General features: G+C 54.8%; 10 protein-coding genes across 16 annotated transcripts; 5 read left to right on the top strand and 5 right to left on the bottom strand.

Annotated features, from left to right (window-relative positions):
* Window positions 1-1179: 1179 nt before the first annotated feature.
* On the top strand, window positions 1180-18448 carry SULT2B1 (sulfotransferase family 2B member 1). Its single transcript, XM_058529747.1, has 7 exons — window positions 1180-1263; window positions 5011-5150; window positions 10469-10677; window positions 12719-12845; window positions 13467-13561; window positions 16480-16660; window positions 18221-18448. Exons 1-7 carry the CDS (start codon window positions 1214-1216, stop codon window positions 18430-18432), a joined length of 1014 nt encoding a protein of 337 aa, XP_058385730.1. The 5' UTR covers window positions 1180-1213; the 3' UTR covers window positions 18433-18448.
* Window positions 18449-18817: 369 nt separating this feature from the next.
* FAM83E (family with sequence similarity 83 member E) lies at window positions 18818-29135 on the bottom strand. Its single transcript, XM_058529749.1, has 5 exons — window positions 26782-29135; window positions 25646-25813; window positions 25248-25372; window positions 21440-21884; window positions 18818-19695 (listed from the first exon to the last, which is right to left on the bottom strand). Exons 1-5 carry the CDS (start codon window positions 27253-27255, stop codon window positions 19420-19422), a joined length of 1488 nt encoding a protein of 495 aa, XP_058385732.1. The 5' UTR covers window positions 27256-29135; the 3' UTR covers window positions 18818-19419.
* SPACA4 (sperm acrosome associated 4) lies at window positions 23101-23481 on the top strand. Its single transcript, XM_058529748.1, has one exon. It carries the CDS (start codon window positions 23101-23103, stop codon window positions 23479-23481), a length of 381 nt encoding a protein of 126 aa, XP_058385731.1.
* Window positions 29136-29354: 219 nt separating the features above from the next.
* RPL18 (ribosomal protein L18) lies at window positions 29355-33268 on the bottom strand. Of its 2 annotated transcripts, none has more exons than XM_058529764.1 (7): window positions 33247-33268; window positions 31980-32066; window positions 31518-31625; window positions 30947-31045; window positions 30263-30386; window positions 29973-30042; window positions 29355-29472 (listed from the first exon to the last, which is right to left on the bottom strand). In XM_058529764.1, exons 1-7 carry the CDS (start codon window positions 33247-33249, stop codon window positions 29397-29399), a joined length of 567 nt encoding a protein of 188 aa, XP_058385747.1. In that variant the 5' UTR covers window positions 33250-33268; the 3' UTR covers window positions 29355-29396. The 2 variants fall into 2 exon arrangements, with proteins under 2 accessions (XP_058385747.1, XP_058385746.1); XM_058529763.1 differs by lacking the exon at window positions 33247-33268 and adding an exon at window positions 32432-32452.
* Window positions 33269-33415: 147 nt separating this feature from the next.
* Window positions 33416-41713, top strand: SPHK2 (sphingosine kinase 2). 4 transcript variants are annotated; one of them, XM_058529751.1, is made up of 7 exons: window positions 33416-33662; window positions 34659-34815; window positions 37693-38161; window positions 39045-39194; window positions 39300-39394; window positions 39486-39601; window positions 40017-41713. In XM_058529751.1, exons 2-7 carry the CDS (start codon window positions 34777-34779, stop codon window positions 41107-41109), a joined length of 1962 nt encoding a protein of 653 aa, XP_058385734.1. In that variant the 5' UTR covers window positions 33416-33662; window positions 34659-34776; the 3' UTR covers window positions 41110-41713. The 4 variants fall into 4 exon arrangements, with proteins under 4 accessions (XP_058385734.1, XP_058385733.1, XP_058385736.1 ...); XM_058529750.1 differs by lacking the exon at window positions 33416-33662 and adding an exon at window positions 33671-33999; XM_058529753.1 differs by lacking the exons at window positions 33416-33662; window positions 37693-38161 and adding an exon at window positions 33671-33999.
* On the bottom strand, window positions 41701-47749 carry DBP (D-box binding PAR bZIP transcription factor). The gene is made up of 4 exons (XM_058529761.1): window positions 47140-47749; window positions 45808-46218; window positions 43991-44202; window positions 41701-42386 (listed from the first exon to the last, which is right to left on the bottom strand). Exons 1-4 carry the CDS (start codon window positions 47276-47278, stop codon window positions 42171-42173), a joined length of 978 nt encoding a protein of 325 aa, XP_058385744.1. The 5' UTR covers window positions 47279-47749; the 3' UTR covers window positions 41701-42170.
* Window positions 47750-48280: 531 nt separating this feature from the next.
* Window positions 48281-54477, bottom strand: CA11 (carbonic anhydrase 11). Of its 2 annotated transcripts, none has more exons than XM_058529760.1 (9): window positions 53556-54477; window positions 53393-53467; window positions 52379-52491; window positions 50453-50638; window positions 50131-50226; window positions 49894-49966; window positions 49646-49800; window positions 49226-49391; window positions 48281-48437 (listed from the first exon to the last, which is right to left on the bottom strand). In XM_058529760.1, the coding sequence occupies exons 1-9, from the start codon at window positions 53620-53622 to the stop codon at window positions 48412-48414; spliced, it is 957 nt and encodes a 318-aa protein (XP_058385743.1). In that variant the 5' UTR covers window positions 53623-54477; the 3' UTR covers window positions 48281-48411. The 2 variants fall into 2 exon arrangements, with proteins under 2 accessions (XP_058385743.1, XP_058385742.1); XM_058529759.1 differs by having other exon boundaries at window positions 52379-52521; window positions 53556-54475.
* Window positions 54478-62176: 7699 nt separating this feature from the next.
* On the bottom strand, window positions 62177-69122 carry NTN5 (netrin 5). Its single transcript, XM_058529755.1, has 6 exons — window positions 68478-69122; window positions 65320-65508; window positions 64885-65034; window positions 64462-64515; window positions 64165-64245; window positions 62177-62824 (listed from the first exon to the last, which is right to left on the bottom strand). Exons 1-6 carry the CDS (start codon window positions 69106-69108, stop codon window positions 62460-62462), a joined length of 1470 nt encoding a protein of 489 aa, XP_058385738.1. The 5' UTR covers window positions 69109-69122; the 3' UTR covers window positions 62177-62459.
* LOC131397111 (galactoside 2-alpha-L-fucosyltransferase SEC1-like) lies at window positions 62934-78718 on the top strand. Of its 2 annotated transcripts, XM_058529756.1 has the most exons (5): window positions 62934-62967; window positions 63870-63961; window positions 66831-66948; window positions 71379-71490; window positions 76831-78718. In XM_058529756.1, exons 3-5 carry the CDS (start codon window positions 66922-66924, stop codon window positions 77853-77855), a joined length of 1164 nt encoding a protein of 387 aa, XP_058385739.1. In that variant the 5' UTR covers window positions 62934-62967; window positions 63870-63961; window positions 66831-66921; the 3' UTR covers window positions 77856-78718. The 2 variants fall into 2 exon arrangements, with proteins under 2 accessions (XP_058385739.1, XP_058385740.1); XM_058529757.1 differs by lacking the exons at window positions 62934-62967; window positions 71379-71490 and having other exon boundaries at window positions 63199-63961.
* An 8450-nt stretch (window positions 78719-87168) lies between these two features.
* On the top strand, window positions 87169-97680 carry LOC131397112 (galactoside alpha-(1,2)-fucosyltransferase 2). Its single transcript, XM_058529758.1, has 2 exons — window positions 87169-87400; window positions 93389-97680. The coding sequence occupies exon 2, from the start codon at window positions 93391-93393 to the stop codon at window positions 94435-94437; it is 1047 nt and encodes a 348-aa protein (XP_058385741.1). The 5' UTR covers window positions 87169-87400; window positions 93389-93390; the 3' UTR covers window positions 94438-97680.
* The last annotated feature ends 5618 nt before the right edge of the window (window positions 97681-103298 follow it).

Here is a 103298-nt window from a genome sequence, read left to right on the forward strand (position 1 = left end):
CGTTTCTGCTAGTTGTTAGCCAAATCCTCAGTAACCCTTTTTCTACCTGTTTTCCTGGCTACCTGGAGACAATCTGCATGGTTGTCAGCATCAGTGGCTTGTAGCATCGCACGGGACGCAGGTACCACTATTTATCCGCTCCCCCCGCAGGAGGACACTTGGATTGTTCCTCGTTTTTGGCAATTATGGATAACGCGGCTGTAAACACAGAGCACAGATGTTGGGGCGAACATAAGTTTTCCTTTCTCTTGAGTGAACCCCCAGGAGGGGAGAGACTCTGCTTTAAAATCTGCGCTTATATTAAGCTATTTTGTGGAGGTACCTTAATAGACAATATATAAAATAATACGATATAATAATAATAAGATTCCCCTGGGAGTTAAATATCCATGTCACCAAGAGGATGGAGGTGGAGACTAAGACTCAGAGAGGATATGTGAGTTGCCTGCGGTCAAGTCTATGTCTTCCTGACTACCCCCTTCCCCCACACCCCTGCACAGAATGAGCACACCCAGGGAGAACCACATGAAGGGGCCGGGAGGTCCCACCCCATGGCCCCAGGTGGTTAGGGGCAAAAACTGTGGGGCCACACAGCCTGGCTTCAAAGCTCAGCTCTGTCCTCTGCAGCTGTGTGACATTAGCCAAGTGCCTTCGCCTCTCTGTGCCTGCATTTCCTCCTTTGTAACACGGAGGTAGCACTACCCCCCGCCTCCTAGGGCCCTTGCGGAAATAAGTGAATTAAGGCATACACACAATGTAGTGGGGAATGCAGTGCCAGGGAGCGCGGTCAGCGCGATTTTTCTTTCTCCAACAAATATTGACTGAGGCCGCCTTTGCGTATGCTGGTGTTCTGGATATATCGGCAGTCAAGACAGACTGAAAATAAAAATAAAAATCCCTTGGCTCACGGAGCTCACACGCAAGCAGAGAAGAAAGGCAATAGTCAACATAACATGCAAAGCATAGAGAGACTCAAAAGGTGACAAGTAGGACAGGAAAACAAAGCAGGCTGTGGGGTGGGTGGGTTCACTTATGGACAGGGTGTCAGGGGAGGCCTCAGACCTGCAGGAGGTGAGGGGGCCAATCACAGGCCTGAAAGGAAGACAGAGAACGACCAGTGCCAAGGTCCTGAGGCAGGACTCGGCCCGCCGTGCTGGAGGGACAGCAAGCACACCAGTGCGGCCAGAGCTGATAAAGAAGGAAGAGAGCTGAAATGAAGGCAGAGATGGATCACAGCAGAACTCTGAGGTCCTTCCCGCTACTGCGAGGACTTTGCTTTTTTTGTGTGATACGGGAGGGTTCTGAGCAGAGGAGGGACAGGAAGTGACTCAGGTTCCAACCAGATCTCTCTGGCTGCCGTGTGGGGAGACGGACGGGAGGGGGCAAGGGTGGGAACAGGGAGATCAGTAAGGAGGCGACTGCAATAGTCCAGGCAGCTCTAATCCTTTCCAAGTTCCCTCAAAGGAGGCCTTCCTAGCCTCCTTCTCCAGCTGAGGAAACTGAGGCACAGAGAGGTTAAGCCATGTATTCAAGGTCACACAGCTAGTTGGTAGCAGAGCCTGGGTCCAAATCAAAGTCTGTCCGACTTCAGCCCATCTTCCTTCCCCTCTGCGTGGGCCAGGCTGCCTCTGTAGGTGGTGACTGAGCCCCCACTACCAGGGGATCTGAACTGGGGACATGTTTGTTTAGTGCACACCTGTCGTGTGCCAGGCGCTAGGGATAAAACACTGAATGACACAGACAAATTGTGTCCTAGTGGTAGAGGGAGGGGTGAAGGCTCATTGACAGTTGTTTACCGAGACCTCCTATGAAGACTGCTGTGTGACCTTGGAGACATATATTAACCTCTCTGGGCCTCCATTTCTTCTGACGTGAAGTGGCGCTCTCCATACCCACTTCATGGGGTTCTGGGAGAAGTCTGTGATAATGCGTGTCTTTGGCATAGAATTTCCATAAGGGTGGCTCCCCTGCCCCTCCTCCCCTGCTGGGACCAGAGGGAAGTCAGCCACGATCCTGGAGGTCTGACGAGGCCAGAGGAGCGGGCAGGCCCAGGCTTTGTAGGACCTTGAGTTTCGGGCTGAGGGGCTGCAGCTGTTTGGAGGATGGACAGGAGGGAGACACTGGAGGCCAGGAGATCAGGAAGGAGGCTATGCTGAGGGTCCACGGGGCTGAGCAGGAGACCTGAGCTGGACCAGGGCGGTGGGGACAGACGGGGAGGGCCAGGGCCCTGTGGACTGTGGGGGTGGGAGGCAGGACGGTCGATGTGCTGGGACATTCTTAGAGTCACATGGCCTGGGGTCTCAGGCCAGGCCAGGCCAGGCACCTTCTAGCAGGCTAACCAGGTCCTCGGCCAATTCTCCGTCATGTTGGCCGTAGCTCCGCCAGCTGTCCGTCCTGCTGCAGGCTTCTGATCCAGCTCAGTGGTCATCTTCATTCCTCCGCTCCAATCGAGCGATCGCTGCGGGCCGGGCACCGGACATGGCGTGGGAACAAAACGGGCTTGTGACCCAGGGAGAGGAAAGGTCACCCCGGGGCCAGATTTGAGGTACAATGTGGGGAGAGGAGGCACACAGCATCTGCTTTGGGACACACAGTGACATTCAGCCAAGAGGGAATCCGGGTGCAGGGGGGCCTCCTCGACCTCCACGCTCAAGCACAGAGGAGGGCAGAGGAATGGCATTCCTGGCAAGAGGAACAGCAGATACAAAGGCCCGGAGGTAGGAATAATACTCGGTGCATTTGGGGGCTTTGGCTGGAGTGTGGGTTGCATGGGGAAGGAGGGACTGGGACAGAGACTGTCTACAGGCTGAGGTGCAAATCCCACTCTGCTTGGTACTTGCTGTGTGGCCTTGGCCAAATTGCTTTCCCTCTCTGAACCTCCATTTTCTCATCTGTCGTATTGTAACGTGCAGGGAGATCCCAGCTCTACCCCATTCATGCCTCGATTACTTATTAAATATTGATGCTCATTATTTATTGAGCAACCAGTTGTTCTAGGCTCTGAGGGTGCGGTGGTAAGGCTTGGACACTGTTGGCCTGGAATGAGGCCAGGCTTTGGGAGACTCTAAAGGCCCCAGGGGGGATTCCGGGTTTGGGGATCCTTTATAAAGTCCCTACAGGCGATTCCCAAGTGCCCGGGGCTGAGAACCACTGAGGCGGGTAAAAGGACATAACAAGTGATCTTGGGCTTTCTTTCATTTTTGTCCCTGATAAACCACTTCATTCATTCGTTCACACATTCATTCATTCATTTGCACATCCATTCATTCGTTCGCACATTCATTCAGTCAGTCAGTCAAATACCAGTTGAGAACCAACGATGTCCCCACACTGTGGATTCCACCTTGGCTTCCTAGGATGGGGCTTGGACCCGCGATTTGGAGATTGTAGGTGCTGAGGGAGACGGGGGGGGGGGCACCCTCGTATTTATTCATTCGTGCATTCAAGGACTATTTCAGGGGCTCGTGAAGGGCGCAGGAGCTTCTCCTCGCTGGCGACTCCGTTTTCCTCTCCTGTAAGCTGCGGAGGAGATTTCTCCTTCAAGGAGCTGCTGGTGAGACCGAAGACAGAAATAATGCTGAATGCTAAAGGGAGCCTCCCTGCCCTGAGCATCCGTCAGGAGCCAGGCGCTTAACATATATTATCCCTTTTAAGCCTCAGGTAGGATTAAAATCCTGAGGGAGAGATTGCTGTTATCCTCATGTGACAGATGAGGAAACTGAGGCTCCGTGCGATCCGCTTCCCAGGCCACAGAGAGAGCACGCGTGACCCACGAAGGCGGAGCCAAAGCCCAGGCACTTAGCCGCTAATCTGCCTGGTAACTGATGACCTCACAGCTCCCGCCTACGGAGCTAAATCTGCCTGGCAACCAGTGACATCACTAATCCCACAGCACGTTCAACCAATGGGGTGGCTGATGACATCACAACATTAAGTCATTGCAACTTGCTGAAGGCCTACTGCGCGCCAAACGCGGTGCTAAGGCGCCCCTCCTCTGGGCTCACACAATGCCCAGTGTGGCCTCTACTACTGGGTGTAATAACAATAATTTTAGCTCAGATTTACCAATGCAGACTATGAACCAGACTCTATTTGAGGCATTTTTACATCTCTTGTCCTAAGGGTACTATAAAGGGCCACAGATGGAAAGTAGCTTTCCCATGAAAGCCGGATGAAACGCATCCCCATCTCGACTTCGCCTTAGCCAGGTCCCCAAGATACCCATCCCTCTCCCGCGCCCCGGACAGGTGACCCCAGGGGAGGCGGCGACAGAAAGACAGCGGACTAAACGGATTGCTCTTAAAACATCTCACTTTGGAAAACTTTACGTCAGTGTTTGGTTACATGAACACATTACAGGGGTTTTGGAAAAGAAGCTCGAGCGAGGAGTTTAGACTGTTTTAGCTTCACGGTGACCTCATGTCTGGGTTTCACAGGCGGGCTCTGCTGCTCTGTGGCCGTGTGGGAGTGGGCAGGGCGCCTGACTCTGGCCTGTTTCCTCATTTGTAAAATGGGGTGGTGACTTAGCATCTTCCTCAAGAGGCGGGCAAAGAGTAAACGTATGGAAAGTGGTTTAGCCCCACTTTGCAGATGTGAAGTGCTCCACCAGCTGTGTGGCTTTGGGCAAGTCACTCAACCTCTCTGTGCCTCGCTTTCTTCATCCATAAAGTGGAGATAATAATCATTGTCACCTCATAGGATCGTTGTGGGGTTCTGTAACCATCCCCACTCTGCAGATGAGGAAATGAGGCTCACAGAAAGTTCCTTGCCAGTGCTCCACTAGCAAGTGGGGTGCCCCTGCCCATCTCCTCGCTGGCCCTCCCTCCTGCCCTGAGGTTCCTCACCACTTTCTTCCACCTCGTGTCAAAGCTCTAAAGCTGGACCCCGTGCAGGCTCCTGGGACCTTGGAGGACGCTCAAATGCAGGCCCCTGGCCCCCCACCCTCCCCTGGGTGACCTCTGTCCTCGCCTCCTCCGCGGTCCTCATGGTGTCTCCCTCGCCCTCCCACAGCCAGAATTTGTCAGGCGAATACTTCAGGTACAAGGGCCTCCCCTTCCCCGTGGGCATCTACTCACCCGAGAGCCTCAGCATCGCGGAGAACGCCAACGTGCAGGACGACGACATCTTCATCGTCACCTACCCCAAGTCAGGTACCCGCCGGGCTGGGGGAGGGGCGCCGGGAGAGGGGGCCGGGGACAGAGGACGAAAAGGGCACACTGGGGAGAGTGGGAGGGAAGAGCGGCGGCTCTCCCGGCCCCGGGGAGGCCTCCCCTGACCTCCCTGGAGGAATAGCGTCCCCATCCTGTCCCTCTCTAGCCCCTTAGCTAACCGCATACTTTTCTTCATGCATCACTACCAGCCACTGTATTACATTCTCATGGATTTAGTCTCTGCGTTCCCCACTAGAACAGGAGCCCCATGAGGGCAGATATTTTAGTTTGTCTCGATCACTGCTGTGTTTTTGAGCCTAAAGAAGTGCCTGGCACATAATAAGTATTTAATAAATATTTGTGGAAGGACGGAAGGAAGGAGAGAGGGAGAGAAGGAAGGAAGGAAGGAGGGAGGGAGGGAAGGAAGAAAGAAACAATGAAAGGAAGGAGAGGTGATCTTAATTTTCTCCATTCTGACATTAAAATGCTGCCTACTAATCATCTGCCATGTGTGGAGACACAGCTGTGAACAAGAGAGACATCTGTCAATTTGTTGGGAGAGACTGGCTTTATTTAAACATGCAATCGCCTATATTACTATATAATTAGGGTTGAGGTGGGTCCCCCCAAAGAAAGGTGCAGAGAGCATTGAGTATACGTCACAAGAGGGTCTGGGGGATGAGGACAGCCTTCCTGAGAAGATGTTCGTGCTGAGACCTGAAAGCTGCAGAGACGTTTGAGTAGGAAAGGGTGTCCTAGACAGAGGGACAGCACGTGCAAAGGCCCTGAGGTGGGAGGAGACTCACTGAGTTTGAGGGAGCAAGAGAAGGTCACTGAGGCTGTGGTGGAGGGAGCTATGGGAGAGGCTGAGGGGACACGGCCCGAGGCAGCCTCCCTTGGGAGCCAAGGTGAGGATCTTTGGTGACTTTACTGAAAGTCCCTCGGGGAGGTTTGAGTGAAAGAAGGGATCAATTTCAGCTTTTTCTTCTCTAAAATGATGGGGTTGACTTTTCTTTTTTTGTAATATTTTTGAAATTTTTCAAAATATTACATTACCCTTTTCAGCATAGGGTTGTATGAGGTTTTTTTGGTAACAGTTTCAAGATATAGCTCACATGGCCATACAATTCACCCATTTTAGAGTGTACAATTCAATGGCTGTAGTATGTTCACAGACTTGTGCAACCATCACCAGAATCAATTTTAGAACATTTTCATCACCCCAACAAGAAACCCCACACCCATTAACCATCATCCTCGAATCCTCAGATCCCGGTCCCCAAGCCTCAGGCAACCATTAATCTCTTTTCTGACTCTGTGGATTTGCCTGTTCTGGACGTTTCTTATAAATGGAATCATACAATTCATGGCCTTTTGTGACTGGCTCCTTTCACTCAGCGTGATGTTTTCGAGGTTCATCCACGTTGTAGCTTGTGTCAGTGCTTCATTCCTTTCTGTGGCCGAATAATATTCCACAATGTGAGTGTAGTATATTTTGCTTATTCATTTATCAGTTGATAAACATCTGGGTTGTTTCCACTCTTCGTCTATTATGAATACTACTTCTAGGAACATTAGCAAACACGTCTGTGTGTGGACGTGTTTTCACTTCTCTGAGTTCTTTGAGTGTTGACAGAAATACACAGTCATATAACCACCACTACGATCAAGATATAGAACAGTTCCATCACCCTCAAAAATATCCTTACACATCCTTTTGTAGTCAGCTCCTCTCTTACCCCTAGCCCCTGGCAACCATGGACTTGCTTCCCCTATAGTTTTGCCTTTTCCAGAATGTCACATGAATGGAATCATTCCACACATAGCTTTTGAGGCTGACTTTTCTCACTCAGGACAATGTACTTTAGATTCATCCAAGTCATTGTATTTTTAAGCCCTGAAGAGTCTTCCCTTGTACGGATGGACCACTGTTGGTTTATCCATTCATCCGATGAAGGACATTTGGGTTGTTTCCAGTTCGGGGTGAGTATGAGTACAGATGCTCTGAAGCTTTGCATACAAGTCTATGCATGGGAATATCTTTTCATTTATCTTGGGTAAATACTTAAAAGTGGGATTGCTGAGTCTATGGGAAGTATGTATGCTTAACTTTATGAGCAATGCAAACTGCATTACCATCTTGCATTCCCACCAGCAACATAGATGGGTTCCAGATCTGCTTCCTTGTCAGCACTTGGTATTGTCAGGTTTTTGTAAAGCCACCCTAACAGATGCCTATGAGTATCCACTGTGGTTTGACTTTGCATCTCCCTAACGGCTAACGATGTTAAGCATCTTCTCATGTGCTGATTAGCCATCACGTATCTTCTTGGTAATGCGTCTGTCCAAATCTTTTTTGCCCTTTTTAATTGGGTTGTTTGTTTTCTTATTATTGAGTTTTGAGCATTCTTTATATAATCTGAGTACACATCCTTTATTGGATCTGCCTTTTGCAAATATGTTCTCCCAGTCTGTGACTTGTCTTTTCATTCTCTTTTCAGCATCCTCTCAGAGCAAAACTTATACATTTTGGTGAAGTCTAATTTGTCAATTTGTACTTTCATGGGTCGGACTTTTGATGTCACATCAAAGAATCTTTGCCTCACCCCAGGTCGTAAAGATGTCCTTTATATTTTCTTCTAGAAGTTTTATAGTTTTAGATTTTGCACTTAAATCTATGATCCATTTTAAGATAATTTTTATATCTGGCATGAGGCATAGATCAAGGTTCTTTGCGTTTGGATGTCCAGTTATTCTAGCTTCTTTTTCAAATTTAAAATGTAGTAACATCTCTCTTAAAAAGTAATGCATTCATAGTTCAAAATTCAAGAGGTACAAAGGGTTTACCCGGAAAGATCTCTCTCTGCTCCCACAGTTACCAATAGTCCCTGTGTATCCTTCCAGAATTTGCATACGCAAGCAGAAATGTACATTTTTTGTTTAACTTTTCCCCACAAAAGTTGACACGCTATACACACCATTCCACTTCATGGTTTTGTTTATGTTTTTGCTTTCTTTTTCCTTATATTTTGACATCATCCCATTTTAGAACTATAAACAAAGAGCTTCCTTGTTTTGTTTTGTGTTTTTTTTACAGTTCTGTAGTATTCCATAACATTGGATATACAAGAATTCGTGTTTAACCAGTTCCTTACTAATTAGTATTCACTAGTCTCCAATCTTTTGCCTTTATACACAATATAAACTTTATACACAATGCCGCATCTCACCCATATATTGTTTGCACATGTATGCATTTATCTGTAGAATAAATTCCTAGATATAGGATTGCTTAGTCAAAGGGTCTGTGCATTTGCGGTTTTGATGGATAGAGCCAAAATCCCCTCCATCCATGTTGTAGAAATCTGTTTCCCGAACAGCAGGCTTTGCTAGAAACGGTTTTGATGGTTGCACAACAATATGAATGTAGTTGATGCCACTGAACGGTGCACTGAAAAATGGCTAAGATGGTAAATTCTATGTGATGTATATTTTACCACACACCCACAAAAAAAGAATTATTAACTAGTACCAGGGGATTAAGCTACCAAGGGGCAAAGAGAAACCCAATGGATACAGAAAGAGTAGCTATTCCCTCTAGGGCTGAAGCAGAGCACCCAAGGAAATTTGCTGGGGGGTCGGGCTGGGGGTGGGGGGAGTAAGTGTCATTGGTGTCCATTGCACTGCTGACCGCTGTCCATCACGAGAGCAGGCAGGGAGGAGCGCGTGAGAGAACCCTAAAGAGACACCCGACCCTCCCACTGGTTCCTCCAGCGCCCTCTACTGACGGAGCTCAACATTGAGCGAGCTGGCAAATGAGAAACGTTTACAGGGTCCACCTCCAACATCCCCAAACGGGGCAACGGAGAGTGGATTTGGAGCAGAGAGGCAATGCGTTGAGAAATGGCACAGGGTGGTTGTTAGAGTCCAAGACAATATATATACTAATAATAGGTGATTGTTAACGTTATTATTTTTTCTCATCTGACTTGCCTGGAGTCTCCCGGAATCCGGACCTATGAACTGGGTCGTTGATGAGGTCCCTTCCTCCTACATGACGTTTGTGGCTCCCCACAGAAATCAAGGGGTTACTCCCAAGAAGGGGCAGTGAAAAGAGCCGAGATTTTTCTTTTTCTTTTTTTTTTTTTTTTTTTTTTTGATGAGGAAGCTTAGCCCTGAGCTAACATCTGTGCCCATCTTCCTCTATTTTGTATGCGGGACGCCGCCACATCACGGCTGATGAGTGGAGCAGGTGCACGCCCGGGATCCGAACTCGCGAACTCGGGCCACAGAAGCGGAGCTCGGGGAACTTTAACCACTCGGCCACAGGACCAGGCCCCGAGAGCTGAGATTTTAACTCCAGACTCCTGGATTCAACTCCAGCTTCCTCTATGTGTCAATGGAGAGCTTCTGCCCTAATACGCAAGCCTCAGAATCTCAGAAGCTGAACCCAGTAGAAGTTCATTTCTCATTCCTGTAAACTGCGGTTGCTGCAGGACGGATGGAGGGAGTGGGGGTAAATCCTGGCAGTCTCGGGCATCTGGCTCCTTCCATCTTATGGCTCTGCCATCCCCCGGAGCCCCAGTTTCCACTGGCATCTCTGATGCAGCCAGCAGAGAGGGGAGAGAGAGTGGGGACACGTGGGAGGTGTTTATGGGCCAGGCCTGGAAACGGCGGCACATCGCTGCCACCTGCACTTGGCCAGAATCCAGTCACATGGCCCCACATGTAGCCGCAGGGGAGGCCAGAAAAATGTAGCCCCGTCACATTCCCGGGAGGAAAAGGAAATGGGGTTGAGTGGACAGCTAGCCAGGCTCTGCCATGCGCCGCTTCCCAGCTCCGCCACCTTGGCCAGCGACTCTGTTTCTTTTGAGTCTCCGTTTCCTGCTCTGAATACAAAGATAGCCAACCCCACCTTCTCCGAGGGTTGTGAGGCATCCGCGCAATAAGACGTGTGGCAGGGCCTGCCCGGTGGCGCAAGCGGTTACGTGCGCACCCTCCGCTGTGGTGGCCCTGGGTTCGCAGGTTCGGATCCCGGCTGCGCACCAACGCACTGCTTCGCAAACCATGCTGTGGCGGCGTCCCATATAAAGTGGAGGAAGATGGGCACAGATGTTAGCCCAGGGCCAGTCTTCCTCAGCAAAAAAAAAAAGAGGAGGGTTGGCAGATGTTAGCTCAGGGCTGATCTCCTCACCAAAAAAAAAAAAAAAAAAGATGTGCGGCAAATTGTGCAATAAATGCAGCCATTATAAATCCGACTATATCCCCCTCTCTGCCCCTCCCCACCTCCAATTAACTTGCCCAATTTCTCCTGACAGGCACGACCTGGATGATCGAGATCCTCAGCTTAATCCTAAAGGACGGGGATACCTCCTGGGTCCACTCGGTGCCCATCTGGGAGCGGGCGCCCTGGTGCGAGATCATCATGGGTGCCTTCAGCCTCCCGGACCAGCCCAGCCCCCGCCTCATGAGCTCCCACCTCCCCATCCAGCTCTTCACCAAGGCCTTCTTCAACTCCAAAGCCAAGGTGCAGGGGGAGGGAGGGGTCTGGGGGGAGGAGCATAACTGACGGATTAATTCAGCACATATTTCTTGAACACCCGCTATTTGCTTGGCCCTGATCTAGAGCAGTGGTGAATAAACACACAGACGTGCCTGCCCTGGGAGCCCACATCCTAAGGGGAACAGGCGGAGAATAGATGGGAATAAGGGAAATATCTAATATGGCCAAGGTGATAAATTCAGAAGGAGGAGAGGGGGCCCACCTGGTGGCGCAAGCGGTGTGCACTCTGCTGCGGCGGCCCGGGGTTCACCGGTTCGGATCCTGGGCACACACGGACGCACCGGCTTGTCAGGCCATGCTGTGGCAGCGTCCCATATAAAGTGGAGGAAGGGCCGGCCCTGGGGCTTAGCGGTTAAGTGCGCACGCTCCACTACTGGCGGCCTGGGTTCGGATCCCGGGCGCGCACTGACAGACCGCTTCTCCAGCCATGCTGAGGCCTCGTTGCACATACAGCAACTAGAAGGATGTGCAACTAGGACATACAACTATCTACTGGGGCTTTGGGGGAAAAAAAAGGAAGAGGATTGGCAATAGATGTTAGCTCAGAGCTGGTCTTCCTCAGCAAAAAGAGGAGGATTAGCATGAATGTTAGCTCAGGGCTGATCGTCCTCACAAAAAAAAAAAAAAAAGGAGGAGAGGGTGGGAGTAGAGTTAGGGGTGGGGGTTACAATGATAAATAGGGAGACCAAGGGAGGCCCCGGTGAGAAGATGAGTAAAGAGCTGGGAGGTGAGGGAAGGGGTGTTTGGGGAAGAACATTCCAGGCAGAGGGAAGAGCAGGTGCAAAGGCCCTGGGGTGGGTGTGGCATGCCTGAGGACCAGCATAGAGGCCTTTGTGGCTGGATCCAAGTAAGCGAGGCGGAGAGGAGTGGAGATGAGATCAGGGAAGTAACAGAGGCCAAAATGTGCAGAGATGCGTGGGCTGTGGTGGGGACTCTATTCTCTGAGAGAGACAGCAGCCAGGGGAGGGTTCTGAGCGGAGGAGGGACGTGAGCCGACTTAGGTGTTCACAGGCGCCCTCTGGTGGCGAGGTGGGGAACAGATCGTGGGGGCGAGGGCAGAGGCAGAGACGCTGGTGAGCACGCGACTGCTAGTCCAGGTGGGAGGTGATGATGGAGGTGAGCAGAGTGGTGGCCATGGAGGTGAAGAAAAAGGGCTGGGTTTGGGGTGTATTTCAAAGGTGGAACCAGGAGGATTTGCTGACAGATTGGATGTGGGTATGAGAGAGACACAGACGGGTCCAGGGTGACTCCCGGGTGTTTGGCTTGAGGAGACAGGAGGGTGGGGCTGCCGTGGACTGAGATGGGGAGGACGGGAGGAGAGGTTTGGGGGGGAGATGGGGAGCTCCCTGTGGCCCATCGACGCCCAGGTGGAGGTGGCCAGTGGGCAGTGAGATAAACGAATCCGGACTTGACAGGAGAGGGCTGGACACATATATTCACAATGTGTGTATATATAGATATATATACAGAGAGAGAGAGAGAGCGAAGAATCTATCCTGGGGCACTGGAGAGCCAAGGAGGGCAGACTCAGCTCTGGGTGTGGAAAGACCCCTTTGGGCCTGTGTGGAGGCTGGAAGGCAGAGGAGGAGGCTGGGGCGAGGGTCCAGGCAGAAAAGGATGAGGCCGCGGCCTCGGCTGTGGGAATAGGAAGACAGAGCAGCTTCTCTCCTCTCTTGGTCAACACCTCTCACTCTGATCTCCCCCATCCTGAACCCCATGCCTTCGTCATCCACTCTTTATTCCCTGAAGCTCAACTGTCCCTCCACCTGGTCCACAAACAGTCCCTCTCTCCTTCTAGAATGTGGTCGGAGGAAGCTCTCCCCATCTCTGGGATGAGGTGAACTGATCTGAGCTACCAGTAGCTGGGAAGTCCCCTGACAAGTCTACCCTGAGTCCTTCCTACTGCAGGGTCAGAAGAGAGGGGGCTAGAAGGCACGCAGCCTCAGGGGCTGGGGTCTCGCCCGCATCTGACCCCTTCTCCCATCTCCCCAACATCCACGCACAGGTGATCTACATGGCCCGGAACCCCCGGGACGTGGTGGTCTCCCTCTATCATTACTCCAAGATCGCCGTGCAACTGAAGGACCCCGGCACGCCTGACCAGTTCCTGCAGAACTTCCTCAAAGGCGAAGGTGAGGACCGGGGCAAGGTGAGGTGGGGGGAGCCCCTAGTGGACCCAGATGAGAAGAGGGACGGAGGAGGGATAAGAAGGAGAGGCAGAGGCAGAGACACAGGGCATTATGAAGAGCGATGGACACAGAGAGGAGACCAGGAGAAACAGAGTGAGAGACAGAGAGACCAAGAGAGAAACTGAAAGACAATGAGAGATACAGAAAAGGGGAGAAAGAAACAGAGAGAGAGACACAGAGTAAGCAAGAGACAGAGAAACGGAAACAGAGAGAGACGGACAGACACAGATGCAGAGAGACTGAGAAAGAGAGAAACAAAGAGAGAGGGAGAGAGATACAGACAGGGACAGAGACAGAGAGAGACAGGGACAGAGACAGAGACAGGGACAGAGACAGAGAGAGACAGGGACAGAGACAGAGACAGGGACAGAGACAGAGAGAGACAGGGAGGCAGAGGGACACAGAGTGCCTGATGTGGGGGGCTTGGTGGGGTCCAGCTCTGAGGGGCCAGCCTGGAGGCTGTGTGGGGCTAGTGGGCCCCTCTGAGCCCCAGTGGGTGTGGCCCTTCTGCCCGGCCCTCACCCCACCTGCCTCCCCACCCCCACCCCACCCACCCACCCACAGTGCAGTTCGGCTCCTGGTTCGACCACATTAAGGGCTGGATTCGGATGCAGGGGAAAGAGAACTTCCTGTTTATCACATACGAGGAGCTGCAGCAGGTGAGTCCCCCACACCCTGGCCCAGAGCCTCCCCGCCACTCCCCTCCTCACACTCGCCCGCCTTCCCTTCCCGTAGGGCCTGCTCTGCTGCCCAACACACTGGATACCGGGGACACAGAGGTGAACAGAACAGCGTCCCTGAGCCCGTGAGCGGGAGACGGACTAGGACAAATAAATAAAATAGATCGCAGCTGGTGAGAAGAGCTAAGGAGGAAAGACAGGCAGGAGAGGAGGCTAAGGAGTGTGTGTGGGCGCGATTTTAAGCAGGATGGTCAGGGGAGGCCTCCAGGAGAAGGTAACACAGAAGCAAAGAGCTAATGGAGAAGAGGGAGCCTTGGAGATATCTAGGGCAATAGGGTCCTGGGCAGAGGGAACAGACTGTGCAAAGGCCCTGAGGTGAGAGCATGCTTGACATGTTCCAAGGAGAGCAAAGATGCCAGCGTAGCTGCAGCCGAGTGAGTGGGAACAAGGATAGGAAAGGAGGGGCCACAGTGAGGACTCGGGCTTTTCTCTGAGTAGGTGGGAGCCACAGGTGGGCTCCAAGCAGGGGAGGTGATAGGATAAATTAAATCATTTGAAACTGTGGCACATGGGAAGTGAACTTCGATGATGGTTGTGACCCCAAAGGCAGAGGGAAGCAGTGGAAGGAGACAGCCTTTGGGGTTAGACTGGGATCCTGTCTGGACCCCATAAAACGTCCCTGGGGCAGGCACCTGGGAGAGAGATGCCTTCTGGCTGGGGCAATCAGGGAAGACTCCCTGGAAGAAGGGGCCATGCAGAATGCCTACAGCTTTGCCCGGCTGCAAAGAGGATGCTGGGCTTCTAGATGGAACCATCCACAGCAGACGTACCCGACCATTCTAGGTTCTTCACAAAGATCTGTTCCAAGAGGCTGGGAACCTGGGAGGCCCCAACACGTGCCCCTTCACCAACGGCCCCAGACATTCCCTTCCTGTGTGGGCATTTCGTGTCTCTTTCGTATTCTCCTTTCTGTAGTACTTTTTGTAGCCGAAAGAGCCCGGACTTTTGTGTCCACAAAGCAGTTAAAATCCTCCTAAAATCTCTCTCAGAGCCTCAGAGGTCTCATCTTTAAAATGGGTGAAAAATGCCAGCTCACGGGGTGGTTGTGAGGACCCCAGGGCCCGGCTCTGGCATATTCTAACCATCTGACAGCGCATTAGTATAGTGTGTAGACTAGGAATTATTAGGTTCTGCGTGAGGGCCATACAACAATAGGAATATAACAATAATAGCAAATGTCTCCTGAGGGCTGACCAATGCCATGGACCAAATGCTGCTCCCGGATGATCTCAGTTAATCTTCACAAAGTACAGACAGGTGAGGTCCATATTCGATGGAATCACAAGAAATTGCCAACATTCTATCAGTTTCCATATGCAAAAAATGGCGATTTTATATGGTTCGCCCCAATATTGTTAAGACCCCCGTTTTACAGAGAAGGAAACTGGGAGATGACAACCTAGAGAGGGTTGATAACTTGCCTGGGGCACAGAGCTCTTTGTTGCGGACACCGTGAGTTCTTTTTCCACCCTGGGAAATCTCTTTTGATGGAAAGATCCAGAAAAGATTTTGGCATTCCCCCCTCCCCCTCCCTTTTCCATCGAGCTTTATTCTCCAAACCAAAAACTGGGCCATGCAGCCTGACAGAGCTTCTGGGCTGCCCCTGGGTGTGAGGAAGTGCCAACATGTTAGAATTTCTGGGACACGTCGGTGGTTCAAGAGGATAAAGGGATGGAGGGTTACGAAACCAGGAATGACCTGGAAAATCGGGAACGTGGAGCTAGTGGAGCCGAACAGAAGGCTGACTGTGCAGGGAAGGCGGTGAGATACAGGGGAGGACTGTGGCTTTGGTGACCCAAATCTGAGCTCCTCCCTGGCTGTGTGACCCTGGACAAGTGTCTTACCCTCTCTGGGCCTCTGTTTACCGATTGGGGTAATGATACCTCTCTGCAAGGCTACTGGCAGGATGTGCACAAATATACACGAGGGGCTTGAACCAGAGCTTGATACACACTAGGCGCTCAATCCACAGTGACTTGAACCGTCATTGTCATGAGGGAGGTGACAATTGAGCTGCCCCTGGATGGGAAAGTTTGCCAGGGCGTTCCTGGCAGCCCCATGCCAAGGCCTGCAGGGAGGAATGTGCAGGAAACCATGAGTCCCAGAAGGAGAGGATGGGGGAGGCAGCCGGGAGATGAGACCAGACCACACCTGTTCTTGAAAGCTGGGCCTGGGGGCTGGGACTCTTGCCCTGGGGCACTGGGGAGCCACAGGAGGCCTGGGAGCAGGGGAGGAGCAGGGTGAGCTCTAGGTGTGGGGACTGGAGGCAGGGAGGCTGGGGAGGATGCTGGGGCTAAGGTCTGTAGGGAGATGATGAGGCCTGACCAGGCTATGGGGACACCGAGGAGGAGACCTGGCAGAAAGAGTTGAGGGTAGGAGGGACAGACCGGGCTGATGACTGACGAGCAGAGGGGGAGGGGGAGAAGGAGGGGTGAGGCTGGGCTGGGAGTCTGGCCCTGTGACTGGGTGAATGACAGGCTGTTCTGGGACAGGGACCTGGGGGAGGAGCAGGTTTGGGGCATAGACCGTCTGACACCTGTTTCTGACCTGAAAGAGGGTGATTCTGCATAAGGTGCTGGACTGACCTCTGCCCCCTGCTGTGACCTCTAACCCAGCCCCACCCCTTCCTTTCCACCCACAGAATCCTCCAAAAATCCCTCAGACACCATAGCCCAATCCCTCCTTTTGGAAGTGGGGAAACTGAGGCAGAGAGGCAGAGTCACCCAGACAGGTCTGGGTTGGGACTCGGATATCCAAACTCTGGGTCTGGTGCTCCTTCCTCGCCCCGGGTCCCCTCCCTCCACCCGGCCCCCCTGACCCCTCTCCCCCGCCCCCAGGATCTCCGCGGCTCTGTGCAGCGCATCTGCCAGTTCCTGGGCCGGCCGCTGGGCGAGGAGGCGCTGGGCTCCGTCGTGGCGCACTCGACCTTCGGGGCCATGAAGGCCAACGCCATGTCTAACTACACGCTGCTGCCCCCCACCGTGCTGGACCAGCGCCAGGGTGCCTTCCTCCGGAAAGGTGCGGGGCCTCTGGGGTTCCAAGCCCCACCAGGCCACTGCCTGGCTGTGTGGCTCCGGCGAGTTACTTAACCTCTCTGGGCCTGTTTCCCCAGCTGTACATGGGGGGGCTCCGAACAGAACTGCCTTCACAGGGTCACTGAGGACCCCGGATTAACCCCACACAGCAGGTGCCCGCCATGCCAGGCTTACTCCACCCAGAGGGCTCCAAACGGGGACAAAACGCCCAGGCACACTGCCATAGCCAGCTCCGAACCTATGAGGCTATTTAGAATCTTCATGAATCCTTTTTAGTGTTATGTTCACCCAGAAATATTCAAGTGTTGGATTATGGGATGAGGGTGGGAGTGTATTAGTTTCCTCTTCCTGCTGTAACAAAATACCACAAATTTTGTGGCTTAAAACAACACACACTGATTCTCTCACAGTTCTGGAGATCAGAAGTCCAAGATCAGTCCCATTGGGCTAAAATCAAAGTGTCAGAAGGACCGTGCTCCTTCTGGAGGCTCCAGGGGATAATCCGTTCCCTGCTTTTTCAGTTTCCAGACCCCCCTGCATCCCTTGGCTTGTGGCCCCTTCCCCCAGCTTCAAAGCCAGCAGGTAGCACCTTCTAATCACTGACTCTGACTCTCCTGCCTCCTCTTCTAAGGACGCTTGTGATTAAATTGGGCCCACTTGGATAATCCAGGAGCCTCTCCCCATCTCCAGAGCTTTAAGTTAATCACATCTGCAAAGTCCCTTTTGCCCTGTAAGCTCACATATTCGTAGGTTCCAAGGATTAGGACGTGGACTTCTTGGGGGGGGTCATTATTCAGCCTACCACAGGCAGCCCCCACAGACCTCACTAGGTGTGTCATGTAATTTGCGGTACGTGCATTTGCTAAAATTCAAAATACTATGATTCAAATGACATGGGCCCCAGGATTCCCGGTGAGGGGTGGTGCCCTGAGGAAGCAAGAAACCTGAGGCTCTGAAGGATGCCAGCCCTGGCCTGGGCCACGTGAAACTAGAAGAGTTCCAGCCCCCTGCCTGCTCTGGTGCTGGGGGGTTAACAGTGCAACTCTTCGTTTATTCCCAAATGAGATAGCGGAGGTCCGTGGGGCAGTGGAGAGCACTGGAGCGAGGAAGCCCTGTTCTAGCCAGGGAGGTTAGGGACAGGTGGCAGAGGAGGTGACACGCAGGCTGTGAAAGGTGTGCAGGAATGCCAGGTGGGGAGACGGAGGTTCTGGGCAGAGAGATTTAAGTGGGTAAAGCGGGGGAAGGCGAGAGGTTTCCTGGAGCGATGAGCAGGGCAGGGGGGAGCGGAGGGAGGGAGGGAGGGAGAGGGCAAGAATGGTGCCCCGGGGTCTGGCCAGGTGACTGGTGGCCGGTGTGAGCCTCAGCCATCATAGGAGGCAAAGGGGCAAAACGGAGATGGGGAGGCGCGGGAGAAGGACGATCCTCTGGCCAAGGGAACACCGTGGGCGAAGGCCCGGAGGTGGGAAAGGGGGTGCTGGGTGTTGGGGGCGGGGGTCGGCGCTCCCGATGCTCCTCACCTCGGCCGTCCCTCCCCCGCCTCCAGGGGTCTGCGGGGACTGGAAGAACCACTTCACGGTGGCGCAGAGCGAAGCCTTCGACCGCGTCTACCGCGAGCAGATGCGGGGGCTCCCGACCTTCCCCTGGGACGCCGCCCCCGAGGACGCCAGCACGGACCCAGACCCCAGCCCGGACCCGGACCCCAGCCCGGACCCCAGCCCCAGCCCAGCCCAGGCCTCCGAGCCCCCCCAGCCGTGACCCTGAAAATAAACGTAGCGCTCCTGCCCCGGCTCCTCGATGCGCGGTGGAGGGGGCGTGCCGCGGGCGGGCGGCAGGGGGCGCGCGAGGGCGGGCGAGGCGCCGCGGGGGACCGCGGAGGCTGGAGTGGGGACCCCGCACCGAGCACCCAGGGCCTCGGGAGGGTGAGGTCCTCTTCCCCACGTGGCACGACAATGGGGCCGTGACTCAGAAGCCCCGCCCGGAGGTGAAGATGCTGCAGGGAGGCCAGCGCTGGGCACCTGACTCCCCCAGGGCGAGGGTGCTGCGGCCCGGATTCCTGGGTCCTTGAGGAGACGGTCTGGCGGCCCAGACTCCTGGGTCTGAGGGAGGAGGGGCTGGGGGAGGAGGGGCCGGGGGCCCGGACTCCTGGCTCTCCTGCTAGGCTGTGGAAATGCAGGTGTCTGTCATGAAGCAGCTTTATTTTGAGCAGAGGCAAACGGGAGCCCCAACAACTCACCCCTTAGTGCCCACAAAAGCAGTCACAGCGCCTGCCGGGTCCCTCTCCATGGCCCTGACGGTCCCCAGCAGGTGTGTCCCCACCGATTTCCAGGTCCTCATTATCCAGCTCTGCTCCCCAGACTGGGTTCTCGCCTCTCCTGGGCCACGCTCAGTTGACCCAGAGCTCCTGAGTCCAGTGGGTGCAGGAAGCCTAGGGCCTCTCTGTTTTCCCCCTACACGACTCCAGCACGGGGGCCACCAGCCAGACCTGTCCTTTGGGAAGTTCTGGCCCGGCCGGAATAGGAACAGTGCGCCGTCCTGGGATCCCAGCTAGTCTAGACTTTGTGTCCGTTTTCTAGACTGTGACACTGGGGTCTAGAGCTTGCCCAAGTTCTAGAACAGTGCAAAGAAATTCCTTCCGCTTCCCAGACCCTGAGGCCAGAAGCCTCGTCCAAGGCACAGCCGTGAGGCAGGGGGCTTCAGGGTGACAGTCGTCCAGCTCTCCTCGGATCGGCCAGCTCAATCCGGTCAGGGTCGCCCCCTGGCCCCCGCCCAGGGGCCCCAGTCTGACTGCCGGACGCCTCTGGGTTCTGGGAATTTGGATGCAGCATCCTCCCCAAACCTCCTGCGGGTCGGGGACAGATAGTGGAGGCGGCGGGCGGAGATGAGGGGCAGGGGGCCGCCCCAGGGCTGGGACCAGGCCAGCGGACGGGAGTCTGTTTCACCCCAGGGGCTCCCTGCAGCACCCCGCTGCCTCATCAGGGCCTTGGCTGGGGTGTCCTTGGGGCCCCAGGACTTCTTGATCTGTGGAGGGAAAGAGAGGGAGGTGAGAGGAGGCTCCTGGGGGCCCAGAGACAGGGGACAGAGAGGAGGGTGAAAGAGGATGGAGGAGGAGGTGAGGGAGAAGGAAGGAGAGGAGGAGGAGGTGAGGGAGGTAGGGAGGAGAGGAGGTGAGAGAAGGCTCCCAGTGGCTGAGTCCAGGGGAAGGAGGAGGGCGGAGGTGGGAAGGAAGAAGGTAAAGGAGGAGGAAGCATGAGATGAGGGAGAAGGCGAGAAAGGAGGCAGGTGAGGGAAGTGGGGTGAGACAATCTGAGGGGAGGTGAGAAGGCCTCTGAGCCTCCAGAACCACAGGAGGGAAGTGAGCGGGGAGGGCTGGGACCCCCAGCCCTACAGAGCAGGGGAGGAGCTGTGTCCCCTGCAGCTTTGCAGCTGGGGAGAAACAGGAAGCAGCTGGCAGCTGCCTGGGGGGAGCAAATATTTGCCAAGGGAGGTGATGCTGGGTGAGGGCGGCCGGGGACCAGGTGAGGCGAGGACCTTGCCCCTGCCCTGCCCATCCCCCTCCTCCCCTTCAGTGACGGGACTGGGGAGGCAATTCCTGGGACATTTCTCTCTCACCCTTGGGATGGGCCTCTAGCTCCCACTCAGCAGATGGAGAAACTGAGGCTGAGAGGGGGCACAGCTCACAGAGGGATGTACCCCAAGTCTGCCTGCATCCCGGGCACATCCACGTGCTTCTCCTACATGGCTCTGCTCTTACCCTCTCGACAGCCCACTTTACAGTTGAGGACACCGAGGCCATGCCGGGGTCTCCCAGAGAACTGGGACGGTTCTATTGGAACCCCAGTGTCTAACAGCTGGGGGGAGGGGCGGAGACCCCTCGGAGCTCCCCTAAACCCCTCGCCAACACCCCGGTGACACACGAATCCAGGAAGCCAGCAAGCAGAGCCTTTAAAAGCCCGGCCTGAGAGGCAACCAGGGTTGCCAATCCCTCCCTGGTACCTCAGTTTCCCCATCTGTCAAATGGGCAGGTGGAGCGCTGTAATAACATCCACCACACAGAGTTGTGGCAAAGGTTAAATTTAACCACTTCCGTCAAAGCACTTGCTGCGGGGCCTGGTGCCTGGCAAGGCGCCCTCAAAAGATCGTTGTTTTGACCTTGGGCAAGTTGCTTAACCTTTCTGAGCCGCGGCTTCCCCATCGGTAGAAACGAGCATGGTGAGTATTGCTTCACTGACTTAGATGAGGATGTCGTGAAATAAATAAAGATAAATTCCACAGGGGAATTTATTGTAATGATGATTATTCTATTTCATTCCACCCTCACTGACTCCTCTTCCTGACCACACTACTGAGAATGGGGACCATTCCTTGCCCATTTGCTAGATGAGAACACTGAGGCTCAGAGAAGGCGAATCTCCACCCTGCCCCCCAGCCCTCACATTGGCCTATCATGTCGGGATCCCCACCCAGGGCTCACGGGGTCTCTGCCCTGTGCCCCCCAGCACTCCCCTGCCTGGCACACAGTAGGGCTACAGGAAATGGACGATGCAATTACGAACTCAGGTGAGCAGCATTGCTTCCCCCTCCTGGCCTGGGCCAGGGACATAGTAGGCCTTCAGAAAACACTTCCTGCTCTGAGTGTTCACTGCAGGGACGCTGCCGCCCCACTGTGTGACCTTGGGCGAGCGCCTTCCCCTTTCTGGGCCTCGGCTGCGTCCATCCTCTTCCGGCTATTCTGTTCCCTCTCAGGCCAGCCACCAGGTCTCACCTCATTATCGCCGTCACTGGAGCCCGACAGCTGGGACAGGCGACTCAGGTCCCACAGGGAGCGGCTGGGCCGGGCCGGGGGGCCGCTGGGGGTCCGGGCACGCTGTACGCTCCTCAGGATGTCGCTAAGCGCCGGCCCCACGACAGCCGGGGCCTCCTGCCTGTCCCCCTCCGAGACGCGGCAGGCGGCCAGACGTTGGGCCAGCGGGCCAGCAGGCAGCGGGGCCAACACGGGGGCCACGGAGCGGCGGCGGGCCACGTGGTGTGAGCTGTGGACCAGTGGCAGCTTCCCCAGGGCGCCGACACAGGGGCTCGGGGTGGGCGCAGGCGGGAGCGGCCAGGAGGCCGCGTACAGTGTCCGGAACTCGCGGCTGAAGGCGTCGGCGATCTCGCCGGTGAGCAGGGTCACCAGACCACGGTGCAGGCGTGAGTCGCTCCACGTGAAGCTGGGAGGCATGGAGTGAGGGCTCAGGAAGCTCCAGAGGCCCAGCCTGGCCCCCATCACCAGTCCCTAACCTGGTCCCAGGGCAGGCTGTGTGACCTCAGGCAAGTCCTGCAACCTCTCTGGCCTCAACATCCCCCTCTGTGGGATAGGAACCATCAAAGTACCTACCCCAAAGGGTAGGTAAAGCCGGGTCTCCCGTGGACAACATGAGTTAAGACACTTCCATTATCACCTGGAATCAGACTTGAGTTTAAACCTGGGCTCTGCCCTGGCCTCACCAAGGGAGGCCTCAGTTTCCCCCTCTAGAAAGAAACAGGATTTGCTTTCTGACATCCACAGGGGCTGCTTGCAGACTCAGCTGCTTCCTATCATGACTGCCACTTATTAAGCACTTGCTATGTGCCTGCTCCGTGCCTCAGTTTCCTCGCTAAAATGTAGGAAGATTCGAATGAGAGAACACGGGTCGAGCTCCCCACATGGTGCCCAGACCGTGCGAGCTGTGGAGAGCAGTGCCCTTAGGATTCCTCTTGTCACATTGGTTATTTAAAGCATCTACCACTGGTCTTGCATACAGCAGGCGCTCAGTAAATGCCCTCTTGGGAATTAAATGAGCCTGGGCTCTAATCCTGGCTCAGGGGACCTTGGACATGTTGCTTTCCCTTCCCCAGCCTCGGTCTGCCCATCTGAAAGGCGGGCTCACCATGGGCTGTGTGTCTTGCGCCCCAGCGGACACCGCGCCCGGCCCAGAGCAGAGTGGACACATTGGTGGCTGGGATGGCGAGTGTTGGTCTAAGCATCCTTACCTTGGTGGGTGACAGTGTCCTTGCTCCCTGGCAGGTCGGTGGGCCAGCCTGCCCCTCAGATTGTGACACCCCTCCCCCCACCTATGACCTCAGCCCTGGAGCAGCCAGTGGGAACCCTGAGGGGTCTGTGAGGTCACCCCATTCCGCTCCACAAAGACTTGTCCGGCAGCAGCCGCTGGCTCGTCTCTGTCCTGGGGAAGCTTCTGAGACCCGAGGACTCAAGAGCTGTGGTCACGACGGAGCTCCTGAGAGGGACGCCGAGCGTCGGGAACCGAGGACACTCCAAGTGTGGACCCTGGGAGGCCAGAACCAGGGACAAAAGCCTTGCCGGCGTGAGGAACATCATTCAGCAGTTCCGGGAGGCCCAAGAAGCCCACGGCCTGGCTCGGGCACCGTCACCACCGCCAGGCCACCATGGTCCTCGGCTGGCTGCTGCTTCTGGTGATGGCTCTGCCCCCGGGCACGACGGGCGCCAAGGACTGTGTCTTCTGTGAGATCACCGACTCCTCGAGCTGCCCCGGCACCCACATGCACTGCGGGGACGACGAGGACTGCTACACGGGCCACGGGGTGGCCCCGGGCGTCGGCCCCATCATCAACAAAGGCTGTGTGCAGACCACTTCTTGCGGCAAGGAGCAGCCCGTCAGCTACATGGGCGTCACCTACAGCCTCGTCACCAACTGCTGCTACGGTCAGCTGTGTAACGAGGCCCCCAGCCCCACAGGCGGCCGGACGGCGGGGGCCCCCACCAGCCTGGCGCTGGGCACACTGCTGCTGCTCCGACATTTGCTGTGACCTACGTGGAGGGCAGGGCCTGGGACTGGTCTCCCGGTTCCCTGCTCCCCGTGCCCCCTGCCTCCACCCCCTTCCCCCATTAAACGGCCAGAGGCCCTGGACAACCTCTTGTGGCCCTGGCTTCATCCATTCTAGGGCCGTGCACCGGGAGCCCGGTGCTCGGCACAGCATCCTCAGTGGTGGGGAACCATGCTCCGTGGCTTTGACTGCGCTACTGAATTTCATTGGTTCTAACACGCATATCTTTTCACATTTTATCAGGATGCTCCTTTTCCTCGGTGGCCCCTTAGAGTCAATGAAATATGGTAAATAATAATAATAAACAACAGCTGATGTTTATGAAGCACTTCTTATGTTATATGCCAGGCACCGTTATTTCACTGAATCCTCAAGCAAAGCTGGGAAGGTTGGTTCTCTTCAAAACATCCCAGGCTCCATGCTGGCGGTTCTCAGAGTGTGGTCCCCGGACCAGCAGCATCCGGGGAACTTGCTAGAATGCCAATTCTCGGGCCCCATCCCAGGCCGGCTGAATGGGGCTAGGGCCCCAGGAATCTGTTTTAACAAATCTTCCAGGTGATTCTGATACACACTTGAGGCTGAAAGCCACTCGTCTAGGGCACCAGTTCTCAGCTGGGCACTTCTGCCCCTCAGGAGACACCTGGTGATGTCTGGACACGTTTTTGGTTGTCATGATCGGGGAAGGCGGATGCTCCCGACATCTACTAGGTAGAGGCTAGAGATTCAGTTCAGCCTCCTACAATGCCCAGGGAAGCCCCCACCACACAGAATCACCTGGACCCCAATGGGAGTGGCACCTCTGTCGAGAAACCTCACTCTAGGGGCACTAACCATATCACCCCCGCTGTGGAGAGGGGAAAACTGAGGCACAGAGAGGTGAAGTCAGTTGCCCAAAGTCATACAGCTAGTAACTGGCAGAGCTAGGAGTTGAACCCGGCCATCTGGCCCAGAGTCCACTCGCTTCCCCCTGCGTGCTACGACCCTATGAGATAGGTGCTGTGCTTTCCAGATAGGGAAACTGAGGTTCAGAGCAAGGGAGGCACCAGCTCAGTGTCACAGAGCTAACAAGTTGGGGAGCCAGGATCCAGGGTCAGTCGGACCCCAAAGAGAGCAGAGAAGGGACATGAGCTGGTCTAAGGGATGTCTGCAAACCAGCTTTTTTTTTTTTTTTTTTTTTGGTGAGGAAGATTAGCCGTGGGCTAACCTCCATGCCCATCTTCCTCTACTTTATATGGGACACCACCACAGCACAGCTTGATAAGGGGTGCGTAGGTCCGCCCTGGGATCCAAACCTGCGAACCCCGGGCAGCCAAAGTGGAGCGTGCGAACTTAACAACTACGCCACCAGGCCAGCCCCTAGCTCTTATTTTTTTTTTACAGATGCTCAGAGAGATGGAGGGACTCATGCAAGCAGAGCCAGGACTGCAATCCAGGTAACTCCTGGATTGAAACTCCCACACACAAACTGTGGGCCCAGTTTTCCAGGTGAGGAAACACAGGTCAGAGAGATGCAGACTCACCCCAGGCCACCCAACAGGCCGGTGGCAGGACCAGTGCCGTCACTGGGCAGGCCTGGCCCCAAGCCCATACCCATTCTGCCTCACAATCCCTCCTCTCCTGGGCAGGGTGTTTATACCCATTTCACAGATGAGGACTGAGGGTCGGAAAGCGGAGTCAAGTCCTCTCTGCGCATGCTGAGGGAGAGGTGGGACAGGACCCCGGGGGGTGTGGGGAGAGGGAAGCCGCACCTGTAGGATCCTGAGATGACCTTGTCGCCGTCCAGCAGCACAAACTTCTCCCGCACGTGGCCGCTCACGTGCCGACGCCAGCGGCTCTGGAAACTGCAGCCCCACACGACGCGGATGTCCAGGTTCTGGGGTGGGAGGGCACACCCTGGCTCAAGCCGACCCGACAGACCTCCGCTCAGTGCTGAGGGCTTGGCGGTCCCCCCAGGCTCGTCCTACCTGGGTGGCCTATAACTCCGTAGAAGGGTCTGCCCCAGCTCCCCCGTGTCCCCCAGTGCCATGGGCATCAGATCTCAGGGGTCCCTCTCCGCTAGCATCAACCTCAATGACCCAGGACCCCTTGGAAAGCTCTGCCCCCATGGACCCCAGCACCTGGGGAATGAGGACTCAGGGGTCCCTACCTCAGTGGCCCAGGGGTTCACCCCCAGCTGCTGAGCCAGCGTCAAGAAGGCAGGCAGCTGCTGGCGGTCCAGGAGCAGGTAGACGGGCACCCAGCGGCGTGTGGCGGTGTCCACCAGGTCCGAAAGCAGGTCTGGGTCAGTGAAGACGTCCATGACCACGGCCACCAGCTGGGGGGCGGGGAGAGGGGCTGCGGATGGAGCCTGGGGCTCAGGGGGACACTCAGAGGGTGGGGCCCTTGGGGATGGGTGCTCTGGGGGCTGGGGGTTTAAGGCCTGGACCGCTTGGGATGTTCAGGGGGGCTGAGGGGGAGACCCCCCAGACACACGCTACATGCAAATGAGGAAAAGGCAGCCGTTTGTGGAGACCCCGCCTCTAACTGCTGGAAAACTGTCATCATAAGTCACATGTCTGCAGTGGTGAACAGTGTCCCCTGAGCTGTGACACTGCATGGCAGCCCTGCTCCAGGGGTCAGTGGGCTGGATACCCTCGCAGCACACTGTAGGCAACCACACACTGGGTCCTCGGGCGCCCCGGGTGCCAGGGGTGGGAGGGCTGACCCCCTGGGCCCCCAGGGCCAGCTCTGGGGACTGGGGGTGCCGAGGGCCTGTGTCTTACAGACAGAAAAAGGTGGTGGTGAGGAACCCCGACTCACCAGCCAGACAGCCCTGGTTCAAATCCCCGCTTGGCCACTTACAGGGAAGAGACTTAACCTCCCGTGACAGTTTCCCCATCTCCTCAGTGGGCATCCGTCCCAATCTCACAGGGGCCCTCATGAGGATTACCCGTGTTAACCCATGTAAAGCAGTTACTGTGGGAGCTGGCAGACACAAAACCTATTAAATAAAGAACGGGCTATCCAGGGGGCTGCAGGGAGACATCCGGGCCCTCCCTGGGGGAAGGACAGAGACACCCACCCTGGGGGGGGGGTGGAGCAGATGACTCAGACCAGGGGAGTCATGGTTAGGTCCAAGGGGCATGGACGCCTAAGGGCACCCAGGTCCTGGGGAGTGGGTGGGGAACCCCATATCTAAGAGGAAGAGGAGAAGTTCTGGGGGTGTGGACTCCCAGGTCCCAGAACTGGCATGTGGGGCTGTCTGGGTCTGGGGAATGGACACCAGGCCCCCAAGGCCCCCACCTTGCGGGCAGCCTGGATTTCCTCGCGCACCAGCTGCTTGAGGGGCGGGTGGCCCTCGCCAGGAGGCTGGGTGTACAGCCGTGCCCGGGTGATACCCTTCCAGGTCAGGTCCTCCGGCCAGCCCAGCCGCAGCGTGGGCACCGGCTCCTCTGACTGTCCAGGCCAGTAGGTCAGGCTGCCTGAGGCCCCATCAGCGGCGGTGGCTCCCTCTGCTGTCCTGCCGGGCTCCTGCTTGGCTGCTGTCCAGTCCTCAGCTGCCGCGGCCAGGCCCCGGAGCTCATCCCCACTCAGGAAGGGCCGCAGCCCCTCGCGCTGCACACAGGCCTCGAAGGCCTCTGCACCCTGGCTCAGCAGAGCCTCAAGTGCCAGCCGCTGGCCCTCAGAATACAGGCAGCCAGGGCTGGCCTCGGTCAGGGTCAGCCCCCCGGCCCCCGAGTCCACTTCCTCCAGAGCTGCCAGCTGGGAGGCCGCCATTGGGACGCTCAGGTGGGAGGACCGTGGGGCTGGGTGTCCGAGGGTTTGGCCGTCTCTGGGGGACTGACCACCTGGGGGTCTCCAGACAGGCAGACTCTATGTGGCCATGCAAGTCTTCCAGAATAGCCCTGAGAAAGTCCAAATGGTGCCCTGCAATGTCCTTGGCTCACCGTCCTATCAGACTGGCCAAATGACTGACCACCAAATGTGTGGCACTGCTCAGACCCACAACCCACCAGCCTCCAGCCACCACCGTGAGTGGCTGGCCATCGGCCCTTCCCGCCAGCTGTCTCTGATGCTCTGACTGACCCCACGACTGGCCCTGTGTGTTGGTCAGGCTGACCACCTGACACCGTCCCCAACTCTGTGACCCATCAGCTGCTCATCTCCCCCCCACACGACAACCTCCAGCCCACTGGCCACACGATGCCCCAACCGACCCTTCAGGTGGCTCAGGCTTGGTCAGGCTGACCACCCACCTGAGAAGGCCAAAGGTCCAGCTGACTCCCCGACCATCTCCAGGCAACAGGTTGTCTGCCTGTCTCCAACCACCCAAATGTCCTAAATAAAGGCAGAGTGGGCTGCCTGTATGCCCTTGGCCAATAGCACGTCTAAGTGACTATCTTTGGCTGTCTCTTCAACTGTCTGGAAGACACTGATTCCAACTGACTATCTCAGTATCCGCCTGCCCAGTGGAACACCCAGCTGACTCACCAGCTCTCACTGGCTGACCATCTTGGGCACCTCCTGTCTCAGCCTAGGAAGAATGCACTCCGGCCCTAAGCCTGGGCATCACTCTCCCCCAGCCGGGGTACTAGGGCAGTGTCCTCTGTGGATTGAAGACCCTGCTCCCCGGGCCTTCACGCCAGCTCAGGCTGCTGCAGTGGAGGATGTGCTGTACAGAAGTTTCCACTACTATGGAACCGGCCCATGATCTTGACAGCACTTCTAGCTTGAGGACCCGACGAACTGGCCGCCGTTCCTCCGACTGGCTGCCCCTGCCTGTGCCCTGGGCCACAGAGTTGTCTCGGGCTGCCCTCTGATCTATGCTGCTCCCTGGCCAAGCTGCCCAAGTCTGGGTTTCTGCCTGAATCCCACTATTTCCTGCTAGCTGGCAGCCCACTTTCTCCTGGACAGGCCTGCTCTATGTTGTGTCCTGTCTCCCTCTTAAGCTGCCCCTTTGAGGTTCCTGACCCAACCTCTGGACTGTGGACCCCTGATCCCTGCAAACCAGCAGCCCCTCCTTCCAGCCCCAGCAGCCAGGCGGCTCCCTTCCTGCAGACCACAGCGACAAGCCCTGCAAAGAGAAGAGGAATAAAACCAGGTCTCCCTCTCCCTCCCATGCCCCAAGGTGGCCAGATTTCCATACCCTTCTCCTCTTTGTCTTGCCTTTTCTGAGGAATCAGAACAGGGAAACGGAGACCTCCTGCTTTTATTTCCGCGGTTCTTCTGGCCGTCTTGCCTCATTCATCAGGCTTCAGCCTGGGATATGGGAAACCCAGCCCCTTGTGTCAACACAGGGGGAGGGCCGACGCAGGTCGCTGGGGAGGCCCGGGTTGCGGGGCCCGGGACACAGGAAGGTCCCAGTCCTGGAAGCACCAAGTCACTGGGCTGCTCGCCCAGGGGCCAGCAGCCCACCAGACTCAGGCTTCGGAGCAGGGAGAGTGCCTCACCAGTTCCCACGCACCACCCTCCCCCACAGCGGCCCCACCCAAGGTCCCTAGCGCCGGGCAGATCCGGGAGGGGAGCGTGGGTCCTTTAATAGCGGCGGGTGTGACTGCTCCGAGGAAGCAGGTGCAGAAAAACCCGACACCTGGTTCTTGGGGGAAAAGGCGGGGCTTCGACCGTAGGGGGCTGCAAGGTCCAACAGGTGCAACGAGGTCCAGGTCCAGAGGTCCAGGTCCAGCCGCCGAGGGCGCGCCCCACGAGGGCGGAGACCTGGAGCCCTCAGGCTCCGACCCGGCAGAGGGAGGGGCTCATCCCCCACTCAAGGAGATGGGATCGGCCCGGAACTGAACCGAAACGAAAGGCGTTCTCACTGCAGGCTCCAATCCCCTCCCTCCCCCGTCCACCATCCCCTAATAACACACAGAGAGCAGTCAGCATCCAAAATCTTTTTAATAACGAGGGAGAATCTGGGGTTAGTTTTTGTAGCCGCGGCTGGCCCGTCGGCCTCTGGCGCGCTCGAACTTCCGGCCCTTGGAGCGCACGTAGGGTCTGCGGGAAGAGAAGGGTGAAGAGTGAACTTCCTTACAGAAGGAGCCAGGGACAGGGGCTGCTCGCACCCCGGGGACCTCGGAGCAGAGCCATGTGTGCTCTAACAGAGCGCCGGGGGTGACATCAGGCCGGCTGCTGGAAAAGCCTGGCAGTGCAGGAGGCGAAGACGCCAGCAGTGGCTGCTGCAGCGCCTGCACCAGGCCGCGGAGGGCGTCAATCAGAAACCCAGGCTCCACCTGGGACCTGGGACACACGGGCTCAGGCCTGGCAACAGCCCTGAAGGGCCTGCATTTGTTAACGCTGGCTGCGCAGGGAGCTCGAGCCCGAGGAATCACAGCTTTAAGCTGACTCTCGAAGCCAAAGTGGGTAAGATGGGGCGGGGAAGTCCAGGGAGGCCTGAGGCTGGACTAGAGGGAGACACAGCAGCAGCTGGAGGCACGGTAGGGCCTAGACCTGCAGGGGGAGGGTCCAGGACAGAGAGCAGGGCTGCGGATACTCACTTGGTGTGGCTGTGCGGGGTTCCCGGGGCCTTGCCGAAATGCCTGTACACCTCTCTGCCCTTGCGAGGACCTGGGGAAGGGAGGGAAGGGGGGGATCAGGCAGGGACCCAGCACCCAGACCTCCGGCAAGGAGCCGCTCTCCAGGGCTGAGGCTGATTGGGGGCGGGGGTCCCTGACCTCCCAGACCTGGGGAAGTAAAGGCTGCAGGAGGCACACAGCTCACGCCAGACACCTCCCACACACTGGGCCCCCAATCCCTGCAGCGGCGGAAGCCACTACACATCACACACCAGAGAGCAGGACGGTGCCACAGCCCTTCGGGGAGTCCAGGGCCAGCTGGTCGAAGGTGAGGATCTTGCCCCCCGCCTTGAGGATGCGGCTCCGGGCACGACTGCTCACACGCAGGGCACACACCTGGAGGAGAGACGACAGGTGCGGTCAGAACCCCCTGCATGGCCACCCAGGGGTTGCTGGGACTTACTATCCACTGTCCTGGCCCAGCAGAGGTGTCCCAGCTGCCTGCTCGGCATGATCACCACCACCACCACCAATCCGAGGGAGCTTCCTGAGTTCATAAGAGCTGTTCTTACCACCTTACTTCTAGAAACCCCTTTAAGACCCCAACAACCTGAAATTATATGTGTAAGGAAACTGAGGCTAGAGATCCAAGACTTTGTCCAGAGGTGACAAAATGGCAGAGAAACTTAGATCTGAACCCAGGCTGCCTGTTCAAGAGCCAGCACCGCCAACAGGGCCCCAGAAGGGGCTTGCGCAGGGACACTAACCATCAATAATACCAATGACAATCCCCTTTCGATCCTAAAAGCCACCTGGACAGGTGTGATGCCGCCTCACCCGGCGGGGGGGAGACTGAGGGTGCATCGCCAGCCTGAGAGCACCACAGCAGAGCAGGGCTGAGCCCGGTCTGCAGGACTCCACCAGAAGCCTGTGCTCCGGAGCCCCTGCCCACTCACCTTCAGTTTGGGCACCTCCTGGACACGCACGTCATCGGTTATAGTCCCCACAACCACAGCTGTTTTGTTTTCCCGGCCAGGCAGCTTCATCTTCCGGATCTTTGTGGGGAGGAGAGATGCACATCAACAAAGTCCCTTCTGGGGTTTAAATCCAATCCCACTGCGTCAGGCATCCCGAGGAACAAGAGCTGTGCCCCTTAGGGCTAAACCCAGCCATGCCACACCTCTCCAACTTGCACAGGCCTCATCTTAGGTCTAGCCTGGGAAAATCTCCCGATTGTTCAACACATCTCTCCTACAGACGGCTTTTGACGTCTAGGGTGGGTGTTATATGACCTGAAGCCACTACGACCACCCCTCCACCTCACAATGGGAAGGAAAACGAGGCCAAGAGACCAAGCCAGTGGAACAGCCCTGCTCTTCAGCTACAAGCTGAGGACTCTACGCCCACCACCAGGTAAGGGGAACTAGCCAACAGCCAGGCTCCAAGCCCGCCCACCCTCCCAGAGCCCAGCTCCAGACACGATCCAGCCGCTCCCCAGGTTGGCTATGCGCCCCATGAGCCCCTCACCATCCGGGAAAGGGACAGGGGGGGCCGATTGGTGCGACTCATGAATAACCTCTTCAGCACTACTTGGTTGAAGGTGGAGTTGGTTCGTCTGGCCAGAAACCTGTACAGCTGGAGGGGACGGGGAAAGGAAGAATGAGAACCTGAGAAACGCACTCTCCCCCTGCCCCCCAACTTTCTAATGAAGGGGCAAAGAGACGACGGTGTGGGCTAGCAGGGTTTCGATGGCTTTCCCCCATCCCACTGAGCTCCAGGGAGAGCCGCCCAGGGCCCTCCTGGCAGGGACCCAGGAAAGCCCCTCCCCACCCCCTAAGCGTATACAGCCCAGAGGCTGAACACAGGGAACTTCCAGAAGCTCAGGGCCAGAACCAGAGATGCGAGCCTGCCCTGCAGGCCCCTGGGAGAAGCCCAGGCTCTGGAATAGAGGCTGTGGAAGCTGCAGTTCTGGGGTGGCCCCAGCCTCACCTTGACCAACAGTCTTAGGTAGATGTCCTGGCTCTTGGGCTCCTTGCGCCGAACCTTTCGGTCCTTGTTGTGGCGGATGTCGACCCCCTGTGGGGTGAAGGGGAGACCACGGACCCAACTGTAATCTGGCAGATTCCCCACCCCATCTACGTTCTCAATTATTAATTATCTCCGGGCCCACCACTGGGAGACCTCTTGGCAAGTCACTTAAATCCTCTGGGTCTCAAATGACCACTGTGTAAGAAAGAGCTAGTTCCAAATGCAGAGCTTTCAACACATGGCATGCAACGCCTTGAAACGCATTAACTCAATAAAACGTCTTAATTCTTTAAGTTGCTATTTTTCAACAATATAAGTATTATTCAAGTTCCCCAAACTTGCTCCCACACATAGACGGTGACAAAAAACGTTTCAACAAGGGCAGGCTCTAAGTAATGATAATGGCAACGAACTTTCATCTAGAAATTACTCTGGACAGAACCAATACTAGAACGACCTTTCCCGCACTATCTCCTTGAATTCAACAACCTCACGAGGCAGTTGTCCGCTTTAGCGCGAAGAAAATTGAGGGAAGCCCATGATTTCAACTACACACCCCCTGCCTGCTTTCCTGAGATATTCCTAAACTATCTTATGAATTGCAAACAACTACTTAATCATTAATAGCTCCTATTTATCCTTAACGTATGCAAGAACCCGTGAAGAATACTTCCCGTGACTTCTTTCTCCCCAAACTCAGATATGAGACAGAATGTATGTGGCCCAGACGGCGAGATGAAGCAACTGGGGCGCAGGCCGGGAAAGCAAGATCACAGGTGGGCAAGGGAGCTGAGACGCGAACGGAGAGCTGCCTGGCCCCCAAATCCGGACAACGGACGCTCGACACCCCCAGAACCCAACTTTCCAGGCTGGGGAGTGACAGGTCCGGGTAGAGGCAGCAAAGAGGTTAAGAGTGGCTGTGGGACCAGCGCCGGGGTCTGAATCCCGGGTCCGCCACTTCCTGGCACTGTGAGCCCGGTCATATCACTTAACCTCCTTGTACCTGAATTTTCAATGGGAGCTATAACAGAAAAGTACAGGACGGGCCGGAGGCTGATATGACCGACACATCCCTGGTCTTCGGGCCCCCGCAAACAGCTCCCCACCGCGGCAGTCGCCTCCTTCGGACACCCCCGGAACCCCTGCCTCCCCCTGGCACATCCCCAGCCCAAGACCGCGGCGGATGGCGGCGGATGGCCGAGCCCCGAAAGCGGCACAGCGCGCTCACCATGATGGCGCCGCCTGCTCAGCCAGGTCCGGAAAGAAAGCAACGATTCGGGGTGGGCGGGGAAAGCCTGCCGCCAGTGGCGCCTACGTGACGTCACCTGGGCGCGACGCGGCGCTCTACCAGGCCTCGAGCCTCTCTATGGTGAATCTGATGACCTGCTAGATGGGAGATGCCGGAAAAGGGTGGAGGAACTTCCAGAGGGGAGCAAACATTACGTCAGGGAGGGAAGGGCCAGCACGTTGGGAGCCTCTCTGGCCCTATCCAGTCCCTGTTCTCGATAGTCTTCCGGAAGAAAGGGCTCTGGAACCGAGAGATGCCGCGAGGAGCTAGGAGGACGCGTCGTGTAGTGACGCTCTGGCCCGACGACGACGGCCTCTCTGTGGCTCCCGGAAGACCCTGCGGGCCGAGTATTGGAGGTGAGGAGGCGGGGCTGGAGGGACTAGTTTGGACCTTGGGAAACCTCTTATCCCACGCTTAGGGCGTTTCCTTATCAGGCTCACCGCTGCCTTATCTCGAGCTGCGCTTTCCAGGCGCGGCCGCACTGGGGAAGTCCTACTTGAGATCTAACCGGACGTGATCTTGCTGCAACCCAGTCTGTCGCATCCAGTATTTCCACCTTTTAGGTTCCGCTTCTCCCTCTGCCCCCAGCTGACCCTTCCCTGACCCCTCTTCAGCCTCTGCCACGTGAGGGCTGCTTTTCCCGGCCAGAGAGATTCAAGTGGACCAGCGGGTTCGGTGTGAGGAATGTGCACGGTACTGGAGCGCGGAAGAGGCACACTGAGGCCCCGGGCTTGGGGCATGGGGTGGAGGGGGAATGGGTTAAAAGCTCCTGAAAGAGAGGGGAGGAGAGACTCAGAGGGAGACAGAGATTCAGAGCGGAGAAGAAATGGAGACCCAGAGAGGGAGTGGACAGAGACCGAGGTTGGGGGCAATGGAGACCCAAGGGGTGAGGAGACCCAGAAAGAGGGGGAAGATGGAGATCCAGGGAGAAGCAGAGACTTGGAAAGATGTGAGAGGGGGCCTTGCCAGCTGTAACCAAATTCAAATCCTGGCTCTGCTACTTACTGACAGTGTGACCTTGGGCAAGCCACATAACATCTCTGTGCCCTACTCTCCATATCTGCAAAAAGGGGGATGATAACAGGTATAGCACATAGGGTATTTTCCATCATTAGATAAATTAGTAAAAATGCTTAGGACAATGCTTTGCGCGTAAGTGCTCAATTAGCCTCCACTCCTATTATTAGCCCTTATTGGGTGGGACAAAATGGACTGGCTGGGGCAGTGATGAAGCTGGCCTGTCCCCTCTTTTCTCGTTCCTCAGGGAGGCCCTGCCTCTTGGGCCTCCAGCACGTCCAGCCTGGCCTCCTGTATTCTCCACGTGCCCCTACTTACTCACCTCTCCTCCATAGAGCCAAACGCCAGAGCCTGGACAGTGAGGCCTGACTCCTTGCCCATACCACCCTCCCATGGCCTCCGTCCCAGGGCCAGGGTCTTGCTGATGGGGGTCACACGGCAGAGGGCCAGCAGATGAATGGACACCTTGAAGCAGAGGAGCAGCAGGACCAGGTAGGGATCCATCTGAAAGTCAAGCTCACCGTGCCCTGGGACACAATTTCCTCCTCCTCCTTGTCCCTGCTCCTTGTCTCTGTGACTTGGTCTCTGCCTTGGAGTCCCAGCCTCTTGAGTGAGTGTGTCTGTCCTCCTTTCTCCTGGGGCCCCAAGCTCAGGTGCTGTGTTTCCCTGTCTCCATCTTACTGGGTTTCTGTCTTTCTCTCGCTGGATCATTCTTTGGCATATATTATCTGTTGCTACCGTGGGTTGAACACAGCATACATTGTTTGGCAAGAAATGAATTCTTCCTCCATTAATCTCTTTCTAGCAAGCTCTGTGCCTGTCTCCTTCTGCTTGTGTCTATTTCTCTACAATCCTGTCTGTTTCAAGGTCTCCTGATACTATTCTTGCCTTGATTTCTTTCAGTTTCATCGTGTCTTTGCCTCTCTCTCTCTGTCAAGCTCTTTGCTTTCTGTCTCTTGGTCTCAGTTCCTCTCAGCCTCTGGGCCTCCAACCATTTTTCCCTCCCTCACCCCTGATCTAGCTGTTTGCCTCAGATACCATCTCACCCCATCTCTTTCCTTGTGTCTCTGCCACGTGGCGTAACTGGCTCCTTCACCGCACAGATGTTTCTGTCGTGCTGCCTCCACTCTTGGAGCCAAGGTAAATTTTGTGAATTTATGAGCCTCTCTCCCTGGTTTTCATTCCAGAAGTGTCTGTTCCCGTCTCTCTCTATCTGTGTCCATTATTTTCTGGGTTTTCTTGTGTCGTTACCTTGTACATTCTCAATTCTCCTGTCTTTGTCTCTTTGTTTATATTTTTCCTTTTTTGTGTCTCTCTGATTCTCTGTAACTGTCTGAAAAAGACAACACTCTCTCTCTAAGCCTCTTATTGCCCCTGACTCGGTTTCTCTAGGTCTCTTTTACAAATTCTCTTTGCATATCTCTGGGTCTTTGTTACCTGTATTAGGGTCAGTCTCTCTATCTGCCGCTAAAGACCTCCTGCCCCATGCCCCTCTCTTTTATAAACGCAATGGATGGGACAGGCCCACTTGCCTTCAACAAAGATGGCGACAGAGGCGCTGCCTTTGGGGTCGTGACGCCGCCTCTGCTGCGCGTGTGCCCTCACCTACGATGGCGGCCGGTCTCGCGTAGCGCGATACCCCGCCCAGTTCTCCGGCTCTCCCTTCGAAGGCCCCTTCGCCAAGCTCGCGAGTCGGCTGGCCCCGCCCCCCGGGCGCCCTCATTGGTGCGGCTCAGGCCGGCTGCACGGCCATTGGCTGAACGGATGCACACCCTCCCCCTGCCCCTAGGTCTGATGGGGGCAGTTGGTGCCGACTCGAGGGGCCGCCTGGACGAGGACCCGGCGAGTGAGGAGGTTGCGGGGGTCGGGGCAGGGACCAGAGTCTGGGGGACTGAGGGACCAAGAGGAACGGAGACGCAGGTCCGGGACAGGGGTACCAGGGGTGTGGGATGGAGATGGAGAACCAGAACCGGGACTGAGGGATCCAGGAATGGAAATCCAGGTCTGGGGCTGGGTTCTGGAAACGGGGCGGGGATGCAGGCCCGGGACCGGGGGAACCGGAGACAGAGGCTCAGGCTTAGGGATTGGGGGGAACTATGGATGGAGACCCAGGCCCAGGTCTGGGGTACTTGGGGGATGGAGAGAATGGGGACCTGGGGACCTAGGGACAGAAACTCAGGCCCAGGACTGTGGGAGATCTGGGGCTCTGAGCCCAGGCCTGATTTGAGTTTAGGAGTCGGACCTGAGGGAGCTGCCCAGGGCAGGGGGCAGAGGTGGCTCCTGAGGGTGAGTCCACAGATGAGGGTGTGTCTGAGACAGATCTGGGCCCGGGGAATGTGAGTGGCAGGACTGGCAGGTTGTTGGGTGGGTGAAGCAATGGGGGACAAAGTTGAGCTGAAAGGACGAGGCAGAAGCTGGGTAGAGACCAGGGGGAGGGCCTCTGGGAGGGGACCTCAGGCCCTGCTCCCACCCCTTCCCTGGAGAGCATGCGGCCAGACGCCCAGGTCAGTGCTCGGGGTTCAGCTCTTGGCCCCTGTCCCTTGCAGGTGCCTGCGTGTGGCTCCTCTAGCTCTGTGACCCCTTAGTCCTTCCATGTCACGTCCCTTTCTCAGTCTCTCTAGCTGCCTACATCCCCTACCTCATGCCTATCTGCTCTTTCTCTGCCTTCTAACTCTGTTGTCTCTCTGCCTCTCAGACGGCTCCTGGAGCCCCTAACTCTCACTCTCCTCTCTAAGAATCTCGCATCATCCTAGGTTTCATCTCATTGCAACTGTTTGGTTCTCTCAGCGTTTCTCTGGCTCTCAGACCTTATCCCTCTTTCTCTTTGTGTCTGAGCGTCCCTCCCTTCTGCATCTGGAAATGACTCCGTGTATGTGTTGTCTTTTTCTCTGTCTTTGCGTGTCCATTTCTTCATATGTCTCCACCATCCTGATCTCTCTCTTCTGCCTTATTTTTCCCCAAAGCCCTTATCATCATCCAACACACTATATATTTTACTTCTTTATCTTGTTTTTCTGTCTTCTGATTAGAATACAAGCTCCAGGAAGGCCGGGATTTTTGTCTCTTTTATTCCCTGCTGTGTTGGCTGGGCCTGACACATACAGGGTGCTGAATAATCATTGGGGGAATAAATAAATGAATGTTTTGCATGCCTGGTTGTGAACCCTACAGGATGCCAGCCTTCCTGTCTAACCAGCCTCCACTCTGCATCCCCCGAGTCTCCCCACACTTGTCTGAGTCTGTTTGTCTCTGGTGCTTCCATGTCACTGTCACTGCCCCTCATTGTCTCCTCCTGTCCACAGGCCCTGCCCCTGCCTCCCTCTCATGAGGGTCCTGGACTCTGACTCCTGCCCTCCTCCCTCCCCACAGAGGCCGCACCAGGAGCTGACCTGGAGCTGGGGCCACAGGTCTAGGAGTGCCCTGGACAGGGCCAAGGCCATGGCCCCACCACCACCACTGGCCGCCAGCACTCCACTCCTGCATGGCGAGTTTGGCTCCTACCCAGCCCGCGGCCCCCGCTTTGCCCTCACTCTCACACCGCAGGCCCTACACATACAGCGGCTGCGCCCAAAGCCTGAAGCCCGGCCCCGGGGTGGCCTGGTCCCGCTGGCTGAGGTCTCAGGCTGCTGCACTCTGCGGAGCAGCAGCCCCTTGGACCCAGCAGCCTACCTCTGCATCTACACCTACCCGAGGGGCCGGCGCGGGGGCCGGCGCAGAGCCGCACGCACCTTTCGGGCCGACGGGGCGGCCACCTACGAGGAGAACCGCACTGAGGCCCAGCGCTGGGCCACTGCCCTCACGTGTCTGCTCCGAGGACTGCCGCTGCCTGGGGACGGGGGTGAGGCACTGGGCAGCTGCTCTGTCCTAGGGCCACCTCGGTGTCTCTGTGGATCTCCCTCTGTGGGCATCTGTCTCTACCTTTCTGTGTGTGTCTGTGTGATGTGTCTCTCTGGGTCTGTATGGAAAGAGTGGTACACAGACAGGGATGAGCTGCGGAAGGAACAAAATCACAGGCAGAAAGAAATGATTTGTGTCTGCTCTCTTGCTAGATTTCTGTCTCGGTCCCCTCCCCCCTTCCAAAGGTCCTGACCACAGATGAGTCAGAGGCTCCCCAGTTGATGAGAGCAGCAGACTGAGACGTAATCAGTCACCACCCAGGGTCCCCTCACAGAGGTCCCCTAATGCATTCCAGGGGCTCAGTGGTGGTATCTAATCCAGCCTGTGGGGGGGTCAGAGAAGGCTTTTGGGCAGAGGCCCCCACCCAGGGTCCTCAGTTGGCACAGGAAGGTAAAGGTTCCAGGGCCCCCACCTGCTGGGCCTCCCTTGGTCCTCCAGGATCCTGCTGGCTGCCTGGGGCCCTGGTGGGGATGGTGACAGGGAAGGAGCCTCACACAGTGGAGTAACCTGATCCTGGGCTCCAGGTGTCTGGAGGGTGAGGAAAGTGGAAACCACAGCTTGCCTTCCTCCTCCCACACGTGGGTCCAAAGGGCACTAGGATTAAACACCTGAGCCATGCGTTTGTCTTAGCACCTGGGAGAGGGGGGCGGGGCTCCGCACCTGGGCCTGGGCAGGTGAGGCCTGGGAGAAAAAAACTTTTAACTCCCCGCAGGCTCCGGTGCCACCCCTCCACCAGTTGCATAAGGGGCTGTTTGCACTTACTATTTCTGAGGTGAGGGGCCTGGGACCCTGGCCTCTGTAGACTCCTTTCCCTCTCTCTGCAGAAATCACCCCCGAGCTTCTGCCAAGGCCGCCCCGATTGCTCCTACTGATCAATCCCTTTGGGGGCCGGGGCCTGGCGTGGCAGTGGTGTAAGAACCACGTGCTGCCCATGATCTCTGAAGCTGGGCTGTCCTTCAACCTCATCCAGACAGGTAAGGGCGGTGTCAGGATGGAAGGTGGGACTGGGGGCTAGGACTCTTGAGTCCTGGGGAGTAGGGGTGGACCAGTCTGCCTCACCTCCCGGTTGCCCACATTAGAACGGCAGAACCACGCCCGAGAGCTGGTCCAGGGGCTGAGGCTGAGCGAGTGGGATGGCATTGTCACAGTGTCGGGAGACGGGCTGCTGTATGAGGTAAGGCAGGAGCCCCCTCCCCCGACCCTGCGCCCTGGGGAACTGCAGAGGCCAGGACCAGCACCCAGGTGCCTGCTCTCCCGCCCTCCAGGTGCTGAACGGACTCCTAGATCGCCCCGACTGGGAAGAGGCTGTGAAGACACCCGTGGGCATCCTTCCCTGTGGCTCCGGCAATGCCTTGGCCGGAGCTGTGAACCAGCATGGCGGGTAGGTGGGGTGCTCCTACCTTGGGTGAGCCTGAGGATGCCATGAGGGGAGGGATGAGCCCTCCTGGGGTGACAGGGACCTGGCACATCTGCCCCTCAGCCAGTCCACTGTCAGTCGAGTCCATCAGTGTGGCTGTTGGATGCTCACCATACCCCCCCAGATGTTTTGGCCATTTGTCCTCAACTGTATCCCTAGTACCTAGAACTGCCTGGCCTCCAGTGAATGCTTATGGAATGAAAGAACTGACAGGGAACCTGGCCCCGTAAGAAGAGGCCATCTGGAGGTGGCCAGGTGGCTGCGGTGGGCCCAGGGATGTGGCCTGCCTGGCCTCCTGCTGTCCGCTCCCCCCTGCACTTGGTGTCTCTGCCCCAGCCCTCTACTCTTGCTCACTGTTCACCCATCTCTGGCTGTGAAGGTTTGAGCCGGCCCTGGGCATCGACCTGCTGCTCAACTGCTCACTGCTGCTCTGCCGGGGTGGCGGCCACCCGCTGGACCTGCTCTCTGTGACACTGGCCTCGGGCTCCCGCTGCTTCTCTTTCCTGGCTGTGGCCTGGGGCTTTGTGTCAGACGTGGACATCCAGAGCGAGCGCTTCAGGGCCCTGGGCAGTGCCCGCTTCACGTTGGGCACGATGCTGGGCCTGGCCACACTGCACACCTACCGCGGACGCCTCTCCTACCTCCCTGCCACTGTGGAATCTGCCTCACCCACCCCTGCCCAGGGCCTGCCCCGAGCCAAGTCAGAGCTGACCCTGGCCCCAGCCCCAGCCCCACCCGTCGCCCACTCACCGCTGCATCGTTCAGTGTCTGACCTGCCCCTGCCCCTGCCGCAGCCTGCCCTGACCTCCCCTAGCTCACCTGAGCCCCTGCCCATCCTGTCTGTCAATGGTGGGGGCCTGGAGTTGGCGGGGGACTGGGGTGGGGCTGGGGATGCTCCATTGTCCCCGGACCCACTAGTGCCCTCACCCCCTGGATCTCCCAAGACAGCTCTACTCTCGCCCATCACTGAGGGAGCCCCAGAAATGCCAACATCCTCTGGGCTCCCGCCTCCCACCCCTGATGCCCCAGCAGCCATCTCTACTGGGGGCCCGCCCGACGACCTGCTTCCTCCCCTGGGCACCCCACTACCCCCAGGCTGGGTGACGCTGGAGGGGGACTTTGTGCTCATGTTGGCCATCTCACCCAGCCACCTGGGGGCTGACATGGTGGCAGCTCCCCACGCGCGCTTTGACGACGGCCTGGTGCACCTGTGCTGGGTGCGCAGTGGCATCTCGCGGGCTGCGCTGCTGCGTGTTTTCCTGGCCATGGAGCGCGGGAGCCAGTTCAGCCTGGGTTGTCCGCAGCTGGGCTATGCCGCAGCTCGTGCCTTCCGCCTCGAGCCGCTCACACCTCGCGGCGTGCTCACGGTGGACGGGGAGCAGGTGGAGTACGGGCCGCTACAGGCGCAGGTGCATCCGGGCCTCGGTACGCTGCTCACTGGGCCTCCTGGCCGCCCGGGGCGGGAACCCTGAACCTAACCAAGCTTGGAGTCCGTCAGGGGCGGGCCCTACATTCCAAGGGGCGGGGCCTGAGCCAGGGGGCGGGGCCTGGCTGCTAGAATTAGGGCGGAGGTCCCCCGGCCTTGTCTCAGGATTGCGCCCGCCCTCAGCGGACCAGAGGTGACGGTGGAGCTTGGCCCGAATTCCAAGGGGTCGTCACGGTCACAGATAAAAGTGCTCGCCCCAATGTTAGTGCCTGACTAATAAGGCCAGGGCCCGCTCCAGACCCCCGCGTCTGGCTCAGAGAAGGCCAGGCCGGCTGAGGGCGGGGCCACTTACGCGCCGTCCAATGACGGGACCTGGAATGCACGGGCTAGGGGAGGCCTTAGTACATTGGCCAGTCAGGACCGGGTCTCGCCCTACACACTCCGGTGCCTCCACTTGACTGGCCAATCCGCCCAGGAGGGGCAGGTTGCCCGGGACCTGCTCCCCGATTTGCACTAATGTTCCTCCCCCCGCGGATGGGGGCGGGGAAATTCACTTCCCTTGTCTTCTGTCTCCTGTGCGTCCACCGACCCCAATCTTCAAAGCAGTTGAAAAGGTCTATGCAATAAAGGCAGTCGCTTCATTCCTCTCAGGCCCTCGCCCCTTCCTCCATCCGGCAGCCCGTGGGAGGGATCGGACTCGGCGCTTCCAGTGGCTCCTGCCTTTTATGGCCCAAAGCCCAGACCTGCCCACGGACTGGGGCCAGTGTGACCCGCTGGCCTTGAACTCGGGCCAGGGAGCTGCCTCCTCCCCCACGACAGCTGGCTCTGGGGTTCTCAAGATTTATTCAGGATCGTGTTAACGGAGGCGGTGGGAAGACGGGGTCCCCGTCGTGCCGGGGGCACACAACTGAAGACCCTCCCCGCCCCCGCGAGGGAGGGGGGAGGCTCGCTTTTTCTTAAAAATATAAATGTATTTATCTGCATCATCACGTCCCTGGGGCACCCAGCTGGCCGGCCGTGGGCCACAGGGCGGGGAGGGAAGAGGGTGTCAGGGCGCCAGTCTGAGCGAGACGGAGGAGAGATCCGCCGTGAGGGTAGGGGGCGGCCTCACAGGGCTCCGTGCTGGGCCTGGTAGCGGGACAGCACGGCGCGGTAGTGGGACAGCTCCTGGCGCACGGCCACCACCTCCTGCCGCAGCAGGGCGTTCTCCTTCTCCAGGAAGGCCGCCCGCACAGATATCTGGTTCTCCTTGAGCCGCCGGGCGTCTCGGGACCGCTTGGCTGCCTCGTTATTCTTGTACCGCCGGCTCCAATACTTCTCGTCCTGGGGGTGGGGGGGTGGGAGGGTGGGAAGGCACTAAGGACCTGGAGAGCAGCTTTGCCTGTGCCTTCAAGGACCAGAGGGCATTTAAGACACCCCCGGGGCTGCTTCTTGACCAGCAGTGGGGCCTAAAGGATGGATCTCCTCTGGGATGGGTACCCAAAGGTCAGCCCTTCTAGGTCCCTGGTTGCTAAGGAGAGCAGACCCCTAGCAACAGCTAAGGTATGAGACAGCCTCCCACTCCAAGCAACTGGACTTCAAGTCTCCACTGCAAAGCAGAACCCAGCCCTCCTCACTTGACAAGGGCCTGCAGTTAGCTCTGGTTGCTAAGGATGCTTGTTTCCTAGCAACAAGGCACTCAGGGTCTGAGGGCTTCTTCCAGTGAAAAGCATTATCATGATATATAATCATAAAAGCATAATCACTATGTATCACCTTTCCAGATCCTGGTTGTTAAGAGAAGCCTAGGCTCCCTAGTGATGGGGTTTAGTGTCCCATAGAATCCTCCCAGAGCTAGGCCTTTTGACCTGGTTGCCAAGGCAACCTCATCCCTCCTCAGCAAACAAAAGTGAGGTCTAAGTGGTGCCAGTGATGCAGCCAGTCTCTGACCCACTAGCCTTGAACGGAGGCCAGGGAGCTGCCTCTTCCCCAACAGGCCCTGGTTGCTAGACAAGCTGTCCCTTAGCAAAAAGGCCTATCTTGAGACCTCCCCACGCCATTATGCTTAGGTTCTCCAGTCCTGGAATTTGGTTGCTGAGGAGGACCACTCCTTAGTAACAAGGACCACCCAGAGCTCTGAAAGATGCCCCTCCACCCTTATTTAATTAAGCCTAGTTCCTGCTTGCTAGGGCTAATCCAGTCCCTAACAACAAGGCCCTGTGGCAGGAGAAAACACTGGTCTAGGTTTGGTTTAAAGGCTGGTTCTGGTTGCGTCAAGTAGTTGTGTCTTACTTACACAACGGCATGGCAAAGTCTTGTGACAAGCCCAGGCACCTTTTGCTGGGGGAGACCCCAGAACTGGCAAAGACAGAATGCTACAAGGATGCAGTGACTGCCCAAAGCACCCCAAACCAGAATGTGGCCCCGGCTGCTAATGGGAACTGAGGCCTCTTGCCAAGGAGCTGTCCAGCCAGGCCCAGGAACAAGGCCTAGAGGGGCTGGCAAAGTCTGCATCCTACACAGATGCAACCACTCCAAAGGATGCCCCAAATCAGGATGCCCTGGCCTGGCTGGCTGCTAAGAAGAAATAGGCTGATACCCCGTTGCTAAGAAATGCCGTCCTTAGCAACTGAGCCCAGCAGAGCCTGAAGCCTGCCCCAGTGAGGGTTCTGGGTCTAACGATACAAGAAGCTCCAAGCCTATACAACCACGTCGAGCAGGGCTGGCTGAGTCTGCATCCCACAATGATACTATCTTCATAAATCTTAAGCCCAAACCTCTGCCCCCTTGCACCCCATGGCCAAGGCGAATTGATCCTTGGCTGTAGGTTAGGAGAACCTGAGAGCTAATCCCCGTGAGAAGCCCAGGCCTGAGGGTGAGGAACGGGCCACCTCTGGCGGTGGGGCCTCTGCCGGCCAAGCCTGTGTTTTACATCCAGCAGTGCTCACCTTCTGCTCTTCTGGCACCTGGATCTTCCGAGCTTTCTTCATGATGGGCTGAGGCTTAAGTTCCTCCTCTGAGAAGCGATGTCTCCGAGGGTCAAAGGTCTCATGGCCAGGAATGCTTGACAGGGCTAAATCAGCGGGGTCGGGTTCAAAGGTCATCAGCACCTCCACGGTGTCTGGGTCCACAGGGCTGGGTGTGTCCCGAGAGGTCAGGCCTTGAGGAAATAGAATGTGTCACCTGAGTGTGTATTTATTTGGGGGAGGGGGTTCCCAGAGGCTACTCTCTGCTCGGGCATCATATCCACCACAAGGAAGGCCATTATGAGGTCCACCAGGGGTCAACCTCCCTACTGTAAAATATGAAGGTTCTCTAAACCACAAGATGCTCAGAAATCGTGGAATGAACTTTTACAAACAGGGAAACTGGGGCCCAATCATACCTGACTTGCCCGAAGTAACATATGAGTCTGGGCTATAGCTTGTAAAACCTAAGGGCTTCAGAGTCAGTGTTAGCTTCTTTCCTCTAGTCTAGGCTGAATCCTTCTTACTGAATCCCTGACCAAAGCCTAGACTCCAGGCTGTTGAGGGAAAAAGAATCAAATGCATTGAAAAGACCTCAACTTAGCCTCTTAAGAGCTACTGGCTCTCAAGAGTTAGGGAAACGAAGCGGAAACGGTTCTGAGATTCCAGGAGGTTGGTTTAAGAGGAGGGGCGGCCTGTGCCTTTAAGAGCGAGCAAGCCGGGGCCAGCTGAGGACACAGGTTCAGGGCCGAGTCACGTGCCGGCGCCTGCATTCCCGCCGCCCCCCCTGCAGCCACGGGCGCCCTCACGTTCCCCAGGCCCCGCCCCCTCCCGCGCGACCGCGCGTGCGCGAAGCACGAAGCACGGAGGAGGGGGGAGAGGATTCACGTGGCTCAGGAATGTGCGGCCGGGGAGGGCCTTGGTTCTGTCGCGAGGTCGCACTAGGGGTAGGTTGTGTTCAGGAATCCCCCACCTGCAGTCTGTCCCGGGAGACCCCAAGGTGCCAGAGGGAGCACACCTTTCCTCTTACTTCTTGGGGCCTCTCAGCTCGAATCTCTCAGCCTCCAAGGATACAGAAGCCCCTGTTCTCTGGGGAACACATGAGAACCGGTCCCCTCCACCTTCTCTCCGGGCTCCCAAACCCCCTCGCCACTGGGGTACACATGATTCTGGGATCCCAGGCCCCCGCTCTCCCAGGAATATAGGAAGCTCACTCCTCGCCCCGATGGAAGACCTAGAGTGAAGATCCCCGACCTTCTCCCCTCTGGAGGGCTCCAGGACCCCGGGCCCCAGCCCCTCTCTAATGGTGGACCCAGGAACCAGGGCTGCAGGCCCCTTATGTGCTGGGGAAACAGAAGTCTGTGCCCAATCCTCGCTTTCTCCCTGTAGAGGGCCAGAGTTCTGGTCTTAACGACAGTTCCACCGACTCTGGGCCCAGATTCTGGGGCGCAGTCCACTCTCCAGTAAATAACTCTGGTGTTCTGGGCTCCCAGTGCCGGCTCCACGAGTATCTGGCCCTTTTGTCCCCACGTCCCACAGAAAAGTCCACCCACTACCTCCCCACTAGAGAGGCTTCCTGGAATTTGAGGTCCCCAGTCCCTCCTTTCTTATGGATCCAGGAGACCCAGCCCTTGATCCATTAGCAGACACAGAATCCAAACTCCTCTTTCGACTTCCCTCAACTAGGAGACCCAGAATGCGGGCGCGCGCAGCCCCAGTCCCACCACCCCGGACGGCCCCCAGCGCCGCACAGCCCCGCCCTCTGCACCCGAAGCCCCGCCCCGCCACCGCCGTCGCACCTGCGCGGTGGCCGCCGGCGGCCCCGAGGGCAGCCCGGGCGGGGGCGTGCCGCGGCGAGGAGCGAGGGGAAGCCGAGCCACAGGAGCCGGGCTCAGGGGACGGTGCGGGCGTGCGCACGGGCGAGGGTGCGGGTGATGGGCCACCGGGGGGCGGCGGGCTGGGCGGGAGCCCGTGCTCCAGCAGGAAGGCGTCCAGGTCCACGTACTCCACGTCGCCGAATGGCAGCGTCCGCTCCCACAGCAGCGGCGCCAACAGACTCGGGCCAGGTGCGGCCCCTGGGCGCCCCCGCGGGGACCCGCCGCCCACCACCGCCCCAGCTGGGGCATCCGCCGGGCCCGCCGTCTCCAGGCCCGGCCCAGGGACCGTGGCTGCCGGCAAAGCCGCCTTGCGCTCCTTTTCCTTCAGGAGACCTGGGGGCCAGGGAAAGACCGGACAGGGTCGGGAGGGAGAAAATAGAGGTGGAGAAGAGACCCCGAGTCAGAGAGACACGAGGAAAGGGGGGATAGAGACCCACACGGCGGAGATCCACAGAAAGAGGGAACAGACAGGAGGGATGGGAGAGGGAGGGCAAGGACCCAGAGAGACAAGGGGACAGCGACTCAAGAGAGGGAGAGAGACCCACAGAGAAAGGACAGAGACGAGGGCGGCAGAGACAGAGAGTAGGGGAGAGAGACTCAAAGAGGGGAGGACAGAAGTGCAGAGAGAGACATGGGGACAGAGACCCGGGAAGGGATAGAGACACAGAAGGGCGACGGAAGTTCAGACAGGCAGGTGGAGGGTTGGGCAGGTGAGAGAAAAAAATGACAGCTCTGTAATTCCTCTGTAACCTACCCCCTCTTCCTGTGCACCGCATCCCCTTCTCCCCGCCCCCACACTCTGTAAGGGTCAGGAAGGGGCTCTATTCCTGGGGCACATTCCTCATCCCTAGACTCCATGTGACCCCAGGAGGCCCCGCCCAAGCCCGTGTCACTACCGTGTGAGCATCCGACACACCCCCTCCCTCCTCCCTGGAGCCCAGGGGTCCAGATTCTCGAAACCAAAAGGAAGAGGGGGCTGGGACCTAGACTCGGGTCCTCGGAAAGGAGGATGCTGGGGGCCTGGACTCCTGGGTCCTCGGGGTGGGCAGGCTTGAGAGCCGGTACTTTGGGGTCCTGGGTGCTGAGGGATCTAGGGCCCTAAACACCTTAGTAATTGGATAGAAAAAGATTGGGAAGATGGACTCTCGGCACGTAGGAGATAGCTGTGGACCATCCCCACCCCCCTCCAGGACTTGAGTCCCTAAGGGGGTAGGTGTCTGATCTGAGCTGGGCGAGGTGGGGGCTAGAACTCACAGCTGGCTGGCTCTTTGGGCTTGCTGGTCCCTTGCAGAAGGCTCCGCAGCCCAAGAAGCGCTCCCCCGCCAGGGGGGGCCCCAACTGGGCCGCCCAGCAGCAGGGGGGCCGGGGTCCTGTCGCTCATGGGCCGCGCCATCGCCGGGCACCTGCCCGGAGGCTCACGGGCTCATGGAGAGGCGAAGAACTGGCCTGCCAGTCACCAGCACACTCCTGTGGTTCCGGCGAGTGTCTCTGCCCAGGGGCGGGCGAGCGTAGCTTGCAAGCCTCCAGTATCCAGAACAGTGCAAATCGTAGGAGCAACGGGGATTTGCAGTCCTCGGTGCAGAAACGTGCAACTCAAAGGGGTCCCAGGAGACCATGCAGTCCGGGTAAGGGGGTGATCAAATCAGGCGGCCGGCTCTTTGCAACGGAGAGTTCATGGGGGACACAAGGCGCTCCTTCTACAAGGTGGGCGAGCCTGGCTCCTGCAAAATCTGCTGCTCTCTCAACGGAAGGCGCTTTGCAATCTGCACCGAGAGGTGTGCGTGGAGGGGCGGGGGAGGGGGCAGGAGGAGGCGGCTGCCTTGAGGCGTGGCCAAAGCAAACTTCTTTCGCGGAAGAAAAAAAAAACACCAAACCAAAACACCCGACGCCACAGCGCTCACCCCTCCTCTCGGCCCCCGCCCGCGCCCGCGCCCGCCCAGCCCCTCCCGCCTCCTGGGCCATGCACCCCAGCCGCGTGCCTCCCTCCGGCTGAAAGCGCGGGCCAATCGCGTCTCGACCCCTCGAGACGCACAGCCAATGGGACCCCTGGATCCATCAAGGCCCGGGAGGGCGCATGAGGGGCTCAGTGCGTGAAGTTGCCTTCCTTCTGGAGGGAGGCGGGACCCTGACCTACATTTGCCCAATGGGAGACGGCGCTGGGGGCGGAACCGTGACCCAGTTCGGGCCAATGAGGCAGGCGGGAGGGGGAAGCACATGGCTCTGCGCGTGCTGCCTGACCAGGCAGGTGGGTAAGGGCGGGGGTGAGGGAAGCGGCTCCGCATATCCAAATGCCTGTTTTGGGGAACAAGAGGCCAAAAAGCCGAGTCGTGGGGTTTAAGAAGGGGGAGATCGGTTTCTAGAAGGCTGCTTATTCTTTACTACCCAAAAGTTTCCCCGCCGCGCCTAAAATCAGACCACTGAGAAACAGGAAGTATTCTGTCCCTTTAATAGCTTTGTTTTGGGGGTGACTCCCCTCCCCTGGTGGGGAGGCTTGGGGAGGGCAGGCGCAATCCTCGATGGGAAGTCTCAGCGACCATGGGGGGCACCATCCACTGGAAGACAGACGACACCGGTGGGGGGCGTTAGCTTGGGCATTGACCGCGCTGGGGGTGTGCAGGGGGCGGGGGCTGGGCTGCGCGGGGCTGTACCACAGCGAGGCTGCGAAGGGAGAGCCGGGATGTACCAAGTTGAGAAGCTGGGGGAAATGGTCAGATTCTGGACCAGCACTGGGCTGAACCATAGGGAGGCAGCAGGAGGGTGGAATACGGACGTCCAGTTTTGGCTTTAGGTTGAACTATGTGAAAGTATTCATGGGCGGGAGTGGGGGTGGGGGGTAGGTATGGGCGGTACCATGTTGAGAAGCCACAGAGGTGGCCGTTAGATCAGTGGGCTGAACGGCAGTAGGAAGGGAAGGAGATTGTACCACGTTGATTCTCAGTAAGGGGAACAGCAGATTAAGGAACAGGATAGGGTTGTAACACATGGAAACAGGGAAAAGGATGCGGTCTGTACCATTCTGGAAAGCCATAGTAATAGGAACCACGGACCAGTAGTTAATCGCACCACAAGGAAGCCAGGGGCTTCAGCTTATATACCAAGTTGCAAGTTGCAAGCAGTGGAGAGGAAAGACAAATCATGGAGCAGCAGTGGTCTATGGCTGGGAGGCGGACTGTACCATGCTGACACATAGGGAGAAGGGAGACAGAGCTAGTGAGAACTCAGGAGGCTGGACCACACAGCAGCAGCAGAGCGGGCCAGGACTGTATCATATTGAAACACCATGGGGAGACACACAGGCGGGTTAGACCAAGACGTGGAGGGGGTGCAGACTGGACCATACCATGCAGGCGGTAGTTGGGGCCTCGGCAGCGCCTCTCGGGGTGCCGGGGGTCCCTGTTGCCCCTCAAGGCCCTGTGGGCCAAGGGCTGCAGGGGCCGGCCATTACCGCTGAGGCTCTGGAAGATCTGGGAGGGAGGATTCTGGCTCAGGAGTCTCAGGGAATGCATCTGCCGTGGAAAGGGGGTGAGAAACTGGGAGTAAATAATGAATGGTCTTGGTGATGTCACAGGGAAGCCCCGCCCTTGGGAGCGGGTGGGCGGGGCCTTACTCAGCCCCATCCCACCCTCAAGGGTTGTCTGATCCTCTTACTCCCCAGAGTTCCCAGTCAGTGGCGGGAAGGAGGGTAGGTGAAGTAAGGGGATACCCAAGGCAGGGAATGGGTTACCCAGGCCGGGGGTGGGTGGCGCAGACAGAGGGTCACCTGCAGGGAGGTGATATTGAGGGCCCGGTCAATGAGGATCCAGGTGACAGTCTCCGAGCAGGGCGGGGTGCTGAGAGAGCCCTGATAGGTGATGAAGCCGAACGATTCGGGGAACAGAAGCTCCAGGCTCAGGTCTTGAAGAAAGTAGGCATCATCTGCAGGAATATCAGGCCAGAGCGAAGATGGGGGCCCCTCTTGAACTCCCCTCATGTGCATACCCCTCCCCCCGCAACGCACCAGGGACTTACTCTTGTAGGAGATGCGGGTGATGGTATCCCGGTTAAGAAGGCGGCTGAGGAATGGATTTGAGCTGCCAGCCACCTGAGGCAGGGGAACGAGGTGAGAAGGCAGGAGCCCAGAAGTCCAAGCCCCCAATCCCTTCCCCCACCAGGACTCAGGAATCTGGGCTCCAGCCTCCCTCTTCCTCAGACCCCAGATTCCAGGCGCCCAGCACTCCTGTCCCTCAGAATCTTGCCTGGGCTCACATTGACAAAGAGGCTGAGAATGGCCAGGCCATTGGGGCCCCGGGAGGCGGCGCTGAGGTTCCCATAGAGTTCTTGGTTGAAGTGGATGAGCTGCACCTGAGAGGGGGTCACAGAGAGTGTGGTCCCCCAGCAGAAAGGGAGGAGAGAATGGGGCCCACTCAGAGCCTCTGGGGTCTCACATCAGGTTAAGAGCTAGTGCTCAGAGTGGGGAGGCCAGTTCTGTGGAGGAGGATGGGGGTGAGGCCTTAAGAGGAGGGTGAGGCAGGAGGAACTAGGGTCAACTCGGGATGAGGGTCAAGGGTCAGAGGTCAGTGGGCACCACCTCAGCAGAGAAGCCCTGGTGGTTGATCTGGTGTTCAGAGCCGGCTCCATCACGTGCTCCAAACAGCAGCCGCAGTTCGCTGAGTCGGTGGCTATAAAGGAGGGGCCCCCCAGACACATTGACCACGGGCCTGGGTGCAGGCAGGAAGGAGACGTGGCGGCCGGTGTTGTATAACGTTCCCCGGAGCTGTGGGAGAGGTGGAAGCCATCACGGAGACACAGATCTTCTCCTTCCTGTTTTTCACCCCTACATTTCCCGCTTCCAACAATGATTTAATCATTCAGCAAGTTTGAACACCAGCAACTTGCCAGATTCTGTGCTGGTCCATGGTAGGGGCTCAATATCAGTGAATTTATTTAATTAAATATTTATTGAGCTGCTATTATGTGCCATGGATGCCAGAAAGAGAGCAATGAACAAGTAGCCAAAAATCCTGGGCCTCATGGACCTTACGTTCTAATGGAGGCGAGACAGACAATAAATACTGAGTCACGTAAGTAACCGCTTAACTCATTACATCCTGTGCTCGTGCTGGGAAGAACTGGAAGCTCTGAGAAGGTGTAATGGGAAACCCAGCCTAGAATAGGGTGGGGGTGTGGGGTCAGGAGAGGCTTCCATGAGGAAGTGAAATTTGAATGGAGACCTGAAGGATAAGTCTAGGTTAGTTGCAAAGAGCAGGGAGAAGGGCATTCCAGGAAGAGGCAACAGCAAGTGCAAAGGCCCTGAGGTAGCCTGTTATAGTGACAGTGAAGAGGCCAGTGGGACCAGAGCCCAGTGAGCAAAGGAGAGAGTGGAGATGAGAGCCAGATGGTGCAGTGCCTTGTGAGCAATGATGGGGCGTTTTGTATTTTTATTTAAATAATTGAATATATATAATACACTTGGTGCAGTGCCAGGCACATGATAGGTGCTGTAGAAGTGTTTGCTGTTATTACTTATCCTAATAGAAGGATTTTGAGCAGCAGAGTTATATGATCTGGTTTGTATTTTTAAACATCTCTCTAGATGTGCAGTGGACTGCAGGAGGCAGAGAGGCAGACCAGCAAGGAAGCTATGGCTCCAGTCCAGATGCAATATTATGGTAGGGGCAGTGGAGGGGACAAGAAGTGAAAAGATGTGAATAATATTTAGCAGGGAGACTAGAAAGGACAGGGATTAGAAATGGGAAGGAGGGAGAGAAGAGGATGGGGAATAGCTCTGTGGCTTTTGGCTGGAGCAGCTGAGTGAATGATGGTGCCGGCTCTTATAAGAAATGGCATTGCAGGGCCGGCCCCGTGGCTTAGCGGTTAGGTGTGCGCGCTCCGCTACTGGCGGCCCGGGTTCAGATCCCGGGCGTGCACCGACACACTGCTTCTCTGGCCATGCTGAGGCCGAGTCCCACATACAGCAACTAGGAGGATGTGCAGCTATGACCTACAACTGTCTACTGGGGCTTTGGGGGAACAATAAATAAACAAAAAAAAAAAAAAAAAAAAAGAAATGGCATTGCAAAGTGGGCAAGAGCATGGGTGCTGGGACCACACTGCCTGGGTCTGAATCCCAGCGCTGGCACTGTCTAGCTGTGTGACCTCAGGCAAGTAACTTAACCTCTCTGTGCCTCAGCTTCTGGCTCCATATAATAAGGATAATAACAGCACCTATTTTACAAGATTGTGAGGATGAGAGGCTTTATCGAGGTTTTAAAACAGTGCCTGGCACTGGAAATCGTCTGTTTTACCATTGCTTCTACAGAGATGGGAAGACTAGGGAGCCGTGTTTGGGGAGGAAAGAAGAGGTGATCCATTTTAAAGTGTAAGGGGCCTCCTCTCCACCCAGTGTGTACCCCTCCTTCCCCAAGGCTGGCCTCCCACCTCAGTGCCCCACTCCCAACCCCCATTCATGCACACCCCCAGTGGATTCGGTAACCCTTCCCGCCAGGCCCCTTACCTTCTCTCCCCCAGTGCTAAGCCTCAGCGGGGGAAGAAAGGGGTCATAAAGGACCCTCTTCAGCTCCACATCCACGGGGCTCTGCCGCTTCCCCACGGCACACAGACTCCAGGCTGCATTCACCAGGCCCCAGAAGGGAGGCCCTGGGGGCAGGGGCAGGGCAGGGAGGAAAGGGAGTCAGAAGTAGAGATCAGCCCCCAGTGCTGGGACCTGCTGTGATCTGGACTCCTGGATCCTAAGAGAGGCAGGGCTGGGGACCTAGACTCCTGGGTCTGAGGGAGGAGGGGCTGGGGACCTAGACTCCTGGGTCTGAGGGAGGAGGGGCTGGGGACCTAGACTCCTGGGTCTGAGGGAGCAGGGGTTGGGGGAGGAGGGGACTGGGGCCCAGGACTCTTGGGTCTGGGGAAGGAGGGGCTGGGGGCTGGACTCCTGGGTCTGAGGGAGGAGGGGCTGGGATCCAGAATGCTGGGTCTTAGAAGGGTCTTAGAGGAGTTTCCTAAGACCCTCTAACCTCCAAGCCTATCTCAAATTGTCATTGGGGAAGGAACTACAACTCCCAGCAGGCCCCAGGGCTGCCAGCCTGCCCATCCACTGCTTGCCTGCCCCAGAGCCCATGGGAGTTGTAGTTCTTTCAGCCTTCCTGGTCCCACAGCTGGCTAATGAATGTTTTGGGGAGAGGAGTTGCAAGAAAGGGCAGGACAAGGTGAGGGATAGGCCACCAAACCTCTGGCTCTCAGCAGGTGCGGGGACCTACCTGCCTCTTTCTCTGCAGACACACACACCCTGTTCCACCCCCACACTCTCTTTCCTTCCACTCACTCCCACTCACTACTTGAAATGAGCATGTGTAATGTCCAATGGTGAGCCTCTGGGGTTCAGAGGCTGGGCGGACTCCCGAGGGAGGGAGGGAGACGGGGCAGGGGCTCCTGGGTCCTGGGGGGAAGAGAAGGCTTCTGTGTCTGAAAAAGGAGGCGCCCTGTAGCCGAGACTCCTGGGTCCCCGCCCTGGCTGCACCTGGCACGAAGTTTCCCTGGAGATTATCCTTGTAGCTCCACCAGTCCTCGGGGTCAGGTGCAGGTCCGATGTGAGCTGGGGAGAGAGCAACCTGAACCCCTCTCCTTGGCACCCCGCCCCCACCCGTCCCTCAGGGGCTCCTGCCCGGACCCCCAGGCCTTACCTGCCGTCCCCAGTGCCGCCCAGAGTACCAGCGCTCGAGGGGCGCTCAGATGAGCGGCGCCCCCCATCCCCAGGAGACCTCTGAGCGACCCCTTCCCAATGCCCTGGCCCCCTCTCTCTCAGCTCCTCCCTCTCCTTTTTGTGGGACCCTGTCCCTCCAGGACTCCCAGCCTTCCTCTCCTCCCCACAAGGAGTTCCGGTTCCCCAAATACGGAGGGAGCCAGGGACTGAGCCACCCACCCCACCACACCCACTCCTCTCTCCTCTCCCCTCTCTCTGTGCGTCTCCTTCTTCTGCTTTTCCCCCGGACTCCCCAGTCTCCCTCTACCTCCGATCTTCCTCCTCCTCTCCCTCGGGTTACCTCGTGGTTTCTAATCCACACCCCCTCTTGGCTCTTTTTTCATCAAGCTCCCCCAAGCCCCTAACTCCATGTCTCCATCCTGCTCCTCTCTCCTCCTTCTCCTCCTCCCTCTCTCCCTCTCTGCCAGTCTCCAGCTTCTCTCTCTCTCTCTCCACCTCCTCCTCTCCTGCCTCTTCTCTCTGTTTCTTTCTCGTCCCTTCCTCCCTCCTCCCCCTCCCTCTCTTCTCTCTCTTGGTGTTATTTAATTTTTTTTTTTTGTCGTTGTTGTTGGGGGGGCAGGTGCTCTCACAGCAGCGGACGCTCCTCGGGCTGGTGTTTGTGTGTGTGTGTCGGGGGGTGCCCAAGGGGCAGGATGGAGGGGTCGTTGGCCGCTGGTCCCCGCTCCCGGCCGTGCTGGGGCTGTGGGGGCGGGGGTGGCCCGGACACCTGGGGCCCGGAGCTGGCAGTTCCCATCCTCCGCAGAAGGGGGAAGGAGGGCCGCTTAAGGTGGAGCTGGGAGAGTCGTCGGAAGCCTTCGTGCTCAGGGCCGCTGGCCCCGGAGGATCCGGGGTCCCCCAACTCGCGTGGACCCCGGGTGGAGCCTGCACCAGCGCGTGCAGCCCCCGCCCAGTGCTCCACTCGGGTCTCCGCCAGGGGCTGCCTTAACGCGGCTCGGGGATCCCTTGGGAGAGTGGGGTGCGGTGAGGGCCGCTGACCAGGAGGGGGAGGCAGAGACCTGGAGAGGGAGAGAGAGAGGCGGGAGGAGGAGCCGGGAAGGCCGAGGCAGAGAGCCGGAGGTGAGGAGGAGAACTGCGGAGGCTCGGGAAGGGAGGGGAGCCTGAGATAGATACAGAGAGAGATGGCGGAGAGAGACAGCAGGCTGGAGATCGGAGGGTGGGTGGCCGAGCAGGAGGGACGGAGAGACAGACAGACAGACAGACACACACACACACACTGAATGAAAGATATACAGAAAGTAATACACACACAGTAGATACAGAGAGAGAGATACAGAGAGAAAGAGGGGAAAAGAGATAGAGAATGAGAGAGATACAGATAGAGGCAGAGAAAGAGATACAGAGACACACAGAGAGACAGACACAGAGACACACACTTAGAAGCAGAGAGACCCAGAGACAGAGACTCACACAGCAGGTTACAGAAGGAAGAACAAGACCAGGCAGGAGGTGGATGCGGAGACACAGAAACAGAAAAAGAGACTCTTTTTTTTTTTGCTGAGGAAGACTGGCCCTGGGCTAACATCCATGCCCATCTTCCTCCACTTTATATGCGACGCCGCCACAGCATGGCTTGCCAAGCAGTGCATCGGTGCGCGCCCGGGATCCAGACCACCGAACCCCAGGCTGCCACAGGGGAGCGTGCACACTTAACCACTTGTGCCACCGGGCCGGCCCTGAAAAAGAGACTCAAAGAGAGAGAGACACAGCAAACGCTAAGGAGAGACAGAGAGACATGGAAACACACACCCCGAGAGCTAGGGACAGAGAGACCAGGAGAGAGAGAAAGAGGCAGGCACACACACATATTTATAAATAGAGGCGCTGGTGCAGAGAAAGAGAGATCAACGCAGAGAACAGATGGACAGAGACAGAGAGACCCAGAAACAGACGAAGCTGACATAAAGAGAGAGGAGTCAGAAAGACAGAGGCATTCAGAGATAGACAATTGGAAATGGACATTCAAGGACCAAAGAGGGAGGGAGACAGAGATGCCAGAGAGAGTCAGAAATGGAGAGAGACAGAGAAAACAAGAAAGAAAGGTGTGTGTTCATTGTCCATTGCTGCATAAGAAATTACCCTAAAACTTAGTGGCTTAATGCAGCATTTATTGTCTCACAGTTTCTGAGGGTTAGGAATTTTTGGAGCAGCTTAGCTGGTAGCTCTGGCTCAGATCTCAACAGAGACCTCAGAGTCTCTCCTGAGGGTGCAGGAGGGCTGCAGTCATCCGAAGGCTTGACGGGCTGGACGATGACTTCCAAGCTCACCTACATAGCAGATGGCAGGAGGCCCCAGCTCCTCACCACCTGGGCCTCTCCATAGGGCTGCTTGAGTGTCCTCACAACGTGGCCCCCGGCTTCCCCCAGAGCGAGTGATTGAAGAGGGAAAGGGAGCAGTATCTCATAGGACCTCATCTCCAAAGTCCCACACCATCACTCCTGCTTTATTCTATTCGTCAGAAGTGAATCACCAGTCAAAGGGAAAGAAATTAGGCTCCTCCTCTTGATGGGAAGAGTATCAAAGAATTTGGGGGCTTGTTTTAAACCATCACAGGTGGGGAGAGGAAGAAAGAGACAGAGCAATGGAGAGAGACAGACTCTTAAAGGCCCGTGAGACTTAGAGGTCAGTGAGACATCCCAAAACGCCGAAATGTGTTGAGAGAGAGAGAGAGAGAGAGAGACTTGAAGGCAGAGGGAGCTATGGAGACAGAAAAGAGGCAAGACAAAAGAAGACAGCAGAAATAAAAATAATAATAGTGATAGTGATAGCAGTCTCCAGCCTTGTCTCTCTTCTCTTACCACACCAGGCCGCCTGGCCTTCAGACCTTTGCACAAATGGTTGCCTGTAAGTGGGGTTCTTTTACCCCCTTCTCTGCTGGGCAAATTCCTACTCAAACTCCTGTGCCCTTCAGGAGTCTGCTCTACCAGGAAGCCAGGTGGGCAGGGGCCTCCTCTGAGCTCTGGAAGCCACCTGTGCCACTTCCATTGTAGCGCACAGACAGACTGGGCTTGGTGCCCGGAGGCGGAGGGAATGGCCAGGCTGGGAGGGGGGTCCCAGATGTGGATTTCATGCCTATTAGTCTCGGGGGCTGGGAACAAAGTTAGGGTCATAAGAAACATATGGGGCTTGCCCCGCTCCTCGCTTTCATCTCCTACCTCCCCAGCCCCTGAGTGGGAGGCAGCAGGGCCGGGAATCTCTAGGCCTGGGTGGTTCCCACAGTCTCTCCTGGCCTCCTCACCCCTCTCTCCTTGCTCTCAACTCCCACTCTCTTGGGGAGCCCAGCAAACTCCTGCTCTGTGTTCTCGCCTCCCGGGCTCTCCTCTCCTGGGGAAGTGTGGCCAACGGGCACTTAAATAATAACAAACTAACTCAAATGGCTCTTACTCTGCCAAGCGCGTTCTAAGCCCATTGCACGCACATATTAACTCATTTAATCCTTGTAATATGCCCTGTGGGTTACTTGCTATTATTGACATTAGCCCCATTTTTCAGATGAGAAAACTCAGGGACAGAGAGGGATTTGAACCCAGACAGTCTGGCTCCAGAGTCCATGCTCTTTATGAACATGGTCTCTGGAGCAGTGCCATCCAATAGAATTTTCTGTGATGGTGGAAATGTTCTATATCTGCTCTGTCCAATATGGTAGCCACCAACCACTTGAAATGTGGCTAAGGTGACCGAGGAAGTGAATCTTAAATTTTATTTCATTGCAATTAATTTAAATTTAAATAGCCCAATGTGGCTAGTGCCTACAGTATTGGACAGCTCAGCTCTAGAGAACTGAGTGTTGAATGCCAGCTACTTGCTGTGTGACGGTTGCTAAGATGCCTTGCCTCTCAGAGCAAATTTCTTTATTGAAGAGGTGGTAAAGAATTCTGGCCAAACCCAAATACATCTGGGTTTGAATCTCTGCCCACATATCAAGCTGGAGTCCCCCCAGGAGCCTTAACTTCTTCATCTATATAATGGGGATAATAATAGGATCCGCCCATTTATTCAGCAGACATTTATTGAGTACCTATTATGTCCTAGGGCCTCTGTCAGGGCAGCGGAAGGTGGGAGGGAATGTCATGCCATACATCCAGCTACTCCCAATCTCAGCCTCTTTTCCCGGAAATGCCTAAAGACTGCTCTGCCTAGCACCTCATGATGTCATAGCACATTCTGATTTCTGATTGGCTGAGGGTTGGCATCAAGCCCGGTCGGCTAATTTTCCCAACTATCCCTTCTTTTTTCTTTCCTTGATATCAAAACACCCTGTTTAGCTGGAAGCAAGACAGCCCAGCATTAAAGGGTATATTTCCACCCTCTCTTGCAGCTAGGTGTGGTCATATCACTCAATTCTGGCCAATGAGGTAAAAACAGGGATTGTGTAACAGCTTTTGGAAAACATCCTTATAAGTCAGCTGTGGGGGGCTTTTGGCCTTTTCTTTTTGCTTCCTCTTCTTTTTGCTGCATGTATATAGACACGATGACCGGAGCACTAGCTGCCATCTTGGACCACGAGGACAAGGACCATTCTAAGGATGGTAGGGAGGAAGCTAGAAGGTTCCTGGTGGCTTGACTATCTCCAGACGTCTTTTATGCTGGAGAGAAATACACTTCTATCTTGTTTAAGCCACTGCTCTTTGGGGTTCTCTATGACTCCTGATAATACAGATGCTTGAGGCATGACTCCAGGTTTAGTTGAGGCACAGTTAGACCATTCATTGATAGTTTTTCAACAAGTATTTATGGAGCATATACTATTTGTCATGTACTTTTCTAGATGCAGGTGATACAGCCATGAACAACTCAAAGTCCTTGCTCCCATGGAGCTCACGTTTTCATTGAAGAGACGGAAATAGTAGACACAAAGACAAATATTTAATATGTCAGGTGGTGGTAAGCACTAAAAAGAAAAATAAAGCAGGACAAAGGAATGAGGATGATTTTTTTTTGAATTACAGACTCAAGACCAGTGTTTAATTTTAATATACCACTAGATTTATCCAAGCCAAATGTAATGTCTCTGACATCTTTCTAAATATCTTAGCTTGAAATGCTCTCTAAGATTCTCAGATTAAAAGTAAGAAAGATTGTTATCCGAAAGGTGATGAAGTCTCCCTGATTTTCTTTTTTGTTTTTTTTTTAAAAAACTTTTTCCTTTAGGGGGCTGGCCGGGGGGCATAGTGGTTAAGTTCATGAGCTCCGCTTCAGCGGCCCAGGGTTTGCAGGTCCGGATCCTGGGCGTGGACCAGCGCACTGCTTGTCAAGCCACACTGTGGTGGCATCCCACATAAAGTAGAGGAAGATGGGCATGGATGTTAGCCCATGGCTAATCTTCCTCAGCAAAAAAGAGGAGGATTGGCATCGGATGTTAGCTCAGGGCTAATCTTCCTCACACACACACACACAGACAAAAAAAAAAAAAAAAAGAAAACTTTTTCCTTTATATATAGAAACTAAGAAGAAAAAGATATTATGCACACCGTTTCATGGAAAGATCTACTTATCAATTTTTGCTTTTCCAATGGCACTGCATCTGCTTGTTACTTGGAGAAAAAGAATATTGTTACACAAGGGTGTGATATATATATATTTTTTTCTTTAATTTATGCCCTCAATTACAGAATGATTGGAAGGAGCTGCTATTTAATTAGGGTCATTGGGGAAGTTCCCTCTGATGCTGTGAAATTTGAGCAGAACCACGTGGTGGAAAATTCTAGTGCTCACTCATATCCGGTTGTGGTAGGCAGAATAATGGCCCCCAAAGATGTCCACACTCTTTGGTCAGTTCTTGGAACCAGTGAATATGTTACTGTACATGGCAAAAGGTACTTTGCAGATGTGATTAAGGTTAAGGACCTTGAGATGGGAAGATTATTCTGGATTATCTGGGTGAGCCCCATCTAATCGCATGGGTCTTTAAAAGCAGAGAACCTTTCCCAACTCTGAGGAGAAAAAGACATGAGGACAGAAGAAGAGGCAGGAGAAATTTAAAGAGTGAAAGAGACTCAACCTGCCATTGCTGGCTTTGAAGATGGAGAAAGGGGCCATGACCAATGAATGTGGGCAGCCTCTAGAAAATGGGAATGAAAATGAAACATATTCTCCTCTAGATGTTCCAGAAGGAATGCAGCCTTGCTGACACCTTGATTTTAGCCCAGTAAAACCTGTGTCAGGCTTTTGACCTATAGAACAGTGAGGTAATAAATTTGTGTTGTTTCAGCTGCTGAGTTTGTGATAATTTGTTATGGCAGCAATAGAAAATTAATACACTGGTTCTTATCTCTTTCTGGGCACATAATAGAATTCTGCTTCTTCACCTTCACGCAATTGGGTGGACCCTTGCTCACATGGGTCTTGACCCATGAGCTGTGAGTGGAAGGGCCAGAATCGTTCCTAGGCCACAGCATTTATTTCTTGTGGGGGACCATTCAGTGCGCTCTCTCTCTCCCTGCCACATTGATCAAGGATGCCCTGGGTTGCAGTTGGCGCCATGACAAGATGGTGGATGCCTCTCAGCCTGGACTCTTGAACGACTGTGTGGGAAAGCACCCCTTGCTGACTTGCATGGGACACGTACATAAACAAGAACCAACTTTCATTGTGTCAGGCCAATAGAGCTAGCCTAACCTGACTACTGAAATGGAAGGTCTCAAGGAAGTACGAGAACTAGCTTGCTGTTATATGAGGAAGTGCGTCCCAGGAAGAGGGAACAGCCAGTGCAAAGGCGCTAAAGCAGAGCATGCTTGGTTTTTATTGTTTTTATTTTTGTGTGAGGAAGATCAGCCCTGAGCTAACATCTGTGCTAATCCTCCTAGTTTTGCTGAGGAAGACCGGCTCTGAGCTAACATCTATTGCCAATCCTCCTCCTCCTTTTTTTCCCCCAAAGCCCCAGTAGATAGTTGTAAGTCATAGTTGCACATCCTTCTAGTTGCTGTATGTGGGACGCGGCCTCAGCATGGCTGGAAAATCCCTGTGTGGTGCGTGCCCGGGATCCGAACCCGGGCCACCAGTAGCGGAGCACGCGCACTTAACCACTAAGCCGCGGGGCCGGCCCGGTGCTTGGTTTTTAAAGGAACAGGAAGGAGGCCCTTGTGGCTGCAGAGGTGTGAATGAAGGGGGGTTGTAGGAGGTGAGATCAGTGATGTGGTGGGCTCAGGTAGATCCTGTGGACCTTGTAGAGCAGGGCAAGGACTTTGGATTTTATTCTGAGAGATGGGAAGCCATTCAAGAGCTCTGAGCACAGTAGTAGCATGATCTAACTTGGGTTTTAAAACCATCATCCTGACTTCTATGTGAAGAAGACTCTAGGGGGGTAGTGGGGAGACCAGTGTGGAGACTATTATAATAATCTGATGGTGGTGGTGGCTTGGACCAAGGTGGTAGCAGTGGAGATGGTAAAAATGGTTGAGATATGATCACATTTAGTAGGTGGAGTGTACAAGATTTTCTGATGGACTGGATGTGAGCATGGCGTGGTGAGGTGAATGCCCAAGTGAATTGGCTTCAAGAGAGGATGAAAAGGGCAAAGATAAGGAATACAGAGTTTTGCTGGAACAGAGAACTTTTCTTAGAAAATCCCTTGAAGACTCCTAACTCCTGCTTCTGAGATGCCCCCACCCCGCTCCCAGCTGGAGGCCAAAGGCAAGCTTCTCCAGTTATAGGATATTATTGGCAGTTTGGGGTCAGTCACCTCTTGGAGGCTATTTCCTGCCTTTTTTAATCTCATCAGGAGCATACCCAAAATGTTTGTTGGAGGGCTTCATTCTCTGCCTAGTACCCTGTGACATCATGGCCCATGCTGACTCCCCATTCATTGGCTGAGAGGCCCACTTTTCTCTCAGGAAAGAACAGGGTTACTGTCTAGGCCCAAATGGACCTTAAGTCCTATCCCTTCCTGTGAGATGCCCTCAAAGTACTCCCTCAGTGACTCTCCTGCAAAAGTCACTCAAATTTGAAATTGTGATGTTGATAGTGGGTGCAGGGGGCAGAGGTCAGGTGGCAAGGAAAGTTCTAGGCCATGACAACCTTCCATGCCATAGCTGCTTCCTGCCTTCTTAGCCCCACCCTCCTCGCTTGGAGGTACCCAACTATTGGGTGGGGATAGAATTCTGCTTAGCACCAAGTGATGTCATACCACTCTGTGGCTCCCAATTGGCTATTCTCTTAGGAAAGGATTTAGGCTGTGCTTCAAGACCAGATAAACCTTCAGAACCCTCTTCAGATATTCACTCAAAGTCCCTTTATTCCTTTCTCAGAGACCATCCTGGGGCCCATCAGGAACAGAAAGTTCCTAAATGTGGAACTTTCTGGAAAGCCGGCACTGCTGTCCTTTCCTTTGGCGTATTTCCCGCCTTTTCTAGCCACCCTCCCCTTCCCACGGCTGTTGGCCAATCGTCAGGTAACACAAATCTGACTAGCACCCAGTGACGTCAGATGAGCTCTTTCATTGGATTGGCTGTTCTGTCAGGGAGCGTAGCCACATTTCAGCTGCCCAGATTTACTCAGGACCTTCTTCATCTGCCCCCCAGAGACCCTCCCAGCACAGATCAGGGGGTTTGTAGACGAAATTCCCCAAGTCTTAAGGCTTTATTGAGGGAACCAGCTGCAGAGGTCACAGGCCAAATGTCCTAGCCAGAGACCAGAAGTCCTGCTTGCAGTTTGCCACTTTGGGTTAAACGTCCCTCGTGCCTGCCCGGCGCTGGCGCCCGCGCGGTGACGTCAGAGGCTCCGCGGCGTCTGATTGGCTCGCTAAGGGACGCACCTTCGAGGCGGAAGGCTCCGCTCCAGGTCGCTTCCAAGTTCCTTGGTTGGCGTTCGCGGCCGCCCATCTGCGGCGCTAGTGGTCCGGCCCGGGGCTCGGGGTCGGAGGCCGCAGGCCGCGGCAGCCGCCGGCGCGCTCCTCCTGCTGCAGCCGCCGCAGCGGCCGGGCCCAGCGCGGCCTCCAGGGCAGCGCGAGGCCGTGGCGGTCGAGGACGAGGCGCGCTGGGTCGGGGCCGCCGGCCGCGCTGCCCAGCAGCAGGTAGTCGGTGCCGGGCCGGAGGCGCAAGCAGCCGCAGGCCAGGTCGGCGCCGGGCACCCAGGCATCCTGGCCGCCGCGGCGCACGGGCCGCGCCCGCTGCTTGTACACGGCCAGCACGCGCACCGCCAGCCGCTGCCACACTGGGCCCGCCCCCTCGGACGCCAGCACCTGCGCGCGGAGAACTGCGGGGAGGGGAGCTGTCAGGCCTGGGCGGTGGGGGGGCCTCCGGGGTCCCGTGGGGTCAGTCTTGGTGGGGAGGGGCCCGGAACCAGGTGAGGGTGGGCTTCCAGGATCGCGTCAGGAAGGAGACCTTGAACCTTTGAGGGTGAGAGGTCTGGGGTCTGCCCGTGTGTCGTGAGGGGTGGGGCCTCCTGCCGGAGACATGGTCAAGGCAAGGAGGGCAAGGCTTGTGGAGCATGACGTGCGGTTCCAAGATTATGATTGGGAAGGGTGGGGCTACTCCGGAGGAGGCGAGGCCAGACAGGGAGAGGAACCCAGTAGCCTGAGATATGCCAGGTGGGGGGCTTTGGGGGTCAATTTGGAACAGCGGAAAGGTGGGAGGGGCCTAGGGGGACCTTACGGTGGGTGGGACTGGGAATACGGCAGAAGACGCAGGTCCAGGGTCCCTAATGCAGTGGGGTCAGAAGGTGTGAGGATCAGAGCCCTTGGAAAAGGGGGGTATTGCTCGGGGAGGGGCTCTGGGATGAATCGGGGGTCTAGAAGGAGATCTGTCCCTGGCACCTGAGGGTTGAAGTCATACTAGTGGTGATTCAGAGAAGTGTACTTTCCGAGGGGGTGAGGTGAGATGTGTTGGGGGCAGGACTCTGGCTAGCAAGCTGGGTCTGTGGGGCGGAAGATCTCTGTGGGTGGTGGGGAAAAGAAGGCTCCACCTTGGAAGTCTGAGGACACTAGTGACCAGATGGTGATCCTCAGGGAGGAGAGCTCTTGGGTCCTTTACCTTTGAGGGAAGTAACAAGTTGGTCTGGACTCCTGGGCTGGGCTGAACTGAATTCCTGAGTGTCTAAGGGAGCTGAGTTACCTAGGCCCTGGGGTCATGGGGCTGGTGTGGACTGACGGATTAGGGAACTGTGGGGTGAGTCTCTGTGGGAGTGGGGCTAAGGCTCAGATATCTGGGACTCCAAACGGAGGCAGAGAGGGTCTAAGGTAGCAAAGTAGGGCAAGGGCCCATTCCATTCAACCAGCTCCCCTTTCTCCTTCCATCCCCAGGAGGCCACTTCCCTCCCTCAGAGATGTCGGGCTGAAGGAGATGGTGGAACTCTGCCAGGCCAAGAACATGACTGAAGAGGAGACATAGAAAGGTAGCGAACACCCCCTCTCCATGGCCCCTTCCCGCCGCCCTTGTCTTCTGTCCCTTTAGGTCCTAGATCAGGAAGGGCCCTTGAGAGCCCAGGACACCTTCCCATTTCAGATGTGAACACTGAAGGCCGGAGAAGGGGGTGGCTCGAAGGCAATCATTGGAACACCTGTGAGGCGGCTGGCCCCCTTTCTCCCCAGCACTCACCGTAGTCCTGCTGGCAGTACCTCCGAAGGCTCATGTGTACCCTGGTGTCCGAGATATTGCAGTAGTTTTGACACTGAGGGTCTGGGGAGGGTCAGGCTGTCTGCAGTGGGCTCCCGAGGCCTGGACCACAGCATTCTGCCCCTGCCCATCCCCGCATTCCATCTTGATCGACAGCTGGGGTGCCCAAACCCTTGAGACAGGGCTCAATGGGCCACCGCTGTACCCCCACCTGGGGGTCCCATCAGCCCATCCCCGGTCCCTCTTGTTGCCAGGGATCTCCACACCAGCCTGTCTTACCGGAGGTGTGAGCACCAGGGGTCGTAGAAAGGGTGGTTGTTGCCTCTGGAATTCCTGTGAGAGACCAAAGGAGAAATTTAACCTTAGTCTGCCCAGCCCCTGAGGAATACAGGCATCCAGACCCCAAGTATCTATTCTCTTAAGGCCCAAGAGGGCAAGCATCCTCCTCCCCCAGGAGCTGGGTCCTGGTCCCTAGCCCCTTTTTCCCTCAGACCCAGGAGTCCAGGCTCCCAGCCTCTTCCTCCCCAAGACTGAGGAGACTGGAATTTGAGTCCCCACCTCCCCAAGGACCCAGAGTCCAGCCTCCAGCCTCTAGCTCCCATCTCCCAGGGACCCAGCCCTCAACACACTTGCCCACTGGAGATCTGGGATGTCTCCCCCCCGCCCCACTTAGGACTTATGGCCCTGCCCCTCAGGACTCACGCTGACAGGGCATCCTGGGGGAGTGGCTCTGCTGGTAGCCAGGACCGCAGCGGTTGCATGTCAAGCCGGTGACCCCTAACTTGCAGGAGCACTGCCCGCTGGTGTGGTTGCAGGTGCCACCAGTCGCCCCAATAGGGTGGCACTGGCAGGCTACATGAGAGGAGTTGGGGATGTGGGGTGTCTGAGCCCTAGATGCTCCCTCCCAAGTCCCCAGACCCATCCTGTCTCAGACCCGGGAGTCCAGGCCCCCAGCCCCTCCTCCCTCAGACCCAGGAGTCCAGGCCCCCAGCCCCTCTTCTCCCAGACCCAGGAGTCCAAGGCTCCAGCCCCTCTTCCCCCAGACCCAGGGGTCGGGCCCCCAGCCCCTCCTCCCCCAGACCCAGGGGTCCAGTCCTGCCTCCTTTCCTCCTGGGCCGAGTTCTAGGCTCTACTCACCCCTGCAGGCCTTGCGGCTGGTGATGGGCTGGCTGGGGTCCCTCCAGAACCCTGGCTGGCAGTAGTGGCAGTGCCGCCCAGCTGTGTGGTGGCGGCACCGCTCACAGACACCCCCACTCCGGCCACCCGACAGCCTGAACAGCTCGGAGTTGAACCTGCAGCGTCGGGCGTGCTGGTTGCAGGAGCAGGCTAGGAGCAAGATGGAGCGGGGGCGCGTCAGGCCTGGGCTGCCTGTGCCCCGTCCCCAGCTTTCTCCCCACTGCCCTCAGGAAAGGAAATAAAGTGTGGGTACAATGTAAGAGACTGCCTGCAGGTCCCTGGGTCAGCCTGGGTCCCCGAACCTCTTCATTCTCATCTTTAAAATGGGTGCACTGGACTGGAGCTGGGTAAGCTTGAGGGGACTGATGAACCTCCTGTTGTCCGTGTGAAATCGGGGGGCTTAAAGAAGAGTGGCAGCTCCGGGCGTGGGCCGTGGAGTCAGAGCCCCGCGTGCACGTGTCCACCGTGTTCCTTGGACACGTGACTTCTCCTTCCTGTAGCTCAGCTTCCTTTGCTGTCAGATAACATTTTTAGTGTCTACTGCATGAAGTTTAAACGAAGCCAAATAGGTATAAAGTGCTTAACCCGGGGTCTGACACAGAGTGTGCACCTGCTGTTTAGAGCTCCCACGTGCCAGGTGCCCTGTGCTGAGTGGCATGTTTCATCCTCATAGCAGCTCCCTGAGGCCAGTACTATCATCACCCCCATCTTACAGATGTGAACACCGAGGCACAGAGAGGTGAAGTCACCTGCCCAAGGTATTACAGCTAAGGGGTGGTCAGAGGCAGGATTGGACCCCAGGCCTTTTGGCTACAGAGTCTGGGCTCTTAGCAGCCACACTCCAGGGCTTCTCACACAGCTCATGTGAGGATTACTGAGCATGTACGTTTTCCCGGGGAGCACTGATCAGGTTTTCTAAGGCAGTGGCTTTCAAACCTTACTACTTATCACAATTAGCGGGGAAAAGTTTAAAAAGAACAGATTCCAGCGCCCACCCCAGGCCCTCTGCTGTGTTTCTAGCAAGCATCCCAGGGTGAGATGCTGATGCAGGAGTTCATGGACCACTCTTTGGAGAGATTTAAGGAGTTTCTGGCTCCAAGAAGTTTAGAGGCCTGGACCGGCAGGTCCCCAGGGCCCAGAGGGTAGTGGGAACATCAGGGAGCTGAGAGAGTTGTGTGTTCTTGGGAAAGTGCCTCCCGCTCTCTGAGCCTTGGTTTCCTCTGTCCAGTGGGGATCTCAGTCCCTCTTTCCAGGGTTTTGTGGGCATTAGAGGTGACAGTGCCATTCAGATTATCAGTGGGTAGAGTCCGTGACCTGAGTGATGACTCCACCTCACTCCCCTCTGGAAAACTCGGATGGGGGAGGGATCCAGACCACCATGTAGGTGAAGCCTGCAGATTCATCACAGGAGTTAGTCTCTCCCTGTCTGCCCAGACCCTTCTCCATCACAGCATTGTCTGTCTCTCACCCAGGTTCAGAGGGCAGTGCCAAGCTCAGCCTGGGGGATGTGGTGATCCTCAGAGGGACGGCCTCCCCAGCTCCCAGCCCCTGTCCAGGCCCAGGATGAACCCCGCACCACTCTCAGGCCACGTGAGTCTCCCTCACTCCCCTCTGAGGCCATCAGATTTGGCTGGCGGGAATGGACCAAGGAACAGATGCCCTGAGGTGGTGGGGGCAGGGGGCCAGGGAGGATGGTGGCCTCTTGGGAAGACCCCAGTGGGGATGAGGAGAGTGGGGAGCCGAGGACAGTGGGATGATCTGTAAATTAGTCCACATGACACTGCAGGAGGAAATAGACAGGGAGGGGCAGACGGGGGACATGGGAGGTGGAGAGAGGGAGGCCCAGGGAACTCGAGTATGTGTGTGTGTGTCTGTGTGTGTCTGTCGGTGGAGTGGAGTTACCTCCCTGGGCCTGGTAACACACTCAGCCTCTAGCAAGGGCTGCAGGCTGGAGGTGAGAGGAGAATTGGGCTGTCTCTGAGGAGGGGCTGCCAGAGGGGTGGGGAAGGGCCCAGACTCTGAAAGCCCCGTGGAGGGAGAGAGGGCATTGAGCGGGACTGGGGGAGGGCTGGTCCAGCTGGATAGCCCAGTGGATGGCCCAGCATCTAGGAAGGGGTCTAGTCCCAGTGCTGTCCCTTGCTGGCAGTGAGACTTCGGGCAAGTGACACATCCACTCAGGCCTCATCTTCCTCATCTGGGGAATGGTAACATTGGCAGGTGTTCAGGAAGCTCTTCCTTTGTGCCAAGTACCATACTATGCTTTATTTTAAGGACTTTATGTATATTAACTCTGAATTTTCACTACAGCCTGTAAAGGAAATGCTGTACTATCCCCACTTTACAGATGAGGAGATAGAGGCACAGAGAGGTTAAGTCACTTGCCTCAGGTCACACAGCCATTAACCAGAGGAGCTGGGATTTGCGCCCAGGCAGTTTGTCATAGCTGGCTGTCATGGCCGTGCTCCTGTCTGTCGCCCTAGAGCACCTAGCATGACAGCACCTGACAAGAACTTGCCAGGGACAAGCCGAGACTCTAGAACTTGGCTTCCTGAGCTCAGATTCTGGCTCTGCCACTTACTCACTGTGTGTCGTTGTGCAAGGGACTTCCCATCTCTAGCCTCACTCTCCTCATCTGTGAAATGGGCCTCATGACAATACCTGCCTGGCACATAGTAGGGGATGGATAATTATGTATTAAATGAATAAATACGTCCCCCATCTGGTTGATTTGATGAGTCAGGAAAGGTCCAGCTGGCCTGTTCCCCTAAAACCACCATTAAATATTACCCGAGCGCCTGCAGCGAGCCAGGCTGGGTGCTCAGGACATGGTGTTCCTGTCATCAGAGTGTCGCCATCGAGTGTCGGGGAGAGACTGGAGCCCCCAATGGGCAGTTGGGCAGCTGGAAGTCTTGGGGGGCAGAGAAGCGGGGCAGGCAGGTGGAGGGGGGAGGTGAAGAGGGGACCGGGCTGGAGACAGTGTGGGGAGAAGCAAGGAGCAAGGCGCTCTGGGGAGGAGGGAGGAGAGCTTCCTGCCTCTGAAGGACGAGGGCCCGGCTGCTGGAGAGTCATGGGGCCGAGGGGTTGGTGGGGGAGGTCGGGAGTGGGGGCCCAGGACTCACGCAGGCAAGGGTGGGGGTGCCAGGGTGTGGCGGGCCGCCAGGGCCAGTCGCGGTGGGATGGGCGGCAGCTCTCGCACCCCGGGCCGGTGGTGTGGTGGCGGCAGCGGCAGCGGGGGGGCCGGGCGCGGGCGGCACAGCGGGCTGCGTGGCCGTGGCACTGGCAACGGCCTCTCACTCCAGCTGCCGCCAGCCCTGCCCGGCCCCCGAACTCCATGCGGAGGTGGCTGGCCACCACGCTGGCCTTAGGACCCGGTGGGGCGCGGAAGGTCACCTTCTCAGGGCCACCCAAGGCCCCAGGCCAGGCAGGTCTGCGCCACAGCGATCTCCAGGGACCTCCAGTGGCCCAGGCAGCAGACAGGACCAGAGCTGGGGGTCCTGGGGTGCAGAAGCGCAGGCTGACGGACGTCAGGAGGAAGGAGCCACCCAGGGCCAGGGTCAGGCTGCCATTACAGGTGGCCTGAGGACCGAGGTCCGCCCCTGGGGAGAGGGCACAGGCCTGGGGACAGGAGGCCGCCATGCCAGCCAGCTGAGTCACTGGTGGGAGGCAGAAGCGGGGGCGGCCCCCCGGATGGTAGCATGGGTCCGCAGTGGCCTGGCTCAGGAGGAGCAAGAGGGCAAAGGTCACAGGCATGGTCCCAGCAGAGACAGTACCTGGAGAGGAGAGGAGGGCCGGGCTGAGGGCCTCCGGCTGCCCTCATGGGTCAGCCTCCACCCGCTCCCCCAGGCTCCCTGAGGAACCCCAGCATCCCACCCCCAGCCCTGCCCAAGCCCCCTCCCCCGCTGCTTCTAAGCGAGGAAAATAGTTCCATCTGGGGAGAATTACTGTTTACATAACCCAAAGGGGAAAGAACGCAAGCAAAATCGAGAATTTTGCCTGAACTAATCCGCAGCTTAACACCCCAGAGCTATCCGTCAGTGTCGATGGGCAGGGGCCCTGGGGGGCAGATGGGGAAACCGAGAGAGAGGGCATGGGAGGCGGGGGGCAGGGCTGGGCAGAGGAGGGGGACTTAGAGACAGACACTCGGAGACAAAGACACAGAGAAAGGAATAGAGGCACAGACAGCAGAGACAGGGAGAGGAGGAGGTGCAGGCCTAGGTGCAGAAAGAGAATGAGCCCCGAGGAGAGAGGACAGGAGGCCCAGAAGGATAGTGGTCGGGCACCCAGAGTCCGCAGGGAGTGGGGGGACTGGGTGCCAGGGAGCCTGGGGGCCAGGACAGACAGACAGACAGTCAGGCTCAGAGACACCTGGGAGCAGGAGAGCAGACAGCCCAGCAGGCCCGGGCCGGGCCAGCAGGGAGGGGAGGGAGGGAGGGAAGGAGAGGACCGGAGGGGAGCAGAGGGGAAGGCCCGGTGCCCAGCGGGGGATCAGAAGCAGGAGGCCAGGCCCCGGCCCACCGGGATCAGAGCGAGGCCCTTTCCCACGTGGGGCCCTAACCTTGTTCTCCACACCCGGGGCACGGAGGGGGATTATCGCCAAACAGCCAGCCGCCCTGCCACCCACCCCCAGCCTCCCCCGCCCTTAACCCTTTCCCACCCAGGTGCAAAGCCTGGAGAACTGTGCTGAGGAACAGGACGGACACCTCAGGCCTGGAAGCCTGAGTGGCTCTGGGACAGGGAAGTGGGGGCAGAAGCCCCTTGGGGTCGGGAAGGCAGGGGCCTGGGTCCGCCTTAGGACTCCGGGTGGGAGGACCCTGTGCTTGGATCTCTGAGGACTCTGGTAATCTCAGCCCCCGACCTGTCATCCTAGGCCTCAGGGTCTGGGGATCAGAGTCCCCCCATTCGCCACCCGTCCTAAGGTCCCCAGAGCAGATGGGGGAACAGGTGTTGGGGGTGGTGGGTGCCGAAGGAGCAGAGAGGCAGGGCAGGGCAGGGCAGGGCCAGATGCCGGGGCCTCTGGAAGGGTCAGAAGTCCAGACCCCTGGGATGGCAGGAGCTAGGAAGGACTTGGTGCTGAGTTGCCCCCCACTTTCCCCTTCCAGGGCCGGCAGCCCCTAATGAGGAACTCGCTCAGGTTGGGGGGCCCTGGGGCCTTTCTGGGCCCCACTACCCAGGCCCCCGGCTCTGAATCTGGACCTGGCCTGGCAGCCGGGCTGGGAGTCTGTGAGGCGCTGGGGGTGCGGGTGGGGTGACTTCCTCCCCCAGCCTGATTCCACAGCCCCCTATATCCTCTGCTGGTTGCCCTGTGCAGACCACCTGCCCCAGCCCCAGATGACCGGCATCGCCCTCCGCCCCTCCCAAGGAGCCTGGCGCCATTTTCTGATCTTGTGGGCAGGCATTTGCCCCGGCCCTCGGCGCCAGCCTTGTTAAGGACCCCAGTCCCATCTCCCACCTCTCCTCTTGCCTGGGTGGCTCAGGAGCCACCACTGTCTGGTCTTTAGCACCTTGGGCAACCAGGCCGTGAGTCCTCCAGTGTTCCTGGGGGGTCCAGAAGCCAGCCTCTGCCCACTGAGGAACCCAGATGTCCGGCCCCCGGCTCCTACCCCTTCTGGCAACTGCAGCCCACCCCGAGCCCCCTTTAAGGAGCAGAGTCTGGCTGTGCTCCCACCAGACCCATAGTCAGGCCCCCGTGCCTGGGTGGTGTGGGGGTCCATCTGGAACCCAGGCTCCTTTTCCCGGGCTTTTTTGCACACACCCCGCCCTTTGCCCCTGACTTTGGCCAAACCTGCGCCCAAGAAGAGAGCTTCCTCTGCAGTTAGTTGCTCGCGTGCTCGTCCCTCCCGCAGGAGCTTGGTGCCGGCGTGGGCTCCCAGGAGCGAGTGCCGAGTGGCTGTGCTCAGGCCCCAGGCTAGTGGAGGTTCTGGGCGGGAGCTCAGAGCGGAGCCCGCAGAATCCAACACCACCACCGCTCCCCCCGCCCCCCCCCAATCCCCTTGCCAACCGCAGCCATGCTTTCCCCACAGGGACCCCCGCCAGCCACGCCACCCAGGACTCTGTGGGACCTGAGAGTTGTCACCCCTCGGGGTCCCGCAGCCGGACGGCCCCGCGCAGGCTGGCCCAGGAGGCTCAAGGCAGGTAGGAGGACGGGACAGCAGCTGGATGGGCTTCCCGGGTCTGGGGTCCCGCTCCACTCACACTCACCCCCCTGCCCCACCGACTCCCAATGGGCGGGCGGGCGGGCGGCTCAGCCCTGCCATGTGGTGGCTGCAGTCGGGGAAGGGGCTGACCTGCTGGGCAGACAGCCAGCGGTCAGGGCCGCTCAGACTGAGCTGGGACGTTGGCCTCTGGCTGCGTGACCCCAAGCCAGCCCCTCCCCTCTGGAACCTTCTGTCAGCTGTGGGTTAGCTGAGCGTTAAGGTCAGTCACTTTTAAGCCCTAAAGATCGGTGTTTCTGGAAGGATCGGACCAGACCCCAGGAAACCCGAATACTTAGGCCACTTTCTAAGATGGTGGGAAGGAGGTGGAGGAGACGAGAACGCCTCGGACCTCAGTGGTTCCAGCGGCTGGAGGGAGAAAGCGGCGACCCGGAGGGGGACAGAGCTCCAAGCCAGCCTTCCCCATGGCCAGTTTCCTGCAAGGCCTCACTGCCTCAGTCTTGAAATTTTCATGCAAATATTGCTGTCAACTCGATTGCATACCAAATGGTTTTGACTAGAAAAATAATGTTTTCCGTCACTTCCCGCTGAGAAAAGCTAGGGACTAGGGAGGATGGGGCACAATATTTGCTGCTGTGGCCTTGAGTTTCCCCCCCACCCCCGTGATTGTGGCACAGCGTGGGCCGATCCTGACAGGGACTTGGGGGCCCACTGCCCAGAGCCTGCCTAGGGCGGAAGGGCTCAGCCAGGGCAGTCGTGATTCTGGTCCCCATGGCCCTGAAGTGGGGGCGGGGGGGGGCAGCCCCGAGGGAGCCAGGACGAGGATATTGGCCTTGAAAGTCAGCTGTGAGGAGGAGTTAGCTGCAAGAGAAAGGGATTGGGGCGGAGACACCCCCAAATCAGAGCAAGGCATATCCGGCCTGGGGCTGGGCGGTGAGTGACAGGGTGACGTGGTGCAGTATTCACTGCACGAACTCACTCGGCAAGTACCAGGTGAGCTCCAACTGTGTCAGACGCTCGGCATGCACGGAAACCCCGTCCTGGTCAGGCTCACGCTGGAGAGTGAGAAGAGATCACCACCAAAAGGGAAAAAGTCATTCTGGTCTAGAGAGTGGTGGATGGTGACAAGCGCTTTGGAGCCAAAGCAAGAAGGGACGTGGACATGGGGGCGGGGTCTGGAGTGGACGTTCGGGCTCAGACCTGAAGGAGGGGAGGGCAGGCCGCGCGGGCACTGGGGCAGGAGTGACCCAGGCAGAGGGAATGGCCAGTGCAAAGGCTAGTTTTGCTGCCACAGAAAGTTCAGAAAGAAGGTTAGATCTACTTTATTTTCCTCCCCACCCGGGGACAGAAGTTTCTTTTACCTGGAGGGAAGTTTGTTTCCTCACTTTTGTTCTTAACAGCCTGAGCTGCCCGAGGCGATTAGCACCCCTGGGGGTGCCTTGCGGGGAGGGGGGGGGCAGCCAGAGCAGAGAGGAAACAATTCTGCAAGTTGGGAAGGAGACTTTTTTGGGGGGGTTTCCTCAAGTACTGGGCACCTTCACCCTCACAGTGCCCCAGAGAGGAGGTGGTACCTCCCAGGGGCACAGCTCTGAGGTGGGCTCAGCAGAGTGGGACCCACGGCTCTGGGCTTCCAGAGATCTTTTATCCCTCCCTCGGCGACCCGGAAATAACCGCGGCCCCACAAGATGGGGCAGGTCACACCCCATGTAACTGGACGGAGAGTGTTTTTCTGAGCACTCTCCCTCAGGAAAAATCAGGAGAGTTAACTGAGATTCCTGAACCACACTGCCTGGGTTCAAATCCGGCCTCCACATCTTTCCCAGCTGTGTGACCTAAAGCAAGTTGCTTAACCTCTCTGTGCCTCAGTTTCGTCCTCTATTAAATGGGCATAAAAATGCACCTTCCTCTTGGGAGATCATGAGGACTAAATGAGCGAAGACAGGCCTACAGTCTTGTATCTGAAACCCCTTGGACCAGACGTGGTTCAGAACCCACACTTTGGCACCGTCGTGGGGTGTGTAGACCGGATATTATGTAACTCCTCCAGTGGGGATCCGGGCAGCATCCAGCAATCAAACGTTATTGTTTCTGCGGCAAAACACACAGGCATCCACGCTAAGATAAATAAAGTGTACAAGTAGCCGCACATCTGGTGCAGGCCAGATTTTGTCCCCAAATGAGTTCAGTTCCGGTTGGAGTTTGCCACCAATCTTTAGGAAACTGGCTGATAAGGGAGTGTGGGCCACGATAGTAGGCGCTGGGACCAGTGCCCGGCCCACGGCAGGAACGGCAGAAGAATCAGCCTGGCTGCGTTCTTTTCCGTGGCTTTTCAGTTGTGTCGGCTGCCAAAAAGCCAGGAGAGGGAGCTCTTGAGACCCTAGGACGGAGGGTGGCGGCAGGCATGATTTGCACAGCCCAGCGCAAAGGGAGAACATGGGCCACCTTGTGTCTACTTCTTGAGAATTTCTAGACAACGAGAGCAGAGCATTAAACCCAGCGCAGGGCCCTTCTGATGGAGGTGGCCCTGGGGGGTGGGTACCTTTGTCCTGAGCCTGTCTCTCCTTCTCAGTAGTCCAGGCTCCAGGCCCTGCTCAGGTCGCCTGCCCGGGCTTTGGGACCTGCCCTGGACTCTGGCTGGGCCAGTGAACTGGCTAGAGGCTGAAGCCTGAGTCCTCCTCTGTGAAGGACCCCAGGCGGGACCTGAGCTGGGCAGGTGGCATGATAAGGGTTGTGACAGAGTTGTCACCAGACCAACGAGAAGAGGGGCTCAGGGGCAGATTTAATTCGCACTTTGGAAGCTAAGCAGTGAGCAAGGCATTTCTTGTACTCCTCAGTGGAGGAAGTCGAATCTCATACTCAGTCCTCATGGGGTAAGAGCCAGCTGAGCTCGCTGGGGACCCACATTGAATGTGAGACATCATGGAGGGCCCAAGAGTGTTCAGATTTCCCAAAGAGGTCAGATCAATAAAGTCAGGGGCGCTGGAATACAGGAGGAGAAGAGCTGAGGCAAGGCCCACAGAACCCTGACATTTAAGGGGGCCAGTGGAGGAAGAGATGGGGAGGGGGTGAGACGGAAGCCAGATGAGGAAGAGTGGGGGGCACGAAATTCAGTGCCTCTGCAGGGGCCTGGGGGACTCCTGGGCTGTAGCCACTGGAATGGCCACAGGGAAACCACAGGTGGTTGGTCAGGGGGACAAGGAGGGGGGGGAGAAAGCAGGTGAGGACCCGCTGGAGACGTGGGGAGAGACCGCTTCCAGGAGCCCAGGTGAGAGCTGGAGGAGAGGCTGACTCAAAAAGAAGCCACCCCTGAAGAAGGGCTTATCCTTCCCATTACAGGACGGGGAAACTGAGGCTCCTGGAGCCCAGTCAGAGCCCGTGGAGTCAGGGCGGGAGCTGGGGTGATGTGGATGTGGTTTAGAGTGTGGGCTCCCCAGTGAGAGTGCTGCACAGCCACCGTGACCAAACAGACAGGCAGTAGCGAGTGCTGGTGAGGATGCGGGGACACCCGAACCCTCAGACGCTGCCGGAGGGAATGTAGAGTGAGGCAGCTGCTGTGGAGAACAGTCTGCGGCTCCCGAAACCGTGAAACAGTGATCATATGACCCAGCCGTTCCACTCCTGGTACCCGAGGGAGATGGAGACTTAGGGCCACACGGAGATTTGTACACGCTTGTTCGTAGCAGCATCATTCATACTAGCCAAAATGTGGACACAACCCAACTGTCTATCAACTGATGAACGGATCAATGAAACAAGGTATATCCGTGTCACAGAATATTAGTCGGCTATGAAAAGAAATCAGTGAAATACTGATCTGTGCTACAATGTGGAGGGGCCTTGGAAATACCATACTAAGTGAAAGAAGCCAGACACAAAGAGCCACGTGGTGTATGAGTCCATTTATATGAAACATACAGAGTAGGAAAGTCCGTGGAGACAGAAAGTAGATTCCTCGGAGGGAGGAGGAGGGAGGAAGGGAAGATGGGCAGGGGGATGGCTGAGGGGGCAGGGCTTCTTTTTGGCGTGATAAAAATTTTCTAAAATTAATTGTGATGGTTGCCCAACTCTGTGAATATACTAAAAGCCATTGAATTATACGCTTTTTTTTTTTTTTTGGTGAGGAAGATTGGCCCTGAGCTAGCATCCGTTGCCAATCTTCCCCTTTTTGCTTGAGGAAGATGGTCCCTGAGCTAACATCTGTGCCCATCTTCCTCTATTTTGCATGTGGGGTGCCGCCACAGCATGGCTTTGATGAGCTGTGTGTAGGTCCACGCCTGGGATCAGAACCCGTGAACCCTGGGCTGCCGGAGTGAAGCACGCGCCAGGCGGGCCCCTGAATTGTGCACTTTAAGTGGGTGAATTGTATGGTATTTGAATATTATCTCAATAAAGTAGTTAACAAAAAAAGAGGTCATCACAGACAAATATAAAAGCTAAAACTATACAGCTTGATATGGCAGCCGACAGAGAATGTTACAGAGGCGGGAAGTGGGACTGCCAGTCCTTTAAGTCCTGGTCTGGAGACCGTATGACATCACTTCTGCCTCATTTGATTGGCCAAGGCAGTCACAGGCCCGCCCAGATTCAAGGGAGGGCCTGTCCAGTAATTGTGGCCAGCTGGAGCCCACCACACCCACTAACAGTAACAGCGCTTAACATGGCAGGTCAGGCGGGGTTCACGCAGGCGCTCTGGTTAACCCCATTTTACGGAGGGGGAGACTGAGGCTCAGGGAGATCAGTGTGGGGCACTGCGCTGCCCAGCAAGCAGGAGGCAGAGCCTGCACTGGCCTCAGTCTGTACTCTAAACCTCTGCCCTGCCACACCATAATAGACTGTGAGCTCCTCAGGAGCGAGGACTCATGTAGCAAATACTCTGGAAGTGTTTATTTTACAACACAGAGCACTGCCTGTGTGCTAGGCACTGTCCTTCAAATGTCACCTCATTTTATTCTCAGGCACCAATGAGGTAGTTCTGTTAGATGGGACCATATGAGACGGCTGTCTGTGTAGGTAAAATACAGTCAAATATTGGCACTTTCTAGTGGGTCGACATGTTCATCCCTGTTTAACAGGCGACGAGACGGCTTCAGAGAGGTGCAGTAACTTGACTGAAGTCACACAGCGCTGGTAAGGGGTGGAGCTGGGATTCAGACCCAGGCCGAAAGGGTCTGTGTTCTTGGACCTCTACCGTGGAGGCCACTAGACTCGGTTTGATGGGTTGAGTGAGTGAATGAATGAATGATTTGGAGGGGGGGTGAGGGAATGAGACTCATGTGGCCCCAACCATCCCTCCTGACTTTGTCCTCTCTCCTCCCCACAGCCACCATGAGATTCTGGACCACTTGCCCTTCCTTCTCCACCATCTACTTTCTCTTCGTCCTCTTCATGGCGTCCACCATCTTCCACTGCCACCAGCGCCTGGCTCTGGTGCCCACCCCCTGGGCCTCCTCGGGCCGCGTGGTCCTGGGCCCCAGAGACCTGCCACAGGGGGGCATGTTCACCATCAACTCCAAGGGCCGCCTGGGGAACCAGATGGGCGAGTACGCCACCCTGTACGCCCTGGCCAAGGTGAACGGGCGGCCGGCCTTCATCCCGGCCCAGATGCACAGCATGCTCGCCCCCATCTTCAGGATCACCCTCCCCGTCCTGCACGGCTCCACGGCCAGCAAGATCCCGTGGCGGAACTACCACCTGAACGACTGGATGGAGGAGGAGTACCGCCACATTCCCGGGGAGTACGTGCGCCTCACCGGCTACCCCTGCTCCTGGACCTTCTACCACCACCTCCGAGACGAGATCCTCCGGGAGTTCACCCTGCACGACCACGTGCGCCAGGAGGCCCAGAAGTTCCTCCAGGCCCTGCAGGCCAAGTGGGCCTGGCAGGCAACCTTCGTGGGGGTCCACGTGCGCCGGGGGGACTACGTCCACGTCATGCCGCGGGTGTGGAAGGGCGTGCTGGCCGACAGGGGCTACCTGCGCCAGGCCCTGGACTGGTTCCGGGCCCGCTACCGCAGCCCGGTCTTCGTGGTCACCAGCGACGACATGGCCTGGTGCCGGCAGAACATTAACAGCTCCCTCAGGGACGTGGTGTTCGCAGGCAGCGGCCGTCAGGGCTCGCCCGCCAAGGACTTCGCGCTGCTCACGCAGTGCAACCACACCATCATCACCGTGGGCACCTTCGGGATCTGGGCCGCCTACCTCGCGGGTGGGGACACCGTCTACCTGGCCAACTTCACCCTGCCCGACTCCCCCTTCCACATGATCTTTAAGCCACAAGCGGCCTTCCTGCCAGAGTGGGTGGGCATTGCCGCCAACCTAGGGCAGGCCAGAGAGAACAGCCCTTAGCCCTGCACGTGTCCCTCCCTCGCCCTTGGCTCCACAGGTCGTGTCAGGGGTGCGTGCAGCACATGGGCTCGGGATCAGACACCCAAGTTTGAATCCAGGCTGCTCTGCTTCCTAGCTGGGTGACTTCAGACAAGTGACTTAACGTCTCTGTGCCTTAGTGTGTCACCTGAAAAATGAATGTAATACAGAACTTCCCTTGGCAGCTCCTCGTGAGAACTCACAAGTTCATTTAGTGTGTTGGAAACACCTGGTAAGTCTTGGCCCTGAACATTGGCACTGCTCTAAGACCAAAGTGTATTTTCGCCCTCTCCTTTGCAGCTCCAGGAGCATGGAGTCCAAATATTTGCGCTTGCCTCCTGGGAGGGTTTGGCCATGAAGCCATCCCTGCCCTTCAGTAAAAGGGAGCTAGGCGTTTTGGGCAGCTAAGAATTGAGGCTTTGGGTTTAATGGGGCCTTATTATGAGAGAATGTTGAGGGTCAACAGGAGTTGAGAAGATGAACCTCAGGGAGATACCCTTGGTGGAGAGGGGCAGGCCCCCAAAATGGGGGTAGGGAGTGGGAGGGCCTCACACTGAGGGCAGGACTCAGGCGGGACTCAACACCAGGCCTCGGCCTGCAGGAGCAAAGATACCCAGAGTCCACAAGTCATAGAAGCAGCAGGCTGACCCCAAGGGGCTGCAGAGACCAGCACACAGCCACGTCAGCAGTCACCTGTGTGGCCAGATGACCTCACACCTTGGCGGTGCCTGTGCCCTCAGGACCTCATGCCACTCTCAGAAACCCCAATATGGACAAAGGTTGGATTAAGTGATTACAGTACTGGTTTTCTTGTGTTTGGTGTATTTTATTTTATTTTTTATTTTATTTTATTATTTTATTTTATTTTATATTTTATTTTATTTATTATTTATTTTATTTTATTATTTTATTTTATTTTTATTTTTTGCTGAGGAAGATTGGCCCTGGGCTATCATCTGTGCCCATCTTCCTCTATTTTCTGTGAGAGCCTGCCACAGCGTGGCTTGATAAGTGGTGCGTAGGTCCGTGCCCGGGATCCAAACCTGCAAACCCCGAGCCACTGAAGCAGAGCACGTAAACTTAAGCACTATGCCACCAGGCCAGCCCCTCAGTGTATTTTAAAGTATGGAGGTACCACTGTTTTTATTGGAGTAATACTCCTTTTTGGATATTAAAAAAAACTTAACGTACAATCATTTATGTTCATTTAAAATTCCCACCGAATGTAAGTGCACTGGTTTAGAAAACATTTCCATCACATCTCTTTCCTGTTTTAAACCTTTTCCATGTGTCTTATTTATTTGAATCCCCCGTTTCTTGGCATACTTCTGAGGTTGAGCACCTTTCCTTTGGTGTATTAATAATTATATAATTATATTAATGAATAATAATACTGTGTCTCCCCAGGGCCATTTTGGGCCCCCATTTACTGCCTAAAGTCATTGATGGAGCCATCATGGTGCAGGGTTGAGGGGAGGGGGTGTTAAAGAAAGCAGGAGAAGGGTCTGGGGGGAAGGGGAGGGAAGTTGGGGAGGAAGGTTCTGTATTCGCTATCTGTGCCGCATAATAAATTACCCTAAAACTTATAATCTTAAAACAACAACAGTAATTTATTATCTCATAGTTTCCCTGGGTCAGGAATTTGGGAGTGGCTTAGGTGAGTGGTTCTGTTTGGATACCCAGTGAGGTAGCCATCAGGTGTCGACTCCGGCTGCAGTCATCTGAAGGCTTGACTGGGGCCAGGGGATCCACTTCCATGGCTGGCAGGTTGGTGCTGGCTCTTGGCTCTCAGTCACATCCCCTTCATGTGGCCTCTGGGGGTCTGCTTGTGTGTCCTCACAATACGGCAGCTGGATTCCTCCCGAAAGAGAAGTCCAAGAGACCATGGTGGAAACTGCAAGGCCCTTTACCATCTGGCCTCACCTGGTCACACGCTGTCACTCCTGTCAGATCCTGTCAATCACTCAGAGCAGCCCTGATTCAGTGTGGGAGGGGCCTACTCGGGGGTATGAAGACCAGGAGGTGAGGATCGTTGGGGGCCGTCTTGGAGGCTGGGGTATGAATTTGCTAGAGCTGCTGTAACAAAGCACGGCAGATGGAGTGGCTTAAACCACAGACATTAATCATCTCACAGCTCTGGAGGCTCGAAGTCTGAGACTGAGGGGTCGGCAGGGTTGGTTCCTTCTGAGGGCTGAGAGGGGAGGATCTGCTCCAGGCCTCTCTCCTTGGCTCGTCGATGATCATCCCCTCCCTCTGTCCTGACGTCTTCCCTCCGTACGTGTCTGTGTTCAAATTTCCTCTTATTATAAGGACGCCAGTCATAATGGAGTAGGGCCCACCAAATGACCTCATTTTGATTTAATTACACCTATAAAGATCCTGTCTCCAAATGCAGTCACCTTCTGAGGTGCTGGGGGTTAGGACTTCAACAGATGGATTTTTGTGGGGACACAATTCAGCCCATAAAGCTGGCGACCGCAGGCGCCCGGCCCTCCCCGTGGAGTCCGGTTGGCTTTCTTTCCTCCTCTTCCCTCTTTCCCTCTGTTCTCTCAGGGCAAGCCCTCCTCCTCAGGATGATTTACCTTAGCCAGGATCTTCCCCCAAATTATCCCTTTTGGGGAGACTGAGGCGGGAAGCATAGAGGAACCTCAGACCTGTCCCCTGGCCCTCTGTCAAGTGCAACAACCTCAGAGCACAGAAGTAGATGTCCACCATATCTCACGTGCCAATAGAATACCCCTGTGCCGGGTCCCTTCCTGCCGCCTCTCCAAATTTCTTCTCCAACATTCTCAGCCATGCTCTGTGCCCTGGGAGGCTGTCTGATGGTATCTGCTATGGACTGAACGTATGTGTCCCCCCAAATTCATGTGTGGAAGCCCTAATCCCCAGTGTGATTGTGTCTGGAGGGGGGGCCTTCGGGAGATGATTCGGTCGGGAGGGTAGAGCCCCCATGAGTGGGATTGGTGCCCTTATAAGAAAGAGATGCACGAGAGAGAGATTTCTCTCCCCGGCGTCCACCTGCAAACCAGGAACCAAATCAGCAACCACCTTGATCTTGGACTTCTCAGCCTTCACAAGTGGAGGAATAAATTCCTGTTGTTTAAGCCATACAGTCTGTGGTATTTTTGTTACGGCGGCCCGCACTGACTAAGACAGTATCTGGGGACTCCGTCGCCCCGTTGGCTTGGGTCAGTGGTTTCACAGTCCAGAAATCAGAGGAGGAAGGAGAGTGAAGCTGGGGTGTTGATCCTCCCAGATCCAATCCTGCTGAGCTGGGGGCGGTAACAGCTCCCTCGTTGGTTTCCCTGCACCTCACCCACACCTTTGTAAATCATCCAATTAAACGCCTCTCGTGTTGCCCCCTGTCAGTGCTCCATCTCCTGCTGCGACCCTAAGCGATGGCACCATGCCACCAGGATTTGGGTATTATACAAAAGAAAGTCCCGCATTGGCACTTTGCTCCGACGTGGAAATCGCCAGCTGAATTTCTGGCCAGCTTAGTGGGATGAGGACTCGTTCTCAGTCAAAGTCAAGTCGATTCAGGGAAAATAATGAAGAGATGTGATGTGTCTCGCAGACTTGACTTGGGGGACAGGATCAAACCTGTGGGGCTATCACAGCTCCTGCTCCCACGGCTGGGGAGCTGGGCGCTAGATTCCTGCGTCTTTCCTTGCTCATCCTGGGACGGTGTGTCGGTGCTGGGGGAGATTCAGAAGACCACCCTCACAGCCACCCTCCCGCGTTCTCTCTCAGTTCTCCACCCAAAGGGGCCCTGCTGGGAGACAGAACAGGCGCTGGGCTGGCTGCCGGGAGCTGAGCACAGTAGCGTGATCTCGTGTATTTAGTTCTATTTCATGAAAATGCTAAGGGACCCAGCTCTGTTCCTGGTGTTTGAAGTGCCTTGCTTGAAAGAGGAAGTTAACTCCTATTATTTAAGCACCAAAGCAGAAGTTGGACCGCGGCCACCAGTAAATTGTACGAATTCATTCAACAAATATTTGCTGACTTCCTTACCGGGTTTGCTAGTCCAAAGAGGAAGATGGTGCTCCTCGACAAAGGGGACAAAAAGGAAGCCAGAAAGACAGGAACGACGTACCCTCCAAAGACGGATCTCTCGTAGCCCAGTGCTCCAGATGGTATCGACCTGTTACAGGTCGAATTGTGTCCCCCAAAAGATATGTTGAAATCCCCAGTACCCCAGAATGTGCTGTTATTTGGAAATAGAGTCTTTAAGACATAATATAAGATGAAGTCATACTGGAGTAGGGTGGGCCTTACTCCAAAATGACGGTGACACACAGACACGAGGGGAGGACACCATGTGATGACAGAGGCAAAAATTGGCTTTGAGCTTCCAGAACTGTGAGAATAATTTTCTATTGTTGTAAGCCACCCAGTGTGTGGTATGTTGTTACAGCAGACCTAGGAAGCTATATACTTATTTATTGAATGGCTTGAACATGCACTGGGCCAGTGCTGAGCTCCTGGCTTGGCACACCAGCAGATTAGAGACGCAAGTTTGCATCTGCCGTGGCCCAGGGCTTGTGTTCCAGGTCAGAGCATGGAACCCAGTGGCCATGAAGACGAGAATACTCGGGCTGAGTCAAGCAGCGTGTGACCCGGTGTTTATTCAGCATACACTTCTGAGCATGTGTTAGCAGCGCAAATGGTTCCGTGTGCTAAAGAAGCAGTGAGTGTTGCTTTAAAAAATACAGACTGTGCTCATGTTTGTGACAGCATTGTTCTCAGTAGCCAAAAGGTGGAAGCTACCCCAAGTGTCAATCAACGAATGAATGGACACAGACAATGTGGTCTATCTGTACAATGGGAAATATTCAGCCTTAAAAAGGAAGGAAATTCTGACACATGTGACAATATGGTTGAACCTGGAGGACAGTACATTAAGTGAAATAAGCCAGTCACAAAAAGACCAAGACTGTATGATTCCTCTCGTATGAGGTCCTCAGAGTAGTCAAAGCATGGAGACAGAAAGTAGAATGGCAGATGCTAGAGACAGGGGTAGGGGAGAATGGGGATTGTTATTTAATGGGTACAGAATTTTAGTTTTCCAAGATGAAAAAGTTCTGAAGATTGGTTGCACAACAATGTGAATATACTTAACACAACTGAACTTGATACTTAAAAATGATTAAGGTGGCAAATTTCTAAATATTTCTTTTTTTTTTTTCTATTTTTTGGTGAGGAAGATTCACTCTGAGCTAATACCTGCCGCCAATCTTCTTCTCTTTTGGCTTGAGGAAGATTAGCCCTAAGCTAACATCTGTGCCAATCTTCTTCTGTTTTTTATGTGAGTCCCCGCCACAGCATGGCTTGACAAGTGGTGTAGGTCCACACATGGGATCCGAACCTGGGCTGCCGAAGTGGAGCGTGCCAGACTTAACCACTACACCATGGGGCCAGCCAAAGATGGCAAATTTTGTGTTATGTGTATTTTACCATAATTAAAAAAAAAAAAGACTTTGGGTTCAAGGTTCAAATGCCAGCTTTGCCACTTACAGGCTGTGTGGCTTTGGGCAAGTGGCTGCACCTCTGGGCCTCAGTTGATAGTGATCATCTCCTGGAGTGGAGAGGATTAAGTGGGTCGTGGCTGTTGATAATGTACAGCAATAAATAACATCAACAGATGTCCTGCCCTCAGAGCGCCTACCATCACTGCAGATATTATTATTACTGTTTTGTGATCATTCGAACTGTGGTACAGTATAAAACTGTGTCCTGGGGACAGACCAGGAACAGAGGATTATGGGGGTTCTTGGTGGCTCAGGAAGTCAGACTAACCTTGACCCCAAATTGCGAAGGAGCTGCCTGGACAGGGGAGCACAGGGTTTGGGAGTGCCAACTGACAAAAACAGAAACCAGTTTAAGAGGTAAAGCATTTATGCGAGATCAAAGAATTGCAATTCGGGGAGCACAGATTGAGGTGGAAACCCAAATAGTGTCCGGCTAGGGAGTAAAAGTCAGGGGCTTTTAAAGACAAAGAAGGGAGGTTGTGTTACAAAGAATTTTAATCTCAGTCAGAGGCAGAGAGCTAATCTGATCGACTTGATTCCATCTTCAGAAAGTCCACCTTCTCAGCCTCTGCCATCAGGATGTCCCTTCTCCTGCTGACTTCTCAGACAATTTCTTGTAAAACCATGGCCCAGTCCAAGACTCAAGGAACAAGACGGGCAAGGCAGTTCCTCTGGAATGGCTGCTCCGGCTCTATTTTAAAATAGCTCCACTATAGTCACTTTCACAGGAGTGAGTGGCTTAGATTAAAACCTGCCTCTGTATCGTCTTCTCTGAGTGACTTTCTCCTTGGCCTTCTGAGCCTTGGTGTCTTAGGAGAGCAAGGTAGAGGTCAAAGCAAGACACAGAGGCTACAGGGGCTGAGGGCTCTGTGGAGGAACTTAAATTGAGGCTTCCAGGAGGGGCCAGGCTGGGCAGAGCAGGCTTCTAAGGCTGGGGAGGTCTCTCCTGGGGTCAATGGGAGTCATGCCCGGGGGGGTGGGGGGAGAGGCAAGGGAGGGACATGGAGCAGGGGGTGGGATGGGCTTAGACTTGCATAAGAAGCAGTCATACAGTCATATCACAGGCTGATAGGGAGATAATCAACCGGCCATTTTAAAGTGTGTAATTCAGTGGTTTTTAGTACATTCACAATCTTGTGCAACCATCACCACTATCGAATTCCAGAACATTTCTGTTTCCTCAAAAAGAAACCCTGGGGACCGGCCCGGTGGTGTCGCAGTTAAGTGCGCTCGCTCTGCTTTGGCGGCCCGGGGCTCACAGGTTCAGATCCCGGGCACACACTGACACACCGCTTGTCGAGCCATGCTGTGGCGGCGTCCCATATAAAGTCGAGGAAGATGGGCACGGATGTTAGCCCAGGGCCAGTCTTCCTCAGCAAAAAAAAAAAAAAAAACAGGAGGATTGGCATCGGATGTTAGCTCAGGGCTGACCTTCCTCACGAAAAAAAGCAAGAAACCGTGGAGCCAGCCCTGATGGCCTAGTTCAGGGCGCTCTGTGTCGGCAGCCTGGGTTCAGTTCCTGGTCGCAGAATCACACCACCCGTCTGTCAGTAGCCATGCTGTGATGGCGGCTCACATAGAAGCACTAGAAGGACCTACAACTAGAATATACAACTATGTACTGGGGCTTTGGGGAGAAAAAAAAAAGAGACTGGAAGATTGACAACAGATGTTAGCTCAGGATGAATCTTTCCCAGCCAAAAAAACCCAAAAAACAGAAACCCTGTACCCATTAGCAGTCACTTCCTATTCCTCAACCCCCAGCCCCTGGCAACCACTAATCTACTTTCTGTCTCCATAAATTTGCTTGTTCTGAACATCTCATGTAAATAATCTTAGAAGACTCAGCCTTTGTGTCTGGCTTCTTTCACCATATTAGAGTATGTATCAGTACTTCATTCCTCTTTATGGTTGAATATTAAATGGACTTGTGCAAAGTTACGAGGGATGATATTAATTGCACTAATTTATTTAACAATACCGGTCGAGTACTGAAGTTCCTTGAAGTCAGAGATTTTCTTTCCTCTACCCCCAGATGGAATCCAGAACATAGTAGTATTTACAAGTAATAAATTAATTAAATATTTATTGAATGGATTGAGCAGAAAGAATCATGAAGGGTATAGTCGGGGATCTGGCGTGAAGAGAGAGTGACAGAGATACCGCTCCCCGCCCCCACCCCCAGTAGCCCTGCTGGACCCGTGTCTGTCCCGAGGGGCCCAGAGGGGACACCTGCAGACCACACCAACCGGATGCACCAAAGATGAGGGCAGATCCCAAGCAGTGGCGTGTTGAGGTTAGCACATACCTCTAGAGAGAGCCAACGGTTCAATTTCCAGGAATGTTGCAAGCTGGTGGTTAAACACAGCCATTATCTAGAATTAAATGGTATCACTGACAATTGAATATGTTATATCAAAGAGCAAAAGTCGTGAATGCTCAAAGGTCATCATGCTCTAATTATTTTCCTGTTATCTGTCTCTAGAGGTCATTTCCATTTATTATAGCTATATGGCGGGGATATTATAGAACAGGGTCCTGCTGAGCGTCTCTCCAGTTCCGTGTTCAGTGGTGTCATGTCGGTAGCTCAAAATTGGCCATGGTGGGAGTATTTACACCATAGAAATGGGCAGATGCCACCCACCAGGGTTTTTTCCTCTAGAGAGCTGGGTTTTAGGGTTGACCATCATGGCCCTGGTCCTGGAACAGGCGAGCAGAAGGGTTAGGGTGAGAGTCCTCCACTGTTCCCTGGGGGCATTTTGGGAATCGGTGGGGGCATTTTGATTTGTCACAGTGTCTGACTCTAGCACAGCATTTAGTGACTGAGGGCCAGGGCTGCTGAGAGCTCCAGAATGGAGAATTGTCCCGCGCCCCTGTGTCTTTCCAAGATCCTATCAGAGCATCGTACAGGTGGAAAATCTGTTTCTGTATTTCTGAGCCCAGAATCTGCTTTGCACGTGTTATAAGTCTCCCTTGCTTCTTTCTTCCACGTCATTGAATTGTTGGGGAAACCAGGTCATTCGTCCTGTAGAGTGTCCCACATTCTGGACTTGGCTGATCGTGTCCTCATGGTGTCAGTTCACTGGCGACTTTATCTTCCTGTTTTCTGAAAACTTGTGATTACAGTGAAAGGCTTGATGGGATTCAGGTTCTTTTTGGGGCGGGGTGAGATTTGTAGATGGTGCAGCAACCCCCTCCCCCTGCCCCCCGTCGCCTCACTCAGGGGCCCGGAGAATGGTCGCTTGTCCCTCTTTCTGTGTTAGGATTGTTGGGGGCTCTGGCGGTGCCACCTCATCCCTTCCCAGTAAAATTCCCCGTCAAGTTTGCACCTGATTTTACAACCATAGACAGCATTGCCTGGACCCATGATACCCCATTAGGGGATGCATTTATTATTTCCCAAGAGAATCTCTTTTGAAATAGGGGAAACTGAAAAGAGTTGCTATCTGCCAGGTGTTTTCTTCTGAGATTCCAGCCTGCCTGGTTTCAAATTCCAGCTTCTACAACTTTCTGCTGTGTGACCTTGGGCAAGTTACTTTACCTCTCTGTGCCTTGTGTACCATAGGGCCACTAAGAGTGATCACCTCACGGAATTGTGAAGATGGAATGAAATTGGTAGGCCAAGTAAGTGCTAAGAGTTGTTTGCCAAAATAAATAAATGTAGGACCGTGAGAGGGCTTAGAATCAGGAAGAGTCTGGCCCAGCTGTACTCTGTCGCTTCCTCCAGGCTGACTTCCTGGCCTGTGTCCAGCAGGCATGTGCGGAGGGAGGAGGGCCTTCGGGCTCACCTGGCTTCAGCAGCCCAGACACCGGACCTCCTGCCGGCTCCGGGAGGCAGGGTAGATCCTGGGCGGGGTTTTCCCTCCACGGGTGCAGGAAGCTTCAGGAGAGTTCCGAGTGAAGAGTCAACCCTGGAGAGGAGGGAGCACGCTGAGCTGCTTGCAGAGCTACCTTGTCATCTGCTCCCTGATTCCTGCAGCTGGAACGAGGTACCAGGTGAGAGATGGCAAGGGGAAGCTCTCCCCAGACCCTGCGGCATGCTCGCGTGTAAACACGCACACACACACACACACACACACACACACACTGGGCAGATAGCTGGGTACAGACTTAAACCCAAGGGTTCGTGAAGTGGACACACAGCAGTCCACACCTAGGTCTCTGATCCCCTCTGGGATGCACCCCCACCTCGGGGCCTCTGGAAGGAAATGGTCCCTCCTGCGCAGCCCAGGCACCCACCTCCTCTGCCCCCCATCCCCAAGCCAGCGGCCTCCTCGGCTCCCATCACCTTCCTCAAAGATCTGTTACCTGAGCCCCCAGCCCCTCCATCACCACCACTCTCCCCTCCGACCCCCCAGGCCACTGACTCCCTCCCTCCCTCCCTCCCTCCCGCTATCCTGTCACTAGTCGCCTTGCAGGGAAACTGAAAATGAATGTGCCATTGGAAAGGCCTGGGCGGGGCCAGTAGGAACTAGAGTTTCCTGTTCCCATCTTGGAGGCTGCTCCCAGGACCTCCGCAATGGAGGACCTAACCACAGGACCCAGGAGATCCCAACCCCCAGGCCCCACCGTGGCCCCTGGAGATGGCTTGTTCCCTCGCTCCCTGATCCCATCCTGAGTCACCCCTTCTGTTCTAGGCCCAGAATAAAGTTAGGGATTTCAAAGTGGTGGCCCCACATTTTTGTCTTAAGCTCTTCCTGGGAGTTGTGATTATAGTGCAAATTGCGGGGGACACGGATGGAGCGGGGGATGATGAACTAGGTGACCTGAGCTGATCTGGGGGAGAAGCCTGGAAAGGGTAGGGAGGGGCTTTCAGAGCAGAGGTGACAGGACTTGCAAATCACAGGGTGTGACAGGACTCAGCCTGGGGAAGGGGATGGTGGGGATTATTCTATGGGATCGGCTGGTGACAAAGCCTGGGGAGTGGGCAGCCCTGGGAGGGCTGTGAGCTGAGGAGGGGCAAGGCCAGCTCTAGGAGTGGGGACAGATATGGAGGAGGCCAGGAGGCAGAGGCCAGGCTCCAGAGGGGAGAGGATGAGGCCAGGCCTGGGATAGAGAGAAATGGACCAGTCGGGGAGAGTTTAAAAGAAATTATCGGCAGATATTGGTGGCCCCACTTTTCTGAGGGACCCAGAGGCCGGATTCCTCTTTTGAAGTTGGGGCTCCTTTCTCTTCTGTATCCTACTGCGAGCCCCCAAGGGATAACCCCCAGGGGACTGGGATGGAGGAAAGCACCAAGCCCCTCCTCTCACCCCTCCCTCCACGGCTGGCCTTAAGTGCCTGGTGCAGCTATGGGGACTGAGGGCAGATAAGGAGATGGACTTCCTGACCTCAGGGGACTAGAGGAAAGGCAAGCTCCTCCCACTTACCAGAAGCGGCACAGCCTTAGACTCCAGCTGTGGACATTCCCCAAGCTTTCCTCACAAATGTCTGGTGAGCTGCTTTCTGGGTACATGCCCCCGCCCCCCACGGGCTCTCCGCCCTCTTCCTCCTCTCCATGCAGCCTCAGTCAAGGTCAAGGGGTCAAGGTCTGGAGGCACTTCCCTTGCAGGCTAGATGCCTCAGCAGTGGTCCATCCCTCTTCCTGGGTAAGGAGGGAGGGAACAACCAAGGAGGCGGAGACACATTGTTCTAGAACATTCTGTGTTTCTTTTTACCCAAACAAAACTAGCCCTATTCTCTGTCTTCTGTAAACAAATTTCAAAGGAACATTTAGGGCCCCACCATGCCAGCCCAGAGATTAAGAGGTTTGATTGTAAAGGTGTGTTCTTCCAATTTTCACCTACTAGATGCTGGGAAATAGACACCAAAAAAAACAAAAAAGAAAAGAGGGATGTGGGGAAATGAGAAACAGGGAGATGTTGGCAGAGACTCAATGAGAGAGGGAGAAAAAAACAGATGGAGCTAGACAGGCACCAGACGGAGGTGAGACCTGATTCCTTCTGTCGCTATTTCCTGGGCATCTGCTCTGTGCCGGAACATGACGACACTGTCCCTCCCTTCACAGAGCTGTGTGTGTAGTAGGAGACCAGGACTCTCCCAGAGATCCCCAAAGGGACTGATGGGGAGAGAGAGGGAATTGGGACAGAGCAGGGGCCACAGATGGGACCCAGCAGAGATAGATCCCTCCTGCCTGCCTTATTCTTTCTCCCTCTCTCTTTCTGTCTCTCACTGTCTCTATCTCTCCTCTTGTCTTTCTATTCCTATCTCTGTCCCTGTCTCTCTTTCCCTGCCTCTATCTTTCTCACTCTATCTCAGTCTCTGTTTGTCTGTCTGTCTGTCTCTCTCTGTCTGGTTCTGTCCCTGTCTTTTTCTCCATTTCTTTCTGTCTCTCCATTTCCCTCTCTCTCTCTTTTTCTGTCTCTTTTCCCGTCTCTCCCTTCCTTCCATCCCTTACTCTCTCCCTTCCTTCCCTCCACCCTTCTGCCTTCCCATAAGCATTTCCCTTGGCACACACCCCCTCCCCTGTCCCATGTCCTGTGCTTGGCAAATTCAGAAGCCAAACAGAGAAGTCCTTGCCTTTCAAGTGCCCACAGTCTAGTTGGAGAAAGGATTCAACACACACCCTGGAGCTCTCCCTCCTCCCACCTTGGCGCTCTCTCTTCCTTGTCCCAGCTTCCTCCTGCTTCCCAGTCCCCAAAGCTGTCCTCTCTCCCCAGAGTTGGGCGGGTCCGAGGATCTGGATAGCAGCACAGTGATACTTTCCATCTCTCCCTCAGTAGATCTTACTCACTTTTTATTCTCAGGGCCGAATTCACTCTGCTCATGGATTTCTCTGGTTCATTAAGATATGGCTTAGCATAGCTGCAGAGCGCGTGCACTGAACCACCGTGCAGTGTCCTCTCTGAGTCACCGTGTGAAGTCCATTCCATGCAGGGCTTAGTGAATGGATACTGCCTTTTCACTGGCAATGAGGAAAGGGCCTTATCTGGAACTTGTGGACCGTAAGACAGAGAATCTCTTGAACATCAGCTGAGCTGTGGAATGAACCTTATTCAGCAAACCCAGCCTCCCTGGCTCCTTTCATTCAAGTTGAAGGGCGCTAGAGGAGGTTGTACCACCCAGGTGTCCGTTTCTGGTTGGCCTCAATACCTGGCGATGACCCAAGGGGCCCAGACCCCCAGCTGAGTTGGTTCAATTCAAATCCAGGCACCTAGTTGACAAGCCTGATTTTCTTCTGGAAAGATAACTCTCACGCAATCTTAATGGGCTCTGAAGGTTTCAGTGACTCATAAATCAAAAGCAGGGATATTGCTATGTTAGGTCCTGTGCCAACTTTTATTATTCATAATTAACCCTAAAGGACCACACCTGCATAGCTTCTCTCACCTTCCCAGGTTCAACCAGGTCACACCCTGCTTGATTTGGCCCTAGTGTTCTCTTTTAAAGGCCTCTTGGTTCAACACTTTGACCAGGAACACAAGCCATACACTAAATCCACCGGAAGTCTTTCACCTCTAAGCCACTTTGCGCAGAGTCTCCAGGATATGCTGCAATTAAAGTCTGCCCACGAGGCAGAGCTTTGAAGAGTGGGTGGGAACCTCACATTCACAGGGAAGGCAGTGAGAAGTCTTGAGAGGAGCTGAGAGAGCAGAAGGCCTTCATTCCTTTGACTCCTCTCAGATACCCCCATTTCCGTCTCTCAGAGTCCGGTCTTGATCAGTCAGTGGCCAAACCTGGCCTCTGATGTGGCAGCATGGTTCAGATGTTGGTCCAGCCTGGACTGCAGAACGGTACAGCCCATCAATCATTTCTGGATATCATCTTTAGCAATAATAAAGTGTTCGGCGTGATGGTGCTTAAGTAATGATTGTTCTGCTTTTCCCTCCTGGTTTCTAGCCACATAATGGAAAGTCAGAACCAGTTCATTTCCTGCTTTCCTTTACTTACAGCCGCTTTGCTTATGCTCAGTAACCATATCTTCAAAGCCTCATCCTTTCAGGGCGTTTGATTTGTCCTAAGGGATCCCAGGCAACAGCTTAATTAACTGCTTCACTCCACAAACCACTGGTTCAAGTTTTATGTCCCGGGGGGGATTCCTCACTGCCCTCTACCTCCTATGATACCAAAGTTCTCGGAAGGTCTGTGCTTGGCAACCTCCCCACTCCTGGAACTAATTTCTGTTGTGACCAGGGTTGAAAAGAACAAGTTGTATATTTGTTCCCACATGAGGGGATTTTCTGGGATTTCTTGGTCAGTAACTGAAGTTCCCTTGAGGTCTCTCCACATCTCTTCAGATAACTTTTGGTTCCTGGCTCCCTCTGCTCAGTCTGCATCTGACATGTCCCCACCACTCCAATCCCTACTCTCTCTTTCAGCATTACCTACTGTGGTCTCATAGAATGGTATTTGGTCTTTGTCCCCAGTTCCTGGCACATAGTTCCTAAAATCTTTGGCATTTCCTGAGTGATCTGGGTAATAGGAGTGTCTTTCTCTTGGCAGGCCTCTAAATAGCTTCAGGATGGGAGCTGGTCACGGGCAAGGCCAAGGCCGAGCTTTGATTAGAAGATGGTAATGTTTAGCCCCACCCCACAACCTGTGGGGAGGGGAGAGAGACTGGAGATTGCGTTAATTGCCAGTGGCCAATGATTTAATCAGTCACGCTTACATAATGAAAACTCCATAAAACCCTAAACAGCAGGGCTCAGAGAGCCTCTGAGTTGGCAAAGACATCCATGAGCCAGGAGGTTGGCGCACCCCAACTCCACCGAGTCCCTGTGCTCAGGACCCTACTGGGCCTTGCCCTGTATATCTCTTCTTCTGGCTATTAGTTTGTCTCCTTTACAATAAACAGGTAAATGTAAGTAAAGTGCCTTCCTGAGTTCTGTGAGCCATCCTAGCAAACTATCAAACCTGAGGAGGGGGTCATGAGAACCCCTGATTTATAGCTGGTCCATCAGAAGTACGAGTGGCCCAGGACTTGTGACGGGTGTCTGAAGTTGGGGGCAGTCTCGTGGAATTGAACCCTTTAACTTGTGGGATCTGATATTAACTCCAGATAGAGACTGTCAGAATTGAATTGAATTGTTGGACACCCAGTTGGTATCAGGAGGAAAAAAAAAAAAATCTCTCATCTGCCAGTTGCTTTCTGAGCCTTTTAGTAAAAATACTCAAGAAAGAGAATTGGCCAACTCATCTTTTAGAGCCAGCCTACATTTGTCATAAGCCACAGCCAATGAATGGAGAATCCATCGTGGACTCAGGTGTCTGTCTCAAGTTCAGTTGTCTGTGGCCGGGAGGGTAGACAGGTCAAGTAGTGGAGTTCTTGATGAGTGGGGCAATTTCCCTTCAAAGGGGGTAGAGATAGGCAGGGTATGCAAAGATGGACATCTCTAGAAACTGGATCCCCAGTAAATAGTAGGTTCATACACTTGTACTCACCATATAGAGACACCCATGTATGTACACTCATAAACACCCACATTAAAACATACAATGTATATACATATAACGTATGCACACTCACTTATATACACACACATACACACATGCCATGTGTTCACAACCACCTGCACACTATATATATAGTACACGCCCATATATGTACACAGTATATACACCTCCATACAATACAATGTACACATGTCCATTTGCATGCACACAATTTCACACACACTCATATATGTACACAATATGTAGATACTCATATGCACACACACACTATATATATATATATATACACACACCCATATATACTCACACAAAGCACATGCCATGTGTGCACACAGACAATGCATACATATCTACATGTGTAAACACGCATATATGAGCCCAATGTAAACACACTCACATAGCACACACTCTAGAGACATACCTGCATACACAGACCTGAGTATTCACATTCATTTACACACACACACAAAGTAAACTCACACCCACAGACACCCACACAATGTTTGCACACACAACTATGCCACCACGTGCCTGCACACCCCAGGGCCTCCATGCCCCAGCTAACGTCCCCTGCTTTCCCTCCCCCGACAGCCATGCTCAGCACTCAGGCGCCTTTCTTCTTCCCCATGGGCCACTTCATCCTCTTTGTCTTCGTGGCTTCCACCATATTTCACCTTCAGCAGCGGCTAGCAAAGATTCAGCCCACGTGGGAGTTGGTGCCGGCGAGGACAACATCTCGACACGAGCCATTGGAGACAATGGAGAACACCACCGGGAGCCAGCAGCCCAGGGGTATGTGGACGATCAACGCAATAGGGCGCCTGGGGAACCAGATGGGCGAGTACGCCACCCTGTACGCCCTGGCCAAGATGAACGGGCGGCCGGCCTTCATCCCGGCCCAGATGCACAACACCCTAGCCCCCATCTTCAGGATCACCCTCCCCGTCCTGCACGGCTCCACGGCCAGCAAGATCCCGTGGCGGAACTACCACCTGAACGACTGGATGGAGGAGGAGTACCGCCACATTCCCGGGGAGTACGTGCGCCTCACCGGCTACCCCTGCTCCTGGACCTTCTACCACCACCTCCGAGACGAGATCCTCCGGGAGTTCACCCTGCACGACCACGTGCGCCAGGAGGCCCAGACGTTTCTGCGGGGTCTGCAGGTGAATGGCAGCCGGCCAAGCACCTTCGTGGGGGTCCACGTGCGCCGGGGGGACTACGTCCGCGTCATGCCGCGGGTGTGGAAGGGCGTGGTGGCCGACCGGCGATACCTAGAGCAGGCCCTGGACTGGTTCCGGGCCCGCTACAGCTCCCCCGTCTTTGTGGTCACCAGCAATGGCATGGCCTGGTGTCGGGAGAACATAGATGCCTCTCGTGGTGATGTGATCTTTGCTGGCAATGGCAACGAGGGCTCACCCGCCCAGGACTTTGCGTTGCTGACACAGTGTAACCACACCATCATGACCATTGGGACGTTCGGGATCTGGGCCGCCTACCTCGCCGGTGGAGAGACCATCTACCTGGCCAATTACACCCTCCCAGACTCTCCCTTCCTCAAAGTCTTTAAACCAGAGGCAGCCTTCCTGCCCAAGTGGATTGGGATCGCAGCAGACCTGTCCCCACTACTCAAGCACTGATGTTAGCTCATCTTTGGCATCCCCTTCTCCTTTTCTAGCTCCCCCAAGATCAGTTCCAAGGCATGAGGAGCACATTGTTACATGCACCAGGACCCTTTCCTCTTGAATCAGAATGCTTTGGGCTGCAAGTAACTGAAGGCCCAACTAACTTGTTTAAATAACATATTCATGTGGCTCGCACAAGACCAAAGGTGGCAGATGTCCAGTGTTAGTTAATTCAGCAGCTCAACAATGTCACCAGTGACCCCAATTCCATCCATCTTCTTGAGCTGCCATCATCTCCTCTTAGACCAGCTCCCTCATGGTCCCAAGAAGGCTACCACATACCCAGGTGTCACATGCAGACAACCCTTCCCAAGGCAGCAAAAAGAGGTTCATTCTTATCTTAGGTCCCTTTTGAAGAGTGAGGGAAAACTTCTAAAGCCTTCCAGCAACTGCCCCCCATGTCTCATTGACTGGAAGTGTGTCACGTACCCACGTGACCCATTACAAGGCAAGGTGAATGAGACCCTGGGATTGGCTAAGCCTCAGATCAATAAATCTTTGCCTCCTGCACCTGGGGGGTTGATCAGCCTCCTCTGAAGGACATGGCAGCTTGCAGAAAGAAAATTGATGTACTCTTACCAAGGAAGAAGGGAAGAATGGCTGCAGATCACAAAGCAGCGAAGCCCTGAATAGTTGTGCAGGTCCTTCACTACACAGCGGCTGTTGGCCAAGGAGGCAAGTGGGGCTTAAATAGAGCCCACAGTCTACTTTCCAAGCCATGTGCCCTTGGAACTGTGTCCATCCAGAGGGCTCACCTTTTTCTAGTTAGTCCGTCCAGAGAGACCTTTCGTCCAGTTTTCACAAGAGCACCATATTGGCTAGTAGCTGGTGTGTGTCCAACCCTGTATGCCCCACCTCTGCAACCCTGGCTTCCTAGGGCCTAGGATGATTATTGTGGAGAACTCAGAGACCAGCATGGCTCAGTGAACTTGAGGAGAGTCCATTCATTCTTTTAGTAAATGTTTGTGGTGCTGAACCTAACAGACAGGATCCTCGCTCTCAAGGGCTGCATTAAGAAAACATAGTGGCTTAAAACAACAGCGATTTATTATTTTCCACAATTCTGTGGGTCAGCTGGGTGGTTCTCTGCTCCGTGCAATGTTGCCTGAGGTCTCTCATGCAGCTGCATTTATGTAGAGCTCAGTTAGAGCGTCTCGCTCTCCTCCACGTGGCCTGTCCTGCAGGATAGCTTGGACTTCCTCACAACATGGTTTTCAACTTGTTTTCTGGAACACCCACTCTTGGAGCCCTCAGTCATCACGATTACATAAGAAGTCCATCTATCTGAAGCCGCCATATCGTGAGGGAGCCCGACCCCACGAGAGGCCACATGTAGGTGCTTCACTTAATAGTCTCAGCTGAGGCCAACTTCAAGTCATCCGATATGTGAGTGAAGAAGCTTCCAGATATTCCACACTGTTCAAGTCAGCCTAGCATTTAGAGTGAGCCAGCTGAGGCTCCTGAAAACATGTTGCAGAGACAAGCCATATCTGAATTACTGTTTCACAGATTCTGTGAGCATAATAATATGATTGTTTTATGCCACTAAGTTTTGGGGTAGTCTATTATGCAGCCGTAGATAACTGAAATAAGCTAAATAAATTATTCTGTGTATTTGCAGACACTTTCATGACTTTGGCGTGAACTAGGCCAACATGAACTTCTCCACCTGACTTGGGATCCCATGTGCAAAGGCTCTGTGGCAGGGGGTAGTCTAGTTATACATGAGAGTGAAACGAGGCCAGGGTGGTTGGAGCACATGGAGACAGATGTGGGTGGAGAGGTTAGCAAGGTCAGACCATGAAAGGCCTTGTGGACCATGACAAGGACTTTGGGTTTTATTCCAAGACCAATGGGAAGCCATCAGAGGGTTTTAGTTAGGGGAGTGACATGATATGATTTGCTGTGTGGACATATATGGGTGTTATGTGGAGAAAGGGCCATGGGGGCAAAGGTGGAGGCAAAGAGACCCATGAGATGGCTTCTGTAATATCCCCAATGAGCAATGATGGTGGACTAAGGAAGTAATGGTAGAGGTAGAGAGAAGTCTCATTTCAAGAGCCCAACAGGGACTCCTAGTGTCTCTCTGTCATAGTTTCACCTTTCTGAAAGAAACAATCTGATTGCCTCCATCAGATGGATGTTTGAGTCAAGCATCCACCATGGGCCAATGACCTAAGGCTGTGGGGAGGGGTCGCCTAATTCAAGGATGGCTGCCATGTTTGTAAGGGAGTTGGTTCCCAGAGAAGGTAATGAAAGAATATAAGGATTCGAAAGATGCTCCAAAAATGGGTACATAGGAAAAAGTTTTTGCCACTCACATTTCAGCTTCACTGAAGCACATCATGCAGTCACACCTAATTTCCAAGAGGGCGAGCAAGACCAATCTGTCCACATGCCCCATAATATTAGTGCACAGCTCTAATAACTACCTCACATCTCCTTACAGCCTCCACAGTCTCTCTGGGTGGGTCTCTTAGGGCCTCTTTCTTTTGGCTTGGCACCCACAGAATGGGGTACCACAGTACTTACTAGGCTAATAGGTCTCTGCTTGAACAGCTCTAAGGAATCCCCTTTCAAATTTCCGGTCTTATTTTACACAGCTTGAATGGGTGTTGGTCACTCGACCAGGTTTTGCTATTTAAAAAAATAATAATAAATCTTACATTAATTTGTTTATAAATTTAGCATTCTTTCTTTTTTTAATGTACATTTTTAAATGTATTTTGGGGACACATTTTACGTGTTTCTAAACTAAAACAACATCATGGTTGGTTGTAGTTTCCAAAGATGGCCGTGACAACATCTCCCCTTGATTTTAACCCCTCTGATCTTCCCCTGCCCGTCCCCATCTCAGTAAATGGCACTATCCATTTACTTCAACCAAAAACTTGAACTTACTCTTGATTCTTTCTTTCACATTCCATCTACCAGCAAGTTCTGTCAGCTTTACCTTCAAAATATACCCTGAATCTGACCTTGTTTCCCTCCTCTACTAACACTATCCATTCAAGTCACCACCATCTCTGCTTGGACATCTGAAAAAGTCTCTTTAAAAACAAATTAAAGGGGCTGGCCCCATGGCACAGCGGTTAAGTTTTCGCGTTCCGCTTCAGCGGCCCGGGGTTCACCAGTTTGGATCCTGGCACGGACCTACTCACCGCTCATCAAGCCACGCTGAGGTGGCATCCCACATAGAAGAGCTACACTCTACAACTGTGATATACAACTATGTACTGGGGCTTTAGGGAGAAAAAAGAAAAAGAGGAAGATTAGCAATAGATGTTAGCTCAGGGCCAATCTTCCTCAAAAAAAAAAAACCAAATTAAACATTTTATGCATAAAAATAGAGAGTGTAGTAAGCCCCATATGCCCATCACCCAACTCAACAATTTCAACATTTACTTATGTCGTTTCATCTATGCCCTCATCTTCCCCCCTTTTGCTTTACACGAATCTTAGACATCAAATTTTTTCATGCATGAATCCTTTATTTCTAATGGATAAGGAGCCAATAAAATTATAACCACATAAATATCTAGGACAATTTTATAATAATAATGTAATATCCTCTAGTAGAAGTCTCTGTTAAAACTTTTCTGATTGTCTGAAAAATGTCTTATTATTATGTTTGTTTGAATAAGATCCAAACAAACCCCACCCATTGCATTTGGTTGACAAGTGTCTTAAATATCTTTTAATCTATAACAATCCTCCTCCTTTTATTTTTATTTATTTTTTTTGTGTGAGGAAGATCAGCCCTGAGCTAACATCTGTTGCCAATCCTCCTCTTTTTGCTGAGGAAGACTGGCCCTGGGCTAACATCCGTGCCCATCGTCTTCCACTTTATATGGGACGCGGCCACAGCATGGCTTGACAAGCGGTGCGTTGGTGCGCGCCCAGGATCCGAACCTGCAAAACCCTGAGCTGCTGAAGTGGAGCGCGTGAACTTACCTGCCACGCCACCGGGCCAGCCTCCCCCCACTTTATTTTTTTAAAAAGCCATTAATTTGTTGATGAAACCAAGTCATTTGTCATGTAGAAGCTCCCCCATTTTCAGTTTGATTGGTTGAGTCCTCTTTGCGTCATTCGCTATGTTCCTGTGTTCCCCTTTTTTTCCTGTGAACCAGAGTTAGAGCTAAATGTGTGTGTGTGTGTGTGTAATTCTGTATCACAGCGATAAGAAAGCTATGCTGTGTGGACATTAATAAAACAAACCTCAACTAAATTGGAGTCCCGCAGGTCTGTAGGGGGAGCTCTCACCCCTATCACGCATAATCAGTTACTCCAAACAGGAAGAGACAGATGCTGGCATCTTGACAGGAAGTAAAACTACTCGACTGCTGAAGGAAGATTTCTCTCCCCACCTGGCAACAGCCCAGCCAATGAGAAACGCCACAGCTCAGCCAATGAGAAATGCCACAGCTCAGCCAATGAGAAATGCCACAGCTCAGCCAATGAGAAATGCCACAGCTCAGCCAATGAGAAATGCCCCAGCTCAGCCAATGAGAAATGCCACAGCTCAGCCAATGAGAAATGCCACAGCTCAGCCAATGAGAAATGCCACAGCTCAGCCAGTGAGAAGCTGTTGCCACCCTGAATTGTTACTTTTCCCCCATGGACTTTCCTTTAGAACAGCCCCTCCCCACTCCCCCTTTTCCTCTATAAAGACAGTTCCTCTCTTTTGTTTCCTGGATTTGCCTATGGTTCACCATAGCACGCACATTCTGAATTGCAATCCTTTTGGCTATTCCCAAATCAACTCATTTTGAGGGTAAAATAACAGGTGAATTTGCTTTTTAAATTAACAGCTGTAAAAAATAGATTGAAAATACGCCTTGAAGAACAAATCTGGCTGACTTACACTACCAGCAAGCAATGATGGTGGACCAGTGATGTAATGGCGGAAGCGAGGCCAAAAGACCAGTGAGATTACCAGATTTCAAGATTTACCATAAAGCTAATGTTATCATGACAGAGTGGTACTGGCATAAAAGATAGACAAATGGAATCCAACAGAGAGTCCAGAAACAGACTACATATATATATATATATATATATTAAGATAAGAGGTATTTTTTTTTTGTGATGTTTCCTCACTACTGCATCTCCTCTCATCACCTAGGGAATTAGTCTCACCCTACAGCTCTACATAAGGCTCAGGTCATTAGTAATCTCCACATTCTCTCTACTGTCGTAGTCTTACGGGGCAGTGGCTTCTCCTCCTCTCCTCCTCGTCCTCGTCCTCCTCTTCCTCTTCCTCTTCTACTCCTTCTCTTGCTTTTTCCTAGAGGTTCCATTGTTAAACATTTATCAGCACACCTCTTGGCATTTCAAAAATATTTGTATAGGGCGGGCCCTGTGGCTTAGCGGTTAAGTGCGGACGCTCCGCTGCTGGCGGCCTGGGTTCGGATCCCGGGCGCGCACTGATACACCGCTTCTCCGGCCATGCTGAGGCCGCGTCCCACATACAGCAACTAGAAGGATGTGCAGCTATGACATACAACTATCTACTGGGGCTTTGGGGGAAACATAAATAAATAAAATTATTAAAAAATATATATATTTGTATAAAGAAGTTTGGGTCTGACAGGGTGGAGGACCCCTTCCCAAGTCTGTTTTCCCCATAGCAGCCCAAGATCCCATTAAAACCTAAGTCATATCACATCACTCCAGACTCAAAAAAAGGACACACTGTGCGATCCCATTCATATAAAGCTCCAAACTGGGAAAACTACACTATAGTGCTTAGGTGTCCATATATTGGTGGTAAAGCAATAAAGAAAGGCAAAGACATAGATAGGACAGAAGTCAGGATTCTGGTGGTATCTGGGAGAGGGGAAGCGGTTGTGAGGAGGGAAAGATGCAAAGAGCTGTAGTTCTGTGGATGTTCACTTTACAATTATTTGTGAAATATACATGCGTGTCTTACTGACTTTTCTCCAATTATGTTCTATTTCACAATTTTTGTGTGTGTGAGAGAAAGATTGGCCCTGAGCTAAAATCTGTGCCAATCTTCCTCCATTATGTATGTGGGATGCCGCCACAGCATGGCTTGATGAGTGATGTTGGTCTGCGCCCAGGATCTGAACCATGAACCTGGGCCACAGAAGCCGAGCGCGCCGAACTTAACACTATGCCATGGGGTCAGCCCCTATTTCACAGTTTTTTAAAGGAAATTAAAAGATTCCTCTGGGGCTGCAGTGTGGGAGGCCAGGAATTAGGCCTCAATGTGGGTCTGGGGCAACACTGTCTAGAACTTTCAGTGATGGTGGAAATGTTCTCTATCTGCGCTGTCCAAAATGGCAACCACAGGCCATACATGGCTACTGAGCACATGAAATGTGGCAAGAGTGACTGAGGGACAGAATTTTGAAATTTTATGTAATTTGCTTAAATTTAAATTTAAGTAGACCCATGTGGCTAGCAGCTGCCTTCTTGGACAGCATAGGGCTAGATGTTTTAAAGAATAGATCAATGACACGACCCTGAATGTACCACCTCTGAGATGAAATAGCAGTTAAGCTGTATGTGAATCACTGTAATGAGAGACAAATTAACTGGCAAGGTGACCACCACCATGATTCCACCAAGGATTTGCTAATGGATGTAACTCTACAAAACCCACAGGCCTCCCCCTCCCAGCAAAATCCCCCAACAGAGCCCCCTCTCCCAGCAAAACCCCTCATCAGAACCCCCCACCAGAACACCCCCAGTGAAACTCCCCCCACCACCAGAACACCCCCACTCAAACCCCCTCTCCCACCAGAGCCTCCCCACCAGAGACCTCCTCTTCCACTAGAAGCGCCCCCCGGATCCCCTCTTCCATACACCATGAGGGAGCCATCTGCAAAAGGCTTATGCAGAAGGAGTCGCTCCTAGTCGACCTCAGCCAAGCTAAGCCAAAGGCTTTGCTGAAATGCAGGTTTGTTCTTCCACATCAGTTAAAGTCAGGAAAATGAGGCTCATTTGTCACATCTTCCTAGTGAGCCCAGACTGAGCCCTGGCTCTTTCCTGCAGGCTCACAAGACACCTGATGGACAATCTAGCATAGAACTGCATTTGGGGTTCAGCAAACACAACAGTCTCATCTGCCTTCTATTCTGAGTCTTGCACCCTGTATGACAGGAATACCATTCCCATTCCCCAGACTTCTTTTACTCAAATGCAGACAGAGTAAATAAAGTTAATCTGGTCCATGTGCTTCAGATGTTCATGATCTTCAACACGTGTTGTTATATACGATAAGCCAGCAGGGCCTGAACTAAGAGAGGACAGTACATTCCACATAGGATTTGAGCTGGTCTCGTCTGCTTAGAGTGGTACCCGTTATGGATTAGATTGTGTCCTCCCAAAAAGACAGGTTGAAGTCCCAACCCCTAGTACCTGTGAATGTGACCTTACATGGAAATAGGGTCTTTGAAGATGTAGTCAAGCTAAAATACGGTCAGTAGGGTAAGCCCTAATCCTATACGACTGTGTCCTTATAAAAAGGAGAAATTTGGGCACAGAGACACATACACACACAAGGAGCACGCCATGTGAGGGTGAAGGCAGAGATTGGGGTGATGCATCTACCAGCTAAGGAACGCCAAAGATGGCCAGCAAACCACCGGAAGCTGGGAGAGAGGCCTGGAACAGAATCTCCCGCATACCCTCAGAAGGAACCAACCCTGATGACTCCTTGATCTCAGACTCCTGGCCTCCAGAACTGTGGGACGATCAATGTCTGTGGTTTAAGCCACCCAGTTTGAGATATTTTTGCTACATCAGTCCTAGGAAACTAATACAGCACCTAACAAAGTGGGGAGGGTGGAGGGTAGTTCCTGGTGGTTTTGTGGAGTTTCTTCAGTTAACCAACCTTCAGTAGAATGCTGGGTGCTGCCCTGTGTGTTCATTTTCATTTAATTAAATTACGTTTGTGGTCATAAGGTGTTCCTTCCAAGTAGTGGTGTTCCCTAGGGTTCTATCCATGGCCCATTGTTCTCCCTGTGTGATTTATGGTTTCACTTGCTGCATATAGATGACTCTCACCTTTTCATTTGGGGACCAGAAACTTTCATTTAGACCAAAAAAAATAAATAAAAGTTAAACAATGGAAATCACTTTAAAAATTCTATAAGTGGTGAGTGCTGAGCAAGGCAGGCTCTGCCAGATGTTGAAAAATAATGTTAAGGGGCCGGCCCGGTGGTGCAAGCGGTTAAGTGCGTGCGCTCCGCTGCCGTGGCCCGGGGTTCACCGGTTTGGATCCCAGGCGTGCACTGACGCACCGCTTCTCAAGCCATGCTGTGGCAGCGTCCCATATAAAGTGGAGGAAGATGGGCACAGATGTTAGCCCAGGGCCAGTCTTCCTCAGCAAAAAAAGAGGAGGATTGGCAGATGTTAGCACAGAGCTGATCTTCCTCAAAAAAAAAAAAAAAAGAAAAAGAACGTTAAGCCTCAATAAATAAAACAGTGTGATCCTGGTGCATGGAAAACAGATTAAAGGAACTTCCTAGAAAGGTCAGAAATGGACAGAAACCCACTTGGGAATTTAATGCATGTTGAGCCTGGAATTACAAATTAGTGATGAAAAGATGGATTCTTAACAAATAATGTTGAACCATCTAGAAAAAGAAAAAAGCAAGCTCTTAAAAAGGAATTTAAAACTTAAAAACTTTAAATCAATAAGTGTAAAAGGATTAAATATCTTTTGTTTTGTTTTGTTTTAGGTTTTTTTTTTGCAAAAATGGAATCATACAAACTTTGGCAACTTGCTTTTCTTTCTTAATCTGCTATGTAGTAAACATCTTTCCAATTCTCTTGGTAGTAGCAAA

The sequence above is a fragment of the Diceros bicornis genome, chromosome 34, assembly GCF_020826845.1.
Source record: "Diceros bicornis minor isolate mBicDic1 chromosome 34, mDicBic1.mat.cur, whole genome shotgun sequence".
In the NCBI taxonomy this organism is placed as follows: Eukaryota; Metazoa; Chordata; class Mammalia; order Perissodactyla; family Rhinocerotidae; genus Diceros; species Diceros bicornis.

Bases quoted from the DNA above. Each gene is read 5' to 3' on its own strand.
- LOC131397112 (XM_058529758.1), top strand. From the start codon at position 93,391: ATGCTCAGCACTCAGGCGCCTTTCTTCTTCCCCATGGGCCACTTCATC.
- SULT2B1 (XM_058529747.1), top strand. From the start codon at position 1,214: ATGAAGGCAGAGATGGATCACAGCAGAACTCTGAGGTCCTTCCCGCTA. The intron at 1,264-5,010 runs GCGAGGACTTTG...GCCCTCCCACAG, and splicing joins CTGAGGTCCTTCCCGCTACT to CCAGAATTTGTCAGGCGAAT. The intron at 16,661-18,220 runs GTGCGGGGCCTC...CCCCGCCTCCAG, and splicing joins GGGTGCCTTCCTCCGGAAAG to GGGTCTGCGGGGACTGGAAG.
- DBP (XM_058529761.1), bottom strand. From the start codon at position 47,278: ATGGCGCGGCCCATGAGCGACAGGACCCCGGCCCCCCTGCTGCTGGGC. The intron at 44,203-45,807 runs GTGCGACGGCGG...TATTTCCTCAAG, and splicing joins CGCCGGCGGCCACCGCGCAG to GCCTGACCTCTCGGGACACA. The intron at 42,387-43,990 runs GTGAGCACTGCT...CCCCACCCCCAG, and splicing joins AGGTGCCAGAAGAGCAGAAG to GACGAGAAGTATTGGAGCCG.
- RPL18 (XM_058529763.1), bottom strand. The intron at 31,046-31,517 runs GTGAGGGGCTCA...CTCCCCACAAAG, and splicing joins CCCTGTCCCTTTCCCGGATG to ATCCGGAAGATGAAGCTGCC. The intron at 30,387-30,946 runs GTGAGTGGGCAG...TCTCTCCTCCAG, and splicing joins AGGAGGTGCCCAAACTGAAG to GTGTGTGCCCTGCGTGTGAG.
- FAM83E (XM_058529749.1), bottom strand. From the start codon at position 27,255: ATGGCGGCCTCCCAGCTGGCAGCTCTGGAGGAAGTGGACTCGGGGGCC. The intron at 25,814-26,781 runs GTGGGGGCCTTG...CCCGCCCCCCAG, and splicing joins AAATCCAGGCTGCCCGCAAG to CTGGTGGCCGTGGTCATGGA. The intron at 21,885-25,247 runs GTGCGGCTTCCC...CATGCCTCCCAG, and splicing joins GTCATCTCAGGATCCTACAG to CTTCACGTGGAGCGACTCAC.
- CA11 (XM_058529759.1), bottom strand. From the start codon at position 53,622: ATGGGGGGCGCCGCTCATCTGAGCGCCCCTCGAGCGCTGGTACTCTGG. The intron at 53,468-53,555 runs GTAAGGCCTGGG...CTCTCTCCCCAG, and splicing joins GGCGGCACTGGGGACGGCAG to CTCACATCGGACCTGCACCT. The intron at 49,801-49,893 runs GTAAGTCCCTGG...ATATTCCTGCAG, and splicing joins CACCCGCATCTCCTACAAGA to ATGATGCCTACTTTCTTCAA.
- SPACA4 (XM_058529748.1), top strand. From the start codon at position 23,101: ATGGTCCTCGGCTGGCTGCTGCTTCTGGTGATGGCTCTGCCCCCGGGC.
- NTN5 (XM_058529755.1), bottom strand. From the start codon at position 69,108: ATGCCTGTGACCTTTGCCCTCTTGCTCCTCCTGAGCCAGGCCACTGCG. The intron at 65,035-65,319 runs GTGAGTAGAGCC...CCTCTCATGTAG, and splicing joins CAGCCGCAAGGCCTGCAGGG to CCTGCCAGTGCCACCCTATT. The intron at 62,825-64,164 runs GTGAGTGCTGGG...CCCTCCCCGCAG, and splicing joins GTACTGCCAGCAGGACTACG to TTCTCCGCGCGCAGGTGCTG.
- SPHK2 (XM_058529751.1), top strand. From the start codon at position 34,777: ATGAATGGACACCTTGAAGCAGAGGAGCAGCAGGACCAG. The intron at 34,816-37,692 runs GTAGGGATCCAT...CCCTCCCCACAG, and splicing joins CAGAGGAGCAGCAGGACCAG to AGGCCGCACCAGGAGCTGAC. The intron at 38,162-39,044 runs GTGAGGCACTGG...CTCTCTCTGCAG, and splicing joins GCCGCTGCCTGGGGACGGGG to AAATCACCCCCGAGCTTCTG.
- LOC131397111 (XM_058529756.1), top strand. From the start codon at position 66,922: ATGAACCCCGCACCACTCTCAGGCCAC. The intron at 66,949-71,378 runs GTGAGTCTCCCT...CTTTCCCCACAG, and splicing joins CCGCACCACTCTCAGGCCAC to GGACCCCCGCCAGCCACGCC. The intron at 71,491-76,830 runs GTAGGAGGACGG...TCCTCCCCACAG, and splicing joins GCCCAGGAGGCTCAAGGCAG to CCACCATGAGATTCTGGACC.